Genomic DNA, 144179 nt, shown 5'->3' on the forward strand with positions numbered 1-144179 from the left:
TAGTTATTACAAACTGGTGAGCTATAGTGCAAGTAGGAAAAATTGATCATGTTCCCCTTTTGTGCAAAAAGGTCTCCTCCACTCCTCCCAACTGCCATAAAAATTCAGCTACACTTACCTTTAAAGGTACCTGATAGGGTAGTACATGGGTGTCCCTTTGAACCCATAGACCCTAATGACAGTTGAGACTGTATATGGGATGATATCTCCCCAATTATGTGAAACTTTTAAACTATGGGGTCTGTCCATAGGCCTAACAAGATGCATTAGTGCCTTAGGAATTCTGGGATTGTCACTCAATATGAGGCATCTTAGTTTAGAAGCAAAGTGCCTATCAAATCTAACAAAACTAGCATTTTCTACTTCCCTAGTCATGTCTGCACTCCATAATTGAACTAGTAGTGCCTCCCCTTCTTGTTCCCTATTTAAAACCATTTTTTTACCGAAATATGTAACCCCTTTAAAAAGAAACATATGCATCAATAGGGAGTACTGACCCCAAACCTTTTCCACCTTGCCCTTTGCAATCCCCACCAATCCATTGTGAATCTCATTAGCCAGGTAAGATGCAAAATCAAAAATTATTTCTACACCAAAAGAAGAGATTTGGGTGATCATATACATGAAGCTCACCGGAATAAAGTCTTCTTCACCCTCTCTGAAGACTCTACATAGGGTCCTGTATATCTCTACTGCCCTGGCATTAAAGCATGATTTCTTGAAAGGTTCTTTAGAATATGATGTTATTGCTGGTAGGTTTCCAATTATGCCTATGTGGGCTTTCAATGCACCTTGTCCAACTACATCCCTTTTGGACATATATTCTTTTTCTAACTCTATCAATTTAATGGGCACATGATACATGGTGAGAGGTCCCAGACTGAAAACCTTCCTAATTTCTTCTGGATTAATTGTAATTAAAACCTCACCATCCATTCTTCTCACTACCTTAGTGGCTTGATCATAACTTTTCACTACAGTTTCAAGCAGGTCATAATCCATAAACACACTGGGAACAACCAGCCTTCCAAGATCAAAATTCCATATATTGGCATGAGGGGCATATAATTTCCTTTCTGCAAACCATTTTTTGAACAAACTCAAACCAGTTTGAGAAGTCTGAGCATCCTGAACCCAATTACCCTTATCATACAATCCATCAGCTATCCTTAGCCTAGGGTTCAATGAGGTTAACCTTTTAACTTGTACTATCTCTACAGTAGACTCAAGAAGCAACTCAAGCAAATCATCATGCACATTCCTATCCAAATAATTTACTGCACCTGAAAATCCCTTCTTCGGAGGCATCTTGGACTTATTTTTTACAGAACTGAAAAGCCTACGAGGATTATGGTAGTACTACTTACTTGAATTTTGTCTTTGTTTTCCTCTGTATTTTCGCAAACTTTTTGCGAACAGACAACTTCACAATTTCTACCAGGCTTCGGCACACTTTCCTTCAGTAATTGCTTATGCACAAGAATGGCTCCAAATTTTTGCTCGCGTAAGATGAAACTGATGAAATCTCTCTGTATTATACTCTATTTTTTCTCACAGATGATGTTTTCATGTCTAATTAATACAGAGAGTGGCACTACATTCTATGTTTAAAACTACGCCATCAATTTTCAAAGATCTTACGATCATGTGATACAGAGAGAACAACTAGGAGTTGTATTTGACATGTCAGTCAATTTACCCAATGAGAACTTACCACATATATAATTCTTTCCTTGATGGTGCTTGTATCTGGACCCATTAACAACTGAGGACATGTGTCAGCATGTCGCTACTTCATTATGCATAAAGAATGAGCACCTTGCCATAGCGAAGCAGCGACAATCGTTGATCTAATCCAGAATCGGTCAAATGATATGTTACTGGGTTTGCTCAGAAAGAAGGCGGTGGGCCCTATTCGCTATGTCGCTATAATTATCTCCCTCGCAACTCGTCATAGCAAGAAGACGATAGCCGTTGATCATATACTCAATCAAGGGTGAGGAAACTGCACGGGGTCTTCTGATTCATATTCGCTATGTTGCATGGCTTTAAAAGCATGCAATTTTTCAAAGCGAGGTAGCGAGGACTGTTAATTCCGTTCCAATCTAATGTTCAGGATCTCTTTGTACATTTGATCAAAAAGGCATTAATGAAATACGAATTTCTGCATAGTTGGCGCCTGTCAAAATTTTACTGTAGTCCTAATTATCATTCCACGTCACCAAAGGTCATGCCGATCTTCAAATTTCACGGGGCCTCGCTACTTCACTAACGGCGAAGTATCTAATTTTTTCGATAGCGAGGTAGTGATCTCCGGCACTTTAATGAATTTCGTACCATAAAATGCAAGGGGCAGTAGATAATTATTTCTGTTATTTAAACTACTTCTGACAACGGCATTTATTACTTGTCATGCCACCTGGTGTAGTCATGGTACTGGCAAAATGCAATGTCACCGCCTCTTGATTTCACGAGGCCTCGCTACTTCGCTAACGGCGAAGTGTCTAATTTTTTTGATAGCGAATTGGCAAAGCGTCGAAAAAATCATCATTCCGGCTCTTATTTCAGATATTCTACTAGGTCCCCTTTCCTGTTTAGACGGTAGTTGCAATGTGTACCTGCACAATAAATCATTCAAAAAACAAAGCTCCGACCACCGTATCTTCACTTTGCGGTCCCACCTTGTAAAATACTCAGCATTCACTACCTCACCATACTTAAAAAGAATGCAATTTTGCATAGCGAGGTAACGACAGTGGTAGATCTACTTGGATCTTACGGCTGGGAAAAATGAGAAAAAAGGTGTCTCGGGGGAACAGAAGATAAAAAGTGACAGAATATTCGTCTCATTTGAAAATTCAAAAATTTTGCGCCCGAAAATTTATGAATAGAGAGAACATAGGGTTTTCATGAATTTTTTCAATGGATGGATTATCCAGAAACCCTATGTTTCACTTAGAAATAAAAATTCTGACTTTCTACAGTTGAACAAAAGACTTCTGTTACACAAAAAGTCAGACCAACAGTTCAAATATTTTATGATTCTATTAGAGAAGAATTTTTTGAAATTAATAAGTTAGAAGATTTTTTTTTGAAGAAGCAACATGAGGTATTGAGTTTTGATTGGCTAGATGACACGATTTTTAACAAATGGGTGGAAGATTTTGTGCATTCAAAATAGTTAGTGCTTGGTGAAACCGAGGAAGATGACTTGGACCAAGATGAGTTGCAAACAACTGATACATTAGTTAAAGAAGAAGAAGACAAAGATCAAAAATTGACTACAATAACAAGCACAAAGGTCCAAATTGATGACTTGGTAGTAGGAGAATCAAGTGTGACTATTATTTTGTCAGTAATGATGACTTGGATGGAGAACCTCAGGTTAAGCTCATTTTTCAAGTATCAGAATCAAGTCCATTACAAGTATCATAATCAGTGCTAATTATAAATTCCTAATCAACAAAGAAGCACAATAGACATGGTCCCCACAAAAGGAATATTCATGATACAAATCATTTTATTGCACCAATTTTTTTCTTTTGTGATAGTAACTTTTGTAAATATCTTTTTGTCTTAAGGACAACTGTCAATACTCTCTAGGCTTGAAGCTTGTTGCATCTCATACTATATAAATGAGATTCCAAGGCTAGAGAGGGGGTCCGAACTATTGTGCAATTTCTAGTTTTTGCTAGTTTTTATTCAATCTAGTTTCCTTGATGCAAATTTCATGATGTATTTTTTCTGCAAATCTAAGAATACATTAGCATTCAAAGATCATGTTTTCTTGTCTTGAGTTGTTTAAAGTATTACGCCAATGTTATATAATTTTCAAAGAGAATTAATACAAAGATGAACTTTACCGTATCTATTTTCTCTAAATCTAGTCTCCATTTGTTATTGACTAGTTATCTTGAGCTTGTATGGGCAAAGCTTATTCAATTTAATGCAACTAGGATAGGTTGTGTATTGCATAAAAATGTAATAAGAGGAATAAACACTAAGCAACTAATGCATACTCCTACATGATTATGCAAACCTCAAAATATGAAAGATAAACATGTAACTAAGCATGACATGAAATCAAAAGAGTATAAACTATTCAAAATAGCACATATGCAAACTTCGTGAAATCATCAAGTGTAGATGATTTCATTGTTGTTGGATGTGGTTGCTCACAATTCCTATAGCATAACAATGAGGTAGATAGTGCTTCTTGTGGAGATGAGGAGAGAGCTCTCTTTTTATAGGAAAAGAGATGCAACAGACAGCTAAGATTGAATGCAAGATGAAAGGCTAGGATCTCTCAAGATCAATGAGGTGTCCATGAGGTGGAGGCCAAGTAGACTCCATGTGGATTAGGGTTTTTGACCATTCAAAAGGGGAAAGATGCTCACATATGTGTGAGAAACCTTTGATGTGACATGTCTATGATAGGTGTAAGAGGGTTGGAGGTTCAAGGTTTCTCACACATGTGTGAGACACCTTTGAAAGTGATGGGTTAATGACATGTGAAAGAGGTGTGGAAGATCATGTTTCCTCACACATGTGTGAGACACATTTGATTCACATGTGAAGGGGGAAAAAGGTGTAAGTGTGTAAGAGTCACATGTCACATGTGACTAGGGTTTTCTAATCCTTTGATTAGGATTGTGCAAATGATTAAGGATGTAATTAGATGGGAAATTAGGATTAATTAGTGGATAAGTGGAATTGACCTAGGTTAGAAGGATGGGTTAGGTTAGGAAAGTGAATTTAGGTGAGGGTTAAAGTTAGGAGCCATGTGCTCAAATAGGATTAAATTTAATATCTAATTCCAAGTGGGATTAGGAAAGGGATTAATTAAGTAAATGAAGTACTTAATTAAAGTGAATGGGTTAGCATGCAAGGGGAATATGTTAGGATTTAAATAAACCTTAGTTTATTTAAATCAAGAAAGGATGAACATAATTAAATAAATGTAAATTTTATTTAATTAAAGGTAAGGGAATTAAATAAATAATAAATATTTATTTAATTGGTCAAGATAAGGGATTTGGACAATTTTAGGTGTCTACAGGTTGTATGTCAATTCACTATTGCTTTTAATTCAATGAATTGAGTAAATGCTTCAGTGATATGATAGGATGTCTAGGCAATAAGAAGGATATGCATAATAATGATTTTTAGGGAAAATTGTTAATAATATTGATTGTAATGCAATCAATTAGGTCAAGAGGTTGGGTAGACTCTGAATTCCAATGGATGAGGCACTGATCAATTATCTTAGTTTGCATATGAAGAGATCATGTATAAGCATCAAGAAAAATCTTGAAATCAAAATCAATTTTACTTTAAATGTATGAAGAGTATCATAGCTGGTTAGTGCTTGATTGCATCTAATCTTTGTGTTTTAGTTAGCTATTGTTACCCAGAATTACATGTAAATCTGAGAAGAATTATGACCAAACATTTGCTATAGGGGATGAGTACTACAATATAATATCAATAGATGAATGAAGTGTGAAGAGAGCATTAGGTTTTGAATCTTTTTATCCCTCAGGTACCTACCTTGGTTTTGCAGAGCCTAAAGAGTAGAAAATCCATGTGATTTTGTTGAAGTTGGTTCTAGATTTGAGAATCCCTTAGTTGAACATAGGAAGTAGATAACCCTTAAACTAATTTTTTCTTTATCATCTTAGTATCAAGTATTTTGAATGCTTGATAGTTTAAAAACACCAACATAATCATTGTTTACCAAAACCCTAACCTACAACAATGGCTTCAAGTTCTACAACTATGAAGAGAAATGCCAAGGCAAACTCAATGAAATTGATTCGTAATGAAACATATGAAGAACCAAAGTACAAGTTATATCTACAAGTTTCTATGAAAATGGATAAGGTGGGTTCATTGTCTTCCATTACACCTAGGGTTTTGTTGGTGAATGATATTCATTCATTTTATCACTGCAAGATTCGAGAAATTTGTGATTGTGAGCTAAGGGAGGTATACAAAAGATTATGTGATGATGGGAACCTAAAGGATGAATACAAAAATTTGAAGATTAAGGGTCTCACTTATGCCCTTCATTTCCCAAAGGAATTTAAAGTAGCCTAGATTCAAATAGGATTGAGTCAAGCCCATGATATGAAAATGTTGTTGGATGAATCAATTAAGATCGCATGAGATTTAATTCATATGGTTACTAGGCATCCCATAACTAATAAGGTGAAAACCTTCCATACAATATCTAAGGATAAAATTGAGAAAAATATGAAAGAACAATGGGATGATCAAGGTTTTAATGTTGTGCCAATTGATGACATGGAATTGAAATCTGGAGTCTATGTTGTAGCATGCAAAATCTTTCAATCAAGAAGACCTAATAGTGTATCATGTATGACATTTGACCTAGGATATAAAATTGCAAAGAAGGTTCATAAATGTTGGAAATATAAGAGGAATAATTGATATGGGAGAGGTGAATCAGTTACCACAAAAACAAATCCAAAATCCCTTAAGATGTCAATACAATACAAAACCAAAACTTTGTTAAAATGGAAATGTTGTTGTAACTCGATTAACACAAGAACACTTAGTTTACACTAAGAATTATTGTCACTTGATAAACACTAAAATAATCACTTCTTAAGATGTTTAGTGTGTTCATGAACACAAGAGACATCAAGATTTAACATGGAACCCCAATTTGGAAAAACCACCAATTGCGACTAGTTATTGTTTTTCTCTCTTCTAAAGTGAGCCCTGTTAGGAGCCAACCCTATTAAAGGTTACAAAACCTATTAAGTGTGACCCTGTTAAAGGATTTCATTCACCCTCTTAAGAGTGGCCTTGTTAGAGGTCTTTAAACACTTCAATCTAGAAATGCCACCTTGTTAGAGGATTTGGAAACTTTGTTAACAAATTTGATTCATTGTTGCAATTATTAGAGAGTAACAATGACTTGACCTAATTGCTGATGTAACTATCTTTTTTTATTTTTGATACAACTATCTTTTTTGATTTTATATCTCTGATCTAGCTTGAATACTTGATCCTGCTTAATCAGAATGTTCTTTGTAGCTTGGTCAACTTAGATACTCAGATATCCTTCCAATTCACTGCCTTGATTTATCTTTTCAATCCCATTCTTCTTCACAATTCAATCCTCAACTTGAACTTATATTTATATGATTTACCTTGTCAATTCATCTTGACTATAGTTTCAAACAAATAAAATTCATCCCATGATTCAGCTAGAACTAACCAACAAAATTGTTAGATCCAATATACTGATATAGGAAAATCCTTCATTAGCTGACCCAACTCGGTCAACACTAACTCAGAAAAGACTTTCCTTCATACTTCCTTTGGTAACCGAGTGAGTGCGATTAACACTAGTTCCATGCCAACTTCATTTGGTAACCGAGTGAGCTCGTTTAACACTAGTTATGTGTTGTTTTTCTTGGATTGCTTGGCATACACAGAAAACTTCCTTCAATGCCAGATTGAGCTCGGCTAATATTGATTACTCAATAAAGACTTGAAATTTATGTAACATCAAACACAATATAAAATTGAATGATTTTATTAAACAATAAATATGAAATTGTCAAGCTACAGTTAAGGCAACTTGCAAATAAGATGAAGATAATTAGAGTTGCAAGGTCTAATACTTGCAAATTTGGCTCAATACTACTATGAATTTTCTTTTATATACAAAATTATGTCCCCTCTATTGGACAAGTAAATTGAAGAACATATGATCCTATCATATATCAAATCAATGAGTTTATTAGAGAATTAGGAAACAACTTTGACATTGTGATGAATGAGTATTTTGAAAATTTCAATGAAATAATGAATCAAAGGTATGGAATTCCACCATAGTTAGTGGAGAAATATCATGATGAGATTTTCTTTCTTGTTGAGACCAATAAAACACTTTTGAAAGTGAAAATTCCTAGGGTGCATGGCTTGCACCTATGGATTATGAGATCAACATAGATCAGGCCACCAAGGCCATAAATGCTTTACTAAATGAGTTGATTGACAAGGATTCCCAACCATTCATGACATATAAAGAAGCTAAAGAAAATATCAAGATGGATATTTTTTCTCCCAAGGTATTCAAGAAAACTACAAAAATGATTAACAATTGGAAAGTGCACTTGGTGCAGGTGAAGACAATCAACTCTTGATGATCACTGAAGGTAAGATAAAGAGGTTGTTCAAGAAGAAAATTAAGGTAAAGAAATTGTTGTTTTCAAACCACAAACGAAGAAAGGTAAGAAAAGACCTATGTCCACCCCAATAACCCCAAGGAATACTAGAGAAAGAACCTGGGTTGCACAATAAATTACACCACAATTAAAGAAATCTACAACCAGAATTACCAAGCCCAGTCAACCACAAGTTAAGACATACCAAAAGAGAAAGGAGGAAACTAAGTCATCAATAAAATCTATAAAATAGCCCTCACAAAGGAGAAGAAAATTAATTCTCAAAGATGATAATGAAGGTGAGGATAGTAAAAGAACTAAGTCAGATGAAGGAAGTCACTTTAGAGTTTTTGTACATAAGAGACCCAAGACCACTGATGAAATAGCCGAGAGTATTAAAAACAACAAAGGTTTGTCTACATTTAAATTTTTCAAGTATGATTATATGAGTGATGAGGAAAATAAAAAGGTGGAAGATGTTGTAATAGTCATGATGACTAGAATCAAATACACTCCTATAGAAATTTGAAATCAAATTCCTGGTGAAGTATACCAAAGAATTATCAGTAAATGGAAATATGCTCTAAAGACTAAGAAGGAAATGGAAGGAAGTTCATTGACTCCTCTTATGATAGATTTTGTACTTGAAGATATAAGTGAAGCATCAGAGCATTACAAATATAGTAAAAAATGAAGATCTATTTATGTTTTGAGAGGCAATTTATAATTAGTTGGTGAAAACTCAAAAATGATCTAGAAGAAAATATTTAATATCAAAGATCTAGTAGAAGTGATTCCAGTTGACAAGACCAAAACTAAGAAAAACATTGAGCTTGACACTAAAGAGGAAGAGTGTATTAGTATATCCCCACAAGAAATGGAAGATTTTGTTCAAATGAGTAAAGACATAATTGGAAGAGATATAGTCATTGGGGATGCACCAGATGAAGATCCAACTGAAAACTTAAAGAAAGATGAGGATGTTATGACTAGAACCCAACAAAAATATGACGGTCCTATATCTACCGAGTTAGCATTCTCTTACATACTAGGATATGCACCTATTATAGAACAAATAAAAACCATATCCTACTTTTGATACATAGGAGAAACCAAAAAATAAGAATGACATATCTATTGGGCTATTGCATGCACTTGTTGATAATATTCCAATGATCTTACCGGTGAAGAACACAAGGATGCAGATATCAAGCAACAAGCTCAAGAAAAGAAAGGCGAACAAGGGGGAGAAACAACTAGAATAGTAGATATTGAACAAGTGAATACAAGTGGTGATGTTGAACATGATCATACTAGAGGAGACTCAATAGAGAAAAAAGTAGGTGATTTTGCTACAAGTGAGATAGTAGTAGCCCAGGGACTTCCGAGAGAGGGAATTATTGGGCACAACCAACTCGTAGTTGCAAAGATGCAAAATTATAAAGATTTTTCAATATTAGTTTGTACACTAATCTATGTATTCAATCCTATGTAATTATATTCTACTAACCCATTACTACCAAAGTTGAAGAAAGAGGAAAAATTGAGTCAAGAACCCAAGACATATGAAGTAGTTGGTACTTTACTAAGCATGGATCTAGTACCATTTGTACAACTTATGGAAGTCACTATTGTTGACCAATAGAATAAAGGAGATGAATCAAAGAAAGAAGTTGAAACTAAATAAAGAAATCTTGAAGTCCAAGTTCTTGTGCCACAAAGTGTATCACAGAGCACAAGTATTACAGATTCAAAGGGAAAGAAGTTGAAGAAGAAGAAGGAAGCACAAGTAATCAGGGCTAATCATGTGACATTAGATGAAGTGATTTTTGTACAAAATTAGGATCCAAACATTTTGGATAAAGAGAAAGTGGCTATATATACTGATTTATGTGCTAGGAAAGCCAAGCAAACAAGACTAAGAAAGGAACATACGCAAAAACAAGTTCTACATGATGTCAAGGACATATTGTTGGATGTTGTACCAAATATTACATTGAATGAAAAGGCACCAATTTTGGATCAACTCATACAATTTTTGTACAATCTCAATGCACTATAAATTGATACACAATCAAAGCTTATAGAGCAAGCAGAGAAGAAAATTGAGCGACAAGTATTAGAGAAAATTGCTAGTGAAATTTTTATATAGCAAGTAGCTTTGTCCACCTATGTTACTGAATTGGAGAACATTGTGAAGAATGTTTTAATATTATTTCTCAAAATTGTGTGATATTCCCCTACTAATAAGTAAATTTAAGAACAAATTGCAAAAGGTTAGTGATGATATAAAGGAAAGTGCAAATGAATTTTTTTAAAATCCAAGTACATTATCCCTTTGCTATAGTTGAGTGAGATTTCTCAGACTTCAACATGAATTTTTACAAGAAGAAAGTAATTTGAGAGAAAAGATCAATGAAATTCAAGTTATTGATATTACCTCATCTTGAGGTGATGCAAGATCATATCAAAATTTTCAAGGATCTCATAGATGCTCTAAGCTTATCAATTGTTGATCACACGATAGACCTCATGACCAAACTGGGGATAGAGAAACAAATTATTGAGTTGATCAAGTCCAACTGGGATAGTACACTGGAGATTATGTTGAATAATCATAGGGATTTTCTTAACCACTTTGGATTGCATCCAAAGTGATTATTTTCATATTTACAACTATTTTGACATCAATGTTAAAAAAGGGGGAGTTATGTTATATATGTTTGTTTGTAATATATGTGTATATAGAGTTATACAGAGCTGATATAGACAACAAATAAAAACAAATTTGAAAAATATTTTGAAAAATAGGACATACTAAGGAAGTATATGCATATGGGGAGTTTGTATATATTTTCAAGTTATGTTTTTGCCACTAATGTCAAAGGGGGGGGTGTTACTCCCATAGATAATCATGTTACTAATTAGTGTCAAAACCCTAAGTAGAGGTGGGCATAGTAACCAAGTCTATATATTGCCCAAGAAATAAAGGGAGAGAAGGTTAAGTGTATATTTTACACTGAGCTCAGTACTCACCAAGCTATTCTATATACCCTAAACATAAGAGTTCACCAAGCTAGATAGTTATAACTAGACAGTTTTATCACCAAATGATAGCAAAAAGAACAGAATATTTATTGACTAAACCATAGGCCAAATACAAGTTTGATTTGGCATAAAATATAATGAGACATGATCATACTGAGTAAAAAAATGGTTTACATGGTTCAAGGTAAATATTTGCAAAGATTTCTTGAAGACTATGCATTGATTGTTTTATTATTTCAAGGCATAAAAGACTAATTAAGTAAGGAAAGGTAAGGAATGAAACATTTGATGGATTATTTTGGATTGTTGATTTTGATCAATGATGGATTTTGGAAAGTTCTCAAACCCTAATTAGGTCACAGATCAAAGAGGAAAAACAAAACTATAAAAGGACCTAATTAGAACATTTTTATGTTGTTGTTGAGAGAAGTATTGAAGCAAAAAAGAAGAGATGGTGACAGAGTAAAGTATAGAGGATATTAGAGGTCAGAGCTTAGAGATTCAAGAAGAGTTGAGAGGAATCATAGATCAGTCATAAAGGGTGATATGTTAGTGAGTAGAAGAGGGATCTAATCAAGAAAAGTAAGTTTTTATTATAAATATCATTTTCTACTACTGTCTAACTAGTGTAGTAGTTTTAAATCCTTGAAAAAGGTGGACCTAACAATATTTTATGTAAATCTCTTAATCGAGTACACACTTAGAAAATTGTTGCAAAATTCTTGAGAAAGGTATATCCTAGTAGATCTAATTGTATATTCTTAACATAGTAAGTCACAAGAAGTGATAAAACCATTGTAGCCTTAACAAGGAACTCTCAACTTACTGTAGTAGTGATGGATTTGTGGGTATCACCCTTACCGTAGTTTTCCCTCTGACCAAGGGTTTTTGGATGACCAAATATGTGTAAGTGTTATTATTTTATGTTTATGAGCTTATAGTTGATGCATTTTGAATAGTTAAGTTACTTTCATTTTCAAGTACTATGGTAAATGTTATTTTAATATCGAGTGACAAAGGAATCAAGGAGAATATTGATTTTTTTAAGTTAAAAGTTTTAGAGGATATTAATTCGTCCCCCCCCCCCCCCAAATCTCTTAATCAAGTACACACTTAGAAAATTTTTGCAAAATCCTTGAGAAAGGTATATCATAGTAGATCTAATTGTATATTCTTAATAAAGTAAGTCACCAAAAGTGATAAAACCATTGTAACCCTAACAAGGAACCCTCAACTTACTATAGCAGTGATGGATTTTTGGGTATCACCCCCACCATAGTTTTCACTCTGACAAAAGGTTTTTGCATGACCAAATATGTGTAAGTGTTATTATTTTATGTTCATGAGCTTATAGTTGATGCATTTTGAATTAGTTAAGTTACTTTCATTTTCAAGTACTAAGCTAAATGTTATTTTAATACCGAGTGATAGAGGAATCAAGGAGAATATTGATTTTTTTTAAGTTAAAAGTTTTAGAGAATACTAATTCCACCCCCCACACCCCCCCCCCCCCCCCCCCCCCCCCAACATCCTACCTTTCCTAATATTCCAACATATGCTTCATTAGGTATGCACCAATTTTAAAATCGAGATTTTGAACCTAGTCTAAAGTAAGAATGACTTTGATTATGGAATCATCTCCTTGAGTAAACATGACACCCAAGTGTATATACCTATTAACAAGTCAATAATTTATATTTTCCTCCTTGCTCCCTGTGTGTTTTTTTATCAAGGGAGCATATTGATCTTTCTATTTTATTTTATTTCTCATTTCTCTCCCACTTCACAACTTTCCAACCTTCATCCATCTCAACACCCTCAAGTTAAAATATTGTAGAATCAAATTTTGAAATCCCCATCTCCCCATTCAAGCTACTTCAACACCCATCTTTAACCATATCTACCACACCAAAGATACATCTTATACTAACACTATCTTTTTAATTATTTATTTTGATATCCTCTTGTTTAAAAGCATACTTCTCACACTTATTCAAGTTATGTGAACTAACCTATCCAACATCTTTCTCCTCCCTTTAGAAAAACCCATCATCAACATTATATTTCCTCATTATCTCTACTTTTCTCAAGGTATTTGTAGATTTAGGATCCAAACTCTATTTTTCCTCAATGCATGCCATTCCCTTAACATTTTTTGGTATTTTAATCATTTATTTTTCCACCAAATAGAATTGAGGAGAAACCTCCCTCCATCATGTTTCTTGTTTGTGGTTTTCTCTCTTAGCATAATATGTAGCCAGCAAGTTGTAGCTAAAGGCCATTTGTGAATATCAAAGATAAATATACTAGATGGGCCTTATTTATGTCCATCTTGACCATAATGTGAGCATAGGGAGTGTAAAGAAATTGTCAGAAATCCTCATCCATCCTAAAAATCTACCCATGTTATTGCCAAAAACTTTGAAAAAAGATTCAAATGAATACCAAAGTGGTGGATTTGGAAACCTTATCCATGATGGTATTTTATCAAATGATTTAGTGATAAAGTTGAAAGCCAAGTAATTGTTCTCCTAGCTCAATTAATACTCCTAGAAGACCTTCTTTCTATCTTGTACATTGTTAAAAGAAACTCACAAGAAAAACCCTCAAGTCCCAAGATTAAACTAAACACCCCCTCCAAAATAAGGGTCCAATACTCTGGTATCCATTTATATAGTTCACTAGGGCTTGACTAGAAACATTATAATCTCTCTATCATGTCCAACTCAATAAAAAAATAGTTTATTATCAACTACCTCTTTTCCAATATTAATATTTGAATTAATCATTATCCTTATTGCAAATGACTCAACCCATTTTTTTGTCCAATGCATCATTATTACTCTATTAATATACTTAAGGTCCAAGATTACTGAGAGGTGGGAGGGTGAATTAATAACCTATAAAATTCAAAATGTTTACCAACTTATCAATAGAGATCTACCAAAATAGATCATAACCATTTAATCATTTACCACATGCATCTAAGGTAAACTTGGGAAACTATAAGTAATATAGTTAATAAAAACATCCACACAAATAACACAAAGACACCAATTATTTTTCACATTGAAACCCTTGGTCAAAGGTAAACAACCATAGTGGAAATTAGTACCCACAAATAATTTCACTCTTCTAAAATATGTCCAGTTAAAGGCTTAGTCCTATTAGGAGCTTATGATAATGCCCTGTTAGGATCGGAGAAGACCTTGTTAGGAGTTACTCGATCAAGGGATTTTACTCTAGCCTTGTTAAGAGATTCACTCTATTAGGATTAACTTCATTAGAGTATTTCTAGATCAAGCTAATGATCCACCTAATTAAGGGAAATGATATGTACAACTGTCACTACAATAATTGGGCTCATTTTACGATGAAAAACTATCACAATTGTGACATCCAACCATCACCCTAGTGACAAACTCACCCATGGACTTTTGTTGTCACAAATTGTGATAGTGAGGGCATCCATCATAATAGCAACAATAGAAATAGTTGTAACTTGGAAGAAGGGAAGGACAAGAGTTCATGTTCACTATGTCGCAACTACGACAGTAGTCTGTCATAATTGTGATAGTTGAAACTTTAACTCAGTCATCGCAAGTATGATGTCTTTGTGACAAATGTGTTGTACAATTGATGGTTCTCCATCGAGCCTTCTCATTGTAATTGCAACACTTATGCAATAGCTATGTTGTGTGAGGGATGGATATCTGTCAGAACTTACTGTCTCTTTCAAGGGATTATCAACATAATTGTGACAGATAATTGAATTATTTAAAAAAATATATCTAATACAAAAATAATTTTTTTCCTAGTGAACTGTCACCACATCACATTAATATAGAGGATTTCTAGAATTCATAATATATATAGTTTCTTTATATCAAACAATTTTACACAAATATTGAATCTACATATTTTAGATTGGTTGAGATCATGTACACACCAAGTATCAACTCTTAGATTAAAAGTGATAAATGAAATTCTCTATAGTTAATATGGTGTCTAATGTGTGTATCATAAAAAATTGATCCATGAATATTTGAAAGTATTCTGAGACATAATTGGGTTTGAAATATCTAAAAAATGTAGCTTTGTTTTCTTTACATCTCGAGAATATGCACAAGACCATTTTAACCACAAAAAAAAAAATTAATGAAATGGTTTTGGCATGGTTGTTTGGTCCAAGAGCTGATTACATGTATACTTATTTTAATTCATTAGAGATGCAACATTTATATAATCTGCTTTGTTTCTCATATTAAAATGCCAATAATGAAAAGACCCCACATTCTAAAATTTGGATATGCTGACAACTAGATAGAAATTCAACAGACAGTGTGAATTGATTTAGAGAGCTATGAAATGCATTCAATGAGTTGGTCTATTGAATGCCTATGAATATATCTAAGTTATGTTTTTCAATTTATATTACTAATGAAAGCGCTACACAGCTAAATCAGAATTTAGCATCATCAAAAGAATACATGAAAAAGTTGAAACTCATATAAATAATTAATGCATCACAAAAAAGTTGATAATTTTGATCCCCATGACTACATTTACATGTACAACTAACACATTTCAAAGATTGTTCAAAATTTAGTCTGCTATGGTTTTTCTAAAGCTCTTTGAGTATCACTTCAATTAAAAAGAGAAATCTCAAAATAGTTGGCATTGTTTCATCATATTGGGAAAGACTAATCATCATATTCACATATGAATTTATCACTCTTGAAAGCATGGATTTCTCATGCTTACAAAATTTTAGCTTCAACTTTGGCATATATTTGAGCTTCAAAACAAGCCTGCCTTTATGCTCACCAAGCCTAACTATTCTCAAACTCTTTCTTCCTCTATTGAAATTTTCAAGAATTTCATATCTGGATATATGGAGGTATCATAGATAAGATGGGGTAAAAGAAAAAGGTTTTATAATATGCAACCATGAAGTCCGCTCAACTAGGTAGCCAACAACCACAAAAAAGAAGAAGATAAATTCAAAAGTTTAAAGTGGAAGTTATATAGCCATTAGAAGTTGTAACTGATGTACGAGGGTGAAAAGTCTTTAAATAGTCTTGCTATGGTTGAATCAAGAGGTGGTATGTGAGTTACAAGAAGTTTGTAAAGTCAAATTTATTATGCCTTTGACTGTCACCTAGATTCCTGGAGGATAGTTGAATGCTCAAGTATTTGGCTTTCATTTGGAATGCATGTAAAGATGGTGAAATGAGGAAGGAGTAAAGGTTATCTTCAAAGGAATATTTTGAATGTATTTGTAAGGATTTTCATGGAAATGAAGAAATTGTAGTGTACAAATTTCCAAATTGACCTTTATTTTCTAGTCACATTTTTATTGTTTGAATGCTTTTCTACATTGAAAATCAATTACCAAAAATCAATCACAATGACAAAAACAAATTAATAGATACAATTGTTTGTTTAGAGATAATATCATCTAAAGAAGACAATCATCCTTTCTCTTCAAAAAGGATAAAGAAGGATTGATATATGTCTATTCATTCTCCCATTGTCATTCCATCCAATCAATATTTTATTATTTTATTCAAAAATGGCACACGAAAAAATCCATGCATGTATTCATCCATTTACAATATTCAAAGTGCCTCTTTTTATTATTACTAAACAAGTAATGGAAAAATAACAAATAACTATTGATCCATTCAATATAAATCATATTGAAAAAATATATCCATTAATGCGATTATGAAAAAATATTGAAAAAAAATACTCTAGAACATTAACCTTTTAACACATGTCCTTGGGTGAAGTGGGCTATCTCAGCTATCTAGGGACTACAAGATGGTCAATGGAAAAAATACACCTATTTCAACCTAAAATATGTAGGAAACAATGTTCTTAAATGATATGTGTGACAAAATATTCATATTCATGCAGATATGTGTGACAAAATATAACAAAAAAAGGTCCAGGCCTGCAAAACTAACATCATTTTCCCATCTTCTGGTGCATGTCATTTTTCCCTCACATCCAAAATAAGATTTTGCCACTTTGAATCAAGAATGCACTTGCAACTGCAAGGACAATGGGTAGAGCTGAAAAAACTCACCATGTTTACATTTATTTAATAGGTCTATTAAATTTTTAAAATTATAAATCATCATGAACATTAGAACTCTAGCTGCTATGGCCGAGAGAATGTCCTCAACAAGCCAACACATAGAAAGTCTTGATTTCCTTGCATGCTGAAGACATTACCCTCGCCTATAAGAGTCAAAGTTACAATGTTTGTGATGGCCTATAACTTAAAGTACCTAATTAAAGACCTCTAACAAAAATGAAAACTTGATGCATTTTTTAGCTCCACCTGATGTCATATGCATACGAATTGAGATTTCATATTGAACTATGACCTACTTTCACATTGACTAAAACCAAGAGATTGACACAATTAGTTGCAATACAATCATAGGTTAATGTTAAGCTTCACTTGGTTTTGAGAATAGTTTAATAATCTCTACTAATTAGGGCGAACCACATGAAGGTGGAAGCTCATTTGCCCGCCCCCCCCCCCTCCCAACATCTAAATTCTTGTTAACATCTATAATTCATTCATTCATTCATCTATTAATAAAATGTAACATTCATGAATTGTCACATGATAGCATTCATTAACATGTAAGATTCATTAGAACATTCACATGAACATTAAAACATAGGATTCATTAGAACATTCACATGAACATTAAAACATAAGATTCATTAGAACATTCACATGAACATTCAAAAACACATGATTAAAAACATTGAGACATAAACATCAGTCATTATCAAATAAGTTACATAAATGAGAATCTTTTTTGTCTTTTTCTTTTTTTGTCCTTCCCTATCTTTTTGTAGAGGCATATCCATGTTGTCATCAACATTTATTTTCACTTGTGAACATGATCTCATTGTTCTTTGCAAATTTGGATCCTCTGCAATGACAAATAAAAGGGTTAAATTTTAAAAAAATGATACTTTAAAGAACATAAGTGTAGTGCTCTTTACCTTTTCCAACCACATCATCTTTCCCGACGGCTTAAACCTCAACACACTCATCAGGAACAACCTCTACATCCCTTGCAACTACAATACAAGATGTTTTCTTAACCCCAACACATATTATAGTTAAATTTGTATTACAACACCAAATTCAATTCAAAATATTTACTTGTATTAATAATTCAAAAATCAAAATTTGAATAGAAAATATATACCTTGAGTACTACAATACACATTCGAATTGATGCCTCCATGGTGCTCGGATGGTGTATCAAGATTTTTAGACTACAATCCAATGTAAATAATTAGTGTATTTATCAACAATACATACATATAAATACAAGACAAAGATTGATAAATGTTAACCATTCATTTTAATACATATAAATATATTCACTTTAAATTTTTAAACAAATATATAATCATTGTTTCCTTACTTAAAATAAATATAATGACTTATATTTTTGGAACTTAATATCAAATACAATAATTGCTAAAGTATTCAATTTGAAATAAAAATCAATTGACTTATTTACCTGATTGATAGATCTAGCAGAAGAACCTTGCACACTCATTGCTCAGAGTCATTTAGCCACGGTTGTATAGCCTTGTCTATAGGCTATTTTATTGTTCTCTTCAGAAGTTGTTTTTTTAAACTACAAGGTCTACATTTTTGCTTGGTATCATGAAATGTTTTTGTAGTCAACTTTGTCAAGACCAAATTGTTTATAATTTAAAAATATTTTCATATGATTTTTCATTTACTTATACTTACAATTCGTGTAGCAAGTTTTGAACATCCATGCAAGCTGAGCTTGTGTTACCTGTGCTTTTATTTTCTTGCTTTAGTTGCCTTTGATGTGTTAGGAAACCTATGTGAAGTTTGAAATATGTTAGATCACATAAGTATTAAGAGTAATTAGTACATAATTTCATTCTTAATATTATGGCATACCTTCTTTCCTCATGTGGTAGCATTTCTCCACCATGTCTTGTGCTTTTCTTAATGTCATCCTTTTTAAGATTCTCCCACTCAATAATAGGAATATAGTGGGGCTCTCATAATAAGGGTTGTGTTTCATTTGGGTCCTGTAGTTGTACCTAATATACTCCAAATCTTAGCCCACTTTCTCAAGGAGCCTAAGTTTTTTAAAGATGTTGGGTCCAAAAAGTGTTGTCATAGCATCAATGAGTTTATCCTTTAACTCTTTAGTTTGTAAATTCCACCTTTTAATAAAAAGAAAATGTTAGATTTATAAATGAATTGAAGCTACCTTTTAATTTACATGAAGAAATGGATCAAAGGAAATTTGATCTAGCAATGAAATCAAAATATGATACACTGTGTGTATGGTCAGCCCAAATATGAGCAAACATTCATCATTAAGTTTTTCATAAAATAGATTATTTCCTACAAAATAATAATGGGATTAGTAGTTATTGTGAGGGACCCATGAGAGATTTTGAGTATAATATTGTATAGTAAAAGAAAGGATCAATAGTTAAAGTATCTAGAAGTTGGGCTACACTCAAGGGAAGTCCATCTTCATTGCTCGTGAGAAATTAATCACAATTCTTTAGTGTTCTCATAAATCTAACATAGGTACATCCAAAAATGTCCCCATCACTTCTTACATAAAATGAATCCAATATTACAAAATGCCCCCTAAGAAATAATAGTTCAAGTGAAATAACCACATTAAAAATGAGAGGGAAAAAGAGGAATCTACTTACCAATGGTGTTACCATTGCATATGTGGCCATGCTACGTGTTTCCAACATTGTAGTCGACATTACCTCTACGGTTTTGTTCCTTCTAGCAGGTGGCATACTGAACATAGGATCAATGCTAGGTGCTGAAAAATAAGATTGTTAGATCATTAAAAAACAAGATTGTTAGAGCTATTAAAAAAAGTATTATTCAAGCAAAACACAAGCATAGGATAGAACATGCAATGTAGTTGAACCACCTAAAGTATCTGCATCTAGGGCATGACCCTTAACCTATTTTGTGTCTTTTGTAGAAATAACACATGCATTTTATTTAATGACACAAATAAAAGAGTATACAATAAAAACCATTATTGAACTTTTGTTATAATTAAAAACCACATTAATACTTATTGTATAAGTTTGAACTAGGTGCATCAACTCATCCTCTCTCATATGTATTTTAGGAGTTTGAAGTTGAATTGATGCCAATTGAGTTAACTCTCTTGATAGTGCATGAAGGGCCTTTTGCAATGCAACCATAGGATCAACGGTTGACACAAAATCAATAATGAATGGATCCTACTCATCCTATGGCTCATGGACTACTTGTTCCTTTCCCTTTTCCTGATCAACACTTGTTTGTGAGAATAATATTATTAGTGCTATATTTAAAATTAATCCAAAATAGTAGTGAAGAATAAAACATAATACAAAATATGCATTAACATATTTCTTGTCTCTAATTTGTACAACAACAACAACAATAATGAGTTTTACCTACTCGAAAGAACAAATCCCATGAGAACCATCATTGTCGTGCATATTGTGTGGTTGTTGATCCATACTATAGCCTTGTTAAAATCATTGAGACATGTTAAAACACGTGTTATTATTCTAAGTTAGCAACAACAAAAAATTAATGGTGTGTTGGATTCATTTATTGGAGCTGATTTTAAATGTTCATAGTGCATACCACCTCACTCGTGATACTGACTTTGTTTGTATCTATGCAACCAGAATTGTAATCAATAAGAAGCTCTCCACCTCTATGTATTGATTTTATCACACATACAAATACATGATTTCCCTCACACATCTCAAATATGCAATTGCACATTGCTTCTTAGTTGATGCAGGTCATGCACTATTTATAAAACCTACAATATTCCTTGATGCTTTTGGCCATACATCAATGTATATAGCTATTATTTTAGTTTTTTCACTGAATTTTTGTTTGTATATAATTTGTTGCAAGTGCATACCTACACATACTTTTTTTTATCTAACAATTTACATCCAACTACTATAATCATAGAAAGGTCTGACATACTCCATCAATTCAACAACCTTGTTGTAAGAGACCTTTATGCCAACCATGGAAAATAGGCCCAAACCATGTAATGAGGATGGCATTATGTGATATATTCTCTCTTCAATACAAAAATCAATGTTTATTGGAGGAAGTTCAATGGGGACCCCTTATTTCTATAGATGTTTGTATCTAAAGGGCACATCAGAGTCGCCTTCACTCTCATCATCATAAAACATGACCCCCCTTGAGGAAGGAAAAATTTCATGCGCTTATTGAATTTCTTTCTAATATTTTGACCTCAAGTCGATCTCCTTGATTTAGACATACTAAATGTCTCACTTTCTTCTTCCATTCCTACACTTTACTCGCTCGAGGAAGACAATTTTGAAAAATACCTATTCATTGGTACTTGCACTCCATGAAATAAGAGAGATATGTGGCAATGAGTGAGATATTTTACAAATGGTAAAAGACATTAATCTCTATGGGGTGTACTGACTTATACTTGATGATCCGTGAGACTATCTAGGATGCTCATGAAAGGGCTTCAAGTTTCTACATATGTAAATCAATTGTCTTATGTTAGCTAAAACATTCATGATACATATACTCAAAATTACATCCAATATTAGCATCACATATGAATTATAAGCATTAAAAGGTACATGACAAGTTAATCTAATTAATCATTGATTTATTAAGAACTAAATATTGAATAGCATAGGCATTGATCACATAACTGTACATTTCATTCATGCCATTAATAATAAAAACCCCCTTCAATGTTAGCTAATCAAACCCCCCTATCATTGATATTATTCTTCATCCATCTCATCATCAGGATCATCATCATCATCGACATCATCACCACTACTATTGCGGTGGTCGTCATCGTCATCATCATCCTCATCATCATCATTATCATTGTGATTAGTAGAAGCATCATCATCATGATCAATAGCAAAATCATTTGCATCAGGAGTATCATTAACTACTCTCAATTGTGATCCACTTCTTCCCCTTCCTCGATATCTTCTTCTTCCATCACATTATACTTTATTGGCCTTCCTCTTGGACCATATCTAACAAAAAATTACCAACCCAGTTTATGTGGAACTTCTAAGTGAAATACCCACTCACATTGGCTTGGAAGAACATAGGGCTCATCTCCAACTAGCTCAAACAACCTTGTATTAATCATTGGAAATCCATTCTCATGCTGAATAATAGTTCTATCAGTATCATTTTGATTGAGTTGTAGTTTGTACCATTTGATGACGAAGAGAACTAATTTGACAGAATTAAAGTCACAATCATTTATATCAACCAAAATTCCATAGATCAATTTTGACACTCTCGAGGATGTAAATCATTTCTAGATGAAATATTGGTCACTTGGAAGACTACACTTATCCCAAAATCACAAGTTCTCTTCGTGTCATCCAACTTTTTGATGTGAAATTTATAACCATTGATAGCCTTGTGTTTTTTCACCTACAATAATGTCAAACATGTATAAATTATTGCATCATGAGTTCAAAAACATATGGTTAATTAACACACTTATAAGCATCTAGAGATATCTTAAACCATATGCTAAATCTATTTCCTTTTGTGTAACATTGGGATTTCCTATTTACAGGCTAGTAAGAACTCATTTATTACAGGGAATATCTCAAATGTTTTTGCTTCTCGGCCTGAGGAAGATATTATAATTGCTAAGGACCCATTGGGAATTGAAGAATCCATATATAACAACATACAAGATTGTGTAATTAATCAGTCTTCTCTCCATAAGGATACTGATTTGGGACAGACTGAGAATAATAAGGATTCTTCGCAAGATCAGACAGATGAAATTTCTTCAAAAATTCCTTTAGACCTTTATGATTATAATCAAACTCTCTCAATTTCTCAATCTATTTCCTTGAAACAGCAAGTTATTAAAACTCCAAAATCAAGAGGACGGCCTAAAGGATCCAAGACTAGAATTGAAATTGCCTCTAGTATTCAAACTACTTTGGATGACAAGTTTGTGGTTTCTAAGAGAGTGACAAGGAGAACAAAAGGTTCTCCTTGTACACAATGAAGATAAATTCTTGGAATGTCAGAGCTATTAATGCCTCTGACAAAAGAAAAAGGATCAAACGCTTAATAGATGATATAAAATCAGATATTGTGTTGCTTCAAGAAACAAAACTTTTGCAACAATCATATGAAAAGACATTATTCAAATGGTCAAAATGGTCTTCCTTTCATTCACCAAGTATTGGAGCTTCAGGAGGACTTGCAGTTTTGTGGAATCCTTTGTTAATTCAAGGTCAACTCATTCATCAGCATCAGAATTGGCAAATGGTGCAAATCTCAAATTTTGAAATCTCATTTCTCATTATTAATGTTTATGGGCCAAATTCTACACAAGACAAGTTAAAACTTTGGGATACCTTGACTCAGAAAATACAATCACAGCAAACTCAATTAATCATTCTCGAGGGAGATTTTAATGTAGTGTTGAGTCAGGAAGAAAAAATAGGTGGTATCTCTCCTCCTCTTCGAACAATTGAAGATTTCTCCAATTTCGTTGATAATAATGGGCTTATGGATATTCCTCCAACTCAAGGAAAGTATACTTGGTCAAATAGGAGAGATGGTTTTGCACAAATTGTTGTACGGCTTGACAAATTCTTGTTGTCTCAAGAATGGAAATTGCAGCAATTTTAGCTTAGTTCAAATATTTTACCATATCCAGAATCAGACCACTACCCAATCACCTTATCACTTACTCGAGCTACAGATATCAAGCATTATCAGGGTGAATCCTCATTCAAATTTGAACGTATGTGGCTTCATCATCCTCATTTTCTCCAGCATCTTAAGAAGTGGTGGGTTAGTGCACCTTTTGTTCCAGGTTCTAAGATGCATCAGTTTGCAATGAAGATGAAACATATTAAAAAAGACATTAAACAATGGAATCGGGATATCTTCAAAAATGTCTTCAATCAAAAAGAGATTGTCAAGGTACAATTGGAGGATATTCACACTGATATCATTCAAAATGGGATGACAAATGATACATATATTAAACAAAAAAATCTTCAGAATGAGTGGGAAGAGTTGTGTGGAAGAGAAGAGGAATATTGGTGTCAAAAGTCTAGGGAGTTATGGCTTCAACAAGGGGATAAGAATACTAAATATTTTCATGCTCCAGCACAGCAAAAAAGAGCAGCCAAAATAATCTTTAATATTAAGGACTTAGTAACAGGTAATGTCTTAACAAACTTGCAGCATATTAAAGAGGAAGGTGTTAGGTTTTTTAAGAATCTTCTTGCACCAGTTGAATTTCCAGCACCTTCCCCTTCATAAGTGGCAGATCTTCTTCAAGCCATTCCAAAATTGGTGTCTCCGGAAGATAATAATATGCTTATGAAACTGATCTCATTATAAGAACTTCAAAAGGTTGTCTTTTCATTCTCTTCGGACAAAGCTTTGGGTCCTAATGGATTCACAGTGCTATTTTTCCAATGCAGCTGGGATTTTATTGGTTTTGATCTTTTGGTTGCAGTGGAAGAGTCTAGGAAGTGCAAATCAATGCTTAAGTATTTTAATACCACCAACATTGCAATTATTCCTAAGTTGAAAGAGCCCAAAATATTTGCTGATTTTAGGCCTATCTCTCTTTGTAATCTTACATATAAGATTATAATGAAGGTAATATACTCCCGTCTTCAGTATCTTCTTCCAAAGCTAATTTCTTCAGAGCATGGGGGGTTTTGTTCTTGGTAGGGAAACTATGGAGGGAGCAATGGTTGCTCATGAAGTTCTTCATTCTATAAGTACGAATTAGTCTCCTTCTTTCGTAATCAAGCTAGATATGATAAAGGCCTATGACAGAGTTTGCTGGTCATTTCTTCTTCAAGTCCTCCAATAGATGGGATTTTCAAATCAATGGTGTAAATGGATAAGAGCATGCATCTCTGGGCCTTGGTTTTCAGTCATTGTTAATGGGATAGCTTCTAGTTTCTTCTCTTCTACTCAAGGAATTAGGCAAGGAGATCCTCTTTCTCCAGCTTTGTTTACCATCATGGTTAAAGCCTTTAGTAGAACCATTAGGCACTATCATCTTTTAGGAAAACGGAAGGGAGAAAACATTATTGACACATCTATTTTCATTACACATTCTTTATTTGCAAATGATACACTCTTGTTTGGTATATCACAAGTGTCAGAAGCTAGACAAATAAAGAAGATTTTGGAGTTGTATTCAGATGTCTTAGGGCAGAAAATCAATTCAAATAAGTCAAAAATCTTTCTTTTCTACACCAATAAAGTGATATCGGATAGAATTGTTAAAATTTTGGGATTTTCGGAGGACTTTCTTCCATCAACATATCTTGGAATCCCATTTTTCATGGGATCAAATAAGACAAGCTACTGGAATTCAGTTATTCAAAGAATTAATTCTAGAGTGGTAGCTTGGAAAGCCAAATGGCTTTCTTTAGCAGGAAGAATTCTACTTATAAAATTAGTACTTTTAACAATCCCAAATTACTATATTGCAGTCCTTAAAGCACCGGCATCAATCTTATTACAAATCCAAAACTTGATTAGAGGCTTCCTTTGGGCAGGAAATATGAATGGGGATAAAAAGATTCCACTTGTATCACTTCATGACATGGCTCATATTCTAGCTATTGGTGGAGTAGGTATTCATGATTTGACTAAGAGAAATGCAGCTTTTGGTGGGAAACTCATTTGGCATATGTACACTAAACCTCAATCAACATGGTGTCAGATAATGCAACAAAAGTATTTAGATAATAATGACCCCACAAGAATTTTTTCAAATCTTAATCCCCCTAAAGGCTCCGTGATTTGGGATTTTATGATCTCTTCCAGAGATATTTTTCTTACATATATTTCTTGGGAGTTGAATAAGGGAGATAGAGTCAACTTTTGGAGGGACTCATGGAATGGATTTCCACCTCTTCATACTTTACAATTTTCTCAGAACATAATGAACATTTCAAAATCAGTTTGGGGTAATAGAGTCATTGATTTTATAGATAAAATTTGTCCCTATTCTAAGAAAATCACTTGGAAAAATCCAGATCACCTGCCTTTGTCTATTCAAGAGAAACAAATTTTTAGGGACTTGTTTACATTTTAGATGGGGAAGATAGATTGTTTTGGGCTCCAGCTAAAGATGGTTGCTATTCAGTCAAAGAGGGGTATAAGTTGTTACAGAGAATGGCTACACAAAAGAATCCATCTAGAGCTTATAAATTTTGTTGGAACCATGTTGTTCTTCCAAAAGCTAGATGTTTTGCATGGCTTGCACTTAAACACAGAATTCTTACAAGTGACAGATTGACTAAGTTCAATATTGCTCCTCCATTTAAATGTGTCTTGTGTAATGAAGAATATGAATCAGTGGATCACTTGTTTGTCACCTGCTCGTTCGCATATGATTGTTGGGTTTTTGTTCTCAGAAAAATTCATTATTATACTCCTCTTCAAAATAACCTTTGGGAGATTTTTCAACCTTGGCCACTTCTTTTTTTGAAAGCTTTATTTGCAAGAATTTGGATATGTACTCTAGCTTTGGTTATTTGGGCTATTTGGTGGGAGAGGAACAAGAGGATATTTAGAAATGAGTTTGCAAAGAAAGAAATAGTGTTACAAGGCATTGAAAATTCTATATCAAAAGTCATTAATGCAGACCTTTTTAGATGCAAAATCAACCCTACAATCTCAATTTGGGACAGTTTCATCATTCGAGAGTGGAAATCTCTTCTTATTCTATGGAGGAGTGGAATTAGCAACAATCAACATTCCAAGATAGATAGAGCAGTTGTGTAATGGCTACCTCCTAAGTTGGGTATAGTGAAACTTAATTTTGATGGCGTTTCAAGGGGAAATCCAGGTAAATTAGGTCTCGGTGCATGTGTTAGAGATTGTAAAGGTATAGTTCTAGCAATTTCATCCTCCCCGCTGCTAGATGGGACTAATAATTCAGCAAAAACACAAGCTCTCTTGGCAGGCCTTTTACTGCTTAAAACAGGTAATTTTCATAGATTCCATATTGAAGGTGATTCGCAAATGGTTATTAACAATTGCATTAAATGACAATCCTATTCATGGCATTTGCAATATATCTTCAAGCAAATTTGGTACGTGATTGATCAATTTTCAGAAGTTACTATATCACATACCCTGCGAGAAGGAAATAAAGTGGCCGATTTCATATCTAATCTCGTGTGTGATGGTGTCGTTGTTAACACACATCAACCCAACTCATTTATTGAACAATTCAAACAATTACATTCATTGATTGCATCTGAAAGTTGTTTATCATGCTTATAGAATTTAGATGTAAAGCTTGACTCAGGACAAAGTTCTCAATGGTATAGTTTTATGAGCCTCAATTTTGTCGATATAATATCTATTATAAATATCAACAAATATCTTTGCGTAGATTTGTATATAAGCAATGATTCCAGGTTTTCTTTCTAGTTCTTTCCTGGTTGAGCTCTTTGAACCAGTTTTATTAATAAATATATTCAGTGGCTAGCCCTCTTTTGCTCAAAAAAAAAAAACATTGGGATCTCCATTATAATGAGTTTGTATAACCAATGAAGACATGGATTCCCATTTTAATCTATGACCAAAATGTTGACATCAATTAATCCATATCATCATCCAATCTTTGATTGTTTGCAATAAACAAATGTATTGCATCTCACTCTTTAACATTTGTACAAAAGTAAATAGATGACTTACAACAGATTTATTTTGAAGATTAAGAATTAATTAACTACGATAACATCTCATAATTTTTTATCTTTCAATTTCCTAAATCTACCATTCCCCACCAAGTATTCCCCTTTGAATTTTTTAATGCAGTTGAGACCCCAAATGCAATCTATATGGGTCTTTGCTACAAGATTAGGAAGATATTGAGTAATGTACACCATCATTTGGTATACCATATATCCCTCAACTATAGAACCCTCAGGATATTCTCTTTGTCAAACCAAACCCTTCAAAAATTTCAAGTGTCTCTCAACCATCCACATTGACCTAGGATGTCCATGTCCACACAATTCAATCTCCTTGACTTGGTGTATGAGGTAGTGTTCTAATGCATTGAAAAATATTGAAGGTAAACACTTTTGCATTTCACACATTAGTTGATGAATTCTTTTCTTCCAATAATTTATATCTTCTTTATGGATTTCTTTATATGAAAACCACCTACAAGGGATTCAAGACACAAAAATATATAAATACAAGACTTTACAATATATTACTTGTTTGATATTATTGTTTGATATTATGAACAAATATCACTACTTACCTCATGTATTTCCAAGATCATATATCACTTGGTTGATTTTATTGTTGAAGTTGTCTAGGAGCGATAGGGGTAGCACATACTACAACAATTGTCAATTGATCATTTCATTCTTTTCTAATGAAATACAACAAAACTTGAATTCAGTTTCACAAATATATTGTAAATACAAAAGACCGTGACTTACCTTGATGAAGGTATGCCAATCATGCATTTTCAGCCCTTGCCCAAATTCACTTTTCTTTGATACGAGATTACTTATATTCACAAAAAATCCTATAGGAATTCAAATTTTTTGTATGACTTATTTTATGACATTATTTTGTTGCCCCGTTAATAACCAAGGAAGGGCACTTGCATTAATTTGGTCTCCATTACTATTTGATTCAATGATATTTTTCATTGCATGATTGGAATCATGAATTTCACTACAAACTTTGGCAAGTTTTTCTTTGTCACCTCTTCCATCCAATATTTTTCGCAATGTCTCTATTACATTCTTTTTAGTTTGCATAATATCAGAAAAATGCACAATTTGTAGTTGCTCATAATATGGAAGCCTACTAAATTCTTTGGTATAACATTTTAGTCCCTTTGGAAGGTGGTCATTGATGCCTTGATGACCTTCATGATCATCAATGATATAGTTATCCAATAAAACACAATCAAAATATATAATTTCCAAACATAAACCATCAGGTGGAGCGACACTACCTCGAATCCTATTATATTCCAACTACCATAGGTGAGGTGTCATTCTTCGTGGCTTTTATGTAGTCTCTTCTTTCCCATTGAAAAGATGTTTTCAACACTTCAATACTTATGATTTATGTGGAGGAAGTTCCTATACTCATCAAACACCTGCTTTCTTAAACTTTTGGAATGGCAAGATTTCATCTTTGGACCACACATTGGACATGAAATTTTTCCCTTTGTTTCAAGACCTACAAGATAACGATACAATTAGATGAAATAAGTTAATTTTTAGAATTAATATTATCACATACAACTAGATTTCAACATAACATACCATAGAAATGTGTCAACCCTGGGGCATCATGAATTGTCCACACAAGTTTTGCATGGAATTAAAATTATTTTTGTCCAATTGGTCTAGAGATATCATACATAGTGAAACCATTCCATAGCACCAAAAACTTTTCAATAAGAGGTGCAATATGTGTGTGTGTGTGTGTGTGTGTGTGTGTGTGTGTGTGTGTGTGTGTGTGTGTGTGTGTGTGTGTGTGTGTGTGTGTGTGTGTGTGTGTGTGTGTGTGTGTGTCTTTCACTTGGTACTTACCTAGTTGAATGAACAACAACATTGGATAATTATTGTGGTCATTTCACTCCAAGACTTATAATTATATATATGTATGTATGTATGTATGTATTTATGTATGTATGTATATCTTTCACTTGGTACTTACCTAGTTGAATGAACAACAACATCGGATAATTATTGTGGTCATTTCACTCCAAGACTTATAATTACATGTAGACAACAATAAACTAATAAAATACCTGGAACAACCATTGCCAACATAATGTGCTCCCTCTTTATTGAAATCTATGGAGGAAGATTATTGTTGATAACAAAAATAGGCCACACTAAGTAAATAGACCTTATCTCTCTAAATGGATTGACACAGTTAGTTGCCGACGAAAACATGAGATTTTGAGGTTCTTATTTAAAGTGTGGCCACTTTTCCTCTATGTCCATAAATGTTGAACCATCCATAGGCATTCAAATAATTTCATCTAGACTTCTATTGCATGCATGGTAATCCATAAATTGTGCCAAGAAACTACACCTATAATCATTTAAGATGTGGAATAATGGGGATGTAACAAAGAACCTTGCAAGGAACCTTTTTGTCACTTAATCATCTCGATATCTTCTTGTATGGCATTTAGTGCATTTTTTTGCATAGTCATGTACTTTATGATAAATAACATGATCTTCAGGACAAGCATCTATTGCTTGATACTCCATTCCAATATGTTTCATAGTGACACATAATTCTCGGTACGAGTGAGGGAGAAAATTTGATGGTGGTAACAAAAAGCCACCTATCAATCTACAGCAAAAAATATAAGTCATTAGTATAAACAATCTTAATGGTACATGTTTTGCCTTTTATAGACTATAATGATGTATATGACAAACCTTAACATACGTGACATTGTTATGTTGGATAAACCATTCATAACCTTCAAATTCACCAACAACAATACAATAGAGAGAAGAGTTGATTGGGATCCTTCATATAGGTTTTTATTTTCCTTCTCAATTAGAGGTATATTATGGATGGCCTCAACGTCATCCTCGTCATAATCATCATCATCAACAGTAACACCAACACCAATACCAAATGTGTCATGAATCAATGCATTTGTATCATTATCTTCAAATGCATTTTCTAGCACATGTTCTTCATCTTCCATGGGGTCATGATCTTCTCCTTCAATACTCACACCTCCATGTTACCCCATATTCACAGCTCCATGTTCCTCCGAGATGTGGTGGTCCATATCACATACTATCCTAGGGAGATCGACCTATATAAAAATGATGATAATCAAACCCCCCTTCAATGCGATAATCAGACTGCACTTCCATGGTTCATATGTATATTAATTGTAAAAACAATATAACAAACAACTTACCAATTGATGATAATCAAACCCCCCTTCAATGTGACCATTCTCCCTATAATGGCTCTTAGCTATTTTGATTTTGATTCTTCTTGCCTTTAAGCCATTACAACTCTTGCAAGGACAATAACATTTTTCATTGCCTTCTCTTTGAAAGTTGGACAACAATCTAGCTATTGTCTCCCTATTTTGATCAAATTCCCTTGTATTATCTGATATGATCCTTCTTCATGGGAATAACTTATTCTTGTACCCTTATTGAATTGGTTGTACTTGCTAGATCTATCATTGATAACCATTTCAACATACACGTTGACATTAGAGAGAACTTTGAAAAAAAATTGGACATGGTGTTCTTAATGTTTATATCTACACATATGGTTTTAAAAGAAAAAAATTGTTCTACTTAATGTGTATATCTACAAAAAAAATGGACATATTGTACTTAATGTTTATATCTGCACATATGGTTTTGAAAGAGAAAATTGGTGTAATTAATGTGTATTTCTACAAAAATATTGGACATGGTGTACTTAATGTTTATATATGTACATATGGTTTTGAAGATTGTAGAATTATTGAACAAGTTAGTCTTTTACAACCTACTCAAAACTCATAAGTAGTAGATTTAAATATGGTGTTTGGTTAAACTCATAAGTTGTTGGAAAACTCAAAACAATTTTGGGAAAATGCATTTCACCTCACCTTGCTCAAATTCACCATTATTCCTTTTCAACATCCCACCTTTGCATTTCATCCCTATTCATCACATTTCTCACCCAATGATCGACCCATCTCACCCCTATAAATATGCTCCATTTATATCTTCATCTACTGCACCAACACAACTCCCATTTCATATTGATTACTTATTTGGACTATCTTTCTCCCATTGATAAAATATGATAGTGGTAGAGAACTAATTATATTAGTTGTTGATGAGAACAAATAGACATTATTCTCTAGCTTAGGGACGTAAAGGGAAGATATGGGTGTAGTGAAGGAAATGTCATAATTTGTGTTTCATTTATGCCACTTCATTTTGATTTTGTTCAAGAGAAGCCCATCAATGCTAATAGAAAACAACAATGCACTTTCTAAGAGTTTACAATTCTTCAACAAAATTAATGTTTTACTTGAACTTTCAATAAATTTTATAATTAAAAAAAAATATTAACATTTTAAGATTGGAAATATTTGAATAATGTATAGCATGTGACAATATTCTAAAATTGTATAGATTTTAGTGTAATTTATTTAGCATATTAAAATATCAAGCAAATATATTTTTGATTTCAAATACAATCACTTTCTTACTAATAAGGATGTCATCAGAGATTTGTAAGATGCATTCCACATCCACTAAGCATCAATGTCTTGTTTATGAAGGCATTAATTTTGTAAATAAGAAAATTTATATGATTTGATTGATTTGACTAAGACTAGGAATATATAAGAAAAACTTCAGTAAATTAATTAATTTCAACCAAGTATGAAAGTAGTGGAAAAGGGAATTTATAAATTATATAATAAAATATATTTCAATATTAAAAATCTAATTTATTATACATTCATAGAGGTTAAGTAGAGAAATAATAATAATAATAAGTTTATATTTGACTTTTGTGCAAAAAAATCAGTTTCAATGTGCCCAACATAACCACCCAAATCTCTCTCACATTGGTGCCAATCCTTGTCTTGGCCTGTGTTGACTCAGTGCGATCTCCTCCAAAGTTTTTTGCAATGGAATTTATTTTTTGATTTATTTTATTTCAATATGAACAAAAGGTATCTATTAACATTAGCAAGTATCCATGTTACAAATAATTGTCAATCTGTTTATTATTAATTACTTTCCATGATTCAAATTCACTAGATACTATGTACAACCTGGTATGGTTCATTAGATAATATAATTCACATGGTTTTTAATAGATATGAGTTGGATTTCTATTGGTGTTTGTTTAGATTTATTTTATTATGGTTTTTAGAAGATATCCCTAATTTCATGCAAACATGTTCAAAACCCTTTCCTATCTAGGGTTTCTACTTAAAATGAAGATATCCTAACTTTCCACCCTTGTAAAATTTTGATCATATGTGGAAACTTAGGACCATTGATGTAATTTAGAATGATGGAGGTATTTAACTAGAAAGTGAAATTTTTCTTCAGATATAACAATTGAAAAACTAGGCATCTCTATTTTGACTAGCCATAGTTGTTTGCAAATTTAGTTGCAAGAGTATAAGTGGATGGGATAGACTTAAGTAGAAGGTTGATTTTGAGTACTTAAAGTTATGCATAACTATTCCAACCATTGTTTAGTGCAGATCAAACCAAGTTTGAGGGGTTACTTTGTAAAAGTGGCCTTGTTCCCTAATTAGGTCTATCAGATTAGTCAACCATTAGGATACTCAAAGGATAAACCTTGAACATAATTTCAAGTATGTTTTATAAGGGTTAAAAAGGTATTCAAGACTATAGTCTTTCAAGTAACTTGTTTGGAAATCATAAAGATCTAGGAAAAAGTCCTCAAAGGTAGGGCTACTAGAAAATTAGGCCTCTACAAGGCAATTAGTCTTAAACATTTTGTATGGTTCAAAAGGGTGATTGTTTGGTGTTGCATATATAGGGTCCTTAGAGTCAAGAAGTGGTAGAAGACCAAGTATAATCAATCCTCTACAAGTTGGATGTGTGTTACCCCTCTTGTGCCTAGGTTTAGACCTAAAGTTGTCGATGGTTTCAAAGGAAGTTTTTGATGTGATAAGTTGTCTATAAGTTGTCAATGTTGTTAATGTGTGGAGTAAAGTTGTTTTGAAATGTGCTTGTGCCCTTAGGGTGACAATTGGAGAACCTTCAAGTACCTAAGAGAGAGCACGCCATTGTGGGTTATAGTGAACTACTTAGTTTCCTTTTGAGTTTATCATTAATGGTGGAAGGATAGAAACAATGACCATTTCACTATTTTGGTTATTGAATATTCCCATGATGACACTCTTTAGGATGATTATGTTTCCCCCTTAGGTGATCTTCCTTCTTCTCTAACTTCTCCCATCGTAGCAGTTTTGTCTCCTTGATTTTTGCCCCTCTAGTGGTATTAAATCTTCTTTGATCACTATTATTCCTAATATGCTCTAGCTTGTGGCTAATGAAATTCAACATTTTCAACACTCTAGTCCCATTCATGATTTTGATTCTCTCTGTAAAGGTCCCACTATCTTGTGTCAAAAACACTACAGATAGCATCACTTGGAAAATTATTCATTGGTGAAGGAAGAATCACTGTGTAGTCTCTTAACCTTCTCACAATATTGTGGGTGAGTTGTTACCCATGCTTGATGTGAGTTACTAGTTGTATTGCCATTTTCTACCAATGGTCTTCTCTTTCCCTTTTTGTAAATATTTTCATTCCTTTAAGTAATTTTTTTTGTAAAGTCAACTCCCTTTTTTGTTTCTAAAATGATTGCCAAAAATAATTTTAAATGTAAATTACAGGGATGAAACAATTTTTTTTATTAATAGTTGAGTGGTAGCACTAACTTACCGAATAGTATTTACTATCTATAGCATAGTCTAATACTATTATTGGTACCATGGGTTTTCTTCCTTTCTTTCACCTCTTTTGACATCTAGTTAATACTTTGCATGTTTTCTTTTGCCAAATTTTCTCACCAATCTTAATTCTTCTTATAATTTGATGTCTATAATTGCAAAGCTTCTAAAAATATTCTCCATTTTCCTTTCCCTCTTGTGGAATTGGATCCATGGTGAGGTTCACAACCTTTTCCACATTCCACCTTCACCAAGTTCTTTCTATTAATGATCGAGTGGTAGCTCTAACTTACCAAATACTATTTCTCTATAGCATACGCTAATAAGAGGTGATTATCTTGATCTTCTTCAACTCTCACATTAAATCTATGACTCTCTAGTGTTGCTATTAAATTATTGCATGTCATGTTGATTTATTTTCAAGAGGAACATTTTGATCTTCCATAAATATATTGGTGTTGTCTCTTCACCAAGAATCGCCACTTTTGACCCATTAGTTAATTCAAATAATTATATTATATCATTATATAATATAATTATTTTAAATATTAGTTATAATTATTATATACTTATGTTATAAGATATATCATAATAATATTATTAATATACTAATTATATTATCAATATAATTTTTATATCATAATAATAAACATCATCCCAAGACTACTCTTTCAACATCTAAATCCATTTTTTGAGTTTCTCTCTTTCACCTCAACTACACTCCTACTTTTCAACACCTTCATGTTCTTCAAAGGGCACTTATCTATTGTGCAACAATATTTTCTCTTCAATTGTCATGCTTTTTTCCCTCTCAACCTCTCCTATAATCTCTTATTTTTCTTCTTAGATGTTTTGCACAAACAAAATCTGCCATCTTTTTCACCCTGCTTGCCTACACACACTCAAAGCTCACCCATTTTCTTTGAATCTTTATCTTTCTTTCCTATTGAAATCTTTTTTAAGTTTTCCCCTTGACTGCGCTTATTCATACTATAATATATTCAAAACATACTCTTTCTCAGTTGTCATTTTGCTATGGGTGTTTTCTCTACCATTTTATATAGCTTCTCTATTATATAACTTCTCTATTGTACAAGATCGTTTGTATGTCTATGAATATGAAAATCAACAACACATTGCTCACATTATACCCAAGTCTGATATATCTTCATAGCCAAGAAATGTAGTATTGTCTAAAATGCTTCCTTGTCTTCAAATTAAACTTATCAACCATTTAGTTGGACAATTGTGCATATAAAGATGTACAAAATTTGAACAAGTGGACGGATATAAAATAGTTTAATTCACACAATCCCAATGAAGACACCCATGAAAAACTCCCTCATTTGAGCTTCATGTCTATAGTTTTGTCCAAGAAATTTCAGCAAGGAAACACCTAAATGCAATAGTACTTAACTAGTGTTTATAAAGTTTTTAAAAATGATGAATAGTTTCTAAGCTTTTTGTGTAAATTTCAGTGGGTGATTTTTTATTTACTGATTTATTTTAATCTTTAATATTTTATTAATAAAGGAGGGACTATACACTACGAAGGTTTGAAAACTAATAAAGCCAAATTCCTTGCAAAAAGTCCTCAATACATATTTCAATTTCATCCCTCTGAATCCTCTTTGGAAGCTTCAATTTCAACCCATGTTGAGTAGATGTACAAAAAAAAGTTTTTGAGTTTGACTTTATATTTGTAAATTGGACTTGTTTATATATTTTAAGACTTTTTAAGCTAGCCCAATTTATTTATATCTAGTGATAATAATAGGGTTGATCTTTTTTGAGGAATAAATTTGTAAATTTTACATTTTTTTCTTGTGGATTGTAATTTGTAAATAGTTTTTTTTCCAAAGATGCTTTTAATTTAGGAAGAACTACTAAATGCCTACTCTGTAAAGACTTATTTCAGTGACTTGGGGATGATCATTAATTTCATTGGAAGTATTGAAGTGATCAAGTTTAGTGTTATCAATATAACACAATATATGTCACTAATTATCAACTGAAGATATATATATATATATATATATATATATATATATATATATATATATATATATATATATATATTCTTTTCAAAGAAATACCTCAAATATCTCATATCTATATGGACATGTTCTAAATCATGCAACTTAATTCAAATCGAGTCATTAGCTACAATAGAATGATTTTAAAAATAAAATTCTACAAATCATATATATATATATATATATATATATATATATATATATATATATATATATATATATATGTATGTATGTATGTATGTATGTATGTATGTATGTATGTATGTATGTATGTATGTATGTATGTATGTATGTATGTATGTATGATTTCTAATGAAAATTATGAACAATTTGATGAAGTGAAGTATAAATGTTATGTAGATTCATGTTTCTAAGTTTACCTTATTATCTGTCTAGAGTTTTTCTAGATGCACCTTATTCTTGTATTCTTGTACAGGTAGTGCTAAATATTTGATTTGGAGAAAATCTAAGATAAATTTATAGTAGGATTTTTTCATGCATTGAGTATTAATGCTAGATGATGTGTGGAGTGTTAAAAGAGATGATGATTTTTTAACTAAGCTTGGCTTGCCAACTGGGAATGACAATCCATGTAGAATTATGGTTCGTACAAGAAGTAAGGATATTTGTAGAAATTTGAATGCTCAAATGTATGAAATGCAATATTTGACAGAAGAAGAGAGTTGGAGTTTGTTTTGTTTCTATGCATTTAGAGGATATCTAAGAGAGAACATGGAGCATCTAGAAGAAGTGGGGTGTAAGATTGTGAAGGAATGTGGGAATTTTCCACTGGCCATAAAAACAATAGCAACATCTCTTGCCAAAAAACCTCATTTACTCCTCCCCATAATTTCATCCACTAGCTCATTTGCATTTGTAGTCACATAAATAGAAGAAATGGGGAACGCAAAAATTACTCCTTTTCCACTCCTCAATCTTTTGTGTAGGGAGAATGCAAAGAAAGGGCACAAAGATCACAAGGGCACGACATGACAACAAAATCATAGAGCAAGGGTATGACACGACAACGAAATTGTAGATCCACACTCTTTCATAGCTGATCTCTTCACTCGACCAAAGCTCTCCATAATTGATCAAATGGGGAATGATTAATGTCATTTTAAAATTTTTTTTTTTAATAATCACGTGGACGTCACAATTATGATGTGGACATCGCAATTACGATGCCAATGTCGGGGACAATTGCAAACAAAAACATAAAATTTACAAACTGTTATTGTATTAGACTAAAGGGAGAATATTATTCTAAGATAATAATTAATATATGACTGAAGCAGATAAAAAAAAACTAAATGACAAAATGATATGTTCGCTATTTATATTTATGCTTGAAGACTGTTTGAATGTATGTGTTTTGTACATAAAATAAACCACAAGTATGATGTCTTTATACATCGAAGGTTTGTCTATGGGTCACGACTGATAGTCGTGACTCATACTTGAGTCACGTCTATTAGGCATGGCTCATTTAACTAATCCATAGACATATAACTCAATACCGATAACAATGTATCGATGGGTGAAGAATTAGGCGAAACTTATTTTGATTTAGTCATAACTCAACTTATTCATATATATATATATATATATATATATATATATATATCTTAACCATATAGAATAATATCAATATAAGAGTTATAAATAATTATTCAACTAATCTATACATTAACACTCCCTCTTAGATTAGTAGGATAAACACACATAAGAGGTCTTTGATTAGAAGACTTCTTTATACAATGTCAAATAAGTGTTGATTTATCAATAATAGGATATTAATCAACTTATATTTGACATCATATGATATGAGAGTTTGCCTATCAGAATATCAATCACATGACATTCACCAAGCTCTCTAGAGCAATGGCCTATCAGAAACATCAATTGAATGATGATCACCAAGTACTCAGTGTGGTAATGGCCTATCAGAATATCAGGGCAAGATATTCACCAAGTACCAAAAAATATATCTATACAAGCAACTTGTACATAATCAAGTTAATGATATCAAACACCTAGTTGTTGATTTATAAGATAAAGCCTTTACATGAAACAATTTCACAAAAATGAATCATGCTACAAGTCATTATAAGGACATCACTTTACAAAAACTTCTCTTGATACAAGTGAAATCATTTTGAAGTCATCGCTCCTTAATGATTAGCACAAGTTTTATAAATTTATAATATACAAAATGTACAATAATCAATTTATCTAAGACATTTCCTCAAATTTTACAATCATACCAAGTTCTTTACGAAAATGCTCCACTTTTGTCTTAGCAAGTGGTTTGGTAAGAGTGTTTGCAATTTGATCCTCTATACTAATATATTCCAACTTGATTACATCCTTCTTAACCATGTCTCAAACATAGTGATATGGTATCACGATGTGTTTTGATCTGTTATGAAACACTGGATTCAGAGATAGCCTGATGCAGCTCTGGTTATCACAATAAATAGTAGTAGGTGGAAGTGACTTCCCAAATAATCCAAATAGAATTTTCCTCAACCATATAGCTTCTCTTGCTCCCATAGATGCAACTATGTACTCAGCTTATGTAGAACTCTATGCTATTAAAGACTACTTTCGACTAAGCCAAGATATCCTTGTAGAACCCAAGGTAAAACAACATCCTAAAGTGCTCTTACAATTCTCTCAATTTCTTACCCAATCACAATCTGTATATCCTCTTAGATTTAGTTCAGTTTTAGTGTATTTGAGACCATGTCCAATTGTACCACTAAGATACCTAAGAATGTGTTTTGCTACTACTAAATGAGTTTGCTTAGGTTTGCACATGAACTGACTGAGAACATTTACAGCATAACAGACGTTAGGTCTTATGTTTACCAAATACATTAAAGAATCAATTATCTGTCAATATAGAGTAGGATCAGCACTTTCAAAATCTTCAGTTGCTTCTTTTAGTTTCTAGAGGCTTGTTTCCATAGGAGTTTTCATTGCCTTTCTATCCAACATGCCAAATTTGTTGAGTAGATCTAGAGTATACTTCCCTTGATTTAAGAAGATCCCTTTAGAATGTCACAATACTTCTAGTCCCAAGAAGTAGTGTAGTATTCCTAGATCTTTCATTTCAAATTTAGATATGAGATCTTGTTTACATTTTTCAATTAGATGATCTTCTCCTATAATCAAAAGATCATCAACATATAGAACCATGATTAACATATCCCCCTATATTACCTTGTAATATAAATTTGGATCTGCAATGTTTTTAAAGAAATCAAGTTTAGTTAGATGTTGATCTATCCATTCATACCAAGCTACAAGAGCTTGTTTCAATCCATATAAAGCCTTTTTTAATTTGCATACATGAGATTGTTTATTGTGTACTTCAAGTCCTTCTGGTTATTCAAGATAAAATTCCTCTTCTATAACACTATTCAAATGTAGTCTTTACATCCATTTGATGAATTTTCCATCCCTTGGATGCAGCAATGACTAAAACAATTTTGACTGAAGTATATCTAGCTAATGGAGCAAAAGTTTCCTCATAGTCTATTCCTTCCTTTTGGGAAAGTCCTCTTGCTACAAACCTTGCTTTATACTTGTTGATACTTCCATCTACAACATGTTTAATTTTAAATAGCCATTTTGAGGAGACAACTAATTTATTTTTGGGTCTAGGAACAATATCCCAAATATCATTTTTAAGTATAGAGTTATATTCTTCTATCATGGCATCTTTTCAATTTTGATGTTTTATTGCTTCTTTTACATTAGATGGTTCAGATTTGAAGATTTCACTCATTAATGCAATGTAACTTGAGTATATGTTGGGACATTTTCTTTGCCTAATGAAATCTGAGGGAATGGAATTGTTCTCTTCAATTAGCTTTCTGGGCCATAGTGGTCTTTTCTTTTCCTTAGAAGTGTGAGTAATGTCCATGAGTTCAATTGATTTATCTTCCTCCATTATAACCTCCCTCTCATTATTAGAGTTTTGTTCTTCTAGAGTTTCTTCTAAATTTGATTCATTTTCATCCTTAGATCTTTTGAAGGCCAAATCTTCATCAAATATTACATCTCAACTTAGTTCAATATTTCTTTGTCCAAGGATATAGATATGGTAAGCTTTGGAAGTTTCACTGTAACCTACAAAGATTCCTTTCTTTCCTGAGGGCTCTAGTTTTGTTCTCTTCTCCTTAGGAATATGTACATAGATAGGGCAACCAAAATTTCTTAGCTATTTAAGATCAGGTTTCTTCCTAGTAAATGCCTTTGTAGGGGTCTTGAATTTAAGATGAGAGTGTGGACATCTATTTTGAAGGAAAAAAACAGTGTTTAAGGCTTCTTCCCAAATAAAGGTTTCAAGATTTTGATTATGAAGCATTGCTTTAGTAGAATGAACTATGGATCTATTCTTTCTCTTAGTTATTCCATTCTGTTGAGGATTATAGGGCATAGAACACTCCCTCTTGATCCCAACAGTTTTAGAATAATTTATAAAGATATCAGAAATGTACTCTTTACCATTGTCTGTTCTTAAGACTTTTATTTTCTTTCCACAAAGGTTTTCTACAAGGGCTTTAAACTCTTTAAATTTTGTTAGGATTTCTTTAGATTCTTTACATTTAAGAAAATAGATCCAAGTCTTCCTAGTAAAATCATCCAAAAATATGATATAGTATAGAGAACCTCCTAGAGAAGGAATTAACATATGACCACATAAGTCTGAGTGAATAAGTTCTAGAACTTCTTTAGATTTGGTTTGACTATTTTGAAATGTAGCTTTAATATTCTTCCCCAGAGTACAACCTTTACATGTTTCTTCATGGTATAGATTAAGTTTAGGTAGACACGTTACCATTTTTCCTAGAGAAGGTAATCCTCAAAAATGAAGATGACCTAGTCTCCTGTGCCAAATTTCATTTTCTTCAAAAGAATCATGAATTAGAGTTGAATGAGTGAGAGAGTTAATCTGATAAAGACATCCATGTCTGGAGCCAATCTTGTATGCATTTTTTATGTTAGAATTCTTAGGCCAAGATAATACCTTTCCTTCCATAAATGTAACTCTGAATCCTTCATCTTCAAGAGCAGAGATAGAAAATAAGTTTCTTTTTATACCAGGTACATATAGTACCTTAGTAAGTTCAATTATTTTCCCTAATTTTAGATGAATAGTACATGTTCCTATTCCCATTACAGGATAGCTTGTGTCATCTCCAATGGTTACTTCATCAACATAGTCTTCCTTGATAGAGTCTAGCTATCCTTTATAACCTACAATATGTCAAGAGACTCTACTATCAATTACCCAAGTACTTGATCTGTTTGATGCTTCACTGGAGAGAGCTAAATAAAAAGCATTGTGTTCAGAATTTCCATTTGAGTTTTGAGTGGCTACAAATGAAGCCTGTGATTTAATTCTATCAAGACATTTGGATGTCGCATGTCCAATTTTATCACATCTAAAACATTACATTTTGGAGAAGTTAGGTAGTTTTCTCTTTCCTTTGAATTTAATTTTCTTCTTATTTAATTGAGTGGAGAGAACTTGAAAATCTTCTTTTGAGGAGGAAACATTTTGGCCTCGAGCTATTTGCATACACTCTTCTTGCATACAATTAGCTTTAAGTCTTTCAAATTTAGGTAGTTTTGACCTAGAGCATACCCCTTGTTTGAAGGTATCCCATGATGATGGAAGGCCTTTTAGAGCCATTATTGTTAACTCCTTTCCATCACATATGTGTCCTATGGATGAACGTTGATTTCGAAGTTCAGTTATTCTCATAAAGTAAGAGGAAATTTTCTCTCCTTTATTCATTTTAATATTTGACATTATGTCCTTTAATGTAATGATCCAAACAACATTATTTATCTCAAACATATTTTCAAGAGCACTATACATCTCATGCGTAGTGTCCAGTTTTGAGATTACAGGAAGTAGATGGTTTTTAACACTGTCCACAATAAGTTTCATAGCTTTATTGTTGTCACTCTCCCATTTTTCATCATTTCCTTTAGGTGATGGTTCAGATTTTTCAATAAACTTATTTAGACCATGTTCTTTTAGTATGAGTTTTAGTCATAATTTCTAGCCTACAAAATCTGAATCACCTTCTAATCTGTCTTCTAGCCTCATGTCGTTCACCATTTTTTGAATAATATTTGTCTAAAGTCTGATTTCAGGATCACTTCTTAAACCTTCTCTGATACCATGTTATTGTATTAGACTAAAGGGAGAATATTATTCTAAGATAATAATTAATATATGACTAAAACATATAAGAAAAAATGAATGACAAAGTGATATGTTCGCCTTTTATATTTATGCTTGAAGACTGTCTGAATGTATGTATTTTGTACATAAAATAAACCACAAGTATGATGTCTTTATACATCGACGGTTTGTCTATGGGTCATGACTGATAGGTGTGACTCATACTTGAGTCACGTCTATCGAGTGTGGCTCATTTAACTAATTCACAGACATATAACTCAATACTGATAACAATGTATTGATAGGTGAAGACACGGGTGGAACTTAATTTGATTTATTCATAACTCAACTTATTCATATATATATATATATATATATATATATATATATATATATATATATATATATATATATATATATACGAGTATATTAAATATCTTAACCATATAAAATAATTTCAATATAAGAGTTATAAATAATTATTCAACTAATCTAGACATTAACACAAACAAATCACATTGCCATCACAATTTGACCCCAAATGTTGTAGTGTGTTTGAATCCATCTCACCTTGTGAAGAGTGACCCAATTAAGGGATTTAGACTTGAGAACTTGTCAGGATTCAACAAGGAAAATGATACGAGTATACCAATTCTTAGTTGCTTGTACAGATCCAATTCAACTCAACATCTGCTTCTATTTGCATGAATTCAACTACTAGTTTGATCGCACACAACGTTCACGATCTACATGCTTGTCATTGCAACATAATGTTATATAAATACAATTTTCAATATTTAGAGAAACCAATACCTTAACCAAAATATTTTACACTTGAATTTCACCTAGGCCTACCAAATTGTATTACCAAACCCTAATCCAACATTTACCAAATCTACTCAATCACCAATTTGAACCACACATCAATTCAACAAATAACATTCAACCTTTTGCACCTTTTCCAATGAACATACACGACTTCAATTATTTTTATCACAATGACCAATGTATGAAGAATTCATCATAACCCATTGATGTCACATCACACCCAACTTCACATTATAAAAGATCCACGAAAGTCAACCCAAAAATTATTGGTTGAGGATCTTTAACATAAACTATTCCAAGTGTTCATGCACTTTCTTCTGAACACACTTCAATCAATCCAAAATATGTCTTCCTACAAACCAAATCATACATTATTGTAACACTGATCACATAATTGAGTATATATCATAAATCCTTAATTGCAAAATCTAAATCATCATAGCTTTGACAGACCAATCAAATCATTCACTATTTAGTAATTGTTCAACCTAGTTGCTCTGTCACACTTGAATCCATCATAACTCATGACCAACTTGTTGTCAACTTGCATAATGGTAGAAAATACATCATGAGATATCCCTTAGTCATCCACAGCTATCACATGCCTTAATTCCTATGGTACAACCACTTTTAGAACAATGCTCCCCGTAAATAGTTAATTATCTTAATAAAGTTACTAATCCTTCTTGGACTATTAATAATATTATAGGTAAGGCCATAGATCTTATCAATTCCTTTGAAATTTGTGTTGTCACTCAAAATTATAGAGAAACAAATCAAGTTGTTGATTGGACGGCTAATGTGGCATGCAAGAGTGATGAAAAGTTAATTTGGAATCATAATGATATCATCCCTATCTAGGGGTTTTTATTGATCGAGCATGACAAAGTTAGAAGTAAACAAAAATGTTTCATCAATGATGAATATGCTAGCAATGAGTAATAATTATAATGGTAGGATAGAGAAGCGGTGGGTTATTATGAGAAGGACAATGTATTACCATTCAATACCCCACAGATTGTGGGTCTTTTCCCCCAAAAATATCCTTGGCTACAATTTTAACTCTGATTTTCTTTTGTAGGGGGTTTTTTTGAGAAGAGAGAGTCATCATTTTAGTGACAAGAAGATGGGAGGAAGGAGAAAGAGAATTGAACCGACAAGCTACAAAGAGTGGAAGAAGAAGAGTGAGATTTGGGACATACTGGAGCAAGGAAATATGGAGAAATCAAAAGGCAATAACCTTGCCATTACTCGACAATTTATCAAAACATATAAAGATGGGAGTGTTTTGGTGGGGAATCAGAGGATGGAGGTTTCTGAAGATATCATTGCTGAAGCAATGGGGCTTGACACGAAGGGTATTAACTTCTATTAGGATAGGAAGCTCTCAGATCAGGTTATTGAAGAGTTTGCAGACTAGGCTAAGGAACACAACAGGCTAGTAAAACTAGGTAATTCTTACTTTAGCCCTGGCTCCATTTCTCGCCCTTGGAGATTTGTTATATTTGTGGTGATTGAGTATCTTACCTTAGATGGCCGCTTCACTAAGATATATGGTCACCCTTTCATGTTGGTTAACCATTTTAGGCACAGGGTTAGGATAAATTTATCCTTTTACCTCATACAATTTTTGGGTAATTCTATTTTAGCCATTCAAGATGATCTTGAGAGGGATCATGCCTATCATGAGGGGTTAATGGTTTTAATAATGAACCTTCTGAAATCCAAAAAGGTGGATAGGCCTCGATAGAGCAAGAAATCTTTAGATTGTGAGACAGGAATTTGATGAGAATAAAGAGGATGAAATGACTGAGGTTGAAATGAAGAAGAGGAAGAAAGGTGATCTTGGGAGTTCTTCTAGGAAGAAAAGGAAGGAAAAGGAGAGTGAATTAGAATAAGATAACGATTATGAGGAGGAGCAAAAAAAGGGTTTTGATAAGAGAGGATCTTTGGGCAAGGTTTTGGGAAATAAGGGGAAGAATGTTGAAAGAGATTTTGTCCCCTCCGATGATGAACTCTTAATTAAGAGGATGGAAAGAAAAAGGAAAAAGGTGCTTGCTTAGGATGCAGATGATGAGAATGAACTTAAGGAGGTGGATCTGGATAGGAACAAACAGTGGGAGCATGAGGACTTCTTTGAGCATAATAGGGAAGAGGATGACCAGGGGTTTCTAAACGGAATCATTGGTAACCCGAGGATAATGATGACGGATATTGGTACCCTAAAACAACAAATGCAAGATATATCAAGGGACTTTGATCAACTCAGCAAGACGACAAGTGGGGAGAGAACATTGGGTCAACAGATTGATAGACTTTGAGGTTATAGGCAATGTAGAAGAGGTAAAGAATTTGATGAAGCATGTGCCACCACTTGAAACCAAGAACAAGAATTTAGATTAGTTAGGCAAAGATTTTCAAAAAAGGATGGATGGTCTGGATACTAGAGTGAGTAACATGGAGAAAACAATCAAGAAACTGGCAGATCAAAACTGCATTATTTTGAAGACTGTGGTTGACAACTTTAACACCCTGTTGAACAATCTAAAATAGAGTAAAGGCCAAGACTCTTATGCTGTGAATGAGGACCAGGGCCTAAGCAAGCGCACAAGGGCTAATTCCAAGAAGAATGAAGGAGCATAAGCAAAAAAGTTTGATGACATGCAAGCATCTACAAAAAATATGAACATCTTGGTAGACCAATCAACACACCTTTTGAAGACGCTGTAGCTGTCCAAGGGTTGTCTTTTTGCTTTTCTTTTGCTATCTTTTCATGCATAGTTGTATTCTGGCTTCTTTTTTTTTGGCTGATTTTATTTGTTCTCTTTTGGCTTTGAGGCCTTCTGTTATCTGAACTTATATGCTCTTTTTTTAATGATACTTTGTACAAGGTTTTGGGTCCTATAAAACCTATTTTTACGTAATCAAAACATAATTTGCATCACTCATACCGACATACTCTTCCTACATCCATCTTTTACACCCCACCCAATTCAACTCACCCCATTCCTATCCTTGTTGCCTTTCCAAAGCTCATAGTGTGTGGGTTCCAATCTATTTTCACCATTGAAGAAACAAGCCCAACAACTAATAGAAGTGGGGGCCCAATGTTTTGATGCCCTTAGGGTGAAGCATCCACACACCTATCTATAGAAAATAATAATAACTTTTTTGAAGCCCTAAAAAGAAACATCCACTCCTTTTGGATATGTTGTATGCAACCAAGTCCGCCTGAGGGGTTTCATTGCCCATCTAATATGCCAACTCCACCTTCGCAATCACCAATATTTCTCCCATGCAACAAACATTTACTCTATAGGCAATCACCTATAGGTTGCCTCTCCCCAACAAATAAACCTTAAAATGATATGAAATGACAAAACTCTTTAACATCTAAATGATAATTAAAAGCAAATAACTCTTCACCAAATAAAATAAATGTAAAAAACAAAATTACTCCAACATGTATTATACATACAACTAAAACATACTCATTTATATATGTCTTAAATAAATAAATAAAATAAAATAAAACTATTAATAAAAATACAAAACAAAATTAAAAAAATGATAAATTGATAAAATAAAACTTTCACTTTATAAAACAAAATAACGATAAAATATTTTATAAATTACTAATTTCAGAAATCCAAACTAATTATAAAGTTCCTATGTTATTCTTTAATTTTAATTATTCTTCAAATATTTCCTAATTATAAAAACAAAACGGAAAATTGATATAAATTTGACGGCCGAAAATATTGCGTGTGTTCCCACGGTCCAATTCGGAGAGAAGTCGGGAGCCTAAACCAAACAAAAAAACAGAATCAAATGGGCAAGAATTTTAGCTTCTTCCGAACGGGCGTATAATAAATGAACTGCCATATAGTTTCTACCTTCTAGTTAAAGACACAAGTTTCAATTGTGCGCGATAAGCTACAGCATGGCAGTGTGTGCGTCCATTTTTTCTGGGTCTCCAGTTTGCCACAATACTATTTGTGTGGTACACTCCAGGCTACAATCCGCACCATTCTCACATGTATTTTCCTCCAAACTGACAGTCCCTAGCAACAAGACAACCATAAAACTAAAATTTGCCAGATGCAGATCAAGGAGACAACATTGCATTGCTCTAGCTAGTTATGGTAGCCCTGGAAGCACAGGAGGTACAAGAATGGCATGAGTAGTTCTCCTGTTTTGTTAGTATGATGTATATTTGAGATTGTCAGCTCTGGTGGCTATTTTAAACAGAATTACAACATTTTATTTCTTAACCTGCCTAAATTTAGAAGACCAAAGCTTTGCCTTGTAAGGATTTTTAGCATAACAGGCGAAATGCATATATGAATTGTGATTAATAAATTAGATAGAAGATGTAGTTGGGTTTGCGAACGAGGTGCCAATTTTGGACCTGTAAATAAGTGTGAGATTGGGTGTAATTGCTTTGAACATATCACCAAAAAATCTAGTTGGAATCTTGAGTGTGATTTAGAAAATGGTTGTGTGGGTTGTGGTGGTTAAATTAGTTTGAAGATGCATCTGGTGTTGCAAATAAGATGTCCGATGTTTGGGTGTAGTTTGGCTTGTTTGAAAATATCACTCAAAACAATTTTGTCCATAAACAGGGAATGCAAATTTTGGAGACTGATAACTACTGTTTTAACAAGGACTCCTACCTTCAGTTGATTAATGCATCTTACCCATTTCAAGAGAGTCCTTTAGGTCTGTTAAAATAGGTTAGTAATTCAGGGGGTTTAAATTGAGAGACGTTGTAGCGGACCAGCAAATTTTTGTTACCCTATCCTGCTTGCAGAGCTCTGCTGAATCGAGCATCAGAGTGCAAGCCTTTATGTTAGGATTGTTAGCAACCTTTTTCTCTCTGGAACTAACATTTGCTTCATTTTTTCTGTGTCCCCTTTGTGGATCTCCTTGCCATGCAGTTGTTCTTAATAACAAGTTTTATCGAGTCTTGAAGTGCTATGTGATATTGCTTTTGTGGTGAATTTCGCTTCTAATTGATATCTTAGCTCCTTTCCCCGCATCCTTGATGTTAATGGCCACTGCTTGACAGCAGAAGAAACACACGAAAAGTGTCCATTCGACCAAGGTGTTAATGTCTTGTTCCAGTTTGGATGAAAGCTGTGATATTTATTGATCTTTGTTTGCTAGAGAGTCTTTGTAGCATCTATTATATCCAAGAAAGTCATGGCTCAAGAATTCTGTGTTAAAGATTCTATATAGCTCAAGTTAGGAAGGTGGAATAAGCTCTAAAACATCTCGTGTACTTGCTGCATGATGGTGTAGGGCTTGTACTAAAGTGGACAAAGCTTGTGGGGTGAGGTCCCATAAGCCTATCATTCAATAGGTGCAGCTAGACTGAACCAGCAACCTGAAATGTGGGAAGTGTCCAATGCTTATCGTATGGCTCTTGTGTTTCACTTTTGCTTGGTACAAAATAGTCTGCAATTGAATGTGCTTAATGAAATGAACGACTTTGCCAACTTTATTTTGAGTTGAATGAGCTACTCTTGTTGATGGTGGAATAGGATAAAATGAAGTAATGGGTTCCAGAGGTTGGAAATCCAAGTGGCGATGAAATTTGCTGTGTGCAGAAGTACTATACAAAGCTTAGTTGTGTTGAATGAAAGGGAGGCTTTAATCCCAAGTACATTCTTTATTAAACCATACACTTTGACAAGATGCACTGTCTTCTTGTTAATCACCTTTCTCTATCCATTAATTGGAATGTATTAGGCTTGTTCAACGTTGTGTCTAACATAGCCAAAGTGCTTTCTAGAAGCTGGTCAAGTTCGTTACTCAATGGATGGAATATATTAGATTTGTTCAATGTTGTGTCTAACATAGACTAAAGTGCTTTCTAGAAATTGGTCAAGAAACTTTTCTCTTTATCGCAGAGGTTAGTTTTTGGGATTCCAATGTGGTACCAAACATGCTGAAAGAGTAATTGAGTTGTTTATGGAGCTAAGATTGCATTGTTTCAAAGTATTAGAATCATTATCTATTAGAATCTATCAACTATTGGGAAAACACAATCATGACCGTGCTTGGTAGTGGGGATTCTGAGAGGTGTTGGCATTAAGTTATTATTGCCATTAGTGACAACACTTATCTATATCAGTATAGCTACCGAGCTCAGCACTCAGTGTCCTACACTCACCGAGCTTCACAGTTTACACCGAGAATCTACAGTGTATACCGAGCATTCAATGGTTACCTTATAGGTTCATCACTTAAGTAGTTCATACCTAGCTTCGCAGTTCACACTAAGCATTACAGTGTTCACCGAGCTTCACAGTGTTTACCGAGTGATGGAAGCGCAGTATTTATCGAGTAATGAAAGTGTAGTGTTTACCGAGTGATGGAAGCGCAGTGTTTACCGAGTAATGAAAGTGTAGTGTTTACCGAGTGAAAGCAAGGTAAACAAAGGATTTAGTTTTTACCGAGTGATACTATATCTACCGAGTCTCCAATAGTTACCGAGTTCAGAACTACGTCAAGTGATTAGTATGGACCGAGCCTTCACTTCTACCGAGTGCATGACGATGCCGAGTAATGCAGTGGACGCCGAGTATCAGAAGGTCACCGAGTCAGTTCAGTGAACTCGAGTTTTCTACTGTTTGGCCGACTCAGTAATGTTTTGTTCACTTGTGTTTTAGCCGACCTTGCAATTGTAATTATTGGAATGATATATATGTAATGTATTATATCATTTACAATGTATGTATAAGAGTACTAAGAGAGGCATGTAATGTTTTGAAATGAAAATGCGAATCAGCAGAAGAGCAGAATATTCAGCAAGGTCTACAAGGAGTAGTAAAGATTCATCAGTCACAAGAGGTGATCTATACTTCAAGGATCTAATCAGCAAATCAAGTTTGCAAGTAGATCCATTGTTTCATCCTAACAAGTGAATCAGTTTTGTAAATCCTTTAATAGGGTAGACTTAATAGTCTTTGTATAAATCTCCTAACAGAGTGCATACTTCAGTATATGTTTGTAAATCCTCTAATAAGGTGGACCTAGCGGTCCTTTGTGTTCCTAACAGGGTAGATCACCAGAAGTGGTCAATGTAAGCCTTAACAGGCCAACTTCATATTGCAGTAATGAAGTTTTTTGGGTATCATCCCCACCCCAGTTTTACTTTCTATTTGGAAGGTTTCTGGGTCACCAAATCACTGTGTACATGTGTTATAAATGTTTGTTCTCTCATATATGCAGTAGATTAGATAAATGAATTGAGAATAGTATATATGGTTAAAGTGCTGAATTGTTTTGAAATTTTGATGTTACTGATTCACCCCTCCCCTCTCAGTAACATATCATATCTTGAATATTTCCAACAATTGGTATCAGAGCTTTGTGGTTCTCAGGATAAAGTTTGACAACTTGAGCAAAGATCAAGGACAATGGAGATATTTAGACTTGACAAAGCTATTGAAAATGAAAAGCTAGATCTGGAAATGGCCATGGCTCAACTCAAAGAAGCAAAGGAGCATCTTTCTCAATCCCTGAAGAGAAGGAAAGAACTTGCAAGACAAATGAATGACCATCAGTATGTTGAAGAAAAGATTGAAGACCTTTTACCATCAAGTAGCTTAAATGAAGCAAATGAAGCAAATGAGGCTATCAAGGAACTCCTAGCACAGAATGGCTCTCTGCAGGAAGAGGTAAGAAAGCTTAAAAGAGAACAAGAAATTCAATCAATCAGGCTATGTGAAGTTTTGGAACAGAGAAACAAGGCAACTGAAGACTTAGAAGCAAGAAATAATCAATCCCTTCAGCATGAAAATCTTGTGGATCAACTATCTAATGCAAATGAAGAAGTTATGAATTTGAGATCTAAAAATGAAAGCCTGAGGAATGATCTGATCACTGAAAGACAAATCAATGAAAGCTTACAAAGCGACTTGAGATCTGAAAGACAAATCAATGAAAGTTTGGAAAATGACTTAATCATTGAGAAACAAATCAATGAGAGAATGATGAAATTTCAAGCAGACATGACTCAATTAAATCAACAAAGTGAGCAGAATCTTCATAGACAAAAAGGTAAAGCTGGACTTGGTTATAAGGAAGAAGGTGAAACCTCCAAAGAAGGTGCCCAAAGAAATCAAAGACCTACTTGCAATCACTGTGGTAAGTTAGGTCATACATCAAACAAATGTTGGAGTAATGGAAAGCTAAATTCAATGGTAAATGCTATAATTGCAGTTAGCATGGTCATAAAGCTAATGAATGCAAGGAAAACCAAAAGATGAAGGAAATTGTCACAAATGCAAGAAGCATGGTCACAAGGCATTCCAATGCAGATCCAAATCATTCAATCCGGTTGAACAACTTGTTAAAGCAATATTTGGATGGGACTACAGTACCTGGTGCAAATGTCATTATAGTGGAGAATATGGACACAGTGGCAAAGACCGTGCAAGACATCACCTAAGGAAGAAGGACACTACTGTAAGGTGTTTTACATGCACTGAACTTGGTCATATAGCTAAAAACTGCATGAACATAGGAAGAGTCGAAGATGAAAAGAAAACTAAAGCTGATAACATTTGGAAGCAGATGAGGCAATAGTGGATTCCAAAATCTACTGAGCAAAATAGTACAAATGATGGCAATGTCACTCAAGAAGTGGGTGACTCCACCATCTCCAGTTAGATCCATAAATAAGGATATGGAACTGCATCTTCTAGTAATATCTCAAGCAGTTCCAAAATAAAGGAAAGCAAAATGATCAAATCAATATTCCAGATACACAAAGATCAAAGAAAGCGTGTCTTTTGCCGAGTCGCATCTACCGAGGAAAGTCGGTTGGAGACCTTGCCAAGCTAGGTCGGGAGCAACAAAAGTTTTATTCAATCACCGAGTTGCAAGCTTCTACTAAGCAAGTGAATGACAGCCTGTCAACCACTATGTCATCTCAGCTGCCTTCGTACCAAGCATTAATGACAAAATTTTCATCAAAAGAGCAGAATTTGATTTCATTCTTCATCGCGATTTTAGAGCTAAGAAATTTTCAGGTGCAATTCAAGCAATTCTGAGCGATTCCAAGCAATTTTCTAGCGACAGATTTGTTCGAAAAATTTCTACCTTTTACCGAGCATCAATGGCATCCGGGAGCAGCAGCGGCACCAAGGCAAAGAAGGGTTCAGAGATGCTGGTAAAGGGTATAGAATGGAAAGCGCCCAACTTCAAAATTGTTCCGGCCGTTGCAGAATCACTTGACCCTAATGGTGCTCAATCTCAAATTCCACCAAAGGTACTCCTTATAAACGATATTTGTACACATTTTAAATGTTTTGTTCAAGAGATTGGAAACCTAGAGATGGACAATGCCCTAGGAGAAATGAGTGTTGATGGCTCTTTGAAACCCGAGCATAAGCATCTTGAAACCAAAGGCTTGACTCATATCTCGCATATGCCAAGAAGCTTCCAAACCAAGTGGATTAGATATATTTTAAGTCGAGTGCACAATGGGCAACTATGGTTAGAGTAGCCAGTGTTAATCACAAAGAAGATGATTCACAAAATCATGGGTCTCTCTATGCTCAACAAAGTGAAGGTTATCAAAACCCTAGGACGGGATGAGTTACAGAAGCAAACCCTAGCTGAATGGGACGGTAAAGGTTTGAAGGTTAGCATTGTATCTGATGTTGAACTAAGATTTGGCACTCATGTCATTGCCCACAAAATCTATAGCTCTAGTCGACGGAACAGTGTACCCTGTGAGGCTATGGATTTGGCCTTCAAAATTGTAAAGAAGAACCTTGAATTTGACCTGTTGGAATTACTATTGAAACAATTAAACAAGAACATGGATAGTATAAGGACTTCAAAGAACAATCCTTGTAAATTTGGTTCTTTGTTGACTTGTTTATTCTTCTATATTCAAAAATTCTTTCCGTCTAAAGGAACTGTAGTATGGAGAAAAGATATTCCCATTCTTTATCACATAAATGAGTTTGTAGCTGAAATGGGTGAAAATTTTGATAGCATCATGGATAATTATTTTGAAGATTTCAAGGAAAGGATGAATAATAGGTTCCGAATTCCACCAAAATTGGTTGAAGACTACAAAGATGATGTATGCTTTATGGTCGATTGTGATAAAGTATACATTCAGGCAGTCAGACCCCGAGCTGCATGGGTGAAACCTCTTCCTTATGAGGTTAATATTGATGAGGCCAGGGATATTATTGAAGCATTGGTGAATGAGCCAATGGACCCAAAGCAACCAATTTTCGGAACATATGATGAGGCAAAGGCCAAAATTGAGCTTGAAATCAAGCTACCCCAGGCTATAAGCAAAGGCAAGAAGAGGAAGATAGCTAAGTTGAAAACTGCTACCAGCCCTCTTATGCTTACAGAAGGAAAAGGTGAGGATGAAGAAGATGATGAAGAAGAAGGAGATGAAGAAAAAGAAGAACATGAATCTGAAGAGGAACCGCCAAAGAAGAAAGGTAAGGCAATTATTACCAAAACTAAGGAGAAGCCTACTGCAGTATTCTCTAGAAGAACTAGAAAAGGTAAGCAGGAACCTATACTTGTTAGGCCTCCACTCACATTTGAGGAAAGGCTTAAACAATTGGAAGAGGGAGCTGGCATCACAAATTTCAAGACATTGAAATTTGAAACAAGAACTGATGCTGAGAAAATGCAGATTGAGGAATTGGTACTCAATAAGATGGGTAAATGGAAATACTCCCCAGACCAGCTCGCCCCTCAAATCTCCAAAGAGCTGTTGGAGAGATTGCAACCAAGATAGGAGTCAGCCACCCAAACGGCCAAAGACATATATGAGCAATCCATGAGGAATCTTCTACCGAGTCTTACTGAAGCAGAATTAAAGGCAGCAATGAAGAAACATGAAGGTAAAATGATGATTAGATTTTTCACATTTTTTGATTTTAATTAAGGACATTGAGCATGTTGTAAATGATGCAACAAACATGTGGAAGAACATCTATCATCTGCAAAAGCCCAGTGATGACCCTGTTGAAATCAAGGATGATGTTAGCAGTGACAGTGATGATTTTGATAGCACTCCATCCATCACAGTTACTCTAGGAGAGTTGCATGCGCTAATGAAAGAAAAAGAGGATGAAGACAAGGAGGAAGAAGCACATGAGGAAGGAAAAGATGAAGAGGATCCAGTTAAAATTGCAGCAGAAGTGATTGCATCCCTTCCTCACTCTCCACCAAAGACTGTTACATCCATTATGGAGACAGCTTCTGCAAGCAAGATTGTGAGCACAATTGCCACATCAATTGCTCAATCTTCACCGGCCACCTCCTAGCTCCAAGTATCTGAAACAGATGTGCCAAGCACTTCATCTACCGAGCTGTCTGTCACTTCTTCAACTACCGAGCCAGCCTCCTCAGTTCCTTCACCATCAGTGAGTGTACCAGTAAGTTCCACAATTTTGTCTCCATCAATTCCAGTAAGTTCTACAGTTTTGTTTCCGTTAGCATCATTTGTATCCACTTCCACTACAATCAGCTCAGATTCTACTATGGGTACTTTACCAAGTATGATACCATTTTTGGGAAGTGTTTTTGATCCGGTTAATACTTCTATTGGCATTCAATCCTCAAGTCCTATCCCAGTTTTCACTGCTAGCCCTTCTATCTCCACTATTGTGTCTGTTCCTAAGGTCAAACTAGTCATTACAGAAGTCAAACAAAAGCATCCATTCAAACTTCTGATCACTGGAAAGGAAATTGCAGAAGATATTGACTTAGACACAGAGATAGTGATTCCAAAGATTGATTATGACAATGCTACCATTGAAGAGATGAGGTTAGCCAGTCAACTCATAGAGATGAAAGCTACGCAGAAACAGTTAAGATCAGAAAGGGATAAGGAATATAGAATAATTGAAAATGCGAAGAATATAATTATAGATGCCATAGGTGTTGAAGTAGATTCTACTCAACACATTTTGATTCAGTTAGAAGAGGCTGTACAAAAATTTAATGAGGATTCTTTCGGACAATAGAAACTTATTGAGAAAGCTGAAAAGAAATTTGATAATAAGGTGCTAGAGCATATTGCTCAAAAGATAGCAATAAAGCAAGTTGAATTGTCAACATTTTTGGGAAATTTTCAAAATTCTTTTAATAATGCAGCATCACTTTTTGCTAAACTTTGTGATGTTTCTAGTTTTACCAAAGAAATAAAGGATAAGTTAAATAAGATTGACATTGATATGCAATCAAGTGCATCCAAGTTGAAGGTGGACTCCTCCTCCACAACCTCCCATTACACCAAGATCAGATATTTGGCAGATGTTCAGGCAGAACTATTGAGAGAGGAAGCTAGGATCCGGTCTACACTCATTGACATCCAGAACATGATCCTTCCTATCATGGACATAATGCAGAAACATTTTGTTCATTGCAAAACATTGGTCCAAGATCAAAACTTCTCAATGGCTGATCACTTGATCTAATTATCGGCAGAAGTTCAAATTGCTCTCTCCACCTGTCAAATTTTGCAGCAGACTTGGGATAGTACTTTTGCAACCATCCTTAAGGTACATCAAGAATTTCTATCTCACTTTGGTGTAGCCATATAAATTGTATATATGCAGTCCTTCGGCATTATTATCAAAAAGGGGGAGAGATTCAGAGATTCAACATAATAAATGAGGAGAGTTATCACTATAAGTGATAGGGGGAGTTAGCACTCATTAGAGTTAGCATGTGTACATAAGTATTGTTGTATATACATTATAAGTCATCAAGAAGGTATATAGAAATGTATATGCAACAGTTCTACAAAGATCAATTTTGAAAAACCAAAATTCATTGAGTCAGGTAATGTACATATGTTTTGGCTTATAAGTGTTTTGTCACTAATGCCAAAGGGGGAGATTGTTGGCATTAAGTTATTATTGCCATTAGTGACAACACTTATCTATATTAGTATAGCTACCAAGCTCAGCACTCAGTTTCCTACACTCACTGAGCTTCACAGTTTACACCGAGCATCTACAGTGTATACCGAGCATTCAGTGGTTACCTTATAGGTTCATCACTTAAGTAGTTCATATCGAGCTTGGCAGTTCACACTGAGCATTACAGTGTTCACCGAGCTTCACAGTGTTTACCAAGTGATGGAAGCGCAGTATTTACCAAGTAATGAAAGTGCAGTGTTTACCGAGTGATGGAAGCGCAGTGTTTACCAAGTAATGAAAGTGTAGTGTTTACCAAGTGAAAGCAAGGTAAAGAAAGGATTCAGTTTTTACCAAGTGATACTATATCTACCGAGTCTCCAATGGTTACCGAGTTCAGAACTACGTCAAGTGATTAGTATGGACCGAGCCTTTACTTCTACTGAGTGCATGATGATGCCGAGTAATGCAGTGGACACCGAGTATCAGAAGGTCACCGAGTCAGTTCAGTGAACCCGAGTTTTCTACTCTTTGGCCGACTCAATAATGTTTTGTTCACTTGTGTTTTAGCCGACCTTGCAATTGTAATTATTGGAATGATATATATGTAATGTATTATATCATTTACAATGTATGTATAAGAGTACTAAGAGAGGCATGTAATGTTTTGAAATGAAAATGCGAATCAGCAGAAGAGCAGAATATTCAGCAAGGTCTACAAGGAGCAGTAAAGATTCATCAGTCACAAGAGGTAATCTATACTTCAAGGATCTAATCAGCAAATCAAGTTTGTAAGTAGATCCACTGTTTCATCCTAACAGGTGAATTAGTTTTGTAAATCCTTTAACAAGGTAGACTTAACAGTCTTTGTATAAATCTCCTAACAGAGTGCATACTTCAGTGTATGTTTGTAAATCCTCTAACAAGGTGGACCTAGCAGCCCTTTGTGTGCCTAACAGGGCAGATCGCCCAGAAGTGGTCAATGTAAGCCTTAACAGGCCAACTTCATATTGCAGTAACGAAGTTTTGTGGGTATCATCCCCACCCCAGTTTTACTTTCTATTTGGAAGGTTTCTGGGTCACCAAATCACTGTGTACATGTGTTATAAATGTTTGTTCTCTCATATATGCAGTAGATTAGATAAATGAATTGAGAATAGTATATATTGTTAAAGTGCTGAATTGTTTTAAAGTTTTGATGTTATTGATTCACCCCTCCCCTCTCAGTAACATATCATATCTTGAATCTTTCCAACAGAGAGGAAGTTCATGAAAGCAGATTTTCAGTCTCATTAGAACCAACAAAGATGCGCACAAACCTTACTTCTAACTAGTTTGACAATTGCACAATGCACATGCAACATAAGACCTAATGTATTTGGCAACATCTAACTTGAGGTGTGGTGAAAAGAGGTACTTCTGCAATGCCATAGAAGTTTTAATAACCCCAAAGTGTCTTTCAACTTTTTGAAATGAACTTATCACATTAGCCTTTGTTTCTTTGCCTCATGTAACACACAAGTGCCCAAGGTGGTATATGAGTTTTCCTTGCAAGCACAAATTTGGAACCAAACTACCACAAATAAAATTATAATAGATATTTGTAGAACCCATGTAAGATAGATATTATTCTGACCATGTTTTGGCTTCCTTTCCCCATGCATCGAAAAAAGAAAGGAGAGCTTCAACCTGTAAAGAACTTAGACAATGTGTGACTAGGTTGGCACTACTCATGTTATGCTTGACGTTCACATGGAATTTTCAAAGATAAGAAGGCCATTGCTTTTTTTGTTTAAATTTGAGCTTACAAGAATTGAAACAGCTTGTGATTTGTGTGGATCATAGTCCTCTTTTCCAAGATACAATGCTTCCCATTGGTGGATATTTGGACAATAGCGCGAAACTCGTGATCATGAGCTGGGTAGTTCCTTACTAGTGCAGTGAATGTTCCAGTTTCAAGCAAATAGGGGACCAAATTGATTGAGGTCATCCAAGCGCATCTTCAGTTGCATTGGTCTCAATCTCAAATGGTTGCTAAAGATCTGGCAACAAAAGTACTAGTGCAAAGTAGAGTCTACATTTCAATTATTCAAACGCTTTCTATTGTGCAGCTGATCAAATGAACTTTGCTCTAGTGCCACCATTGGTAACTTGTTTCAAAGGCCAAGTCACAGGAGAAAAGCAAGTACAAACCTCTTGTAGAAATTTGTTAATTCCAAAAGATTTCAGAATTTGGTGAGATTCTTTGGTTGTGGTTATTGGCTCTCAAAACCACATGCCCTCTCCTAGTGCCATCACTCAAAGTGAAATAAGCGGAACAGAAGGTCTACGATAAGAAGTAAGACACATCAACAAAAAGAGCCTGGTATTAGGGCAATATATAGGATTAAGGAAAATCCTCTTCTTCTTTAGGCTGTGCAAAATATAGGCTGTGCAGTGTTTAGATCTAGATTAGGCAGCAATTTTTGAAGTCTTCAAGTTGGTTAGGTTAGAGGATTAAGCAAAGTCATTAGGGTGTAAACCATGTCCTTGGTTTCAAGGTAATCCATAGTGAGTTAGTTGTCAAGCCTTGTTCCCACTCTTGGACAAATGTGGTTAATAGGAGGAAATAAAATGCAAGTCTTCAAGTTTGATTTAAGAGTCTAAAGGGAAAGTTTTGATCTAGAAGCTAATTGAAGGAAGCTCAAAGACAAACCTCATAGCAAGATGAAACTTGGTTTTTACATAACAAATGGCTAAAGACTTAGAATTTTTGGAGACTTTCATCAGTAGGGAATTTCCAAGCCTTGGTAGGATCCCAACTAAGGCTTGAAAGAAACTTTCAAGGACCCATTCAAACTTGCCTAGGTGTTAGCAAATGTTCTTCAAGTAAAAACAAATATTGATGCCTGTGAAATCAGAATTCAAGGGATGGAGGTGATGAAATCTGGGCAAATGACAAGGGAATTCCAATATTTGAAATCAGATCAGAGTGGTGAAAGACAATAAATCATGAGACTAAGTGAGGAAATTGATTCGCAAGGTTGAAAGTCAATCAATGTGTTGCAAGGTTTTCACACCATTGCCCCATTTGCAATGGGGACCCCTCTTTTCGCTTTAGCAGTAGTAATGTGTCATATCCCCATTTTAAGATAGAATTTTAATAATAATTAGATAATACAATGTTATTAAATAAATAATGATATAAAGTTATATTAAAACTAATAGTAAAATATAAAACTAGGAAATAATAATTATTTAATCTATATTATTAATGAAATAACATTTAGTATGATATTTTAAATAATTAAAAAATAATAAAATTTCAATGAGTAAATAAAGAAATAAAATTAAATACAAGAGACAATGTTGTAGGAAGTATGTTAACTTTCTAAATAGGATTTAATAATAAATAATAATAAACACAAATAAGTAAGTAAATAAATACTATAACATAGAATAATATAAATTAACTAAATTTAATGAAAAGTCAAGAGATGTTTAACAAATAGACATGACTCCTTAAAATTAAGATATAAAAGGGAGGAGAGTTTATTTTAGAGAGGAAAAAAAGGTGAGGAGAAGAGAGGAGCTCAAAAAGGAAAAATGGAAGAGGAAAGTAATATGAAGAAAATAAGGAAGTGACTTTTTGAAAAGGTATCAATGATATTGAAAGGATGTGAACCTTCAAAAGGGTCATAATTATGAATAGTTGCGACTCTTTAAATATATTGTGATTATAAAGTATTGAGACTTTTCCAAAGGATTTTAGTGACAAAGTGTTGTGACTTTTTGAAAGGATTATAACGATGAAGTGTTGTGACTTTTCAAAGCACTTGTATTATGAAAGGTTCTGACTCTTGGAAAAGAAGAAGGTAAGAAAGGTATGTTTATGGATTATATTTGTTTAATTATATTTATGAATTTATTTATATTAATGAATAATACTTGTGGATAATATTTTGTTAACCTACGGGGTTAACGCCATGGATATTAATGAAACTTGAAGCATGGAGCATGTGAGATATTAAGATCTCCATTGTCCGCCATAGATGAGAATCGATATCAGAGCATGGAGCATGGAGATATTAAGATCTCCATTGTCTGCCATGGCCGATAATCGATGTGCCAGAATATTCTAATGTTGTCAACATATGCATATGTGAGTAACCTTGGATAGAGGATGCCTGTCCAAAAAGAATTTTAAGGGGTGCGCTTCCGAGAAGACGGCAAGGTAGCTACGCGCTAGGGAGCCTGATCTTAAGATGTCCTTAAGATTGGGGTTAAATTAGAGGGTAGAATAATATTGTTAGTTTGTTATTGTTGTGATTCTAACCATTATTTTGCAGGGATTATTGTCCTAAACTAACCCTAATAGTGGGGACATTACATAGTGGTCTTAGGTGGCTTTACTTGGCAACATTTTCAAGTCTCCAAGTCAAGGAAGTGAGTTTGTGTAATTTTGGCCTGACAGGGAGTCGTGATTGCCTGGGGTGCGAGCAAGAGTTGAGCTAGGTCTGTCAGGAATATGGAGTTGAAACCAAAGGGATTTTGGATGAAATGAGTTAAAACCATTAGACTATTCTTGTTCTAGCTTCAATTTGACCTTAGAAAGTCAGGAGAGGTTTTGGGGGATTGGAGTGTTGAAGGTGTGTTGAATCCTAGAATTTGGCTAAGTCTAGAATTGTTTGGAAAACCTCAAAATCTAGATTATGCATCTTAACTCTTATGAAGCTAAAACCCATCTCAAACATTCTGACAATATTTATACAAATATAACAATTAAGTATAAACAATTAAACTTATACTTAAATGATATATTTTTATAAATCCTCTTGTTGTCTTGAGTTGAAAATGACGAAGTGCTGAATTGTTGAGTAAACTTGCAAGTGAATTTCCCAAACTTTGGGCATTATTTCCCAAGATGGAAAACTTCTCCCCCTTCAATTAAGCCTCCAATGTGCGACATGATGAAAACTTTCCAATTTGGATCGAGATTACTATGGAGGAAAGGCATATTTAATGGTTTTAATACTTCAAAATTTTGGTTTGTTGGCTCAGATTGCCCAAGTAGGGTTGGAATTTGACCCTCTTGCCCAAACTTGGCTAGTTTTTGCCTCTCCCTTTCTTGGCAAAGCCTTTGATACCTTCAAAATCTGTTTGAAAACTTAGCAAATTTGATGGAAAATGACTTGAGAGGAATGGAATTTGGGTTTGTTGGACTTGAAATTTTTTTGTTGCTGGCTGAATGCCCAAAACATGTCAAAATCCGACACTTTTTGGGCATTAATACCCGAAACATGTCAGAATCCAACCTTTTTTGGGCATTAATGCCCAAAATCGTAAGACTTTCGACCTTCCATCTTGGCTCCAATTATTAATGCCTTTGAGAATCTATTCAAATTTGCAAACTTGATTGAAACAATGAGAAAGAATGACAATTTAGAAGATTCAGCACTTCGATTCTTTTTTAAAGTTTTTTTGGAATGCCCAAGTTGGATAGGAATTTGACCCTCTTTGGACATTTTTCCCAAACTCTGATGATTTCCGGCCCGCTATTTTAATGCAAACCTTTGGTCCATTTAAAATCTGTTTGAAACTCGACAAAATTTGATGAAAAGCCACTCGAAAGAATGAATTTTGGTGGCTTTTGAGACTCGCAAATTTTTGTTTCTAGCTAATATTGCTTAAAACCTAAGTTGCACAGGTACCTCCTCTCCCTCCCTTCGCAATAGGAAAAGCTTGAATCAATTGGCAGTTCTGGTCCGGTTCGGACTTGGTTTGACCAGGGTACTGTTTTTGCCCTACGGGTTTGATCGGGTTTGATTTGGGATTGAACCCAGGCGAACCAACACCAAAAAGTTCAAACCCAGTTCGAATCCGCAATGAACTGGGCCCCATGGATGGCTGAAATGTATACTTTTAGGCAAAAATTAAATTTTTTTGGTGTCCACAACCCTAAAAGTAATACCAGAGAAGAAGAAGATGAATATGAAGAAGAAGATGAAGACTGAAGAACTTAGAATATTAATAGATTTTCATTCCATTAGTTAAAGTTTAAACAATGAACGTGAAACAATGATACATGAACTTGATATTTTAAATGTTTTGAATCTTTGATGTTTAAGTTGATTGAACTATGTTACTATATGATGGTGTGATCACTATGATCATAAGTTTAATTGTTTATGGTGTTTTAAAGTTTTTGTTGTTTAAATGTGTTTATGCTACTATGCTACATTCTAATTTTAATTCATGCTTCATACAAATGTGTATATATATATATTTATTTATTTATAATTTTTACATATTTTTGTACTCACGAACCCAAACCCCTTTTCAAAATTTTGAAGAACTTGCGAACCGGTTCTCGAAGTTTGAACTTGGAACCGAACCTGAACCAACAACTTAGCTTAAAACAAGTCAAAATCTGACCTTATTTGGGCATTAATGTCCAAGATAATGAAATTTTCTGACCCTCTATTTTCCTCCAATCTTTCATATCATGCTTGAAATGGTGAAAACTTAATGAATTTGATAAGGGGATGGCTTGAACAAACAAAGATTTGAAGATTTTGGGGACTTAATTTTTTCGGATGTAAGAGTGAATTGCCTGGATAAGGTCAGAATCCAACGATTTGGGTATTAATGCCAAAAAACTCCAAATTTCTGACCCGTCATTTTAGCCTAAAACATTAAGGTTTCTTGAAATCTGCCTTTGTCTTGGTAAAATTTGGTGAAAGTGGCTTAGGCAATGAATGGTTTGATGACTTCAGAATTTCAAAGTGGGGTGGATTGCACAAGATAGTTCGGAATCCAACCTGATTCAAGCATAAATTCCCAAAAATTCAAGATTTCATTAATATTTTTTAAAATTGTCTTAATTTTGGAGAATCTGGTGAGAAATTAATTTGGGAAATGAAAGTTTTTGGGGCTTGAGGACTTCAAATTTTTCATGTTCGGCTAGAATTGCCCAAAAGTCTGAGTTTTCCAACTCTTTTATTTTGAACAATTCTTTGACTGAGGCCAACAAACATTAAGTGTTTAGCAAATCAGATCGAAATGACTTGAATGAATGAGGTTTTAGGGGGTTTGTGGACTTAAAAAAAATTCTGATTGTGGTGTGAATGCCCAAAACAGGTCGGAATCTGACTGTTTTTAGGCATTTATGCCCAAGATGTTGCCATTTCTGACCAGCATTGAGAATAGGATTTAAATTATTCAATTTCATTGTTTAAAGGCCAGGTCAGCCCTCTAATTGGACATGGCTTTTGGGGGCTCTTGGATCGCCCATATAAAGGAGGCCCCTCAAATCATTTGAGCAGCAAAAAAAAGCAATTCTACTCTGCAAATTGGCAGCGATCCACTCTCAAATTTGTAGTTGATTTGTCTAATTTTAGCAGCGATAATTCTTCTTCTGTAGCAGAAAATTAGGCTCAGACCCATAGCAACGAATATCCTATATTAAGGCAGCGAACTCCCTCTTATCTAGCAGCGAATTTGATGCTAAAGGGCACAAAACTGGTCATTTAGTCAGGCTTTAAATTGCTTCAAGGTGCTGAAGGTAACAAATTAATTACAAAGAATTATGATGGGCAGCCCAAATCCATTGAAGGATCCAGATTTCATGGAGTTTTATTTCAGATTGTAATAAAAAAATCATTTTACCAAAATTGAGAATAAAGGAGAATAAGGAGTCTACAAATCTGGGCATGTTATTTTGAATTGCATGTGTTTTTTCAGATTTCTTTATGGAATTGCATGGCAACATTAATAGGAAGTTGGGTAAAATCTAAATTGACATTTGAGAAATTCCTAATGACTGTATTGGCTTTCAGATTTCTTCTCTTTTGCTTGTCAATCATAATGCTCTCTTTTCTTCATTTTGCAAGGTGATAAGGAGGAGCTTGGGGATGGAGACTTCAAATGGAGGCATCAAAATTGAAGCTCGTGGACTGCATTTGAGAAGGAAATTCCATGTCAAGGTCATCTAGGGAAATTTCAAGCTGAGATCAAGATCGAATCCAAGTTTGCCTTGAAAGAGTCTAACCACATGAAGGCATCTTCAAGAAATTCAAGACGAATCAAGTTCTTGAAGATACAAGTGCAAGTTCAAGTCATAACAATGAGATAGTTTTCAAGAGTGAAGACAACGAAGATTTGAGAAGAGGAAGCAATTTGGGAATATGAGACATCACAATCATCCTTAAGGAATCAATTTTCGGAAGAGTTAATCAAATCTAGAAACTTTAACTATCAAGATATATTCTCTCTCCATTGAAGGATTAAATAAGTCTACAAGATATGATGGTGAGTTGGCAGTTGGTTGTCTCTTCCAATCAAAAGATTTCAGTTTCAAGCAGAAGCAATCACATCATGCCAAGCATCCAATCTTCTCAATGGTTGGAAAGAGCTTTGTAATTTTCATATTGACCCATGATGTGGTGTCTTATTGTAATTGGTTGTAAATTTGGCAACTCTAATTAGGGTTTGTGGGGATGAATCTTGATCCTTGATCTTGAAATGATCTTGGCCCTTCTTTGTAATTGGACATCTATAAAAGACCAAGGCCTTCTCATTTATTATTAATTCGAGAGTAGTGGAGGAAGTAGAAGCTAGATGAGCTAGTAGTACAAGTAGAGTAGGCTAGCTAACGAAGAGACCTGATCAAATTTTTGCTATGATGCTTTTGATGTAATGGATAATTCATTATTCGTCCTTCATGGTGAATTACTCAATATTTCTTTGAAGTGTTGCATGGCTTCCTCAATCTTTCACTTGGATTAGATTTCTTTTCATGTTCAAGTAGTTTAGTTGAATGGAAGGATTGCGGATGTTTACTTGCTTGACTCAAACAAATCTGGACCACTAGCCTCTTGCTGATGGTAAGGGTGCCTTGCGTGCTAAGTCAATGATTGAAAGCACTTAACTTCAATTGATATTCAATCTTTAGTTTGCATCCATTTGATGGGATTGAAGAGGGAATATGGATTTGAAAATGGTTCAAATGTTCTTTAGAAGCTTCCATTAGGTGGGTGGAGTCATTGATCAAGCTACATCTATTAGAGTCCAAGTCATCCATAATTCCTTGCATTCATAGTTAGGAGTGGAAGTAGCATAAGTTAAGTTTAAGTTGGAATGGCTGTTGGAAGTCAAAAGATATATTATTCTTTGCACATTGTGAAGCCAAAACTTTAGAAGTGGAAATAGTTGATATCCTTTGAATGAATAGCGTAAGTCACCTAAGTGATTGCCAACAATTCACATTATTTCACTGAGAAAATATCCACAAATCAAAGGAACCTTGAAGTCATTTCATGATCTTACATTACAAGCTTAGCATGAGAGATGACCTTATATCAAGAGAGGATTGAGTATTTAAAATTTCTCTTTGAAACATCGAGTATTTGATTCTGTATGTTGTAGTGGAACAAAACTCATTAACACAATGGAGGTGAAGAAATCAATGGGAAAATATGAAAATTGAACAAGTATAGAGTGCTAATATCATGTTTTTCCAGGCGTTGGAAGGGAATTCCAAGACTTGGTCAGATTCCGACCGTGTCTTGCAAATTCTCCTAAACTTTCATTCTTCGCTTCAAGATGTGAGAAAGACTTACAACTTGCTGATGACCTGACTTGAAGGCTTAACAAGATGAAATAAGAGATTTGATTTGCATCTACAAGAAACTTGGAAACTACTCGGAAGATGTTCCTCAATGGGTTGTTTCACTAGCAAATGAACAATTATAAAGTTTTCCATCTGATTGCAATATGTTGGAGATTGAAGTGGACACACCGATTGATAGTTTCCCTCTTGAGTGTGACAAGTACAAAGATGGTGTGGCTAGAGTGGATGACACACCGGCCCATCGATTTGAAAGGGATAAAGTAGTCAAGTATGAGGAATTGAGCATATAGGAGGTAAACTTGGGAGGGAAGACAATTCGAAGGTGAGATTGGATGGGGATGACTGGTATATTGTACTCAAGACAACCGCATTCAAAATATTCTTGGAATGCAAAGATATTCTTGGACATAAAAGGATTTGAAGGGAATACCACCAGAACTGTGTGTCCACAAGATTCCTCTTGCATCGAGTGCACAACCCATACAAAAGAGGTTGTACCACATGAATAAAAACAAAGCTGCCAAAGTGTAGGAGGAGATTGATCTGGAAGAATATAGAAAGACATTGGAGCCTTGAATGAAAATGGTAATCCAAGGGGATGATAGATTCATTGTAGAGTGATTGTGGTATTATGAGGAACCCATAAGACAATGTATTGAGCAAGGAAAGGAGCCTCCCCTATTGCCAACTTCCAATACTACCAAAAATACAAAGGGTAGTATGTTGATGAGAGTTACAAAGGAACTGGACCTGCCCCCTTGCTGGATATGATATGTGATTTAGAATATATGGGCACATGTTGTGAAGCCCAATGCTACGCGAAGCCTTTTACAATGTGCCGGTGGTGCCAAGTGTTAGAAATTAAAGTCAAACATCACAAAGTACTAAGGGGGACAAAAAGGAAGATCGAACAAGAAGAAGGCAAAGGAGGTAAAAGGTGAAAAAGGGACCATATATATATAGATAACATTATTATTACTTTCTTAGACTTAACACAAGTTACTTGATGCAATTTATTTTACATAAATACTTTACACAACTTACCTAAATCTCACCTCCATTATACACGTGGCTGCAAAGTTTCCACTGCCTTCTTAATGTTGGAATGGAGTATGTCTTATCTCTTAATCCACCTTCTTTGGTTATGTAGTCTCTCCCACTATATATTATATATCTCTCTTTTGTGCCTTGCATTATCCTCTCTCACTTCTACTCCTTATATTATTATTATTATGTATATATTGCCCTCCTTATGATGAATCCAATATAGTTATTCAGTTCCCATTCTTTTCCTTATCGGTTATCAGGGGGAGAACTTTGTTTGCAGACGTATGGTCTCCCCTTATAATATTTCAATCCTATTATGGTCATCATTCCTTTTCAGCCTTATTATTACCTTACACTCTTCTTAATTTGTATCCCATGAAAAAAATGTATTCCTCTCCTTTATAAAGTGTCGATTCTATTCATGGAGATGAATGTTTGTTCAATGGATGTCTTCTTGTTTATCAGCTAGATATGTTATAAATAAATACCTTGTAAACAATTGACTCTTCATATGCTGAAACTTGTAGTGTTCCTGACCACGTAGTTTCTCCCAGCTCCTTTCAATTTTGCAATAATTAAATTTTATCAGTATATATATATATATATATATATATATGACTCTTCATATGCTGAAACTTGTAGTGTTGCTGACCACGTAGTTTCTCCCAGCTCCTCTCAATTTTGCAATAATTAAATTTTATCAGTATATATATATATATATTGTTGTTTGCTTATTCTTATTTTTATTAAATACGTTCAATGACCCACATATATATGGACATTAGGCTCATGAGTGTGTCCTTTAACCTAATCAACTTAGGTTTTATTTGTTTATTTATTAATAATTAAATATGATTAGTTTATAATTAATCATGTTAGGATGTGTTTCTTAACTATGTATTGATTGTTAATTAATTATATATTGATTAGTTAGTGATACTGATAACAGATTGTATTAATATAGTTTAGCGTTACTAATAATATGAATTGCATATCATCATATAAATGGGCTACTTATCTCTATTGATTATACATGGACTATTGTTAAAATGATGACTTATAAATGTGTAAAATTATTGTTCTTATTTTATTTTTATTTATTAATTACCGTAGTTAGGGTTTCAAATAGGGGATATGACACTCTTGCATTAACAAACTCTATGAAGTCATTTATAACCAAATCTCATGTCATCATCAAGAAAGAGTTTCAAATGCTTCTTGTAACCATCAAATACTTCTAAATCTCTATATGGTGGCACCTTCTTGGTAAATCAATCTATAGGGTACTAAAATTTTTGGTGTCAATGCAATGCAAGAAAATGTAGAGGAGTGGTCATCTTGTTCCATTGATCTACAACAATTGCTTGTAATTGCTTGAAGGTCTCCTTGGAATCATGCTCTTTTTCATTTATAATTTGCTTCATCTTCTCAAGCACTGAGTCTATGCCATCATTCACCTCTCCAAGAAAAGTCCTATCCATGTCCATGTAGCGAAGCATACTCATAATCGGTTGAGTGAACTTAAGGAGATACTCCACACGTTCCCACTATGAGTCATCCAATATCTTGTTCTTAATTTTTGTTGCCTTCTCAGTTCTGCTTTGCCTCCGTATAGACCAATTATTGCTGATTACCATATTGCAAAGTGCCACATTCACTTGCACAATTCGTCTCAAGATGATTAAGTTTGATGCAAACTGGATCTCAGCAACTTGTAACAGAAATTAGAGGGAGAAAAATACACATTATACATTACACGACAGAATTCTGAAAATCAGGAATTGTAAAATATAAATTTTATTTTTTAAAATTGTATTACTACTTCAAGTTTAAGTTACGTACCTTCAATAGCTCCAATGTGAAAATAATCTGAAAATTCCTTGAGTCATGTGTTGGTTTGTGACAAACATCTAGATGTCCTCAACCTCTTCATGTACCTGTTTGATCCACCCAATTTGTTCCCAGTCTTTTGTAACATAAGATTGAGTGAGTGGACTTCATAAGGTGTCCAAGAGATATGCTGATATCACACTTCAACCAACAAACCAACAACTTTCCAATTCTTTGTGATGTTCTTTATGATGTAGACAATGTTTCTAGGTCCCACTAGTTCAATGAAAGTGATGAGAATATCATCTTTTACCTACCCTTCACAATCCACAATTTTCAAAAACAATGTCCGTTTAGTGAACCCTACTATGACATTGATTAATGGATGATTTATTGCATCTTTTCTTCCATCTAAAACAATCAAGATTCTTGTCTTAGTCTATGAATCCCTTATAGGATTAAATGCATCCGCAATCCCCTTGACCTCTCTATCCAATAAGGTGGTCTATACTCTCTCATAACCGGGGCCCTTATACCCTCTAGGAGCTTCATTGACACTTTTCATCAACTTCTAGTATGGGGTGCAAACAACACTAAAATGTTGCCCATTTGCAAATAAGCGTCCTCCTACATTACTGTCGGCAATTTCTTGACTCTCATTTTGAAATACATATTCCAATAGTTCCATTCTTTCGTGTGTAATGGGTGCTTGAGTTTTAGTTTCAAGGTTAGTTGTGGTAGTATAAAAAGGGTGGCAACTATCACAATTTTTGTACTGGGGGTTGTGCTTCCTTCGATTTTTTTAGTGCTAGTGGTTGTATTTTTTCTATGTGCTCTCTCTTTTGTTGCTTCATGCTCTACAATATCTTTTAATACTGTTTCATTTGGTATAGGTTGGGTACTTTTTTCCAAGGGCATTTTGTGAGTCCTCATCTTGGCAATCCACACAAATGGTATACCACCCGATAATATGAACTATTCCTAACCACGTTATTTCCAACTAAATGCACCACCTCTTGGAAGGGCTCTTACAATATGAACATACAAAATGTGGTTCTATTCTTTGATCAGTATTGCCTACAGAGGAAGAGGTAGGTGTCAGTGTAGTTCCTATGGCAAGAAACTTTATACACATTCAATAAAAACAAGAGAACAAATAATTTTAAAAAAAGCTAGATTCTTATGGACAATGAAAGAGAAATGAAAAAAATAAAAAACAAAAACAAAAATAAAATCAAATGGAAAAAAAAAAGAGCTTTTCTAATCATTCTAAGCTTGCAAAGGTATAGGAATGAGATACAAACAATTGATGAAGATCCACAAATCAATCTTCCAATTTCTTGCACGACCAAACTCTTGCTCAACCACCTATTTGCTCCATTTCACGAGAAAATAACCTATTTGCACACTACAAATGAAAGTTAGAAGCCAACATAACTCATTAGAATCCACTTTTTAGGGTTGTCGATGTCAAAAATATAATTTGCAAAAACAACCACTTGGCCACTGACTTTGACTCTCGACCCTGCCAAGTTTGTCCGTGGTATCAAGAAATCCACCTAAGTCTGAATTGGCCGTGGTCTGGTTCAAACCAACCTCTTGTGGGTTAGACCTTGTCCTGACCCAAAGGCAAACTGGACCAGAGCCATGGACCAGTTCATACCATGGCTGGTCTAGGAGCATAGGGGGGCTATAACATCCGAATTTTTCGGGTCTAAATTAACATCTAACATAAGCATAGAATACCGTTATAACTTCGATTTCATAAGAAGGCAGTTACATCATTCATGTTCATGTGAAGAAGATTTACCGTTAAAAGTCAGTCAAACAAAAAAAAAATTCTTAACTAAATACTTGAATACCTTCTAATGAAATTACTTCAGAAATTGAAATCACATACCTCGGAAGATTGAGACTGAAAAATCATCTAAGTATGCTTCTACAACCACCCGGGTTAGTCCACAAATACACTATAACAATTTCTCAAATCGACTGCTATCTCAAAAATCATTTGATGAATACAATTAAATACCACTATAACTTAAATTAGGGCATCACATATCATTTTACCAATTAGGGCATCACATATCATTTTACCAATTAGGGCATCAATTACCATTGGTTATTTAGGGCTTCTGATATCACTTTACCAATTAGGGCTTCTACGACCACGGATTCAATTTAGGGCTTTCGCAACCATGGATTTTGTCTAGGGTTTCTGCGATGACGGATTCAATTTAGGGCTTCCGCAACCACGGATTCAACTAGGGCTTTCAATACCACCGATTCAGTTAGGGCTTCCAATACCACTGTATCAATTAAGGTTTCAGCTGTCACACAATCAATTAGGGCTTCGGATTTCTTTTCCTTCTGATCACTTATCTGAGTCAGTTTCTCAAGATTAGATAAATACTTATATTCAATATTCATATAAATGAAAACAAATTCACAAATCAATCCAGATAACAATGAATTTAACTCAATTCAATCTTACCTCTTCATAAATAAATATGTTAAAATCTTTTTCTGATAAACAATTGAATGCAGAGCTTAACTTTGTCTAACTCATGTTCAACATCTTGAGATAGGTGAAGCATTGTCAAGGGCTTAACCACCCAACCTCGGACCACAATATATGCCCACATGATTTCTTAACGAGAAAGGCCCTCCCTACCCGGAATTGACAAGGGTCATCTTGCCATCCACTGGGCTTCAAGATATAAACACGCCATACGACTTGGTAGTAGGAGATCACAGTATCAAGAATAGGCATGAGCTATTAATTAATTCATATTAAATGGTAAGTATTGAATTGTTTTAATTGATACTGGTTTATTTTAATGATGATCCCTTTCTCACACCTCATCACCATCTTCTCGGCTACACAACCGGGTGAGTCCCAAGTATCTCAGGATAGGCGGCTCTAACAATTATTCAAAAAGATTACATACAATCATTATTTCACATTCTATGATTATACTCTTTTAAGATCACAAAAATTGACACCATACTTCCTGGGTTAAACATGCATAAGCTATAGAAATGCTTTATGTATCATTTTAATGAATACTGATGTCAACCTCTTTTTTTGCCGGTTCTCTTCACCACATAGGATGTAATTGGTTTTATTTGGGATGATATCTTCCTTTAAATAATTCAGAGAAATTTAAACATATTTAGATTTATAATCAAAAGAGACCTCAGACCAGAGTGTAATTCATTGTAGTGAATATCATGAATGACAGTAGGTAGACTTGATAATCTTAATAAGGAAAAAGAAAGACGACATGCTTTATACACCAATCACTGATATATTGTTTCTATGGAGACAACAAAAATAGACTTCTCACTAAATGGACGGCAAGTTATATCAGAATATGGAAGGCAACAGTCCTAATATTTGTATAACGTTTTTAAGTAGAAAAGACAGTGTAAGAGAAATGATACACTTGTTTTTAAAACAGAGACGTAGCATCCTATGCCATTTTTATGAAACCCGATGCACATAGACGTCTGCTTAAGGAGCAATTTCATCTTTATTACCAACCAGGAAAGGAATGAAAAACGGTTTTGTGGAAAGTATTATAATTCTTACATGACTCTGCTTGATTAACTAAGTAGCTTGGTATGTTGGATGAGTTCGCCAATCTTAACTGAGACCTGCGGCTAGACCATTCTGCTGTAAGCACAGTATATCCATTTTCGGGATTGTCTCTGCAAGATAAATTGATTTCTAACAGGGAGGGTTTGAATTTTTTTTTTAAAAAAAATTCAAAACTCGAGAGAAGTTGGAAAAATAAAACTCAAATCGCCAAATATTTAAATCGATCAATAATGTCAAATCTTATCATTTAAAAACAAATAATATTAAATTGGGAGAATAGAGTTGGAAAGTTATGCTTCGAGAATTATAATAATTTTATTATAATACTAACGTTATTAAAATCTTATAAGTACAAGCAACAATTATTTTATTAATTATTAAATTATAATGATGCCAAATTATTTATACAAATATGAACGTTTATAAATATTAATTAAAAATAATAATATGATGAAAGATATATTAGAAATCCTTTAAGGTACGTTTTATATTTAAACTTATTTTATTAATTAAATTATTACATAACTCATGCAAGTCCTACAGATGTATTCTGGCTAGGTCTTTTACCCGTCTGCCCAGTGATGGTGATGCCCTCCCTAATTCTTTTCTGACAATGCTTCCATTCCTTCGACAAGCTCCCTGCAAAGAATTCCTCTATAATTAAATTATAAATTATAAATAATCACATCAGTTAAAATTCCATGAATTTGCGATTAACGAATAACTGGCATGTCATCTTCACTTGAAATCCTAACCACTAATTATCTTACGATTTTGCCAGATTATATCAAATTAAACTGCCAACTGACTTCATGTGAACTTCAATGTCTATATTTCAAGCTAGGTCAAAAATTGGGATGTAACAGGAGCGAACTGGACATCTTAGATTTTATTTATGCTTAAGTAGCTAATGATGATGTGTCATCCTTAATTGAAAGGCATCACATGCTACCTTTAGATCAAGTCTGGATTGATTAAAGTCAGGTGCTACCTTAAGAGCCAGCTTGTCTGTTAGATTGATTTAGCTTGCTTCTTGATTGAGAGTGATCAAGAGTTAATTTGTGATCTCTTAGCTGTGTCACCTCCTCAACTCATGCATCCAAGAGGTCTATATATTTGTATTTCGTCTATTGTTTTGCATCCTTGTAAATAGTAGCTTTGGTAACTAGCAGCTATAGGCACATGAGAGCTAAGCATTGGCATGTAACTGTAAATAAACCTGATTTCCTCAAGCAATGTCTGTTATTGGGTCATGAGCAAATTGATATCAACAACATGCACTTGGGAAGTCATGTTTGAGTGCATATTTGATGAATTATCTCAATCGTATATTGGAAAATAATGAAAACAATTTAATAAATGTGATTTTCAATTGCATTTTCTGTTTTTGAGCCATGGGCACATTGATATCAGAAAGATGGACTTGGGAAAACATATTTGATGAACTGTCTCAATAGTAGATTGGTCAATTGTGGAAGCAATTGTGTAATCGGATTTGTTGATTGTCTCTGACAATTTTATTGCCTTGGACAAGGTCATAGATAATTAGATTTACAGCTGCATGCACTCTTTTTTATGTTAAATATGAATATAGATAAAAATAGTTAAACAGTGATATATATATATATATACATACATACAATTAGATATATATATCTAAGTGTATGTATATATATATATATATATATATATATATAATTTAGTTATTAAAATTCTTTGTAGTTGAGGTCTAAGTTTTGATCGAAGTCTTATACTAAATCTAATCTTCTTGCAGCATTGACACCAGAATTGAAGCAAGCATTGGACACATTCATTTCCTCGCACAAAGTAGTTCTTTTCATGAAAGGAACTAGAGATTTCCCACAGTGTGGGTTTTCTAACAATCTTGTACAGATTTTGAACTCTTTAAATACACAGTATGAAACAGTCAACATACTTGAGAATGATTCGTTGCGCCAGGGACTTAAGGAATACTCCAGCTGGCCCACATTTCCTCAGCTCTATATTGATGGGCAATTTTTCGGTGGCTGTGATATCACTGTTGGTGAGTTGCAGTTAACATTCTTTCAAATTTTCTTGGTATTCTTGTATTATGCAGTATTTATATGAATTATCTTCTTAATCATTATCAAACATTTATGTGTTTTCATTAAGTTTCTTATTCTGACAGTCATAGATGACAAAATCTCTTGTTTTGGAAGTCTTCCAGCTTTGTATGTTGAGATTTATTGCTTCCTAATAAAAATTGCAAAATAAATAGCCTAGTAAATATTGTTTTTACACCCCTAGTAAATGCTAAGAATCTAATTCTTTTTCAATGTTGATGAGAAGGGAGTTAACTCATGTTATTTTCGTATAGTTCCCTTGTAAACAAAGAGTTAAAATTTATTGTTTGCTGAGCTTAGAAACATTGCATTGTGTAGGAAGTTAGTTTAGGAAAAGCCATTGTCAGCTGCCATTGCATGAACAACCTAAATGGGAGAAATCTGCACAGGAAAGACAGTCGCAAAATTTAACTAGCTAATATTTTCTTTAAAAAAACTTGGTAATCTGAAATTTATTATAAAGGTACACATGATATGCTCAAGGGAAAATTAGGAACCTTAGAAGTACTTCTTCAGTAGATTAGTAGAACCTTTGCAGCAACTTACCATTCTCATTTTTTTTTCAAATTCCATATTTACATGTATCCTTGTTTTTCAAGAAATTTGCCGGAATTAAAATTTTTTCAATTGGTTCCTGCACTATGATAAGAAGTTCAATTTTTTCTGAAGGGGTTCTAGAACTACTGATTTGAGATTTCTAGCTGGTGGTCTTAATCTTTTCTACGTGCTATACAGTTATTTAGCAGCTTTCATCAGGGGTGGCATGGTTATTTTTTTTCTTTTCGGGGATGAGAAAATTCTTTCAGAAAATGTGCTGGAATTACCAAACAAATCTTATGCTATTGTGTATTAAGTAGGATATATGAATTTGATGTTGGGGAAATAAAGGTTGTTAGTGCAACATAGTTCACGAACCCATAGCATATTGATTTGTGGTGCTAAGGAATCAGATTCTTCTTGCATAAAAAATAATGTCCAGAGTGGATGAAATCAATCAACTAGTTTAGTGCTAATATGAAAACATGAGGCCAAGTTTAACTTTAATTCTTTTTTTCCATACTTCTATCTGGTAAGAATTTTTAATTTGTTGAAGGAATAAAAAGAGAAAAATAGCAAAATGCAAGTACAGTGGCTAATCAAAATTAATTAGTTCATGTGCTTAACCTTGACCACATCTAAGACACGTCCAGCATTTAGCAAGATTCAGAGACTCTTTCTTCTGTTTGAGCTTTGTACAGGAGCTCCGACTGTGTCACAAACCCCTAACTTTTTTTGTTTCATTATGCTCTACAAGCTGTTTAATATTGGAAGGGCACAACGCTCTTTATGACTCCTAGTTAAATGGCTATCTAGGTTGAGTACATGCCTTCTCACTGTCAATGAGTTATATGCATTTGGTTCTGCTATATTTCAACCATCTGGTCCTCTACATTGAAAGCTTTGGCAAAACCTTTGATGTCAACAATTTCTTTGGACTCTTCTTCGTAACCATATACAATAGGATTTCATATCTTAATCTAGTTCTTTGGGCCAACCTACATGCAAGAGTAGAATCATGATTCTTGAGCTGTCATGTCCCCATTTTTGGAGGCAGTTCGATTTAATTAATTTAGTTAATTAGGTTGTCCAAAGCAATGAATATTTTATGAGGACGACTAATTAATTATTTTAATTAAATATATAAGTGGTATTAAGATAATTATTTATAAAGTTATCAAATTAAAAGGTAACTTTATATTTAATTAATTTAATAAAGTGACTTGAATTATAAAATATTTTATAAAGTCACTTAATAGATAAAATAAAATAATGTTCTAGAAGCTTCTGGAGAAAATGGAGAGAAAAGAATAAATAGGCACCCCGGGGGCTTCATTCTAATCATCCAGTTGTTTATCTCTCTCTTGACACCAAATTGTGATTCAATCACATAGTCTATTGTGGAGCCAAGTGGTTTCAGATAGTCAATTTATCTTTGGGAACGAAAACTCCCATTGATAAGCAATTTTGAGGGTGTGGGATATCATCCAAATTATTGCAATCTGGAAGTGATATCACAGTCACTTCATCTGGGCAAAAATATGTGGCTTAAGGCTAAGTTGGAGATCCTTACATTACTGATTGATTGAAAAGAATCATTTGTTATCCATCAAATCATTGCAGAATTTAAGGAATTCAGAAGGAAGCCAGAGAGTGAAATTAATTAATATCAAGCAAGGATTCGATTCAGGTCATCAGGTCAGAGGGTTCGAATTTTTAAAGGAGATTACAAGCAGCGATTTATCTCCAGCAAGCAAGATTCGGTCACCTAGGTCGGGTGTCTTTTCTCAAGATATTTTCATCATTAGAGGCCTAGCAGTTATCGCAGGATCAAAGATTTGTGGGCGTTTGTATTGAAGGCGAGTTTCAGTCGTTTCACTGGGGCATAAATTTGGGGCCTGAGGCTAGATCACTACACAGAGACAGCTACAGGATAGAATTACCCCTATTCTTTTGACAACTAGGATTGAGGTCGGAAATCCCTCATTTTCTAACGGCAGCTTGAAATGTATATAACCCTCGATCTTCAGCAATAGTTGAGACGCACATCCCGGGAGCAAAGTCGAGGGAGCTAGCGGAAACAGTGATTAGATAAGGGTCGGAATATATGTAAAGTCTGTTTCTCGATTTTGGAATCAGTATCATCGCAAGCGGAGGTGTGTACGATCTTTCATATCGGCTTCCTCCTGACGTCCAGTGGATTCAAAGACCAACAGTCCGGGAGCCCTTCCGTAGGTCGCGATTTGTTAATAATAATCACATACAGTAGTCGAGAATCAGTCTGGAAATCCTTCTCTAGTTCCAATCATTAAATCGCAGGTGACAGAGATAAGGTGACCAGGCGGAAAGCGATTCAGGATGGCTCATTGAACAGTTGGAAAGAACTCATGAATTTTGACCAAGTCAGCTCACAGGCCTTAAATGGCAGTTTGTATAAAAAAGAGATGGCACCAACATTCCTTCCAGACTGTAAAGATAAGCAGATCTGACTAACTCATGCATATTACGATTAATGGAAATGGCAATTATCAGGTTCCTTTCCTAATATTGTTTAGTTATAATTTTCAGTTTAGACTCAGTTATTCTTCTATTGGATTGTTATTAAAAAGGGAATTGCTATTACCATAGTACTTGCAATTAAATTATTTTCCTAAATTTTGTTGTTACTATTATCCATTGCATAAGGTTATATCTATAACTTGGTTAATTGGTTAGTCACATTACGGATTAGTCTTGTTTCATGCCAAATATTTGACGAAATGTCAAATCACTAAGTATAAAGATTTTCTGGTGTTGGAAGAAGTAATAACCTATTGGGGTTATTTCATGAGCTTCTTTTCAACTAATTGGGGTGTTGAGTATGGAGTTCTGGATTTACTTTTAGGCCAGAGAAGCTTCTTATGGTGCATTTCCAATGCTAAATTGTGAAGGTTTTTCATTCTTGAGATGTCCCTTGCCACAGTTTTTATGCTCCAATATTTTATTAGGAACAATTCTTATTAAATTAATTGTTTCTTTCCTAAATGCAGGTTCCTTGGTGTTTGTTATCCTGAGCACAACCTTGCACATCAGACCATTTACAACACTGCTTAAAACTAACCTTGTTTGTGCAAAGAGCAGTGATAATTGCTCCAACAATTGGAGAAATTGTTGTGAAACTACAATCTTCCTCTTTGTTTGAGAGGGGCAGCTTCCTCCTGTGATAGGGTTGTTGGGATTTTTGTATACTTTAACTTGAAAGAATGAAAATGAGACAAGACAAAGCCAAAGAAAAAATAATTACACAAACCATATTGGCAAACATACGAATACCAACTAAGACTTCACAAATGATAACAATCACAAGGGGATTTATGAGGAAATATGTTTAGTAATGCGATGACAATGAAAGAATGAAGAATTTTGACATACAAAGAGAGTCGCTACTTCAATACTTAGATACCAAAGCCTATAACTCCCTCAAGCAATGTGGGACAAATAATCCTCCCTTCTAGAAGCTCAAAACCTTTATTTTATTATTTCCTAGTTTAACACGGACATTGGGGGATGTTGGGACATCAGGACATGTTTCTGAGACAGGAAAAAAGGGTTTCAATTTGGGGATGGCAGCAGGGTCTGGAGGTGTTGTAATATAGTATACATTTAGTACTTGAAATGCTAGTTATGAAATGATGTGTAATAGTATATGACCTAACAAATTACTAGCAGTTGCACCAAAAGAAGGTGCAATGGTGTTGCCAATAGTAAAATATATGTTAAATAGTATATTGAACAATAGAAATTAAAGAAATCAAAGGAATGGTGATAATGGTCTGCATACTCCGGAGCAAACAAATGTCTCATTTGTTCAAAAATAAATCAGAATTTCGATCTTAAACATTTTCTTATGGAACCTTTTTTATTAATTAATAGAACGATAAAGATATAGTTGAATAATATATTGGAAAGGACAAATTGAAAATTAATGATAATTTTCAATCCTAATACTAATTATATCATACGACATAAACCTATCTTTAATTTTAATTTTAGAGTACAAAATCCAATTCTAACACTAAGTCTTATTTTAAATGACTTCTAATACTAACCCTTACCTAACCAAGTTTAATCGTAGACATCAAATCGATATTTTATCAAGCATAAGTAGATACAGGTTGCAAAAAAAACCTTATTTCATAAATTTTGTCTTATATGATATTCACTTCATCAACATAGTCACATTCTAATTTAATGTCAAACAATTGACCCTCTTTATGAAGATTACAGTTAAATAGACTTCACAATGTCATATTTTTCAATTTTTTGTCATATAAAAATAAAATCAATTTCTAGATATAAAATATTTATATTTCACATAATATAATTTTGTATTGATATTTCTTATTGTGGATCTACACACACTACTGTACATTCAGGAACGGTGAGTTTCCATAAAAATTAGAGAATATCTAATCTAATTTGGGTTTGAGATTTCCATGAAATAAGTATGCTCTTGAGCTCAAAATGTAGGGCCAAGATGGTAGTCTCTTTGCAGCCTTAAAAGAACTATAATATATCAATCAAGGATGAAGATTTTCTAAAAACAAAAATTAGAAATAAAGAATTTGAAATTTGCAAGGTTACCGGGAGACGGGGAGACTTCAAGGTCTCCGGTACTGGTACTGGTACCGGTACGACAATTTTTCAAATAGGAGACGGGGGTACTTGGAGATGGCAATTTTTAAATTTTTTTTTTTTAATAGTTTAAAGAGTCTAATACTAAAAGTAAATACAAGATTTGAAAATAGTAATATTGTAAGGCTAAAGTAAATAATAATAGTAATGTCACATTAAAAATTAAAATAGACTCATAGAGTTAAAGATTTCAAAACTCACATGATCACAATATTGTATCTCATAGACGTATTTGTTTTTCGAATATTGCATATGATCACCATCATATCAGATTGATAATCGCTGAGATTATCATTACATATTCAAATTTTAAATTCAAAAAAATATAGTTTGATGCTGAATTGCCGATATGCAAACAAAAATGAACACTTTGTACAATAAACAAAAAACAGAAATATATCTAGTATTAGTATATCGATGGTACTATCATCTACTCCACAAGGTTGTGATCATCCATTTCAAGGTCTTCAGCTATCATGCTCTCCAAAAAATCATCACTCTCCAAAAATATTTTAAATGATTTAATCATTTAAATTGTTGAATAAAAATAATTTTTAAAAAGTGTTTCTAATGTTTTTAAAGTTATTAATTTATTAAATAAAATATATTAAATGATTTAATCATTTATATTGTCGGTGGTCTTAATTTTTGTATTAAAAACATTCAAATGAGGGCTAAAATATATAAAATTATTTAATATTATATTTTACATTTATATTTTACTAGGAGACTTCACTTTTTGGATTAGGAGACGGGGAGACTTCAAGAGACTTCGTCATGAAGTCTCCAACCTTTTTTGAGGTCTCCAAAGACGCGAAAAGTCTCCGAGACGCGACTTTTAGGGGGGAGACGGGTCTCCCGGTAACCATGGAAATTTGGAAATTCAATTTTAATTGGTAAATTGTGCATACTTAAATATAATGTTTGTGAAAAGAAAAATTCATAAGATAACTAAATAGTATTAATAAAATAATTAAAATTATTTAGTTATCTTGAAATGTTTCTGTTCAATTACATCTTGAAAAACTGTAGCTCTTGGAAAATTGTAGCCTATGATTTTGAGAAACTAATAGTACATTTAACCTTTGGGCAATACAAAAAAACTTACAATTAAGATAGTCATTTTCACATTGATTAAGTTTCTACTTGGATGATTTAAGAGTTTTGTTCTCCCCTCATGTGGATGAAACATTTATCCTCATTTATTCCATAATTGTCTCTCACCTTTCCCTTCTCCAAGCTACAGAATAAGAATTTTTTCTCCTCCCATTCTGCTCTATGTGTATAATCATTGCCTTTCATGAGACTTCCTTGAAACTATATTTTTTAGGGCAAGTGATTCAAGTGCCTTGTATATGTTTCTACATTGTGTTTACATTTTTAAAAATACCTTCCTTTTATGATTTGTTGGATGTTAATATCCAATTTCAAAGTTTCCTTTTTGACAGTAGCAGAATGGATGCTTTGTTGGATGTTAGCATCCTATTTCAAACTTTCCGTTTTGGCACTAGCAGAATGGATGCCCAAAAAGATTGTTGAATTCCAATTCACAAATGCCAATTGCATTTGCTTGAAATTTTCTATATTGTTGCCACCTGAGTGTGTAGGAGGTAGAAAAGATCAGACTTGAACCCATTCAAGTGGAGCGTAAGATTGAATCTTATGTATGTCATTCAAGCTCATTAACTGAATATAGAATTTTAAAATTTTGTCCACATAAGATAATGGCAATTTATTTTCATCTTCATCAAAATGGAAGCAAGGTTCCACACCCTTTCTAAATTAAACTTTTCTTTCTCAAATGCAGGGGTGAACCACCAAGTTGGATAAGTCACATGATTCTTCATGTATCCCAGAGCTGTATAGACTGCCTCCAAGGCCATTCTCACCGCCTTCATTACCACTTTGAACTTCAAATTAGGAAGAACCAATGGCTCACCTTTTCACCTGAGTGGCATTACTTCTATTCAACAGCCCTTCACATCAAAGCCCCTTTTTTTGAGTTGTCTTGAAGCATTTTTAGGTTATAGACAATCAGAGAGAAAAGTATATGCTCAGAATTCATCACCTGTCTCATATGTGTGCTCTGAGTAGTCTATTTGGACCTTTTTTGACATGGGATGTTTCAAACACTCTTTGGAATCGACTTATACAAGATAGAGGCCTTACAGTGATTAGTTGAAAATTTTCCACCAAACCAGCATCAAGCACTCTTTCTAGTGGAAAAAGTGCAAATATTGCTTCTAGAAATTAAAGCAAACTATGAAGGAAAATTGAAGTCAGTTTTATAGATGCACACCAATAAAATACAAGCAAAGATTTCAAGCTTTCGTGATCGCTTCGTCAGTACTAAGAGTTTGAAAGTATCCTTCCAATTTTGTGCATGTTGTGCAATCGTAGCTTTCCATGGGATCATATTTGCGAGACATTTTGTTAAACAGTCCATCTACCTTGTGTTTACTTCCACACTTAGCATGCATGTCTACCAGGACATACACAACTAGAGCATCTGACGAGCTTAATAAGCCCCTATGAAATGTCAATGATGTGAGTTTTAGGACTTTCATTGGATATGATAATGGAGAAGCAGAATTTTCAGCCTAATCATCTCAAGCAAACTTCTGCACTGTTTTCACAATCTGCACCAATACCATGAATTATTGTGAAGGTTTTCACAGAATGTGGGGAAGCATCTCCAATGACACCAGAAATCCCTCCACTCTTGTCGCATTTTTCCCAAACAATGTTGTTTGAGATGATCACATCAGATGTAAATTCAATTGGATATTAATTGGTACAAGTTTTTTATTTTCTTGATAGTTTCGTCAATCTAAATTCTTCCGCAGCTGGGCTTTGCAAGCTTGAATCTGAACACACTTATTCATCTAAAACCGTGCAGTCAGAAGATTTTAATTGCATGACATTCTAAACCAAAAAAATCTTTTCTTTTTTACAGTGGAAGCAGAAACTTTAGGGCACTATTATTTCCCCATTATTTAATTTATTTATTAATTAAAAACCATTAACTGTAAGAATTGATCTAGGTGTGGACACACCAAAATTTGACTAAGTCCCCTTCATTATTAAAGATAAGGCATCCATGGATTCAGAAAGGGATATCCACACCCTATTTTGTCTCTTTCTAGTAGGCAAATTGACTCATGCAAGGATAATCTTCATATTTCACACTCAGAACATTTTTCCTTTGTTTGTTCAATAATGGGGACTTTCGAAAAAAAAATCACATTCTTAGTCATCTCCAAAGGGAAAAATGATTTGTCTCTAGACAAATCCATACATCCATGGGGTTAATCCTTACTTAGGTCTCAAAATTTGACTAAGTATAAACCCCGAATTTATTCATTTATAATAATACTTCATGTTTTGGGTTGTTATGGAAATGTAATTACAAATGGTTCCCGGACACTTGTAGGAAGTTGCAGGAACCAATGGTTGGTATGCTCAACCAACCATCGATTGCTTTATATATGTAAACTAGCATTGAGAACAGGTACTATAGGGTATATACATTATATGAAATAGAAAGTTATATCATTTTGCCAATATTATGTGCATTGTGTAATACTGAATTATTGTTTATTTGTGTTCTAGTTAAATCTCCATTTACTATATGTATAAACTAGAGACCCAAAGTAAACACCTATCATAGTAGCTTCATTTTGTTGCTTGTGGGATAAAACAAATGTCTTTTTCCTAGAATCATTTTGAACATGTTAAGTTCTGCCCATAAATAAAGATAAACAGCAATAAGGAAGAGCAAAAATAGATACAAGAGACAAACAAGATTATCCTTGGAAAACCTAGCCACACAACAAAAATATCACTTTTATTGATGATGAAATTTTCGAGTACAATTTTTTTGACATGATACAATATATATAAAGAATAGAGAGACTTTTCATCACACCACTAAAGGTCTCTTCAATTTCCAAATATAAAACTCTTCATATTTCCATACACATGCCTCTTTACATGACACATGACACATGTCACTTTATATAATATTTTCTCAAATATTATCGTAAATGTCTCTTTTAGATGAAGATAACCATAACGGTCATAATAGTCATATTTCTATAAATTCAGAGATAAAGATCTCTATCGCAGCTACAATCTTCAACACTCCCTCATAGCAAGAGAGAGGATTTTTGGTACAACAGGCACACATAGTTGCAACCAAAGATGTTAACGATATTTTTTTTATCATATATATTTTCATTAAAACATGTTATGCCAGCATAACATAATTCACCGTAGTTACTATATAAATTAAAATCATGACTTCTACAATGCCTACTTAAAGAGGGTGGTCCAAGGGCTTTCCCTTTTATCAAATATAAAATTTACTAGATTTATCAGTCATGGACTCTCTCAACATGACAATAAAAGAACAAGTAACCTATTAATATTCAAAAAAATCATGGAATCACTCAACATAACAGACCAGCAAGGATCACAGCCAGCTTACATCACAAATTTTCACTTCGTAATGCTATCATGGAATCTCTCAACACGACAGGTCTTCAAGGATCACAACCAGCTTACATCATGGACACTCTCAACATGATGTTGTCATTGAATATCTCAACATTACATCAAACTCTCATCACGAAATCTTTCAACATGATGACATCATGGACTCTCTCTACATGATGTTCACTATGATTTCCCTCACAAGTGAAAGAGTTTTCATAGTTGTCCTTATAACTTTATTAATTTCACATGAATAAGAACCCATAATCAACAAGAAGGAAAATCACAATTGAGACTCATTTCCAACTAGTCACAAATTCTACAATACCATTAACTTGTTAATAACATGTATAAGAGTGCCGGGGATTTCATAAAGACTTCCTCTCAACAGGAACAACTTTGTTCATCACAAGAAGACAGAAGATGAAACCTCCCTTTGAAGCTAAAACATCTCTCTCTAAATGTGTATCATTAAAGCAACATCCTCACATCCTCATCTCATTGCTTCTTGTTGTATTCTACAACCAAGAGAGATATTAATAACTCATAAAATAGAGGTCAATGTTAAAAGCACACACTATTCTCAGTGCTATAACAAAAATTCATGATTTATACTCAAGGGTATAGAATATTTATCTGTTTGTAGTTTAAACCTCCTCCCATACTCTTCAAAAATAAGAGAATTAAAATTTGAACATGTTTGCCCCATTAGTGTAGCATTTACTATTCTTTTATTCCTTTATATAATCACAACTAATAAGCCACAACACAATAGATACATTAAGGAGGTCGATGAAATCTTTTCAAATTTAGACTTCAGTCAGGCATGATGAAAATATGATTATCAAGACACATGTTAATGACAGTTATATACAGAAGAAGAATTCACATACCTTTGTTGTTACAAGAAAATGAAACGTTACCTTTATGAAACTCTTCAAATTACCAACAATCGTGTATGCATATGACTTGAAGATTACCATTGATAAGTAAAAAATAAGTGTATGAAGCATTGCCGATGAATGGAGTCGTCTAGCTAGGAAACAAATATGAAAAACTTAGATGATGATAACTCTAAAGAATGGCTTTCAAAATAACCAAAGCTCACTGTTCTCAAAACAAGAATCACACTTTAGAGAAAACGACTCCCCGAAAATATCCACAAATTTGTTTCCTTTATATACTCTGCAAAGCAATGGTTGAAGAATACAATATCAATTTTTTTTGCAGATAGTCAGTGTGGAATCCCAAATTGACTTCACCTTCCAATTCTATAAATTTGAAATCATTGAATGAACACCTCACGCTATCAATTTCTTACAACCCAAATCTTTAGCCATATTAGAGTTACTAGACTCGCTGTGAGTCTAGCCAATCATCCAAGTTAGTGAGTCGAGTCATACTTGACGATTCAAATGGACTCGAACTTGGACTCGGCCGATTCAAACACCTAACTTTCTGGAAAAATGATTCAAGTGGTTGACTTGCCAAGTCTGAGCCCCCTGACTCGACCAACGATAACCAATGTTTTTTTATCTTAACTTTTTTTGGGACTTATTTCTTCCTTTGCAGCCCTAAAAATAGTCAATTTGAGATGCAAAAGTCACATCTAGAATTTGAGTGGGTCAATGAGTTTCAATAATATCATCAAATAGAAGCTACATGAACACCACGCTTCCTTGTGGCAGCTGCAATTTCTTGTATTCTTGTGCTTTGTTTGATAAGTACGAGATTTGGCAGGAAGAAATTTGGAAATTACACTTTTGGGCTTTATCGGTACTATTTTTGGCATCTTGAAAATTCAACAAAATGATACACTATGGATTTTTATGTGTTTTTCAAGGTGCTAATTTGGTCTTCGCAGCAGGTGTACTACCCCTTGACCCCACCCTGTACCACAAGGAGCAGGCCTGGGGTGATGTGTTAGAAATAGGAAATACTGGGGGGGGGGGGGGGAATTAGTATTTCACAAACTTTTTCCCAACTATGGATATCTTTTACAACCTTAAAACATGCACATATGAATAAACTAAAAATTAAACATAGCAATAACACAATGCAACTCTCAACACCATTATTTGTTAAGTAGGGAAACCTTGGCCAAGAGAAAACCCTGGTGGGGATGGTTCTCACAAAATGATCCACTAATCAAAATTATCTTGTGAAAGATATTGACCCTGTTAGGAGTCTATACATCCGTATAGTGTCTCTGCCCTTGTTAGAGGACTAGGCCTTGTTAGAAGCCTTAACCCTTTTAGGAGTTGGTATTACAATTACAAAATGTATGCAAGATGAGCCCAATGCCAAAACATGCAATTACAATGATATATGTTGTACACAAAAGGAATAAATACATAAACCTTTTGACAACGTTGATATCTGCAATATCTGATTTGTCCTTTGTATCTCTCTATACACAACTTCGCATGTCCAACTTTGTTCTTTATACCAAGTTATTATGTCCTGTCGGCCTTCATGTCTCTACACATGTCCCTAAAATCAAAACTAACTCTTACCCACTTAGGGTTAACATCTAGGATGTTGTCACTAAATAGTCAAGTGATTATTTTGATAAACCAAAATGATTCCTTAACATAATTGATCATTTCCTTTATTCTGCTTGTACAAGACTACAATTGCTAAAACCTTAATATCTTTGTGCGTACAGCTCATAATGACTTGCGCTTTGACAAGTAGTATCCTTATACCTTGTTCTAGTTTTCCTCAAGTGTGCACGTGCCAATTCGTTGCCTATGAACTTCGCAAACCAAAAAGTGCCTCTACTGACGGATAATCTTTACAACACTTGGACAATTTTTTGAGTCTTCAAACCAAAACTGTCTTCATAACATGTTGATTGAATGTGAATGATATGTTGCCATAAATGACAACCTTAATACATTTCCATACTCATCTCTTAGCCAAATTGCCAACATTCTCCCCTTTGGCATTGATGGCAACATATGGGAAAATTGGCTTAGTCCCAAATACGAAATTTCACAATTGTGAAGTTCTTCACATGGCCATACAAAATTTTCAAAATGTGGATCATTTCTATTATAAACCATCTTTACATACATACTCCCCCTTAACCTATACTCTACCTTATATCTCCTCATACTTACATATACAATTTTCCATATAGTACACTCCCCCTTTGACATCAATGACAAAGGTGAGTCAAATAACTATATACAAGTCAAATTTTTTGATTTTACCTTCATTGTGCTGATGAACTATTTAGCAATGTGATACAATCAGAAAAACTGCTCTTCAACCTGATCAAACCTTTGTTCCATGCATCTTTAACTGAATCTGACACAGTGATAAGTGTGCACAAACCATAAGATGCCAGTTCAGCAACTCCGAAGTCTGGATAAGAAAATTTTTCATATGATACTTTGGCCTTCTGACAATCATCAAGTTGCTTCTGCACTAGATCCATCTTTGATGACAAATGTTCTCTTAATAAAGAGAATCTTTGCGATATCTAACCCTTGGTTTCCTCCAATAATCTGCGCTCATCACAAATCTTACTGATTCTTTGCTCCAAGTCAATGACTTGAGCATCTGCATTCCTTATCTCACTTATCACATTCTTCAATTCATCTTCTTTCTTTTTGATCTTTGCGGTGAAAGTCTGAATGTAATTATGTGATAAAACACATTTCTCCTATAATTCTTTTCCTTCATAAACAGATCTTCTCAACTCTTTAATTCATATGTCTAAATTTGCCAAGTCATCTTTGACATTCTTGCATACTTTGCTGAAAAGATTTGCATCATGTTCAGCTGGGTCTTTACTGTAGCAACTTCTGCCAAAGTTTTGAAATGATTATCAAATTCTTCTAATACCTTGGTGGCTTCTTCCGAGGATTACACTTACTAATCTGAACATTTATTAAACTTCGCATTTTATTTGTCATTTTCTCAAGAATTTCTTGAGTACTATTAATTCCCTTACTCTTCTCAATAATTCTGCTGGTGGCAAATTTTGATAATTGGCTGAACATTTCAATTTGAGGGTCTTCTGTTGTTGCAAGTGATATACTGCTCACATACTTTTTTGCATTGATTCCAATGGAGATTTTGATGAACTAGATGTCTCTTTGCTCAATTCCTTGAGAGGTGTAATCAATTGATCTTGCATTCTCTTATTGCTATCTTTCTCTGTTTGCTACAGGGTCTGAGGTGTCAACCTTGTTTCAGTAGTGTTGTTATGCCGACCTGATTCTTCTGGCTGCTGACTATCCATGATATCCTTTTCTGTCTCAACATGTCTTAGTTGAGGTGTGAAATGAAATGTTTCTTGTACAATTATCCTCCAACCAATTTGTAGCTTTGGATCTACATTCTTGAGAACTTCAACCAATGTGGCTAAATCTTCTGATTTCTTTGTCAACTTTCTTCTCGTCATCATCAGAACTTGGATAATCAACCAAATTCTTTGCGGCCAAATTGTCAACAATAATAGCTTGATCCTTAAATGGATCCTCTGTCTCATCTATTGTTATGTGTGTGCTATCAATATTCATTGTTTCATCATCAATTGTGATCTACGGAGTCTCCAAAATTGTTCCTTCAACATTTGTTTCTGCCCCCTTGATTACTCTTGCTTCTGCCATTACAGTGTCTTCTTCTGCCTTTGCTTCTATCTCTGTAGAAATTGAAGCTGAAGTTTTTGCTGCTTCCCCTATCATCATATTCCCTTCTTGTGTAGACTCATTCAACATTATTTTGTCTTCTGAAATTTTCACTGTAGCCAAAGGAGTGTCAACATTGATGTGCTAGATGGCTCTACTGTAGGTGAAGATGTGATCTCTTCATTTCCAGCCTCTTCTATGTAGGCTCTGCTGATAGGTTCACTAAGAATCTGATTTAAAAGATTTTCAGTGTCACTTATAATCTCATCTCTTAATCCTCCCATAATTCTTATCACTCTCATCTTGTCACGTACAAGTGGATTGAGAAAATGCATTATTCTTTCCATTTGTGCATCGTTCTTCACATTGTAGCATTTTATCACAACTTCTTCTCTCAAAGTCTCTTCTTCTTTCTTTATACTCAACCTCTCCCCATTCAATCTTTCATATAATTCTTTGAGTAATTCACCATGGATTGTGAGAAGGGGTTTCTTAAATCTGATCATGTATTGGATTACTGTCACATCTAATTTTTTTGGCTCATATAGAGGGTATTTGTCATAAAATTGGTTGAGCTTCTTAAGATGTTCTTCATTTAATACAGAATCATTTAGATTCTCAATTATCAGTTTACATGAAGCTTTCTTCTTACTGCTTCCTTGTTCTTCTCCTTACTGTTGTGGTTGAACTTCAGGAGTAGCAACTTGACCTCTCATTTTTCTTCCCTCATATGATGTTATTACTTTTTGTTTCTGCCTGATCTAGTAGCCATTGCTTTCATTCTTTTAGGCTTAGGGGCTTCATCTTGTTCTTGTTTTACGTCTACTAACCCTGTTAATCTCCTTGTGCTGGAAGGTGTAGATAATTGAACATTTGTCACACTAACATCTTCTTCCATAGGCTGATCCAAACAATTGTTGTTGCTGAAAGAAATTGAGGTGCAGGTATAGGTGCAGAGATGGGGCCTTCAACTGACAAAGGTGGAACCAATAGAATATCCGTTTGACCAATCTGTTTCATTTCAGACACAGTTTCCTTAACATCAGCAAACTCTTGTGATGTCATGCTTGTCTCCTTCAAGATCTTTTTCATCTCACTGTCAACTCTCTTCTTCACGGAGTTTTCAATCTTAACCTGATATGCCAACTGCATGTTCTCTTCACAGGTTCTGAATCTTGCACTGTTAGGATCTGATTCTGATTTAAGAATTGTTTGTATCTTTCAATTATTTCTTATGTAACCTCATAACCAAGAGGGTCAACATACAATACTCTAGGTGTGCCTGCCTCCATATATGTCAAATCACTGTCTACCATAAAACATATCTCATTCTTATACTCTCAACCATAGATTTTAGGATTCTTGTTCTCTGCTTCATCTGTGACTCAAAAGCTGTCATAATAAGTGTTGTGCTGCTTTCAATCTTGTCAACAAGGTGTCTCCTATGCAAGTCTGTAATCTTGTCCATTGTACACTTGTCATTGTTCCAATCAGCTATGGGCATAAATGGAAATCTCTTCAAAAGAGGGAAAAACATGTATGTAATCAATGACTGAAATCTAAATTGCCCATTCCTTGTTTTTCCTTATCCTAACCAAGTTGTCTATCAACTGAATTCTCGGAATTCCACATCCGTTGACTTGATTTTTTTCAACACATAACTTGTAAGTGCATGAACAAATCATGTTGCCAATTCATCCTCTCTAGAATTAAAACACAGTTTAGTGGCAATAATCTTACTTACAAACCTTACATCATCTTGTCTAATTTGACTTATCACTATTCCTCTACCATTATGGGTTGATTTTGTGTTTTCAATCACAACTTTCTTGACATTCTTCTCATTAAGTGAAATTGATCCTTTATTACACAGTCCAGTTACCTCATGAATCAGATTTGCTGAAATGTCAACTACATTGTCACCCATCCAAAATTTCTCATCATGAATTTTGCTTAAGATAATCTTGGTCTAGTCTTCATTGTCAAATTCATGGTAAAACATATACTTTGCTACATCATTTTGACCTAAGTGTTAAAATCCATCCTTGAATGACATGTCTTGCTCAAATTCAGTTGAAATGTTGTTTTCTCCTACTGTCTCGAATTTACACGTATAACTTCTACTATCCTCCAAATATAGGACTCCGTTGATAATTTGGGAAAATGCAGTTATGGGGTCATCTTCCATTGGTGGAATAAGGTTCAACTTACATTTGGGTCTGGGAACTTCCTCAACATTGTGCAACATAGATTCTTCCATTCTATAGCTCAAAATTTCTCAAATTTAGCACTTGCAGAGATATAAACACCTTTGAATCGTAAATTAGGGCTTTATGCGTGAAAATGACTGAATGCTTTGACAAATTCTCCAAACTACTAGTAATTTGCTCTCAAGTTGCTTTTTTGTGCCCCTTAACTCTTTGCTTGATCAAATGGTGCTTAATTCATCAATTTCAACCATTAAATCCAACTCAATTTGATTTTGCATTAAATGTGCAAGTACGCAGGGCTGAAAAAGCTGTTTCTTTAGCCAAAGAACTTATTTCTGCTCGTGCACTCACATATGAACTCAGAATTACATGTGCACTTAACCGTAGCATCCTCTCATCCATATAAACCTTCTCCTAACTCCGCAAGTCTTAACTTCACAAGGGCTAAATGATTTTGTGATGCTATTTCCCTTAAGATTTTAAAGAATAAACTTCTTAGATTGATAAGGGTTTGTCTGCAACTTTATTTCAACTTATTTTCAAGTGTCACTTGTCTTCTTCTCTACCCAAATTTGTGTGTTTGCTGGTGTCTTAGCTTTAACAAATGTTTTGTTGAATTTTTCTACATGTTCTTTCTCATTCTCTTTTTGTATGTCCCATGTTATTACAAATATGACATGTGATCACATTGTTTCCATATCAAGGTCCTGACTAACTAATCTGTAATCTACAATCTCTAACAATATGTCCAAAGTTGTTGCACTTATAACACAACTCCATTTCTTATGACAACTCCATTTCTTATGACATTATTTGCACCAACAGGTCTTCTAGCTACAGGGTTAGTACCTTGATACATATAATCATTAAATCTAATTTCCTACATTCACTAGCTTTATGTCTATAAGCATAACAATTATAACAATAACCAGAAATAGGGTTAGTATGCTTACCTATATAGTCCTTCATGTGACCAATTTCATTGCATGCAAAACATATCCCAGTAAATTGTCTTCTCACTTCTTTAGGTGGTTAAGATTGTTTAGGTACTTCTGTGGATTGATTAGTTTCTACCTTGTTCAGATCTTCTTGTTGATGTTCAGACTGTTGGATCACAAAACCTGGTTTCTCAGTAACTTCAGATCTCTTTGTGTAACATCAGGTTTTTCTACAACTACTTTCATCATTTAACTAACTGATTTGAAATTCATTTTTCACATTACTGAGTTTCCATTTCATATCATATTCGATCAAATTAAATCTAGACTAATTGCTGAGATTAAATCTAAACTAAATTCTGAAATTAAATCTAACCAATTTACTGAAAATAAATTTAATTCTATTACTGAATTTGAATCTAAACTAAATGCTGAAATTTAATTGTAGACCTAAAATGCTGGAATGAAAAGATGCATTTAACATGCTACCAAAAACTAACTAGATTTTTATGATAACATCTATCTTTTCCAAAGAAAAATCTTTCAGCTGAAAAGGAAGAATACTAACTTAAAAGAAAAAGAAACATACTAATTTACTTGAGAGACTTTTCCAATTAATTGTCCAAGCTCTGACTTTGGTGAGAGGAGAAGCATTATCATAGGCTTAACCTCCCAACCGCGGACCTTTTTACTTATCCCCATAGGTTCTAATTTAATAGAACGGCCCTCGCTACCCTGAGGTCGGGCTTGGGACGTTCATTGATCCAGTCATCGGAGTACTCAAGTGGGTTGAGGTCCCAACAGCTATTCGATTGAATAACTGAAGCATCAGGACAACAACGCGATCTTTTTGTTGTGGCAAGTTTGCCTATTATCGCCCTGGCCAGGGATTTCAGAGGTGGGTTTTTATAACCCGATCTCCACCACTCAGCTCGATAATTAATTATCAAAGTGGAATTGCATGAGCTAAAAATGCATTAAATTTATTTGAGTAAATTTTAATTACTGACTATATCCTTACTTTTCCTCTAATAGGTTTATCAACATCTTAACACCACAATCCAGGCCATCAGCTGGTGACTCACTAGTGCTTGTTCTTTTATCCTCATTTGTAAAGCTAGCACCTTAATCACTTTTCTGACATTGGCCGGTGGTATTTCTTGATACTATCTCAGTTATTAAAACTCTTAACCAGAGATTAAAAGAGGAGTTTAAGTTGTATCTACAGACTTTATTCTTAATCATTTGACAAGCTTTATCTAATTATGCGGCTGGACTAAGTATACATTTTTATTTATCTAAGGCTTGACCTGTTACTGTTCACGTGGTTAAAATAAAAACATAAACTTTGAGAAAAACGACTACTTAAAGAAATATTGACAGAAGATACACGGCTTGACTCATTATTGGAAGGCATAATTCAAAAGACAAATCCGACTCAGCATTGATAAGAATAGAGGAAAAGAAATAAAGGAAATAATATTCTGTCTCTTACGTGACACAGGTTCTGTAATGGTTGATACTCCTGAGCTTTACACGTCCTTCTTAGACTTCCACGAGCATATAAAAGATGATAGAATATAAAAAGAAGGATATACAATGACAGACGGCTCCTTAGCAGATCAGAATATGCATTTCTCAGAGGGAAAAACATGAGGAAAAGTAGTTGGTTTTGAATGATGAAACACGACAAGAACAAGCACTATATATAAAACTAAGCTTGTCCTTACGGCTTCCTGCGGTTACAAGATCACATTACGAATTCCTTCTTAGTTTGTATTTTTAAAAAGAACGAATATGGAAGAAGACGAATTAAAAGGAAAAGAAGGAAAGAGGAAATGAAGGGTCAAATTAATAGTATTATTTTATATTATTTTATTGTCTTTATTAAGTTTATAAATATGTACATACAAGGTGGCTTATTGGATTAGAATTTTAATGTAACGATGCCATCTTGTGTTTATATATTTATGATTTTAATTAAGAGAGTAAGATAACGTAAGATAATATTATTATTTGATAATTTAAATTAAGGTAAGAATTTTGTTTATAATTATTATTTATATTATTTTTTTTTAAAACTTTAATTTTAGCTCATGTGGATTCCACTAAGAAATTTTGTTGTCGAGTCTTAATAAACTTGCCAAGGTGATTTTTAGGTCAAACCTATCATTCTTGATGACTGGATCTTATGTCCATCCCATTCCGATGACCTCGTTTCATAATGCTTCCCCTCTTTCTCCGGTCTTCATCCTACATCCTTTAAAACAACATTCTCGCCAAAACATCAATTCATGATTTATAATTTGTTAGATAAAATCGTTAGGAAATTTCATCATAAACACTAACTGATTCATTGTAAATGTACAACGGTTAAATTTAACTGACTTCATTTCACATGAACACAACAACTAAATTTAACTAATTCTACTTCATAGGATAATTAAATCGATGCAACGGCTAAAGATAATTGCTTCAATTTCACATGAACATGAATAAATAGAACAACGGCTATAACTACCATAATAAAACGACTATTATGAACTAATTTCACTTGAACATGAAAAATTATTTTTGGTTCAATGGTTATATTTAGCTTTAAAAATTTTAGGGCAAAAATTGGGATGTAACATACCCACCCCCTTAGGTTTTTCATCGTCCACGATGAAATAATATCAAATTGTTTTTAATAAAAAAATAAAAGAAATGAAATATTTAGTTTCTAGTTTTTGAAAATAAATAGGGATATTTCTGAAAGATATCATGATAGTCTTCCCATGTAGCATTATCCTTTGTATACTGGTCCCACTGGACCTTACACTGAGTTATCTCTCAATTTCGTAGGCGCGACTTACGCACCTCAAGTATTCTGGTTGGCTTTACCTCTACCACCCCTGGGTCTTGTACCTGCAATAGTTCCAATCAATCATATGCTAGCAAGGGCTGGAGGTAAAGCAATCCTTAGGCCACTGGGTTAATAACCTCTAAAACTTCGAAAGGTCCTACATATCTGGGAGCCAATTTAGCATTCTTGCCAAACTCAATTGTACTCTTCTGAGGCTTAACTCTTAATAACACCTTGTCTCCTACTGTAAATTCTCTAGGTGTTCTTTTCGCATCAGCATAATATTTTTGCCTGTCATTAGCTTCCTTCAGTCTCTGGTGGATTTGAAGTATTTGTTCTTCCATTTCTTGAAGCATTTCCAGCCCAACTATGACTCTGTCTTCTAATCGATTCTAGCTTACTGGGGTTCTGCACTTACGGCCATGCAAGGCTTCAAAAGGTGCCATTTTAATTGAAGACTGGTATGAGTTATTGTATGCAAATTCAACCAAAGGAAAATACGTTTCCCATTGATACTGTCGATCCATGCAATAAACCCTTAGAAGATCCTCTAATACTTGATTCACTCGCTCTGTTTGTCCATCTGTTTCAGGATGATAAACTAAACTTATATTCAATTTAGTGCCCAAGGCTGAAAATAGTGTCTGCCAAAATCTGGACGTTATTCTTGTATCATGATCTGAAATAATTTTCTCTGGTACCCCGTGTAATCTGAATTTTTTTTTTATGAACTTATGGGCTATCTCGGGTGCTCCATCGGATAAATTCCCTGGAATAAAATGTGCTACCTTAGTCAATCTATCAACCACGACCAAAATAGTGTTATGTCGATTCCGAGTCATAGACAACCCCTATACAAAATCCATGGATATTATTTGCCATTTCCATTTAGGTATCTCATTTGGGTGCAAAAGTCCTGTTGGGTATCGATGTTCCGCTTTCACTCTCTGACATTCTAAACAACTTGCAACATACTCAATTATTTCTCTTTTCATTCCCTTCCAAAAGTATAAGGGTTTTATGTCAGATAACATTTTCGTTACTCCTGGATGTCCTGAATATGGAGCTGAATGATACTCCCCTAGAATTAATCTTCGTAACTCGGGATGATTGGGTACATAAATCCTGTGGCGATATCTCAACAAGCCATCTTCCTCTAAGTTAAAATCTAAATACTTGGGGTCCTGTGGATCTCTAATAAGTGCCAAATTGATTTCTGCATAAAAATCATCATGCTCCAATTGTTGTAAAATCTGATCCTTTAACTGAAATTTTACCTTAGTCATTGCTGAAATATGTCTTCTTCGACTTAAGGCGTCAGCCACCTTATTTTCTTTTCCCTTAATGTAGCTTATGTCAAATTCATAATCTGCTAAGAACTCTAACCTTCTCCTTTGCCTCGCATTCAGATTTTGTTGAGTGAAAATATATTTTAGACTCTGATGATCAGATCGGAGATCAAAGGGTTTTCCGATTAAATAATGTCTCCACATTTGTAAAGCGTGAACTATGGCTGCTAATTCCAGATCGTGTGGTGCATAATTTTGTTCATAATTCTTCAATTTCCTAAACTCATAGGCAATGACTTGTCCCTCTTGCATTAGCACACCCCCCAATCCTTCACCCGAAGCATCAGTAATTACCACAAATGGTTTCTGCAGATCTAGTACCCTTAAAATAGGTGCAGTAGTCAGTTTTTCCTTCAGAAACTCAAAAGCTGATTGACATTTTTGTGTCCAAACAAATTTCTTTCCCTTTCTCTGAAGTGATGTGATTGGATAAGCTATTCTAGAGAAGTTCCTGACAAATTTTCTATAAAATCTAGCTAACCCTATGAAACTCCTAACTTCGGATACATTTCTGGGTATGGGCCATTCTTTAATCACTTTAATCTTAGATGGATCTACTGCTATGCCTTGGGCTGAAATTATATACCCTAGATACTGAATTTCTTTTTGGTAAAAGGCACACTTTGATAATTTTCCGTATAATTTATGTTCTCTAAGTCTCTGTAATACTATTTCTAAACGCCTCTGATGTTCTTCTTCATTTCTAGAATAAATAAGAATATCATCTATGAATACCAGTACAAATTTGTCCAGGCAATCATGAAATTTACTGTTCATTAAGTTCATGAAGGCTGCAGGGCATTAGTTAATCCAAATGGTAGCACTGTAAACTCATAATGTCCATATCTAGTCCTGAAGGCAGTTTTGTGTATGTCCTCTTCCTTAATTCACAATTGATGATACCTTGATCTTAGATCAATTTTTGAGAACATGATCGCACCCTTCATTTGGTCAAAGAAATCATCTATCCTTGGTAACGGATACCGATTTTTGATGGTGACCTTATTAAGCATCCGGTAGTCTATACATAGCCTCATAGTTCCATCTTTTTTTCTTACGAATAATACGGGGCTCCCCATGGTGAGACACTGGGTCGAATCATTTTCTTATCCAACATATCTTGCAATTGAATCTGCAATTCCATAAGTTCGGTGGTGGTCATCCTGTACAGGGCTCTGGATAATGGTTCTGCTTCTGGTACTAAATCTATGGAAAAATCAAATATCCGGGAAGGAGGTAATCCAAGAAGTCCCTCAGGGAATACATCTTGATAGTTCTTTAGATAGGGATATTTTTATTCAAATGATTCTTTTAGTTTTTGATTAATTTCCCCATCTTCATAAATGTAATCATCCCCGTATGTGGTTTCCCTTAAATCTTCAACTTTTACTGCAAATATTTCACAGCCTTTTCTTCCATACCTCTTAAGCTGCATTGCTAAAATCTGTTGGGCTCTTATTTCATGTCTGACCCTTGATATACTTGTGGGCTTGCCTCGGTCATCCACGCAATTTACTGTTTTGGCACGACAATCTACCTTAGCCTTGTGTTCGCTGAGCCAATTTATTCCTATGATAATGTCATATGATCCTAATAGTGCTACGTATAAATTCAATTCTGTGGAAAAGTTCGGAAAATCAACCTGGAACAAGCATTGCTCTACTCTGGCCTTTGTTTGGTTTGCATATTCGATTGTCCACGATTTTGCCATAAAACCAAATCTTTTTGGAAATTTACTTAATAACCTAGGTGAAATGAAACATTCTGTTGCTTCAGTATCAATAAGAATAGTTACGGGGTAATCATAAATCTTACGTGGTGTTTCGATGGGTCCTATCTATTGTTCTGCCTATTTGTTATCCAAGGCTGCGTGAATTCTTTGTTGAAAGCCCTGTTGTTGTTGCGGTAAGGATGGGCGTCGTTGATTGAGGTTAGGGCACTGTCTTCTAAAGTGGTTTCCTTTGCAAATAAAACAACCTCCCGATGGTCCTCTTTTCTCATTATTCTTGTCGTTTTTGTTTACATGAAAGTTCCCCTGGTTATCTTTGGTTCCACTGCTTTTGTTTTCAAGTTTATTGTTCTTAAAGTCCCTAAACTGTTTCCTTGGTGGTTCGGATTCAGCACCTTCTAAATTCCAGTTGGTCTTTCTCTTATTGTCCCGAATAGAATCATACTTTTTAAACTTATACTCTTGTCGAACAACTTTTTCCAAAGCTTCTTCCATGGTCCGAGGTGCAAGGACATCTACAATTCCCCCTATTCTGTTATTCAATCCCATAATAAACTTTCTTACTTTTAGGTTGGTATCCTATTGATAGGGTGGTACGTACTTAAGTAGCCTAGTAAATTTCTCCCAATACTTATGAACTGATAATTCCTCCTGTTTCAAATTTTGAAACTCCATGAGTTTCTAGTCATAGAAAGTTTGAGGTAGCCACCATGTTCTAAATATGTTAACAAACTTTTCCCAAGTAATGTCGGTAGACCTAATGTTCAGTTCCACCTTGGTGTTTCCGCACCAAGTTGCTGCTTCCCAGTGGATTGATATATACCCCAGACTGCCTTAGAGGTCTCTGAAAAGTTCCGGATCTCAAAGTATTGTTCCATCTCTGTCAGCCATGCTTCGGCTTCCTCTCCAGAATCAGTACTAGAGAACTTAGGAGGCTTAATTTTCTTAATGTCAGCTGATAAGTCAGCCACTATTTCTTTTTTCTTCTGTTTATCAGTTTGCTTAGGGGAGGGGGTTCTATTATGTTCTGAGACTTTAGTCTCGGCTGTGGGTGTTTCTTGCATTTCCTTGCGATGTTGCCCCATCTGGGCTGCCATCTCGCTCATTCTTCTATCCATAGCTTCTAATTTTAGTTGTTTTTCTTGCAGAATTGGAAGTAATAGCTCGTTAGAGGTTTGATGGTTCTCTCGAACTATCTCGCGGTTTTCCACATTCTCGTCGTTACTCATATTGTATTTCAGGACTTGCACTTGTTAGTTTACACAATTATGTTTATGGTTTAGTTTTTGTTGCTCATCTAAGCAAAGAAATAGTGTTATTCCCATTTTTTGTCAAAATCATTCTTCAAAACAATATTCATTTTCATTGCACAACTATGCTAATCTTTAATTTCAATAATTATATCCATTGCTCGACAAAGCAAATTTACAAAATTATATCCATTGCTCGACAAAGCAAAATTGCAGAAACATATCCTTGGCTCAACAAAGCAAAATTACATAATTTATTTCCATTGCTCAACGAAGCAAAAGAATTTTATTACAATTTTTTTTTTAATATATCCATTGCTCAACAAAGCAAAATTTTTAATTAACATTGCTCGACAAAGCAATCCCTTATTTACAAAATTCCTATAATGAGGTTGTTTACATTCATAGAAATATGTTTATTTTTGTTTTGCAACTTCTGGCTTTGTTTGGTACATGTCTCGTATCATCCATGATTTATGAAAATGAAGGAGGGGATTGCTCTGTTGAGCGTTCCAAATTTGAATCAGTTTATTCCTATACGCTGCCTTATTGGCAGGAGTCCTTTGAATCCTTTCCTTCTTCATTTGTTGTATGGCTTGGTTCATTGTCTCATCATCTCGAGGCTCGGAACAGCAAGAATAGTCGTACTTAGTCATATTCTTAATGAGGTATGGGAAAATAGGATGTCGTGTTTTGTTACGGGGTGTTCTACATACTAGCATCTTGTATTTATTTTCATCTTATTAAATTTCAAGAACATGATGTGCCCTAGGTTCAGTGTTGAACCCAGCGCTCTGATACCATATGTAACATCAAGGTTTTCTACAACTACTTTCTTCATTTAACTAACTGATTTGAAATTCATTTTTCACATTATCGAGTTTCCATTTCATATCATATTCGATCAAATTAAATCTAGACTAATTGCTGAGATTAAATCTAAACTAAATTCTGAAATTAAATCTAACCGATTTACTGAAAATAAATTTAATTCTATTACTGAATTTGAATCTAAACTAAATGCTGAAATTTAATTCTAGACCTAAAATGCTGGAATGAAAAGATGCATTTAACATGCTACCAAAAACTAACTAGATTTTTATGATAACATCTATCTTTTCCAAAGAAAAATCTTTCAGTTGAAAAAGAAAGAATACTAACTTAAAAGAAAAAGAAACATACTGATTTACTGGAGACTCTTCCAATTAATTGTCCAAGCTCTGACTTTGGTGAGAGGAGAAGCATTATGATAGTCTTAACCTCCCAACCGTGGACCTTTTTACTTATCCCCACAAGTTCTAATTTAATAGAATGACCCTCCCTACCTTGAGGTCGGGCTTGGGACGTTCATTGATCCAGTCATCGAAGTACTCAGGTGGGTTGAGGTCCCAACAGCTATTCGATTGAATAACTGAAGCATCAGGACAACAACGCGATCTTTTTGTTGTGGCAAGTTTGCCTATTATCGCCCTGGCCAGGGATTTCAGAGGTGGGTTTTTATAACCCGATCTCCACTACTCAGCTCGATAATTAATTATCAAAGTGGAATTGCATGAGCTAAAAATGCATTAAATTTATTTGAGTAAATTTTAATTACTAACTATATCCTTATTTTTCCTCTAATAGGTTTATCAACATCTTAACACCACAATCCAGGCCATCAGCTGGTGACTCACTGGTGCTTGTTCTTTTATCCTCATTTGTAAAGTTGGCACCTTAATCACTTTTCTGACATTGGCCGGTGGTGTTTCTTGATACTATCTCAGTTATTAAAACTTTTAACCAGAGATTAAAAGAGGAGTTTAAGTTGAATCTACAAACTTTATTCTTAATCATTTGACAAGCTTTATCTAATCATGCGGCTGGACTGAGTATACGTTTTTATTTATCTAAGGCTTGACCTGTTATTGTTCATGTGGTTAAAATAAAAACATAAACTTTGAGAAAAACGACTACTCAAAGAAATATTGACATAAGATATACGGTTTGACTCATTATTGGAAGGCATAATTCAAAAGACAAATCCGACTCAGCATTGATAAGAATAGAGGAAAAGAAATAAAGGAAATAGTATTTTGTCTCTTACGTGACATAGCTTCTGTAGTGGTTGATACTCCTGAGCTTTACACGTCCTTCTTAGACTTCCACGGGCATATAAAAGATGATAGAATATAAAAAGAAGGATATACAATGACAGATGGCTCCTTAGCAGATCAAAATATTCATTTCTCAAAGGGAAAAACGTGAGGAAAGGTAGTCGGTTCTGAATGATGAAACACGACAAGAACAAGCACTATATATAAAACTAAGCTTGTCCTTACGGCTTCGTGCCATTACAAGATCACATTACGAATTCCTTCTTAGTTTGTATTTTTAAAAAGAACGAATATGGAAGAAGACGAATTAAAAGGAAAAGAAGAAAAGAGGAAATGAAGGGTCAAATTAATAGTATTATTTTATATTATTTTATTGTCTTTATTAAGTTTATAAATATGTACATACAAGGTGGCTTATTGGATTAGAATTTTAATGTAACGATGCCATCTTGTGTTTATATATTTATGATTTTAATTAAGAGAGTAAGATAACGTAAGATAATATTATTATTTGATAATTTAAATTAAGTTAAGAATTTTGTTTATAATTATTATTTATATATATATTTAAACTTTAATTTTAGGTCATGCGGATTCCACTAAGAAATTTTGTTGTCGAGTCTTAATAAACTTGCCAAGGTGATTTTTAGGTCAAACCTGTCATTCCTGATGATTGGATCTTATGTCCATCCCATTTCGATGACCTCGTTTCGTAATGCTTCCCCTCTTTCTCCGGTCTTCATCCTGCATCCTTTAAAACAACATTCTCGCCAAAACATCAATTCATAATTTATAATTTGTTAGATAAAATCGTTAGAAAATTTCATCATAAACACCAACTGATTCATCGTAAATATACAACGGTTAAATTTAACTGACTTCATTTCACTTGAACACAACAGCTAAATTTAACTAATTCTACTTCATAGAATAATTAAATCGATGTAACGGCTAAAGATAACTGCTTCAATTTCACATGAACATGAATAAATAGAACGACGGCTATAACTACCATAATAAAACAATGGCTATTATGAACTAATTTCACTTGAACATGAAAATTTATTTTTGGTTCAACAGTTATATTTAGCTTTAAAAATTTTAGGGCAAAAATTGGGATGTAACACTTTGATGATTCACCTTCATAGTAACCAATACTAGTCTTATCATAAGTAGGTCTTTGTGTCATGATCTGCTCATCAAATTTTTCAGTGTTGGAATACAACCTCTCAAGATGTTGATTTGTCTGTGTAAGCTCTCCTTTCGCAATAGCATTGTACTTCTCAAGTTCTATATATTGCAACTTTGTAGTTTCAAGTTCAGATGTCACCTTGGTATGTTTGGATTTCAGATTTGTATTCTCAGATCTCATATCTGATAGACCTTTCTTCTCATATTCCATCAAGCTCATCTTAAGATTGGCAATCTCAAGTTCATGCTTTAGGATCTCATTCTCCTTCTTAAGCTTAGAAACTGCATCACTATCCTTGATCTAATCATTTGACTCATTCTTCTTGGAATTAGCAGATTTGATTTGTTCTTTCAACTTTTGAATGGTAGCTTTTGCCTCTTTGTACTTTTTCTTCAAACTATCTCTTTCTTTAGTGATTACATCAAGTTCCTTAAGAGCTTTTTCCAGATTCTTTTGCAACTAATCTACATCCACAGGAATCTTACTCAAGTTGTTAGGCCTCCACTGAGTAACTGTGCTCTAATACCAATTGTTAGAAATAGGAAATACTGAGAGGTGGGAGGGGGTGAATTAGTATTTCACAAACTTTATAACACAATGCAACTCATAACACCATTATTTGTTAACTAGGTGTTAGTGTAAATAATTAATTATTATTACACTTTACTTAAGTTTACATAGGAGAATGCATATTTATATTAGTTATGTAGACACTTAGGAATATGCATAGTCATATGAGTTGTCTTGTTGACAACACAAGAGTTAGCAACTTATTAGAGCACATGGTGTCTACAACATCTCTTTATGAGATACACCTATGTAAACTTATCCTCTCATTATCGCACAAACTCCTGTGCTCAATGGAGGATAATCCACCTTTGGTGGACATGTGCTGAGTTGTAATCTTTATCTCTTTGCTGACTCCTAGTCATTCTAGTTGCCTTTACATGCAGACACTTCTAGTGCGTATTCATTTGATAGCCATTATTATCTTGATCATTATTGAGATTCTCATTTGATCATCATTAGTCTCTCTTGTGCTATCTATTGAGCTTCTTGATCTTGGTGTTGAATTATTGTCTTAGGAAATTTTTTAGACGGTATCAGAGCTATACCAAATTCTTACACTAGGGAAACCCTGGCCAAAGGAAGACCTTGGTGGGGATGGTACCCACAAAATAATCTATTGATCAAAAGTATCTTATGAAAGATATTGACCCTGTTAGGAGTCTATTACATTCGTACAGTGTCTCTCTTCTTGTTAGAGGATTAGGCCTTGTTAGAAGCCTCAACCCTGTTAGGAGTTGATATTACAATTACAAAATGTATGCAAGATGAGCCCACTACCCAAACATGCAATTACAGTGATATATGTTGTACATAAAAGGAATAAATACATAAACCTTTTGACAATGTTGATATATGCAATATTTAATTTGTCCTTTGTAGCTCTCTATACACAACTTCACATATATTGATCTTTCTTTGGTCTAGCATAAAGTTCACATCACAATACAAAAGCATTTCAATGTTTGGATGATGTAGGAGGATCTTGGGTTGCATTGTTATTCTGCATGTTTTCCTTGTTTCTTTGTTGTTGTTGAGCTCGTAGTTGCTGCTGAGTTGCAATACCTTGCATTGCTGAGTTCTTGGTGTTTTCCGAGTTCGTAATGGCTGCCAAGTTCACAATGTTTGTCGAGTCCCTGGTGTTTGCCGAGTTCACAATGTTTGTCAAATTCGTGTATGAAACGAGCACTGTCGAGTGCCAGTATTGTTTTGGGTCTTCTTTGACCGAGTTGCCTGTGTCTAATTCTAGTTTGTGCCGACTTTTCTTATTCAATTTCGTGATGTGTATTTGTCGAGAGCCTGGCTTGGGTTGCATTTAATGTAAGGGTTTATTTAGTTGGTAATTTGTAACAAGTGTTACCCCGGCGCGGGGGTGCGGCGGTGCGAGGGGACGTCAGGACGAGTTTCGGCTACGAGAAAAAAATAGCCTCAATTTGGGGACGGCAGGGGTGCAGCGGTGGGGGAGTGGAGGGGGAGTGGGGGGGTAGGGGAGGAGAGGGAGTGGAGGGAGGGGGTTGCATAGTATATATATAATATATATGAAATGATACTTCAATATATTATATAACATTAACATACCAAATATAGTTGAATACAATGAATAGAGAAAATTGAAATGTGATTCACAAACCATAAGTTCAAACTTCAAACTTGAAACCTCATAACTATTACTAATGACCATTTAACAAATTAACTTAGTTCAAGTTGCAAGATTCAAAATTCATTCTTCAAATATGATTCTATGAATATCATATATCATAAAGATGCTCATGATGACAATGAGCCGAATAGCATGAAACAGTGAAATAATAATGTATCATAGCCATATCAAAGTGAGTACCCAAGAAGCACCCCGCAAGCACCCGGGAAGCACCCTGCGAGCACTTGAGAAGCACCCAAGAAGCACCCCACGAGCACCCAGGAAGCACCCGCGCACCCAAGCACCCTAGAAGCACCCAAGCACCGCATCCGCCTCGGGTGCTTGACCGGTGCGGCAACGGAAAAACTCTCGGCGGGGGTACTTGGGTGCGTGACGCACCTGCAACGAGTGTGCCGGGGTTTTGACCTAGGTACACTATTTGTAACAGGACAACTTGTGGCCGTGCAAGTATTTAAAGGGGTCTTAGGTAGAGTCTTAGGCATGATAGGAGATAATGAAAAAGAAGAAGTAAAGTTGGAATACAAAGTTCATCATTGAAGATTGAAGTTTGAATTGTAATGTTGGCCGTAACCCAAAAGGCCTTACAACTGGGTATGTATGATGATTTGATAAATCAATAAAGTGTTTTGCTCTTCTATCTCCTTTGGTTGTTTCTTTGTGTTGTGTTTCCACTATGTTTACTCTTGCAGGTGGTTTTGGTAGCTGGGTGTGCCTTTGGACCTAGTTATCTAGTTTCTTCGTGCTTCAGGTGGTATTAAAGCTCGAAGTTTTTCCTTGTGGAGATTGGATCGTGTAGAACCCTGAGTTGATTTGGTTGTGGGGTAGAAAATCTGATGATTTGACCTACAACTTGCAGAGTGTTATGATCTTGTAGGGACCTGATTATAAAGATGGTTCAAGGTAGAGGAAATGCTGACAATGTCATATTGGATGCATTGAGACAAATTGTAGCCAGATTAGATGCTGTGGAGATAGCCCAGAGGAGAGGAGCGCATTTTGATGATGTGAGTGATAATGAAGCAGTAGCACAAAACCCTAATCCAAAACCTAAAGAAGATCAAGATGAGGCAAGATTGTTGAGAGTATTATCTAGGGCAAATTCAAAGCCGACTATAGAAGTTGTTCCTTATGATGGAAAATTGGATACCAATGCTGTGTTGGATTGGATCTCTGATATGGAGAAGTTCTTTATGTATGAAAACACTCCTGATAATAGGAGGGTGAAAATTGCAGTTACTAGGTTGAAGGGTCATACTTCACTATGGTGGGAGCATTTGCAAACTGATAGATGAAGCAAGGTGAAGAACAAGTTCCTTCCTGTTGATTACTAAGTTAGCTTGTTAAGAAAGATGCAAAATTTGAGACAAAGGGACATGACTTAAAGGAGTATACTGAGGAATTCTATAGATTGGACATCAAATCTAGACATGGATGATGATGTGGAGAAAATTGCTAGGTACATCAATGGATTGAGATCTGAGATTCAAGATGAGATAAGTTTTGTGAAATTGGAAAATGTGGAGAAAGCATATCAATATACCTTGAAAGCTGAGGAGATCTTGACGAAGAAGCATGAACAAAGACAAAGAGGTAGAGGTGGTAGATTCCAGAGAGATAGAGGTAGATCTTATGGAGAAGGTGGCAGATTTGACAATTTTGTGCAAGACAAAGGCAAATCTGAATGGAAGAATGATGATAAAGGCAAGACCAAGTGGAAAGGTGATGATTCTTACCAAGGAGGTACTGGTTCTTATCGAGGAAGAGGTTATTCTTATTCAAGAGGTGGTTTTCATGGTAATTGTTTTAGATGTGGTAAAGGAGGGCATATATCCTTTGAGTGTAGAGCCTCTAAAAATGGGGAAGGTAATAGAAATGTTGTGGTTCAAGGAGACACTGAGGGTTCACCAAGTGGACCTGAGGCCGGAGAAAATTTGATGGTGAGAAGAACCTTATGTAATAAGGGAAGTGATGAGGAACTTGTCCTAAGAAGTCTTTTCAAGACCAAATGTAAGATGGTTGGAAAATGTTGCAAGGTGATCATTGACAGTGGCAGTTTTACAAATTTGGCATCAGAAGAGTTGGTTACAAAGTTGTAGTTGCAGAAGTTGAAGCATCCTAAACCCTATCATGTTTCATGGATCAAAGATGAGCATAAGATATTGGTAAGTGAACAATGTATTGTGAAGTTCAAGATTGGACATTGTTTTGATGAAGTTCTGTGTGATATTATGCCTATGAATTGTTGTCATATTTTGTTGGGTAGACCTTGGCAATATGATAGATATGATGTGTATGATGGAAGATTGAAGATTGAATCAATATACTCTTTGAGTGAATGGGAGAAAGCAAATATTGTTGCCTTTGATTGAAAATCCTGATGAGGTTAATTGTACTACTGTGAGAATTTGCATGGTTAATGGAAAGCAATTTGAAAAGGAAATGAAGAAGAATCAAACCTGTTTTGCCATAATTCCTAGGAGACCAAGTTGTGCCAGTAGCAATCGAGTATCAGAAAATAGTGTTAACTAAGTGCTAGTCAGTAGCGACCGAGTGACAACAAAAACTGGTAGTATTGATCAAGTGCCAGTGGAAATTACAGATTTGCGAATGAGTATAAAGATATTGTTGCAGAAGATATACTTGATGGTTTACCTCCAATGATAAGTATAAGTCATTGTATGGACCTGATTCCTGGAGCTAGTTTGCCAAATAAAGCACCATATAGATTGACACCTACAAAGAATGAAAAACTTAATAGACAAGTGCATGAGTTTTTGCAGAAAGATTTGATGAGAGAAAGTTTGAGTCCATATGTTGTACCTGTTGTATTAGCACTTAAGAAGAATGGAGAATGGAGAATGTGTACTAATTCCAGAGCTATCAACAAGATCACAGTGAAATATAGGTTTCCTATGTCGAGGATGGATGACATAATGGATTGTTTGAGTGGAGCAAAGTATTTTACCAAGATTGAATTGAAGAGTGGTTATCATGAGATCAAAATCAGAGAAGGTGATGAATGGAAGACTGCTTTCAAGACAAAAAATGGTTTGTATGAATGGTCGGTAATGCCTTTTGGTTTGACTAATGCACATAGTACTTTCATGAGGTCGATGAATGAAGTTCTCAAAAGACTTTTGGGTATGTTTATGATTGTTTATTTGGGTGACATTCTGATATTCAGTAAGACTAAGGAAGAACTTATTGAACATGTTAGACAAGTATTGCAGAAATTGAAAGAAGTGAAGTTGATGATTAATTTGAAGAAGTGTTCTTTTATGCAAGAAGAGATTGTGTATTTGGGAATTGTGATTTCATTTGATGGTTTGAGAATGGATCTTGTGAAGGTTAAAGCAATTTTGGAATGGCCTATAACTAAGAATGTGGGTGAGGTGAGATCATTTCATGGGTTGGCTAGTTTTTACAAAAAATTTATAAAGAATTTCAATTTTATTTGTAATGCTATAACTGAGACAATGAGAGGAGACAAAAAGGATTTCAAGTGGACACATAGAGCTGATAACAATTTTGATACTTTGAAACAAAAGGTTACTGAGTTACCTATATTGGCTTTGCTTAATTTCAATAAAGTATTTCAAGTTGAATGTGATGCAAGTGGTAGTGAAATAAGAGTTGTATTGAGTCAAGAAGGTAAACCTGTTGCTTTCTTTAGTGAGAAATTGAATGATGCTAAAAAGAAATATTCTATGTATGATCAAGAGTTTTATGCAATTGTTAAAAGCTTTGAAGAAGTGGAGACATTATTTGATTCCTAAAGAGTTTGTGTTGTATACTGACCATAAAGCTTTACAGTACTTGGGAAGTCAACCTAAGTTGAATCAGAGACATATGAAGTGGTTGAGTACTTGTAGAGTTTCACATTTGTGATTAAGCATAAGAGTGGAGTCACTAACCAAGTTGTTGATGCATTGAGCAGAAGGAGTTCTTTGTTGACCGAGATGAAGGTTGAAGTTATTGGTTTTGATGAGATGGAGGAGTTGTATGAAACTGACCCTAATTTTTTTGAGGCGTGGATTGAGTGCAGAGCACCAAACCTATCAGATCACATGAGTAAGTATGATGAGTATTTCATTCAAGAAGGTATGTTGTTCAAAGGAATTCAATAATGTATACCTAGAAGTGATATGAGAATCAATCTGATAAACGAAAAGCATAGTGGTGGATTGGTTGGACATTTTGGAATTGATAAGACATTAAGTTTTTTGAAGGATAAGTATTATTGACCACAAATTTATAAGGACATTTAGAAATTTGTAAAGAGTTATGGAGTTTGTCAAGTTGCAAAAGGAGTAAGTCAAAATACTAGTTTGTATACACCTATTTCTGTTCCTGACAAACGTTGGAGTGACATCAGTATAGATTTTGTTCTCGGATTACCCAAGACAGAAAAGGGGTATGATTCTATATTTGTTGTTGTAGATAGATTTTCTAAGATGGTTCATTTCATACCTTGTAAGAAGAAATCAGATGTTGAGCATGTTGCTGAGATTTTCTTCAAAGAGATTGTTATGTTGCATGGATTACCAAGAAGTATTATTTCGGATAGAGATAGTAAGTTTGTTTGTTGTTTTTTGAAGACTTTGTGAAAGAAGATGGGTAATGAGTTGAAGTTTAGTTCTACATTCCATCCATAGACATATGGATAGACAAAGATTATGAATAGACGCTTGGGTAATTTGTTGAGATGTTTAGTTGGGGATAAATCACATAATTGGGAGTTGGTGTTGACACAAGCTGAGTTTGCATATAATAATTCTATGAATAAGAGTATAGGGAAGACACCTTTTGAAATTGTTAATGGAATGCAGCCTAGAGGAATATCTGAATTGAGGGATGTTGCTAGTGAAGAAAAGAGAAGTGTTGTAGGGGTAGAATTTGTTGATTTTATGGATTCTTTGCATAAGGAAGTGAAGTTGAGGTTGGAACAAAGTAATCAGAAATATAAGGAGAATGCTGATAAGTCTAGAAGACATCATGATTTTGAAGTTGGTGATGAGGTGATGGTTCATTTGAAGAAAGGCGGATTTTCTAGTGGAACATACAGTAAGCTGAAGATGAAGAAGTTTGGACCTTGTAAGATCTTGAGAAAGTTTGACAGTGGTAATGTTTATGAAGTTGAGTTACCTGATGACATGGATATATCTCCTATATTCAATGTTGCTGATTTGTATAAGTATCAATGAGTCAAGTAATGAAGTTGTTGTATCAGGTGATTATCCTAAGAAGCAGATTGAAGAGGTTGAATAGATATTGGATCAAAAAGTTGGTAAGAGCACAAGAGGAAAAGATTACTATGGATACTTGGTGAAATGGAAGAATAGGCCAGTTGAAGATGCTACATGGATTTCCCAATCTAAGTTGGATTCAACTCAGATTGTGACATCTCAATGATTCAGGAGAATCATTTTTTTCAACCTCGGTTGTTTGATGCAGGATCATACTGGGTTGCATTGCTATCCTGCATGTTTTCCTTGTTTCTTTGTTGTTTTCGAGCTCGTAGTTGGTGTCGAGTCCTTAGTTAATGCCGAGTTGCAATGCCTTGCATTGCCAAGTTCCTGAGGATGTTGAGTTCGTAATGGTTGTCGAGTTCCCAGTGTTTGTCAAGTTCATAATGGTTGCCAACTTCACAATGTTCATTGAGTTCGTGTATGAACCGAGCACTATTGAGTGCCAGTATTGTTTTGGGTCTTCTTTGACCAAGTTGTTTGTGTCTAGTTCTAGTTTGTGCTGACCTTGCTTATTTAATTTCGTGATGTGTATTTGTTGAAAGCTGACTTGTGGCTTGGTTTGCATTTAATGTAAGGGTTTATTTAGTTGGTAATTTGTAACAGGTCGACTTGTGGTTGTGCAAGTATTTAAAGGGGTCTTGGGTAGAGTATTAGGCATGATAGGAGATAACGAAAAAGCAGAAGTAAATTTGGAATGCGAAGTTCATCATTGAAGATTGAAGTTTGAATTTTAATGTTGGTCGTAACCTAGAAGGCCTTACAACTAGGCATGTATGATGATTTGATGAATCAATAAAGTGTTTTGCTCTTCTATCTCCTTTGGTTGATGGTTCTTTGTGTTGTCTTTCCATTGTGTTTACTATTGCGGGTGGTTTTGGTATGTGGTTGTGCAAGTATTTAAAGGGGTCTTGGGTAGAGTATTAGGCATGATAGGAGATAATGAAAAAGCAGAAGTAAATTTGGAATGCGAAGTTCATCATTGAAAATTAAAGTTTGAATTTTAATGTTGGTCGTAACCTAGAAGGCCTTACAACTAGGCTTGTATGATGATTTGATGAATCAATAAAGTGTTTTGCTCTTCTATCTCCTTTGGTTGATGGTTCTTTGTGTTGTGTTTCCATTGTGTTTACTATTGCGGGTGGTTTTGGTAGTTGGTTGTGCCTTTGACCATAGTTATCCAGTTTCTCATTGCATCACTAAAACATCACACAACTTCACATGTCCGACTTTGTTTTTTATACCAAGTTATTCTGTTTCGTCGGCCTTCATGTCTTCACACATGTTCCAAAAATCAAAATTAACTCTTGCCCACTTAGGGTTAACATCTAGGATGTTGTCCCTAAATAGACAAGCAATTATTTTAGTAAACCAAAATAATTCCTTAACGTAATTGATCATTTCCTTTAATCTGTCCTATTTTACTTGTACAAGACTGCAACTGCTAAAACCTTAATATCTTAGTTAGTCAGGTTCACTGGTTTTCCCTCATAACTACGTTTGGGTTTGACCCAGTTTGGGGTTCGGTTCGACCAAAATTTGGTCAGGGTTCCATTTTGCGAGGGGTGGTTCAAACCCACAGGTACGAATTTCGAAGCCAGGCAAATTTGATAAGCCCAATTCGAATTTACATCAAACCCAGGCGAATTTCCAGCAATGGGCAACTTTTAAGTGTATTTTTAGAACATATTTGATATTTTTTTGAGTTCTGAAGCCCTAAAAAGTGAATGTATTAGGTTATTTTGGCCTTAGCTCTATTGCTGAGTCAACTAATGCAAAAGGACTATGAGTAGAAGAAGATGATGATAAAGAAGAAGAAAATGAATATGATGAGTATTAAATTTAATATATTATGATTAGTTGAAACTTGAGCTTGAAACAATGATACTTGAACTTCTTGTTATGATTCATGATCGCGATTTAGTTATAATGTTTTGAATCTTTAATGTTGAACTTGAAAATTGAAATATATGATGGTATGAGCTTGATTCATGATGCTATGGTTACAACTTACATGTTTAAAGTTTATGCCTATGGTGTTTTTCTTTTGTTAAATGATTAAATCATATGATTTTATGATTCTCTATGCTTCTAGGCTTCATAATTATGTATATATACATACATACATATATATATATATATATATATATATATATATATATATATATATATATATATATATATATATATATATATATATATATATATATATATATATATATATATATAATTTTTACATTTTTTGTACAAATGAACCCAAACGAACCCAAAAACCTTTCCAAAATTTTGCCGTACCGGCGAATCGGTTCTTCGAACCCGTATTTCAAATCGGACTCAAACCAGTAACTAAGCTTAATATCTTTGTCCGTACATCTCATAATGACTTGCACTCTGACATGTAGTATCATTATACCTTGTTCTAGTTTCCCTCAAGTGTGCACATGCCAATTTTCTGTCTATGGACTTCGGAAACCAAAAAGGTACCTCTACTGATAGATAATCTTTATAATACTTAGACAATTTTCTGAATCTTCAAACCAAAAATTTGTCTTCATAATATGTTGACTGAACATGAATGATATGTTGCCATAAATGACAAACTTAATAAATTTCCATACTCACCTGTTAGCCAAATTGCCAACATGGTGCCTGTCAACTCCACTAGGGGTGCTGCCCCTTGACCTCCCTGGGGGTGTTGCCCCCAAAACCCCATTTTATTTTTGAAGTATACAACTTTGAGTTTGCGCAATACGAGCCGTTATCTACACTCTTATCAATTGTCTTCCTTGGTATTACTTGATGTATACTTGTTATTTGGAAAAATTGGAAGACAAGTTTTTCTTTTGGGTTGGAGGATGTTGTTCGCATAAAATGCCTATTGCTCTCTTTGATAATATTGGTTATATGTAAGTGTATTAATTGTCTTCAATGTATTCATTTGCGTTTACACTTACATGATCAATGTATATATCTGTCTTTGATCACATTAGCTTCTATTTAATGATGTTATTATGTCTTTAAGTTTTATCCAATAATGGGTGTATGAAACAAGTTTTAGATCCATAAAAATCTTTAAATTTCAAGGATTTTTCTCACTTTGCCGAGTCACAATTTGAGTCAGCCTTGCTGATTCCAAGCCAAGTCTAAGTCTGGGATCTTTGAGCCAGATGAATTCCTTCCACCACTGCTGCCTATTATACCTCATTATTGGCATGGACACCCAAAAGGAAGAAACTGCCTTTAACAGATCTCCTAAGGTCATCCCTGAAATTATTTTCTGTGTGCCGTACCTGGATTCCTCTTGGAGGTCCACTCAAAATGAATTTTAAGGAAAATAATATGAGGTTTACTCCAACAAGCTTAACTTTGTAACAAATAACTTGTCTCTAACCCCTGTAATGGGGGAAATTCCAAGATTATTATACAGTGGCATTTTCTATTTTTATTTTTTATAGGTGATAATTCTCTTCAGAAAAATCTGTATTTTGATGTAAGGATTCAAATTTCAAAAATTCTGTTTAACAAGGTCTGCATGAGTTTCTCTTTTCGTATGCTAGTTGTTAAGGTCTAATTCTTTGTCTTTGAAACAGAGGCATACAAGAATGGAGAATTGGAACAGTTATTGAAGTGAATTCTTCTTGATATCTGGAAGCTTCAAGTCACTTGTAGTTCATAAACTTTGTTGCATTTTAGCATTCCTATTGAATTATAGGATTATCAATTAGATTCTCATTGAAGTTTTTGACAATTGAGAATCCTTCAACAAGGATTTCCTTTATCTACAGTATTCTTTAGTAAATGTTGTATACATATGAAATGTGCTGTTCTTTAGAATAAAACTCTTTATGTCAAGGATTAACAAGGACTGTTTCAAGTGGATTCTGAATTTTACTGTTCTTCCTTTTTATAAGTACATTTTATGGTTTCTTTTCTAGATAATCCTGATAATACACATGTAATACTACTTGCTTTTATATGTTTCTATATAATATGTGTTTTAACCCTCTTAATCCTGCAGCCATCTGAATTTCTTGGTTTCGGTTTGCCAGTGCATAAGGATGGGCATTTATTAGATTTTTGCAGTTGTCATTTATTTCATCCTTCCCACCCGATGGTCCTATGTTTAAGTTATTTGATGGATCACACAAGCCCAACAACAGATCAAATAGCATGTCCATTGTTTGTAGTATTGCAGGAAAAATGTTCTTGGAAATAAATCAGCAAACCTAAGGATTAAAAGATTTTTCCAAAAAGTCAGAATTTAGTTAGGAAAGAAATGTAATTTTCAAAAACTGCAGAAAACCACAGTAAAAAAGAGAAAAAAATGTTGCTTTCTAAATTTAAAGGCTTTTAATTGTATAAAGAGAATGAGTTTTCCCCGTGAAGTTTGGAATATTGATTTATGTTCATATTACCGGTCACATTGATTGCACAATATATAGTGAATAAACAATTATTAGATATTAAGAGTTTTCAAATTTTCAATTACAATCTACTTAGCACAAATTAAACCTATGAACTAAGTTCAAAGTACTCAAATATCTGATGTAGCCAAAGATCTGTGCTGTTAGGGAAAGAGCTATATTAGAGGGCCACAGGTTTTGTAATGATGGAGAAGGTAAAATCATTCACATTGACATTCATACAACTACTAATCAATTTGAGCCAATCTTTTAGATAAAATGTCATTTAAATTTACTATAATTATTACCTAAAATTGTGTAAATTTGAACAATCCTCCCCGCAAAGGCCACATTCTCTAGGATTTGGATTACAAGCCCATCTATGATTCTATATGAGCTGTGGAAAGAGAGAAATAGGCAAATATTCCAAGATAAAGAGATGAGAATTGAGAGTTTTTTAATTGAACTGGACAACGCAATGAAGTAGTGAATGATGCAGCAAAAATGTAGAACTGAAGAAGCAGATCATACTCATCTTGGTACAGTGAATGAATGAAAATGTGGAAAGGCCTCAAGGTACCCCCATTCATGAGGATGTAGGGATTAAACCCTTGACACATCCAGAAAGGGACTAATCTGGTCTGCCTTTCCAAAGGCTGGTTCAAACTTAATTTTGATGGTGCGTCAAGGGGAAATTCTAGAACCTTGGGAGCTGGTAGCATAATTAAGGATGATGGTGGAAATATGATCAGAGTTGCCTTGAGATTGGCACCAAAAACTATCAATAAAGAAGAGCTGCAGGCATTTCTTCTTGGCCTACATATTCTGAACAATTTGGAATCAAATGAGTGCAAATAGAAGGCAATTTGATGGTTCTTGCGAATTACATCAGGAAGAAAGGATCTCCAAACCAGAAACTAAATAAAATATTAAGGCAGTGTTGGCCCCTCCTAGCTTTCTATCTTCTTTCATAATGAAGCACATAAACAGAGAGAATAATGATCATGCAGATTCCCTTGTCAAATTTGGCATGGATGTGAAGGAAGATTGCATTGTGGATAGCTCTTTGCGAATGTGGCAAAGCTTTGGATCCCAACTTTTTTGCTAACACCCAATTTCAACCTGTAAGGCCCAATCGTTAGGGAAGTGGATGAAGCTACTAAAGACACAAACAAAGGCAGACAAAACTGTTCTTTTTCTGCACAGCTCCAGGTACATATCATAATGGATAGTTATGTAGTCACCACCAACCTTTGGCTTCATTTTCGACAGCGCTGATGCAAATACAGAAGGGATGCAACATTTTGGTTGGTGCGAAGAAGAAACAAATCACATTCCTGACAACAACCCATAGATATAGGCTCAATACAAATGTGTATTCCATGTTTGTTGCAGTGTTTTTGGAGGTAGGAGAGTCTAAGGAAATAATCTGTGGAGTATCCGAGCCTTTGATTAAACTTATTGGCAACATGGGCTTCAAGTCATACTTGATGACACTATGACTAGTTTTTATTTCCATCTTATCTCTGGTATATGGATAGCACTCAATGATACTTCGTAGGACCATGAATTTCAATCAGAATGAGGCCCTCTATAGACACCAGGTGAAATAATCTGTGTGGTATCCGACTCTGATCAAACCTCATAGGCAACATGGACTTCATGTCATAGTCAGAGAATACTAACTGGGCTACTATTAACATCCTATTTCTGGCATATGGATAGCGTTCAATGTTACTTCCATAGGACCCATGAATTCCATTCAGAATGATGCCCTTTGTAGACACCAGGTGAAATGGCAGATAGAGTTTCAGAAATTTGCAACTGGGGTAGCATCTTCGCTCAGAATTGACTGGTCATTAGCTGTTGATTTAGACGACTCAATTAGAACCAAGAAGAAATTGGACCAACAAGCCTATGCTGTATTTAGGAAGATAGACTTTAATGTAAAAGGGTGAGAAAAAGTGCTCTCTATATAGGCTAGAAATACTAATACAAATGCTATGGCAACGACATATGAAGGAAAAAAAACCTAAGAAGTAAAATGGGGATTTGTAATCAGACCTTCCATAATGGAGGTGTCCATGTTATGTAAACTTTTTTGGATTTTAATATTAAGGCAATTACCTCTAAGCCAAATTTACCAATTACAAAAAATTACACCGGTAAAATAAATATAGATTTTTAAAAAGAACATTTTGATTTAAAAAGTCAGACCTTTTTGATACTAGCACAACAATGTAGAATTTGAATTCAGACTTGCAAGATTAAAATTGCACTTACTAGCACAACAATGTAAAATTTGAATTTGGCCTTACAAGATTAAAATTGCACTTACTAACACAACAATGTAGAATTTCAATTTGGACTTTCAAGATTAAAATTGCACTTACTAGTAGTCCTATGAATCTTCAAAAAGATTAAAAAAACTCTGCAAAACAGCCCCAGAAGCCATCAAACTATCCTTCAGTTTGCAAAAAAATCTCTTCATAATGGACCTCAAATCTATAGAAGTGTTTTTATAATGAACAAATTGTCCAAAAGCTGGGCAATCTTTTTATTAAACCTAAAATTAATGGTTACTTACCTCATGTCTCCATGCAGCTGCTCAAATACATTTTCTGCTTAAATTAGAATCTTTCCCTATTTAAGTGGAGAAGCTGTAGAGAGGGATAAAATGGAAGCACTGGAGCAACTACAGCTTAAGAATTAAACATAAACTTTTAGAAAAAGGGGAGCTATAAATAAGTAACAAATGTTATGCTAAAAATGCTAGTGATGCCACAAATTTATTTCCCTACTTTTTTCTCCAACTTGTATGCATTAAAAACATTATTAGAAATTTTCTTCAAAAATGTAATTGAAGGTAAAATAGAGGAGATTAAATACCCATCCCATCACTAGCACCATATATTGCTCCTTAAAAAGCAAAAAGTGGTTGCTAAGCAAAATAAGCCAAGCAGTTGTATGTGGATCTGCATGTACAGCTTTTTTTTGTCCATGTATAAAAGGACTGTACTTGGGCTGAAATTTGACCATCAACATTGTTTATCAAGTCATGTTTTGGGACCCTTAATCCATTTAAGATCTTTCTAATATTAGAATACATTTTATATATAAAAGAATTTTATGATTTTATTTCTATTATTTTATATATGTTATTATAATTTATTTAAAATCTTCATTTTTACATGGTATGATTTATCAAAATATTCAATTAGGCATTGTGCATTGATAGCAAAGATAAAATGTCATAGTGATTATGAAAATAAAAGAAAGATATAACAGTGTATAATTAGCTTAGATATATTAAATACGCCCATTAAAAGTGTATACATATTAATTCAAATTCTGGACAAAGGAACATATAACTTTGAGCTATAAAATGATCGATCTTTTATAAATTTTTGGGTTGTAGTGTGATTCCAAGTCCTCCGGCTCGCTCCCAGCTTTGCCCGCTCTACATTTTGAGTTGAAAGTTAGACGTTCAAAAGTTGGAAGTTCGAAAATTAGAAATCAAAATGAAAAATGATAGGGAAAGCAAATAAAGAATCAAATATTACATGAAAGTTGCCCTAATTCTAACTTTCCAAGAAGTTAGAATCTTAACTATTCCAAAAATTTGCCCTGATTCTAACCCGAAATTTCAAGAAATCATAACAGGAACTCCGAACTTTTAACTTCTACATTTTGTGTCTGGGTTCTATATTTCAAGAAGCTGCAATTGACAGCTAGAGGAATCGAGTAATGGGGAATATGCGAGCATTTGTTCTACATATTGAATGCAAATGCACATGAGCAGCTAGACATAAGTGACTACGACCATTGCAACATCTGCACAAAAAGTTTGATCTATGTGGGTTTATCAGGATTAATAGGTACCAATCTATTGGAGAAGAAGCGTCCTGCTCATTAAGAGTTTTTCCGGCTTCAGCTACCTCTATTATCTTCTTCTCATGCTTGTTGCTAATCATCCTTCAAACGTCAAAATTTGAATGCTAAAGATTCAACCAATGCAATGGCAACAAATTGTTCATGAAATTGGTTTCGAAGAAACTCTGGAGCTTATCTATTTGACAAATATCTCAATGTCAAGATCTATTGAGGAATGATATCGAAATATTGATGATCTATATATCCCTGAGTTAGATTTGAACATTTCAATATAATCTGCAATCATATCATAGATGGGCGCCAACTGTTTGACAAAATGCCTTCTCATGCTGAAGCAACATAAGTACATGTTAGGTTCAGCCCTCTAGTAGACATGTATGCAAAGTATGGAACAATATAGGGCTCGCACCCGAGCTACACCCTGGATAGTGATCTACAGTACTCAGACTTGGTACTGAGTTTCAAAGAAGGGGTATAGTCCTTGTTATGGCATCTTACTTCAGAAGCCTCTTTCCTGGTTTGGGGGCCTGTCTATGTGGCCCCCTAGGATGGAGATGTTTTTGAGGTTTCTGAGTGGAATGATTGTGATGGTTGCTGACCTTTTTGGGATTTCTGGTGTGGTGAAGATGTCAGGGCCCGTTTGGTTGCAAGCGTAGGAATTGAGAATTAGAATAGAAAATTTGAATGAGAATGGAGAATGAAGAATAGGAATGGAAAAATGCAATCCAATCTTGTTTATCCCTTGTTTGGTTATGCAAGCTTAAATTGGAATAGGGTTAACTTGCAATCGGCGCCATTTGAAAATATTTTTGAAGATGCAATTGGCGCCATTCGAAAATCGCTGAAATATTTGAAAATATTGAAAACAAAGTTCCAGCGCTCACCCCAAGTCAAAGCGGATTTGAAAACTTAATCAAATTTGAAAAAGTTAAAATGAATGCAAGAATAGCAATTCCAATCACAGGTATTTTTTGGAATGGACAAAAGCTCATTTTGGGGCTAAAATGAGAATACGTATTCCTATTCCTTATTCCTATTCCACGCACCAAACAAAGAATACAAATCATATTCTAATTTCCTATTCCTATTCCGGTTGTATTCCAGCAACCAAACGGGCCCTCATGGAATCAGATAGAAGGGGCATTACCCCATTTGTTGATGATAGGGATATGAGATGTTGCTTTTTTTGTCCATACTGATAGTAGGGGTTGTCCTTTGCAATTGAAGGTAATTGTTGTTGGTGCCCCTTGCATAGGGGGTCGGTTGGAGCCCTATCTTGATTTTGGCTTTGGTGTTTTTCCTGATTATGGCCTTGTCCCTGCTGTATGGATGTCAGCTTCCCCTTTCTAGGCACCTCCTTTCTACTTTTGTATGAACATGGATGTAATGAAGCTTCAGTCTTACGGAAAGTTGAAGATGTTTTTTTATTGTGGTGGTAATTGTGGTTGGGGTTTTATTTACCCCATTGCTCACAGTTCAGGATGACGAGGTTTTGGGAATGATTGATATGTTGTGTCAAAGAAGTATGGGGTTTGGTTTCTATAAAGGAGCATGGGGTTTGGTTTCTATACTTTCATGGTCTTACGTTTTTCTTCCTTTTTCATGGTTTCTATCGAGGTGGAGACATGCTTTTGCGGGTGAGGAGTGTTGTAATTTAAAATGGGCTTTTGCTTTTCTTTGGTTGTTTAGGTGTGGGTTGGAATTGTGGCGCTTTCTTTTTGATTGATCTATTCCTTTCCTATTACTATAGAGGGGTGTTGGCTAATCTCTAGACAAAATGTATCAAAGATTAAAAAAGTCAAACATGATTCCTTTTCAGATTCATGAAAACACAGCAAAAGTTTTGTTGTTTTCAATCACAAAATATATAGATCATTAAGATCAAATGATGAAAATTTTAAAAAAACCATTGTGTTTTCATTTTTTTCAAATTTAGTCAATGGTGCACTTTGTAGGGAGGATAGCCGCATCCCTATAGTGAAAAGAAACTTTGCAATGAGAATGTAGTTCTTTCTATATATATATATATATATATATATATATATATATATATATATATATATATACCACAAGCATTAACAACACACTACCAACTATAAATAGTTGGTAGTGTGTTGTTAATGCTTGTGATATCTACTTTGCAAGTGACTACCTATAGCCCATTGTTCTCCTAGTGCCCTTCTGTTGCTTTGTTGTCAATGCCTTTTGTGGCCTTGATTTTTTATTCCCAACACCATTATTGTGATGTTTCTTTTTTGACGACTTCTTTATTGTAAGGGTCAACCCCCCTGTTGGCTTAATAAAAAACATATTCACTTCACAACATTCCAACTATTTTTTTCCTATTACAAAATACATCTCAACATTAATTAATAATATTCATAATATAGTCAAAGGGCCCTGGTCTACTTGTGAAGTTGAAAGGCTCACAAAGAGCCCACCAAAGATCAAGTCTTGCTGAGTGCAAGGCCCCCGACATCTAAAAGGGATGAGGCTAGGATCGTGCCCTCGGCGAATTTGGTGGAATGGATACCCCTCAGTCCTTGGTTCTTAACCAAAGAGATTAGGCGAAAAAGTTGAACCTCCATATATATATATATATATATATATAAGATATAATAAAATTATTTATTAATTAAGAAATATACTCTAATTTTCTACATATAATAAATAAAATAGTTCTAAAGTAAATAAAATAACTATTAAATACATGAGATTTAAGTGCGTTTTACATATCTATATTTAAGATATTTGTATTAGTTATAATTTATTAAAAATTTAATAAATACAACTGCATGACTATCAAATATAAGCTTGATTTTTATTGGATAGGGCCTTTTTAATGCCAATAAAATAAGTTGTGATTTAGTTAAATTGTGTGTCACATAAAGGGAACATCTCAAATTCCTATGGGACTTAATGCTAAAAATCAAGAAAACCTTAAAATTATTAATAAACTAAATGTATATTAAACAAAGAAAGGACATAGGTCAAAGTATGTCTATTTGTAATAGAGGTTCATAAAATGAAAATAAATAAAAAAAATGATTAGCATTTAACAATTTAAAATAGGAGGGATGAGGATAGAAACAACATACAATTAATTAAAACAAGCTAAGAAAACAATCATGGAGGTGGTAGGTGTTATGTTATTATTTATTTTTGTAAAATTTGCCAATAACCGCCACCTAAGATCTAGAGCCAATAAATATCACAAAAGTGTAATAAAATGTGGACAAGAACAAATTGTATTTTCATGAATGTGCAATAAATGAATTCATACATGAGATGGATGAATACAATAATGAGGTGTTCGCTAATGTAAACAATGCAAAAAGCGAACATAATAACAAGGAGATGATTTATCACCCATATAAGGTGGAATCACATGTCCATCAAAGGTGGATCATCCTCCATTGTGCATTGAAGTATGTGCAACACGTGAAGGAGGATATGGTGATAACATGTGCACTAAAGGTGAAGACAACACATAAAGTGGAAAATGATGACTACTTTCACTGCCTAATATGCAATTACTCATACACCATGTGAAACTAAAAGTACAAATGCCTAAGTGTCTCAAATGCAAACTACTATGTATGCATTATCCTAAGTAAGTCCAAAGATGAGCTAATGATGATGAATATAGAGCATGATCCAAAGATTCAAAGACTCAAATGTGTCTTTTGATGATAAAGAGACCTCCAAATTCTAGTCCAAGTATACACAATCATATCAAACTATAAAGAATGATCAAGTAAAGAAAAAGGAAGACGGTCCAAGTGTTCCCTCACGACTAAAGAATCATCTCCATCAAAGAGAAGACGAATATTATTGATGACATCTCCTAAAGTTGCAATGTAGGAGGACTCCACAAACAAACCTACAATGTTTGTCAAGTAGTCATCCCAAGGAACTATGTTTGGAAGATAATGTATCTCTTGTTGCATTGAATCACAAGAAGCCAAAATTGTAGCAATACAAGCATCATCAATACCAATAATAGATGTGATCTCAATAGATGGATTGGGAAGCTCTAAAACTTGATCACATGTGAGAATACGCAAGGTTGAGTAGCTAGATTTTTCCTCAATTTGAATCCACACGAGAAGTGTGATCATCATCTAAATAATCATTGTCATCAATAGGAACAAAGTCTACAAAGAGTATAATCGAGATGCATGATCCACCATTTCAGTACCAATGACATGTCTTTGATGATTACTAAAGAGGGTGTGAACTTCACAACCTTCCTTGTTGCACCATGAGTGATTAGATAGATGGAAAGAAGATTATTTGTTTTTTGAGGTACACATTTAACAAGCCATTGACTATGCTCTGCCCAATATCAATGGATCAAATTCTCAATCACATTTATATATATGTATGATTGTGCATCAAAACTAGTGGTATGTGGTAAGGCTCAAATGAAGAGAAAATATGAGAAGCCCTTCCTTCTAGACACCATCTCCCTAAATCATGACTTGAAGTAGCACAAAGAGATTTTTCTTCACTTTTTCCAAAATTGTGACTCGTTTCCTTATCAAAATCTTCTTGTTATGGAGAAGTTGAAGTAGACATTCTTGAAACCAAACTAATTTGACTCTTCTTAAGAAGATGCTTCAGCTCATCAAAATCCTTCTTGTAACAATAGCAGTTTTCATGTCTATCCTTCTTATATTATACATGACTCGCCTTCTTAGATGATTCCCCCTTAGAAAAGTATTAGCACAACATTGAGGTAAACAAATAAGAGGAGTTAACAATTAATTTTATCTGGGTCTATGTATCAATTCAGGGTGTAAACTTGCGAAAGGTGCCAAGGCTATATGTCAAAAAGGGGTGAAAGTTGTAAAATGAGTAGTTACGAATGCAACTATGAAAATAACCTAACAAAATCAAAACAACTATGACTAAAGAACTTTTAGATTTGAGAAATAAAAATCTTCTCAGCCCATGAAAACCTACATGCAAAAACCTGTCACAAGATAAGAATATAGGCAAAAAAAATAATGACTCTCAAGAGAAAATTGCATTGTAGAGAATGGATAGATTTACAATTACCATCCTTACAAAGGAGAAAAGTAAAAACCTTAAAGGGAAATATCCTAGGTTGCATGATAATAATTAATAAAAAAATTATTTATTGCATGCCTAAAGTTTAGCTTAAATAAACTAGAGATAATAAGAAAGTATCTTATTACTCTAACATCCTCCCAAGATAAAACTTAGGGAGTAGCTGAAATATCCTAGGATGCATGATAATAATTAATAAAAGAATTAATTATTATATGCCTAAAGTTTAGCTTAAGTAAATTAGAGATAATAAGAAAATATCTTATTGCTCTAAAACCTAGAAACTACAATGCAGACAACAAATTTGGGTCCCAACAACAAAGGCCTGATTAGGTACCCAAGCACACCCAAATCTTTGTAAAGTGGAGAATTAGAGAAAACTTTGTGAGAAAAACTCTACTCCAAGAAGAGATGAAAAGAATGTCCTAGAAGATAGGAAAAAAAGAATGATCACGAAGAACACCAATGGAGCATGAAGAAGTTGCAAAGCTCTGTCAAAAATAAATTATTGATCTAAAAGACCTCCGCTAAAATAGAGCCTGACTAGGTAGAAAAGACTATAATCTGCATGAGTGCTCTCATAAGGCACTACTCAAATTAGGAGGCACACAAAGCAAAACAATTAAACTCGAAGATACAAATGACATAAAACATCAAAGCCTAAAGAGTTGATCAATCGAACGTGGTAGGTTGCATCCAAAGTAGCAATGAAAAGAAAAGTGTCTATATGGTAAATGATTCATCTCACTGAAATGCATAAGTACCCAACCACTGCATTCGCCTAGTACATAGGAACAAATACTAAATACATAGCTCACTCCATCGAACCAAGGAAGCACAAGACCCAATAGAAGAACCCCCCATAATATATACAAGGGTGAGGTGACAGGAAATTGGAAAAGTGGGCTAGTAAAACTGCATGTCAAGGAACCACGATCAAGGTGCACAAAAAGAATACATAATACTGTCATAGAAGGTATACTTACTGCACAAAGGTAAAACATCAACCCCCCATGGCACTTAATCAGAGCAGTGCATGTACAATAAGGCACAAGATATGGTGAACCCAAGAATATAGTAATTTGTATGAGTGTCCTCAAATGACACTACTTGAATCAAAATGCAAAACTAGGGAAAACAATTGAAACAAAAAATACATAAGGAATATGACACCTATCTTAGTACATTTGAAAAAATACATACAATAGATGTCTACATAGACTAGAAGAGACATAGTGTTGATACAACAGATTGTACAACCCATGACGAGTCATTTGAAGCAACAAAAAATGATCCTCAAACCTGAAACAACCCAGATATCCACTAGAATGCAAAAAAGTAAAATAAATAAATTGAATGTACATAAAGAAGAATCTGGAAAAATAACTAGCATGACTAGAAAGAACACTCAAAGAACTTTCCAATGATATAAAGAATTCCCAAATTGGAGGTCAGATGCTTAAGATATGTCTCCCAGAGTGCAAAATAGAACTCCTAACTTTGACAGTGAAAAAAGCTATAAAATGGAATAAAAAATGAAAAAGAACTATACCATCATGACAAGCTCAAAATAAGCTTTCTGATAATATCTTGTTTGTGAAAAATAGAGACTGTATGCCTGAGATATGAGAAAAAACCCACCAGTAGGTCCAAACTAAGCTAGAAGAGTAAACATGTGAGATAATGTAGGCAATGTCATCAACAAGTGGCGGGCCTAAATTTGACAATCAAATGGTCATCGAGGCAAAAAAGCCAAAAAAATAACTAGGGTGTCAAAAAAAAAATTTAGGTTGTTGGAAAACAAAACATGTCAAAAAAAGCTAAACCCTTAGGATAAATTGAATGGTCATCTAACCATCATAGAGGAATATTCCTCAAATCTCTTCTAAATATAACAAAGCACTACTAAAGTTGGAGTTTCCGCCAGATCTGGAATAACTACCAAAACTCACATAGTCATAAAAAATATTGAACAATGTCGGTAAGAAAACTAGTGGCCTAAAAAATTAGCATGTGCCAAAACAAATTCTAAAACATGGAAACTTGTCTTTTGCATGAATGCAAAAAACCACCATAAAAAATGAAACTGCTAATGGAGATCCCTAAACTGTTGAAAAATTACGATAGCACACGATCTGCTACATGGCAGATTGGTGGATGGGGGAAGCAATTGATGAATGTAGTATGTCCTATGTGGGCCAAAGCAGACATGCAATTGCCAAAAGAATCCTTATCAACTAATGTGACCTTCGTTGTTGGGTATAGATGTAGTCTAAGGTGTTGACCAAGGTCTGGCGGACAACTTCAAAGTTGTTAGAGCCAATGGTAGACAATGCCAAAACCACAACTTGTGTGACATCTGTGGGCACGTTTAACAAAGCACATGGGTGGCATACATAATATAGTGAATTCCAAGGCGTGATGGGGATAAGGTTGGCTTGCATGGGTAGCTAACTATACCCGGTGCCTTAAATAATATGCCTACATTGTAAGCACAAAGAGCATGGAGAACAAGAAGTGAGAAGAGGCTTGTAGGACTGCATCAGCAAGGACCTACGAGTCCAAAAAAAAATTGGCACTAGATAAACAACCAAAAATTTGCACCAACTCAAATGTTGTGCGCAATGTCGCATTTGCCTCCTTGCATGGAATGGGATGGAGCCATTAATACCATAGCATCCACATTTCCCATCACAATCGTACTGTCTCCTGTACAACATTACGATTTATACTTTCAATGTATCATGATTTATATTTGAGACATTTAAATAAAAAGACAATACCAATAAAAAAATGTCAATTGAGTTGAGTATTGTTAAAAACAAAATAGTATATTATGAATAATATATAATTTTGGTATTCTTAAATGTACTAATTTTTATAGAAAATAAAAAAAATTCTTTCCATATGGAAGGATATATTAAGTATAATTATTAAAAAATAATTCAATCATAAATTTTTGTATTTACTTTATGTATTCAATTTTTTTAATTAATTAAATTATTATTTTAACATGATGAAAATTTTGACTATTATTATATTAGGTTGTGAAATGGAATGGAATTATCCAATTAAAATAATTGCAAAGATTGAGAAATAGCTTATTAAATTGGTAAATAAAATCCAATAATGTTGTTGTAGTGTTACTTATTTCTTTATATATAATTGAATAATTAGAATAATTAAATTATTACTTTTGGTATTAAATTATTTCACTAATTTATTTTTTATGTTGACTTATTTGATAAAGAGAAAAGTTATCATATTTTATTAATATTATGAAACATCAAAAATAAGATATTTGTTATCAAAAATTTAAAAGATAATTGAAATTTTACATTAGTTGATATCTTTATATTTATTATAGATTTATATATGAGCAACTTTCCAAATGAGTTGATGGTAGAGAATTTTTAAAAAGTAATTTAAAGGCATAATGATATTTTAATATTTACAAAATAAATGATATGTGAAACGTCAAAAATAAAAAGATCTTGTAAAAATTATGTGCCCTTAATCAAAATTTCACACATATAATACTTGTTTGTCATTATAAAAATACAACTCAAAAGTACAATATATTTTCCAACTCCAAAAAATGATATTTTGTATACCCTTTAAGAGATAAACCTAATAGAAGACATGGAAGGTAACCTTAGAATGATGACACACAAGTTAACCCTAAAATGAGGATATGCAAAGTAACCAAAAAATGTAAACCATACCATAAATGAAAGACAAGTTCTTCAAAAAGTGAGTTTTAACACATATTCTAACATGAATAGTAAATAAAGAGAACCATGTAATTTGTATAACCATTAAATATATTTTAACATATTTTATAATTTGTTATACATCAATTACAAATTATATGTGATTTGTTAAATTATTAGAGCATGATTCATTATATAATAAATATATTAAATTAATACTACTATACAATCTTATATTGTCATTAGTAAAATAATATTATTTTTTTATATTAAAGATAAGGAGTTCAAATTACAAGAAGACCCTCAAAGAAGCAAAGAATCAAATACAAGAGGTCAAGCCTCACACTAATAAGAAGAGGCTACATAAGCTCAAGCTATCAAAAAATAAGATAAACCAGCAACTAATGAAGCACGTCTTCGTAGGTATCAATCCAAGTTGTCCAGCCCATGGGGCCTTCCATCCAGACAATGCTTTTTTGCTCTTGAAACTACTTAAGCATGTATATCATGTCTCTAGTAGTGCATTGTTGATTCCTTTTGATTTCCTTGCTGAGGAGTTCAACATTGTGATTGAACATATGAATGTTATCCAAATGCATCCTCTAGAAGTAATTGTTATTCACCTCATTGGTGAAGAAAATAGCATGACCATCTTTTAGGAGTCATTTGAACTTAGCCTTGTCACCTTTCATGGTGATTTGAACTTGTGAGAAAATTTTAAAGTGTGTGAGGCTTCAAAAAGACTCAGTAAGCAATCTGAGAGTTTTTTGAAACCTTTCCTCATTTCTACATATCCAATTTGCCACAAAATGCTAGATGAGAGAGTGTTCCAAAACATGTTAGTATATTTTTTAACATTAATAATAAAGCTAGAACTAATTTCAAATATATTGAAAGTAGAAGGGAGAGAGATATTGAACATCAACCAAACCTCTTTAGCAAAGCTGCAATCAAAGAAAATATGTCTTCCCATTTCCGGGGTTCTACATATACTGCAATAATTAACATCAGAGAAATTATTTCTAATAGGAAGCTTGTTGAGAATAAGGAGCCATTTAAAACATTTGATTTTGGGATCAATAGAACTTTTCCAAAGTTTGTCAAACAACTTCTTTCAGGAGGAAACATCAAGATCAATGTACCAAATATTATTAATATGCCTGATAATATCTTCATTATGATTGATAATAGAGTAAATATTCTTAGCTTTAAACTTGGTGATGACAGTGCCATCAGGCCTATTGATTTTAAGAAAACTGCTAGAGTTAACATGACAAAAAGTAGGAATACCCTTACTAGCTTTGAATATCATATTATAAGTCTTCTTATGAGAGTTAGGAAGTTTATAAATTCTTTTTAACTCATCCCATTGGATAAGCTTATCATCCTAAAAAATATCAATTAATTGCTTGATCCCACAGTTGGCCCAATATTTGGCAAAGCACCCTTGGGTAAGAGCAAGGCGTTTATCACCTAGCTTAAGGTTCCACCAAATGGATCCTTCATCGTGGAGGGTCCTGTTATTATCAAAATATTTATTCCTTATGAATTTCCTAACATGGTTCTAGGCTTTCTAGATAGATTTGAAGACAAACGAGCCTTGAACAATGATAGGAAAATCACCACAAATTGGATCCATGAGAGAAGATTTTTCCAAAATTTACCATTCTTGGGGTATCCACTTTCAATATTGTTACAAATCAAAATTTTCTAGGGATCATCTCCCTCCAAATCATGAAAGATCCATTTGGAGGCCAAAGCAAGACCACTTAGTTTTAGGTCTTTAAGCCCTAAACCCCCAAGGAGCTTGTCAACATGGCACCAACCTCACTTGACGGAATGGATCTTATTATTACCTTTCCCATCTGACTAGAGGTACTTACAAATGGCTTTCTGAATTTCCAACACCTGATAGTCATATAGCATCCAAGCCGAGGCATAGTAGATATTATAAGACGACAAAATTTTCTAGCACACTTGGATTCTTCCAGCAAGGGATAGAGATCTATTGTGCCATTTTTAAAGTTTATTATGAATCTTATCCTTGACCCAGGTCCACATATATTTCAATGAAGGATCTATGGAGAAGGGAATACCCAGATATTTGACAATTTTATAGGGGCCACCCCATTGAAAACCAAACTTATCAAACCAATCTAGAGGTTGATCTTTCCATCCAAGACAGATAGACTTAGACTAAGAAAACTGATCTCTAGAAATTTTACAGAAAATATCAAATTTATTGACCATGGCTTCAAAATTATCTTTTGATGCCTCATGAAACAAAGAAGTATCATCAACAAATTGACAGTTGATGAATTCCTTATCATTAGGAAGGATGATACCTTTGATTGCAGGGGATAGAGAGTTATCCCTAATAATGTAGAAAAAAGCATCAAAAGCAATGACAAAAAGTGTCGGGGCAAACAGACAACCTTGTCTAGTCGATCTTCCCAAGGGGAAGGGGTCTAAAAGTAAACCATTAACATCAACTTGGGCATGGGCATATTTAAGCAGCATTTTAACAATATTACAAAAGAAAGGAGGGAAACCGAAAGCATCAAGCATCATAGTGATAAAATTCCACTCCACTCTATCATAAGCCATCTCAGAATCCAATAAGAACATAGAGACATTTTGGTTAGTATGCTTAGCCCAGTTAAGAGCTTCCCAACTAGTAATTAGATTCTCTAATATGTATCTACCCTTGACAAACCCAGTTTGGGTAGGACAAACAAACTTAGGGAGAATGGTCTCCAGTCTACAGGACATGATCTTGGCAAGAATTTTATAAGAGACATTTAAAAGAGTTATGGGTCTCCAATTCTTGATAAGGGTCTTATCTCCATCCTTAGGTATGAGTTTGATAATACCAAAATTAATAGATCTACCCAAAGATCTAGTATCAATAGCTTCGTTGTATACGTTAAGTAAATCTTTGTAGTTCTACTTGTTGTTAGCCTTGTAAAACTCCATAGGCAGCCCATCGGGGCCAGGAGCTTTAACGTTATTGAGGGAGTTGATAGCCTTCTCAATCTCTTTAAGAGATATAGGTTGTTCAAGGGTGGAGGCATCATTATCCAAAATCCTCTTAGGGATGAGGTTCTTACATTGATCTCTAAGGGAACTAGCCTCATGAGAGTCTTCCAAGGTGAAAAGGTCCTTATAAAAACTAGTAGATTCCCTCTTTATACACTCAATATCAGTAATCTCTTCATTATTAATATAGAGTTTATCAATAGACTCACTAGCCTAGTTTTGCTTGATGAAATTGATGAAAATTTACTTCCTCTGTCTCTGAATTTTAACCAATGAGCTCTTGAACAAATTATAGCTCCAAGAGCTTTCTGATGTTGATGATTCCTAAGAGCATTTTTAGCACAAACAAGTTGTTGGTTAAGATAAGGATCAATAGCATTATTCTGAATAGAAAATTTAGCATTATAAAAATTGGTGTTGAGCCAAGATTCTTTACATCTATAATCTTTGGCCTTCTTTTGGTCAACAGTTCTCAGCAAATTTTGCCAAGAAAAAATGTTTAAGTTCCATTTATTAATAAAAGACATGGAAGGATAATGAGACTTATTAATAAGTCTGATAATAGAGATAGCATTCAGGATATCTTCATCATTAAGAAGACTAATATTAAGGATAAATTTAGGATTAATATGTCTGCTGAGGATAGGGGAGCAGCTAAAGCTAATAGAGATAGAGATAGGGTGGTGATTTGAAAGAGTGGTAGGAGAGACAAGAACCAGATTGTCATGATTATCCGGAATCATTGAGAAGAAATTCTTGTTGAGGTAGAAATGATCTAATCTAGAATAAATTCTAGATTGCCCTTTCTAAAAGTTGCATCATGTGTGCTAGAGCCTAGGATTGTTGTTCTTATTCCCACTTAAGGGATCAAAAAGGAATTTATCATGTTTAAATTTGTTCTAGGAAAGTTTTTCTTGTTCTCTCCAAGAAAAAGGAAGACCTACCATTTTATCTTCTTGGTCTTCAATCATGTTGAAGTCACCTCCAAACATCCAGGGGATGTCCGGAAGAGAATTAAGCCATGTCCAAAAATTAATTCTTTCATTATAATCATTAGTAGCATAAATGGAACATATACCAAAATTAGAATTATTGAAATTTAATATTATCCAAATAGCCCTGTTATAGTGGGAAAAACCAACACTCTTAATCTTGGTACCCTAATTCGAGTTGACTAGAATAGCAACTCCCCCTCTTCCTTGGGGATGATTGGTGGAAAATTTAATGGCATCCTTCCAAAGGAAGTTAAGATTGGATTCAAGAATGAATCTGGTAGATTTAACTTCTTGCAACATAACCATATCAAAATTATTAACAGAGTTGAGAAAACTTTTAATCACAAATTTTCTACCAGGGCATTTGAGCCCTCTAATATTCCAAGATAGACAATTCATTGGGAAGCAATTTTAGATTTAGACACCTCCGAACCCACAATGTCCTCCATAGGAGTGATTTCCCTAGGGTCTATGGGATTTTGTTTTTTGTTGCTCGTATTTTTATTTTTGGAACCAAGAGGTCTCCCTCTCCTTTTTGACATGAGGATGTCCTCACTATCAGACAGTTCATTGTAATCAACATCCAAATTCGGGGTATTAGTAGAAGATGGAATGACTTGCACAATATAGTCATCTACAATTTCTTTGAACTTTTTAACCGAAAGTTTCAGACCTATAGGCGGACCATGAGAAGGGGTTTTGAATGTGGAGGCAAAAGCAGGGGAAGACATAATTAGTATATTGCAATTAATACTATTTTACTATTAATCTTTCCATTTGATTATTAATTTTATATTAATATTAAAATATTATAATTATTATTTTGATTATCAACTAAAATGATATTATAATATTTAATAGTTTTATCTTGAATAGATACAATTTTTTTATTGACTTACATTTAAATAGAATTTTAATAAAATAATAAAATAATATTTAATATTATTGAATAAAATAATATTTAATTTAAATTTCCCAAACTACTGACAATGAAAAAATCTAATGCTTTTACAAAAAAGGATATTATTTTGTTAAAAAAAAGATAAAAAAATAAACATCATCATCACCTCAATATTTGTGCCTAGGTCATATGGCCTCAACTAATTTGTTTGCCTCAAAATGTAATAGTGTCCAAATTGAACACATTTTATATGGAAATGGGGATTTTTGGGTATTCTAAGCTCTAAAGTGATGCTCATTTGGGCTCAAAGTGACCCAAAATGAAGGCCCCCTAGATCCAATACAAAAAACTTTTGAAAATTGTAACCCTCAAAATTTCCAAAGTTCATCAAAATCAAGGACAAGCTACTGTAGATATGATATGATATGATATGATATATCAGATAGGAGATACCACTGATACATTCTAGCAAGTGAATCGGGGTAAATCTCTTAACAGAGTGGTCCTAACAGGCCTAGTCAAATCTACAAACAGAGTGCATTCTTCATTGTAAGTTTTAAATCCTTTAATCAAGGTAGACCTAACAATCTTGTAAGATCCTAATAGGGCAGAACTCTCATAGGGTAGATTATCAAAAGTGATCACAATTGTAGCCCTAATAGGAGAACTTTGTTACTATAGTATTAAAGATTTATGGGTGTCATCCCTACCCTAGTTTTACCTTCACCTTAGAGAGATTCTGGGTAACCAAATCTTTTGTGTTATGTGTTTTTTATGGATGTGATGCATAGTTAGATCCATTTCAACATTTTAAGTTTAAGGTTATATTGTCAATATCTCAGTATCTCACTTTCCCAATAAACTTCCAAAATTAATAAAAAATCATCTCACTTTCCCAATAAACTTCCAACATTAATAAAAAATCAAACTTGCAAATAATTTTAGAAATTATGTCAATGAACACATTTCTAAACAAATAAAAATCACCAAAAATCCCAAAAAGTGGACCTTATCTCTTAAGTCTATTGGATGTTAACATGAAAGAGAGCTACACTTTTATGAATAGAAGAAATGGTTTTTATTCATCAGAAAATATTTTGTATACAATAATTTGCTTCATACCATTTATGTCCAATAGTTTGTACACAATCTCCCTCTTGTTTAAAATAGACCATATATAAAGGTCATACTTATAACATACATAAACTTATCGATATTTTTAACATAGTTTATTTTTCTTACAACAAGCAAAAGAATAACTTAAAACATTCTTTACTAACCAAATAATAAAAATATTTTTGTTACAAAAGGAGATAAAAAATAGAAATGATTTTTTTTTTTGGTTTCTACCAAACAATTATCAAATAAGACATGAGTTTTAGCCTATAGCTAGAAAACTAGAGGTTGGCTAAAAGACAATCTATTCTCCATATATTAAAACCTAGTTTGTTGTCGCAATGAGCAAAACTAGGAATGGAAGATTTTCAATTCTCTCCTACATCTAACAAGTTTGTGCTTTGCCATGAATTCTAATCCACCTTACCAATTGTTTGGAGAAGTTAAGCATTGAGAAGGTATAGGAACAATAAGACATCCATGTGGCTAAAGAATGTAGGTACAAATTCCAACAAGTCTATAACAATAAAAAGTATGTGAGACTGCACATAGTAAATGGAATACCCAAAGGAAGACTTTCATTAGATGAAACAATGCACATTCGACACCAAAGAAGTAATCAATACCAACATGGGGTGAGGAAACTATCTTAGTAAGCACAAACTATATATGACAAGAAGTTCCTTCGAAATAGGTGACAAGAAATATGCATGTTACAATTTATATTTTCCATGTCTAGAGATCATAATGCTTACTTGTAAACACACAATAATTAATTCTCATATGCTTATCCCTAAACTATATTAAAGATCATATATCTATATGGTAAATGATAAAATGGTACAAAATTTTCATCTAAAAATAATCATGGTGGTGAATGAAATAGGGTTAAATATGACATAAATGAGACATAAATAGCTCTTATAATTTCCCTCATCTTAGCATATTGCATGTCCACTCGCAATCATTATGATGAGATCTTTGATTTGAACTAGTAGCTTTTAGATTTATAGCTTTGGTCTCTACTTGAATTTCATTCAAATTTTATATCAATGCCTCTTTATAGAAAGTTGCATGGATTTACTTTCAATTATTTTCACCATCTCTTCATAATAGGCTTCAATATTTTTTCTTTAATTTTCAACCTTATAGTTTTGTTTCAATGTTTTTCCTTCACCATCTTTTGATTTATCCTATACTTTTCTTTTTAATTTATCAAATTCTCTAATTTTATTTTCTTTTTCTTTCTTTTTTCAATTTGAATTTATCTTTTCATTCTACATAGCATTAATTTTTTTCAAATGCCATATATATGGAAGGTATCATGAAAAATTATCTTGGCTTCTAGCTACGTGAATTGGTGAAATGATAAGGAATATGAAGGGTAACATAATTATAAAATAATGAATGTTATGATAGAATAATTAATGATAAAGTGAAATAATAGTTGAAAAGATATATAGTAAGAATTATGTACTTTACCCAACTTAAAAGGTTGACCTTCCTTGAGAAATTGAGATAGAAGAGGTTTATGTTACAATCTGAGATTGGTTTTGAGTAGTGAGTATCTATACACTTAAGTCATTTACTTAGTTCATGTCGAATAGGTAACATATGCCAAGCACAACATACAAGTTAGAGCATGTCAAGTAAACAGTGAGTGCTGAGTCACTCAAGTGTCCAACAAAAAATATGTGCCGAGTGATTTAGGAGCCAAGCAAGCAGTACATATTGAGTCATTCAGATGTCAAGTGATAGTATTGAAGTTAGTATGTGTTGAGCATTAGGGGCTTCAGATGTCAAGTAACATAATTTTGTCATAGTTGTTTGTATTGGAACAAACTACTATGTAAACCATTTTTTAGCCTACTTAAAGATTGAATTACGATATTTTGGTGATAAGAACGAATCTTAAGTTAGAATCCCTATGCATTACATGTACCCAATCAGGTAAAGAGAAGGTTTAAGCGACAATATGGGTGAATCACAGCTGTTGATTCATACCTAACCCTAAGTCATCTAGGTCTTCTTAAGGAGGACAAACCCTAAAATTTATATGGAGAGAAAGGGAATGAATGAATTATCAAGGAGCCTTTTGCATGCACAAACCAGGACATTCATGGTGACCAATGTATTATGATATGAATTGTATTGCAGAATCAGTTAAAGGAGAACAAAGGAAGGAAACAGTGAATAATAGAGAGACATTTTATCAAGAAGGATCAAGTATACATCAATTTAGAGGTGATTTGTCATCAAGAAACAAAGTGCTAACCATGATCATTGTCGAGACACTCTAATAGGTGAATTAGTTAAATCTCTTAATAGAGTAGTCTTAATAGGTTGTATTGAAATCCTCTAAGAGGTGTTTAATTGTGAGTTGAAGTCCTTTAACAAGGAAAGATTTAACAGTCTTTGTAAGCCTTTAACAACGTAGATCATGGTTCATGATCAAACATTGTAACCTTCATTGGATAGACTTTATTACTGCAGTAGTGAAGATTTGTGGGTGTCATCCCCACCTAGTTTTACCTTCTCATTGGAGGGTTTCTAGGTAATCACATCTTGTGTCGTATGTGTAAATGATTACTTATTTACATGCTTTACATGGTATTCTAATTTGCTTATTAAATATGTGAGATGGATGTGTGGTGAATATTTTATGGATTAGAAGTTTGAAGCATTGATTCATCCCTGCCCCACCCCCCCCCCAAAAGAAGTTTACCTTTTCTATTGTAATTCCAACAATTGGTATCAGAGCTTAGTTCTCTGAAAGTGAAGCTTTGAAGCTTTGAGGAACAATCTTGGAAATGGAAGTCTACAAGTTAGAAAAGATCATTGAGAATCGAAGAATTTAAATATAACTCATTCTACATTAGTTGAATGAAGCAAGAGATGATCTAAAGAAATTGCTAAAGAGAAGGAAGGAAATTACCATTGAGGAGAATGACACACAATACAAAGAGATGGACACTACTAAGCTATTTGAAAATGTTGACTCCAATGAATTTGATGCAGCAGTTGCAGATCTAATGGAAAAGAACAAAACCCTAGCTGAAGAGATCAAAATTCTCATGATATAACAAGAATTACGAGCCATATTACTATGTGAGTTGACCAAACAGAAAAAGAAAGTAGTGGAAGACAAATCCATGATTGGAGATGACAAAAGAGATTTGACCAGCAGATTGGAAGAGAGATCATCAAAGGTAACCAGAATTACTAACATGCATTTAAAGATTTTGGGTCAATTGATGAATGCCAACCATGAATTGAATGCCAAGGACATTGAGATAACAACACTGAAGTTGCAAAATGAATAGTTGAGCAATGATTTAAAAAGGGAAAATGAGTTTGTTGAAAGTTTCAATAAACCTAGTGAAGCCATCAAATACTTTGAACAATTGATGAGATCCCCTAGATCTAACAATAATACATCTGGACTAGGATACACAAGTACTGAAGAAGGAGAATCATCTAAAAGTGTTCAAGAAAGGAGTAAAAAAGGTAAGAATTCCAAACCTACTTGTCATAATTGTGGTAAGAAAGGACATACTGCTAATGTGTGCAGGAGGAAGAATGTAAATTAGAATGTTAAGAAGAATAGCATAGGTCACTATTTTAAGTGCAACAAACAAGGTCATAGGCACATGAATACCAAACCATGACCATGCACATTCAAAGGTTTGAAGGATATTGTTACAACTGTTAGAAGTATGGACATAGAGCTTTTAAGTGCATATCCAACCCAATATGGTCATCAAACAAGAAAAAAAAGGTAAAGAACAATGGAAACTTTTATAATCGGGACTATAATACAAGGTATAGTTGTCACTACTATCAAGAGTATGGACATGTCCCTAAGAACTATATTAGAACACACTTTAAGAGTGACTACAAAAGATTGTTGAGTCAAACCACATGTTTTAGTTGTTTGAAGACTAGTCACATCAGTCAATATTATCCAACAAGGTCAAAGACACCAAATTGTGAGTTCAATAAAGGCAAAGTCAAGGTAGATATTGAAATTGTCAAAAATGAAATGAACAAGACATGGAAGAGAAATGAGGATTGCAACAAATCAAGTGGATAAGGGATCACTTTACCCAATGGGTCAGGTGATCACACCTCATCAACTAAGCAATCAAGAGGTATGTGGGATTGATATTTAAAAGTTATACCATACATCAATTCCAAAAGATCTAGTTCTGTAAAGATTACATAAGCATGAATAAAGATGCAGGGTGTTATTAGGAATCAAAGAAAAATCTTTAAGTTTTGTCAGTCTTTCATGTTACTATCGAGCATGAAAAGTTTCCTATGGTTGTTGAGTGAAATGCCAGTGGATGTCCAGCTAAGAGATTGGCTAGTTGTTTTCAAGCTCACAATAGTTGCCGAGTGGATGGAATGATAAGTGGATGTCGAGTGAGTTGGAAACTAGTTGATGTCGAGCTTACAGCTGTGTAAGCAATTAGCATTAATTGCAGTGTTTTGAAGGGGTATTTGATCAATTTCTGCTTATTTAATGTAATTCAAATTCAAGAGAGAGCAAGAAGAGCTAAAGGTTATCTAGAGATTTCATCCGAAGCATTTGTAGGATATTTGAGTAGTTGTTTGACATCATTTCATCAGGATTTACAAGGTATTTATTGGGTATTGAGCTATGTTGTTCCAAATTTTGTAAACCCTAGATTTATATAATGGCATCTAGTTCTTTGAAAGCAAAAGGTTTAGAAGGAAAGGAGGTTTTAAATGTTTAGTTGGTTAGCAATGAGATAAAACAACCTATTTTCAAGGCCATTCCAAAAATAGCATACAAGCAAGATCCCTCTAGTGTGTTATTCATGATACCACTATAAGGTTTAATGATTCAAGATGTTGAAAAGTGTTATAATTGTAAGTTTGGTAGTATTGGTGAAATGGAAATCAGAGAAGCATATGGAAAACTATGTGAAAATAGTGTGTTAAGGGAAGAATTCAAGATTGTAGAAAAGAAAGAGTTAACTCATGCCCTAGATTTCCCTAATGTTTTCAAAACTGAGTGGATCAGGATTCTTCTGAGTAGAATTCATGATAGCTTAGTGTGGTTAGACAATGGGCCAATCAAAATCACAAATAGGATAATTCATAGGGTAACATGGTATCCAACCCAAGATCAACCAAAGACTATGAGAAGTGAGTCCAAAGAAGTTATTGAAAAGAGCACAGGAGCTGTGTGGAACAAGAGAGGAATGACCATAGACACAATCACAAATCCTCTGATAGATTTTGTAGTAAGGGTAATTGAACATAAATTTTATCAATAAAGTAGACTGAATAGTGTACCTTGCATTGCAGTGGATATGGGCTACAAGATTGTGAAGAAGGATCATACATATGATCTTGCCAAGTTGTAGCTACAACAATTGATTGAAAACCTAGGAGCAATAAGGAAAACAAAGAGTGCTTAGTGTAAATTCAGATCTATTTTGGTATGTATCTTCTTTTATGTATAAAACACATTTCGTATATTTGATAATGTTGCATGGAAGACAAATAGGTTTGTTGCAGTTCAAATAGGAGAGTTCATTGAACAATTAGGTGAAAAGTTTGAGTCAGTAATGACTAGTTATTTTGAGGATTTCAAATAATCCATGAAGAAGAGATTGAGGATTCCATTATCATTAGTGGAAAGATATTATGATGATGATTGTTTCCTAGTTGATGTTGAATACACATTTGTTCAAGCAACAATTCCTAGAGTGAGATGGCTAAGGCCATTAGGTTATGAGATTAATGTTGATGAGGCCTCTGCAACAATCATAACATTGCTTGCAGAAGAAGTGGACAAAGATGCCAAAGCCTTTTTAAACTATGAGTTGGCCAAATCAAAGATTACCATGTAATTAAAGACTACTTTTGTGATTAGAAAGAAGGACAAATTAGTGAAGAAACTGAAAGAGAAATTTGGAGAAGGTGTCGAGAAGGAAGAAGAAGAGGAAGAGGATGAAGATGAAGAAGACACTCATATTCAAGTACCACTTGCATTGACACAAGGACAACGTGAGGATTAGCAAGAGGAAGAAACAAAGATTGTAGAAGGTGTTGAGGGAGAAGAAGCCAAGGAAGCACCTATTCCCACTTATCAAAAGAAGCAAAAGGCCAAAACACAAGCAGTGACAAGACCTAAAAGGGTTGCTAAACCAAGCTAACCCAAACCTAAAACACCTACCACAAGGGCTAGTACCTGTGTCATTACACAAAAGGTTAAAGAGGAAGCCAAGCTTATAGAGCAGAAAAGTGAAGTAAAGAAAAGACCTAGAAGAAAATATATTGCTCAGGTTGAATCTAATGAGGAAAGAACTGAATATGATGACAACAGTCAGTTCCAATTGGCGAGTCATAATCCATCTTCAAATCTGGATAACTTATGTGAGAATGTTAGAAATAATGTTGATTTATCAGGTTTCTCTCACAATGATTTTGAAAATCTTGGAAAATTTGAAAAGAATCAAGTGGAGGAGGCAATAAATGCCATGATGGCTACTTTTAAGAATGTTCCACTAGAGATTGCCAACTCCATACCTAAAAACCTATATGAATTGTTGGAGTTGATGAAAGCCAACTTCGAAGATGCCCAAGATCACCTGCATGCGAAAACCTATCAAAGAGAAGCCAAGGAGAGGAAGAGCATGGAGCAAGGGAAAAACCTTAAACGAACATGAGAGACCACAAGATATTGAAACACAATGAAAATTTATTTACAATGAGAAGTGATTATGTTATGAAAATACAATGAGGGAGCCTGAATATAAAGAGCTCCAGGAATCTTCTAGAACAAGCTAGAAGATGCTAGGAGATAAGTGTGACAACTAAGCATACATCCACATAAGGTGGAAAGTCCTCAAACAATGTGAGAGGATAAGTATGGCTTAGGAGACAACAAACTCCCGTATTGTCAACAACTTATAACTAACTCCTAGACTACAACTAATAAATAAAATGCATTTACCTAACTAAGCTTAAGTAACTAGAATAAATAATTAATTATTAATTATTTACTCTAACATGAAAGAGTTGAGCAAAAATGGCACTATTGTTTAGATACAGAGAGACAAATTAGAGAGACAACCCTCACTCAAGTTATGCTAGAACTTAGCAAGGCACAAAATTGTTAGATTTGTTCCTAAATATAGGGCATTCAACATATTAAAGAACAACATAGATGATGTTGTAAAGAAGACCACACAGATGTGGAAAATCACATATGGGCTAGCCACGGTCAAAGAAGGTGAACAAGAACCTATTGAGGTCAAAGATGATGAAGATGATGACAATGAAGAAGGCACCATTGTAGGAGGCATTGATATGAACACAAATGATCAGGCAACAACTAAGGAAGAGCAACAACAAGAATACAGTGTACAAGATACACAAATGCCGAATGTTAGCCCTCAATAGGTAACAAGTGTAAATACTGAAACTATTATAGTAAATGATGTTTCTAATTCTATTTCTTAGAACATCAATCCCCTAACAGAGGAAGACTTGAAAAAGATACTTGACAAATCTACACTACAGGCCAAATTGTGTGAAAATCCTATATTGGTAAGTGTAGATGAAATTCAGAAATCAATGACTATAACTACAAGGGAGGAGGTGAAAATACAAGAATTACCTACAATCACTCCTCAAGTCACTAGTGTACAACCTTCACAACCCTTGGTTGAAAATTAGAAGAAGGAGACAACAAAATGCACTGTCAGTACAGTCATAGTTGGCACTCCAGTCTCAAAAAATGTACTAGACATTGCAATAGAAAAGGTTGAGAAAATTGGAGAGGATCAAATGGAAACATAAGTTACTAATGAGACATAGAGTCAAACAGGTCAAGTAGATTCACCTACACCTCCAACACAACAATAAGGTGCAATGCAAATCAATAAGGAAAAAAACAAGCCTGAAGAGACTATTTTGACACCCAAGTTGAAGGAGCTAGCAACAATTCAAGCATTGGTAACTTTACCAGAATCTGGCACTCCTTTCAGTCGAACTCTTCAAAGGCCAAGCACAGATGCAACACCTTTCAATTCTCAATGCTGAGTTCAAGTTCATCCAAGGTAGAAGAGGTAATAACCTATGGAGATTTTAGCCAAGGTGAAGAAATTATATTGCCTAAGTATGATTATGCACCAATAATAATTGAGCAGATGGGTATACTTCAAGAAGCCCTAGCAAGGAAGAAACATCAAGAATTGCTCAGAAGGGAACATAGGCAGAAGCAAGCTTTCCTTGAAATCAAAGACATCTTCTTGGATGCATTCAATTTTCCTACTCCGGATGAAACAAAGCCACTTATTGAACAATTGACTAACATAGTGGAAAAAGTAAGTGATGCATACCTTGATACTAATGCAAAATTATTAGAATGGTCTAGTTTCAACATAAAGTGAATGAGAAGATATCTAGTGATATAACACTTACACAAGTTGCATTGGAAAATAAGATAGAAAGTGTGAAGAAGGTACTAGAGAACATTTTATCTCTATACACCAAACTATGTAATCATACACTTTTCACACAAGAAATAAGGAATCGCATCCTAAGCTTGGAAATTCAAATGTAGTCATCCAAAGCTAAATTGCCCATGACTCTAGCTCAAATTAAGAAACACTTCAAGACTCTATTGCAAACCTAGAGTCAATTAGCAGTACTATCTACAGATGAAGCTAACATAAGGGCTAAACTAATAAGCATTCAAACTACATTGACTCTACACATGAAGATTCTACACAAGGAGTTAGGCTATGTAAAAACTCTTATGAAGAAAGACCTCAATCTTTCTACATTAGATGGCCTAGTACATCTTGTTGCTGAGTTGGCCATCCAAATCAAGTCTTTGGAGGTCACTTGTGACAATTGGGATGTCACTCAAATTATTCTTGAGGTCCATAAATCCTTTTTTGAAAAACACACTATATGTGTATAACCCATTGACATCACTGTCAAAAAGGGAGAGTAAGAGCATGGGGGAGCAAGAGAAAAGGGGGATTCAAAGCAATAAACAAGTGAAAGAGTATCAGTTGAGGAAAATCTACTTACTAGGAGAGATTTTGTTATAGAATAGATCAAACAACTTAGGGCGAGTTATAAGATTTTTGAGGAATAAGTTGTTGCAAAATTTTGATATTTTGAAATTTTGTATAGAAGTCGAATAAGAGTTTATGTTATGCTCATATGAATAAGAGTATTAATAAATGACCAAAAAAATTTGACACTCATGTCAAAGGGGGAGATTGTTACAATCTTAGATTAGTTTTGACTAGTGAGTATCTATACACTTAAGTCATTTACTTAGTTCATGCCAAACAGGTAACATATGTCAAGCATAACAGATAAGTTAGAGCATGCCAAGTAAATAGTGAGTACCAAGTTACTCAAGTGCCAAGTAGACAGTATGTGCCAAGTGATTCAGGAATTGAGCAAGTAGTGCATGACAAGTCATTTAGATGTCGAGTGATAGTATTGAAGTCAGTATGTGTCGAGCATCAAGGACTTCAAATGCCAAGTAACAAAGTTTTGTCATGGTTGTTTGTATTGGCATAGACTACTATATAAACCATTTTTGAGCTACCTTAAAGATTGAATTACAATATTTTGATGATAAGGATGAATCTTAAGTTGGAATCCCTATGCATTACATGCACCCAATCAAGTAAAGGGAAGGTGTAAGTGACAACATGGGTGAATCACAATCATTGATTCATACCTAACCCTAAGTCACCTAGGTCTTCTTAAGGAGGAAAAACCCTAAACTTTCTATGGGGAGAAAGGAAATGAATGAATGATCAATGAGAGTTTGCATGCACAAACTAGGACATTCATGGTGACCAAGGTATTATGATCTGAATTGTATTGCAGAATCAATTAAAGGAGAACAGAAGAAGGAAACAGTGAACAATAGAGAGACATTTAATCAAAAAGGATCAAGTATACATCAGTTTAGAGGTGATCTATCATCAAGTAACAAAGTGCTAACCATAGGATCATTGTTGAGATATTCTAACAGGTGAATCAATTAAATCTCTTAACGGAGTAGTCTTAACACATTGTATTGAAATCCTCTAACAAGGTGCTTACTTAATTGTGAGTTGAAGTCCTTTAACAAGGCACACTTTTAACAGTGTGTTGAAATCCTTTCATAGGGTAAGATTTAACAGTCTTTGTAAGCTTTTAATAAGGCAAACCTTTCAGAGGGTAGATCATGGTTCATGATCAAACATTGTAACCTTCATTGGATACACTTTATTATTGCAGTAGTGAAGATTTGTAGGTGTCATCCCCACCCCTATTTTACCTTCTCATTGGAGGGTTTATGAGTAATCACATCTTGTGTAATATGTGTAAATGCTTACATATTTACATGCTTTAGATGTACATTCTTTACATGGTATTTTAGTTTACTTATTAAATATGTGAGATGGATGTGTGGAGAATATTTTATGGATTAGAAGTTTGAAGCACTAATTCACACCACTCCCCCCCCCCCCCCCCCTTCCAAAAAAAAAGTTTAC

General features: G+C 34.1%; 1 protein-coding gene across 1 annotated transcript; it reads left to right on the forward strand.

Annotated features, from left to right (window-relative positions):
- Nucleotides 1-47711: 47711 nt before the first annotated feature.
- LOC149571262 (uncharacterized) lies at nucleotides 47712-114351 on the forward strand. The gene is made up of 3 exons (XM_089812821.1): nucleotides 47712-48109; nucleotides 74729-74998; nucleotides 114080-114351. Exons 1-3 carry the CDS (start codon nucleotides 47887-47889, stop codon nucleotides 114118-114120), a joined length of 534 nt encoding a protein of 177 aa, XP_089668947.1. The 5' UTR covers nucleotides 47712-47886; the 3' UTR covers nucleotides 114121-114351.
- The last annotated feature ends 29828 nt before the right edge of the window (nucleotides 114352-144179 follow it).

This window comes from Cupressus sempervirens, chromosome 2 (assembly GCF_028749045.1).
Source record: "Cupressus sempervirens isolate cs-2001-9-10 chromosome 2, ASM2874904v1, whole genome shotgun sequence".
Classification (NCBI taxonomy): domain Eukaryota; kingdom Viridiplantae; phylum Streptophyta; class Pinopsida; order Cupressales; family Cupressaceae; genus Cupressus; species Cupressus sempervirens.

Bases quoted from the DNA above. Each gene is read 5' to 3' on its own strand.
- LOC149571262 (XM_089812821.1), top strand. From the start codon at position 47,887: ATGGCAGTGTGTGCGTCCATTTTTTCTGGGTCTCCAGTTTGCCACAAT. The intron at 48,110-74,728 runs GTACAAGAATGG...ATCTTCTTGCAG, and splicing joins TAGCCCTGGAAGCACAGGAG to CATTGACACCAGAATTGAAG. The intron at 74,999-114,079 runs GTGAGTTGCAGT...TCTTTGAAACAG, and splicing joins TGGCTGTGATATCACTGTTG to AGGCATACAAGAATGGAGAA.